Source organism: Oryzias latipes, chromosome 10 (assembly GCF_002234675.1).
Source record: "Oryzias latipes chromosome 10, ASM223467v1".
NCBI lineage: Eukaryota > Metazoa > Chordata > Actinopteri > Beloniformes > Adrianichthyidae > Oryzias > Oryzias latipes.
Genome location: NC_019868.2, coordinates 14,121,369 through 14,230,921, shown reverse-complemented (window position 1 = coordinate 14,230,921; position 109,553 = coordinate 14,121,369). Strand labels below are relative to the sequence as shown.

At 40.5% G+C, this 109,553-nt stretch overlaps 10 protein-coding genes across 22 annotated transcripts; 5 read left to right on the top strand and 5 right to left on the bottom strand.

Annotated features, from left to right (window-relative positions):
- The first annotated feature begins 1,684 nt into the window (after window positions 1–1,684).
- LOC101159756 (calcium-binding protein 2-like) lies at window positions 1,685–17,627 on the top strand. 3 transcript variants are annotated; one of them, XM_011480109.3, is made up of 7 exons: window positions 1,685–1,810; window positions 2,232–2,489; window positions 15,286–15,316; window positions 15,411–15,545; window positions 15,632–15,738; window positions 16,296–16,443; window positions 16,943–17,627. In XM_011480109.3, the coding sequence occupies exons 1-7, from the start codon at window positions 1,730–1,732 to the stop codon at window positions 16,966–16,968; spliced, it is 786 nt and encodes a 261-aa protein (XP_011478411.1). In that variant the 5' UTR covers window positions 1,685–1,729; the 3' UTR covers window positions 16,969–17,627. The 3 variants fall into 3 exon arrangements, with proteins under 3 accessions (XP_011478411.1, XP_004073293.1, XP_023814890.1); XM_004073245.4 differs by lacking the exons at window positions 1,685–1,810; window positions 2,232–2,489 and adding an exon at window positions 11,474–11,749 and having other exon boundaries at window positions 16,943–17,193; XM_023959122.1 differs by lacking the exons at window positions 1,685–1,810; window positions 2,232–2,489 and adding an exon at window positions 12,891–13,422 and having other exon boundaries at window positions 16,943–16,968.
- An 800-nt stretch (window positions 17,628–18,427) lies between these two features.
- On the bottom strand, window positions 18,428–20,143 carry LOC101159514 (beta-crystallin B1). Its single transcript, XM_011480108.3, has 6 exons — window positions 20,039–20,143; window positions 19,837–19,937; window positions 19,603–19,721; window positions 19,406–19,538; window positions 19,174–19,316; window positions 18,428–19,095 (listed from the first exon to the last, which is right to left on the bottom strand). The coding sequence occupies exons 2-6, from the start codon at window positions 19,930–19,932 to the stop codon at window positions 18,924–18,926; spliced, it is 663 nt and encodes a 220-aa protein (XP_011478410.1). The 5' UTR covers window positions 19,933–19,937; window positions 20,039–20,143; the 3' UTR covers window positions 18,428–18,923.
- An 802-nt stretch (window positions 20,144–20,945) lies between these two features.
- LOC101160002 (beta-crystallin A1) lies at window positions 20,946–22,783 on the top strand. The gene is made up of 6 exons (XM_004073246.4): window positions 20,946–21,065; window positions 21,238–21,320; window positions 21,412–21,530; window positions 21,695–21,836; window positions 21,910–22,052; window positions 22,162–22,783. Exons 2-6 carry the CDS (start codon window positions 21,246–21,248, stop codon window positions 22,307–22,309), a joined length of 627 nt encoding a protein of 208 aa, XP_004073294.1. The 5' UTR covers window positions 20,946–21,065; window positions 21,238–21,245; the 3' UTR covers window positions 22,310–22,783.
- Window positions 22,784–24,603: 1,820 nt separating this feature from the next.
- On the bottom strand, window positions 24,604–31,794 carry LOC105354892. 2 transcript variants are annotated; one of them, XM_011480152.2, is made up of 6 exons: window positions 31,067–31,794; window positions 30,316–30,434; window positions 28,908–30,139; window positions 27,847–28,680; window positions 27,457–27,558; window positions 24,604–25,832 (listed from the first exon to the last, which is right to left on the bottom strand). In XM_011480152.2, the coding sequence occupies exons 2-6, from the start codon at window positions 30,416–30,418 to the stop codon at window positions 25,281–25,283; spliced, it is 2,823 nt and encodes a 940-aa protein (XP_011478454.1). In that variant the 5' UTR covers window positions 30,419–30,434; window positions 31,067–31,794; the 3' UTR covers window positions 24,604–25,280. The 2 variants fall into 2 exon arrangements, with proteins under 2 accessions (XP_011478454.1, XP_020562200.1); XM_020706541.1 differs by having other exon boundaries at window positions 31,077–31,794.
- A 3,896-nt stretch (window positions 31,795–35,690) lies between these two features.
- On the bottom strand, window positions 35,691–53,033 carry ctnnd1 (catenin delta 1). 9 transcript variants are annotated; one of them, XM_023959116.1, is made up of 23 exons: window positions 52,890–53,033; window positions 52,747–52,824; window positions 47,593–47,716; window positions 45,893–46,056; window positions 44,411–44,479; window positions 44,189–44,308; window positions 43,814–44,079; window positions 43,152–43,433; window positions 42,821–43,061; window positions 42,496–42,718; window positions 42,188–42,380; window positions 41,966–42,083; window positions 41,701–41,854; window positions 41,505–41,522; window positions 41,140–41,208; window positions 40,523–40,650; window positions 40,284–40,434; window positions 40,012–40,204; window positions 39,580–39,782; window positions 39,455–39,496; window positions 39,133–39,200; window positions 38,908–38,962; window positions 35,691–37,251 (listed from the first exon to the last, which is right to left on the bottom strand). In XM_023959116.1, exons 4-23 carry the CDS (start codon window positions 46,049–46,051, stop codon window positions 37,193–37,195), a joined length of 2,811 nt encoding a protein of 936 aa, XP_023814884.1. In that variant the 5' UTR covers window positions 46,052–46,056; window positions 47,593–47,716; window positions 52,747–52,824; window positions 52,890–53,033; the 3' UTR covers window positions 35,691–37,192. The 9 variants fall into 9 exon arrangements, with proteins under 9 accessions (XP_023814884.1, XP_023814882.1, XP_023814883.1 ...); XM_023959114.1 differs by having other exon boundaries at window positions 52,747–53,033; XM_023959115.1 differs by having other exon boundaries at window positions 47,599–47,716; window positions 52,747–53,033.
- Window positions 53,034–56,338: 3,305 nt separating this feature from the next.
- On the bottom strand, window positions 56,339–59,252 carry LOC101166882 (gastrula zinc finger protein XlCGF48.2). Its single transcript, XM_004073273.3, has 4 exons — window positions 58,905–59,252; window positions 57,710–57,795; window positions 57,555–57,630; window positions 56,339–57,348 (listed from the first exon to the last, which is right to left on the bottom strand). The coding sequence occupies exons 1-4, from the start codon at window positions 59,182–59,184 to the stop codon at window positions 56,537–56,539; spliced, it is 1,254 nt and encodes a 417-aa protein (XP_004073321.1). The 5' UTR covers window positions 59,185–59,252; the 3' UTR covers window positions 56,339–56,536.
- Window positions 59,253–60,617: 1,365 nt separating this feature from the next.
- On the bottom strand, window positions 60,618–64,026 carry smtnl1 (smoothelin like 1). The gene is made up of 5 exons (XM_020706537.2): window positions 63,794–64,026; window positions 62,331–62,905; window positions 62,130–62,244; window positions 61,845–61,996; window positions 60,618–61,482 (listed from the first exon to the last, which is right to left on the bottom strand). The coding sequence occupies exons 1-5, from the start codon at window positions 63,845–63,847 to the stop codon at window positions 61,170–61,172; spliced, it is 1,209 nt and encodes a 402-aa protein (XP_020562196.1). The 5' UTR covers window positions 63,848–64,026; the 3' UTR covers window positions 60,618–61,169.
- A 5,077-nt stretch (window positions 64,027–69,103) lies between these two features.
- Window positions 69,104–70,405, top strand: LOC101159113. The gene is made up of 5 exons (XM_004073243.4): window positions 69,104–69,160; window positions 69,239–69,291; window positions 69,363–69,668; window positions 69,782–70,275; window positions 70,337–70,405. Exons 1-5 carry the CDS (start codon window positions 69,138–69,140, stop codon window positions 70,346–70,348), a joined length of 888 nt encoding a protein of 295 aa, XP_004073291.1. The 5' UTR covers window positions 69,104–69,137; the 3' UTR covers window positions 70,349–70,405.
- A 4,586-nt stretch (window positions 70,406–74,991) lies between these two features.
- On the top strand, window positions 74,992–76,342 carry LOC101158864. Its single transcript, XM_004073242.4, has 5 exons — window positions 74,992–75,048; window positions 75,137–75,189; window positions 75,260–75,529; window positions 75,723–76,214; window positions 76,282–76,342. The coding sequence occupies exons 1-4, from the start codon at window positions 75,026–75,028 to the stop codon at window positions 76,199–76,201; spliced, it is 825 nt and encodes a 274-aa protein (XP_004073290.1). The 5' UTR covers window positions 74,992–75,025; the 3' UTR covers window positions 76,202–76,214; window positions 76,282–76,342.
- Window positions 76,343–77,367: 1,025 nt separating this feature from the next.
- Window positions 77,368–99,699, top strand: slc43a3 (solute carrier family 43 member 3). 2 transcript variants are annotated; one of them, XM_023959112.1, is made up of 13 exons: window positions 77,368–77,492; window positions 87,109–87,371; window positions 87,518–87,647; window positions 90,109–90,155; window positions 90,242–90,318; window positions 92,827–92,919; window positions 93,006–93,145; window positions 94,286–94,392; window positions 94,500–94,643; window positions 94,909–95,016; window positions 95,192–95,378; window positions 98,289–98,412; window positions 98,504–99,699. In XM_023959112.1, the coding sequence occupies exons 2-13, from the start codon at window positions 87,185–87,187 to the stop codon at window positions 98,624–98,626; spliced, it is 1,467 nt and encodes a 488-aa protein (XP_023814880.1). In that variant the 5' UTR covers window positions 77,368–77,492; window positions 87,109–87,184; the 3' UTR covers window positions 98,627–99,699. The 2 variants fall into 2 exon arrangements, with proteins under 2 accessions (XP_023814880.1, XP_023814881.1); XM_023959113.1 differs by lacking the exon at window positions 77,368–77,492 and adding an exon at window positions 86,745–86,820.
- Window positions 99,700–109,553: the final 9,854 nt, after the last annotated feature.

Here is a 109,553-nt window from a genome sequence, read left to right as displayed (position 1 = left end):
TAACCTGGCTGTGAGAGCCGTGTAATGGTGCTTACCTGTCACAGATACCCTCACAGGGTTTCTTTTTCACCGCACAGCTGAGCAAGGTTAATGAGTCTTTTTTGTGACAGCTGAGCAAGTCAGTAATCCATGACTACTGTTACAAACAAATAAGTAATGAGGGTTAGTATGACATAAATAAAACTTATCTTTTCTGCTCACTGTTTCTGTGTCAGTGCGATGATGCATTAAGCATGGGTTGTTGACCTGAGGCTGGCTAACACGGAGTGGGAAACCAGCCTTTAGCTCTAAATATCTACTGAACAGATGGTGCAGAAAAAGCTGATAGACAGTTTTGAAAAGTCTATTAAACTCTTTTTTTAAGATATTGGTTAAGTTTCCTTTTGCTTTTGCTCTCACCAGACCCCAAAAGAATAGGGTTTTCTCTGTGTAATATAACCTTTTTCTTCTGTTTCCACTCAAGAATTTGTTTCTGACCTTCCATCAATAATGGATGAACATAGGAGCTGAAAAAAGATCAGGAGATGGGTGAAAGATGGGGTCGAAGAGATCAATGAAAACCCTGTTTGAAATAGGAGAAAAGTCAAGAGGCAGAGAAATGGTATACAGAAAGGGGAGGGGTAAGACGACAATAGCGACCAGAATACAAGGCCCAGTTATTTTTCATGCTAAAGCTTTCAAATTTACGTGTCCATAAACCAACAGAGGAGGGAAAACCAATTGAGAGGGTAATTAATTTACAGGAAACTGAGGCTTTTAGTGGGATTAGCCGCTACAGATAAACAACGCAGTGATACAGAGCTCATAAAGCGCCGATAAGGACGCTAACATGTTCATATGCCTGTGCGAACAATGAAGTCTAAAAATAGAGGTCGGCGGTGACATGCCCACCTGTGCGTGCACGCATGTGCGTCCAGCCATGACTGCTGGATGGGATCATGCATGTCTGAAACATCTTGCAGTTCAACAAAAGGCTTTTTCATCCCTGCACAGCAGCTGAGGTTGTTGTGTCACCATCCTTTACCTGAAGAAGAAAACAAAACAGTGACAGAATATAAAGAGAAAGGTTAAAAAGAAGATGTTGAGAAGGAGAAGGGAATAAAAATGGAAGAGGAGCAAAAAAAAGGGAAATATGCAAAAGAAAAAGAAAGCACCAAAACAACGAGATGAGAATCCCCCCCCCCTGTGTTGAGGAGGAAAGGGTGGAGGAAGGAAAGGAGAGAGGTCGACGTGTCAAAGGTAGATAACGGGAGAGAGAGGTAAAGTTCAGGGGGTATAGAGTGTCACCTAAAGGATCAGCAGATAACCAGGAGGGGCAGAGGTGCAGAACTCAATCCTGAAGTCAAAACAACTGATGATAAAAAGCTCCTCACCTGAAGACCCAGAGACAGAGATGGACGGGTGTCTGCTGAAGCTCTGAAGGAAACAGCAGAGGAAGGAGTGGAAAGGAGCAGCTTTTCCATTTCTCTGCTGATCGCTCGTCTTCTTACTATTTTTTTTTAGATTTGCTTTCAACAATGGGTTTTTTCTGCAATTTTCTAAACAATATGTCAAATACTGAGGTTGTCAGCAGAGTGTGCGACATTTTTTGCACATTTGGGTAAAATCCAACTTATTTTGTTATTTTGTTGTTCTGCTGAACAACAGTGAAGGGAAGGGAGAGGGAGAGGGAGGGCGAGAGCCTGTGTGTTTGTTTGTGTGTTTGTGTGTGTGAGTCTGTAACACTGAGATGTTCATGCTCATTCGAGAGCCATCCGCCGGAGGAGGCGGTGGAAGCATGAGCGCACCGCAGGAGAGAAGTGCTAAACAGGTGTGTATGCGGGGGTGATTTTAGTATTTATAAGCATTTTATTCTGATGATGGTTTGAGTGAATTATTCGTGTAATAAAACATTCAAAGTGTTCATTTTTTGGACAATATTTTCTATATAGTTACATTTAAAATGTAATGAAGTGATGATGGCATTAATATAGAGAGTAAATTCAGTTTAGGAGCCTTTATATGAAAGAAATTATTTGTTTTTGTGTGTTTTGCCTCAAAAGGAAGTATTGTGAATGGTTTATGTGGAAAACCTTTGTGTCTGATAAGCATCAGAAAATAAGAATTTCTCTATGATGTTAAAAACAAGTATTTTCACAATAAAAAAAAAGCCATCAGTTTGTGTGACTAAAAAGGCGGTTGTTGCGTTCTAAAATTCTTTTTCATCTCCTTTGTCCCCCCTGCCCTCTTAGGTGCAAGCTTCCATCAAGAAGAAGGTGGAGAGACAGAGAAAGCGAAGTATTGACGCACAAACTGCAAGCCGTCCACTTCAGGAGCTTCAAAAGTCCAGAGAGACGCCGCAGATGGCAGAGGAGAAGGCAGAGGAAAGCGAAATTGTGGACGAGGAGCTGGAGGAGATGTTGGCAGGAGGGCAGAGGAGAAATATGGAGAAGGTGGAGGAGGCAGAGCCTGTAGACCTGCTGCCTATAGTGGACTCTGTGTTTGGACAGGTAGGACTGCTTTGTCTGACCAAGAAAATGTTTGTGCCTTCCTGTCTGTGTGTCCCATTGCTCCTGCATCAAGTTCTCTGGCTGATTGAATGTCGTGCAGGAGAACTCAATCGAAACCCGACGCTTAAGTTCAAATTGAAAGCCCAGCTCTGCTTACTTTCATGTGAGAGGCGCTCTCCTTCACTCTGCTGACCTTTTTGATCCAAATTTGTCAGGAAGTTACACAGCGCAAAAAAATCCCAACTATTTTCTCTTTTAACCTCCAAATCCTTAAGGAATTGATGGGATCTGCAGAAAAAACTGAAGCGCTGTAAGGAGAGAGCATGTTAAAGAGGATTTAAGGAAACATTACTGCAGTGTAATCCGTAACAGATACTGTCAGAGATCTGATGAGCTCTCTGTCACCCTATCAGATCAGTATCACATCCCTTGCGTATGGTTTCCTGACATTTGACCCGAAACCGTACGTGAGCCCTCTGTCTGAAGGTCAGACATGGGAGGAGCGGCGCTCGAGTGTAAACGCAAACATAAAACAGTGAAATGAACTACACTCTCTTGTGTGTGAGTCAGTCAGGATTTTTGTTTTATCACGTCAGATGAAGCAGAGTGGCGTAGAGCGCGGTCAAGGTTAGCAACAGGAAGTCAGTGGTGATGCAAGCGATCCTCAGCGACCGTCTGAAAGGCCGGACAGACGGAGAAAGAGACAGGCAGGCGGAGTATCACTGAGCAAGACACTGAGTACTCTCAAGACCAGCAAGCCTGCGCAGACAGAGAGGAAACAAACTGAAACAGATGGTCTCCACAAACCACTCATCTCCACCAAAGTTACATTTACCAAAGTTACATCACCATCAGAATGATCTAAGCTGAGCTCACAAATGTGAGATGTGTTTATAAATAAAATGTTTATTTTATTATATTTTTTTAACAGCAGTTTTTTTTTTAAATATAAAGATTATCTTCAATTGTACAAATCTGAGTTTAGATGTTTTTCACTAAAAGGTCGCCTTGGATTTCCAAAATGTCATTTTTTTCCTGAAAGGAAAAAAGTAAAACATAAAAAGAATTCATTTTCATTCACTCCTCTATATCATGAACATTGGACATCTGCTGATCTGCTCTTCTCACATGGCTTCTGTCCCTCTTTTCTTCCTTTTGGGTTCATTCTGAGATGCTCTTTTTGGCATCTTTTCTCAGCTTGCAATCATAAAGACAGGAAGCATCTCCGTGGTAACCAGAAAGAAATTGCCTTTGCTGTCGCTGTTCAACATGAGGTTTAGCAGAGATCACAGCACAGATAAAGAAACAGATTTATTGTTTCATACTGACTCAGCCTGAAGGCTGTTGGTGATTGAATGAAAATAATATTTGAATAGTTTCAACAAACCAAAGGAAAACAACCATCAGTCTGAAATGAAAGCAGGAAAGATGCTGTGAAGATCCAAACATCGTTCGAGCTCTTGGGATCATCACTGACCCAGTAAAATGGGATTTACTTGCTAAAAACCAAATTGGCTTATTCAGAGAATTCTTTTTTTTTTTATGTCAAATTTTCCCTAATCAAGGCAGATGGATCTCACACATAACAGGTATTTTAAAGCAAACAAAAAAATCTAGCCTGTTACTGACGATGGATAGGCTGTTATTTCCAAACTGCTGCTGTCATGAGAGCATTATCTTGAAGAAATATCTCACTTAAGTGATCAAGATGCTGTTTGTTCACACGGTGGTTTCTGAATCGAAAATGTGACAGGAAGCTATGAATGTCTGTCCCCACAGTGAACAACAATGTGCGGAAGATCTTAATCTTCCAGCCTGCACGTTTTCTCAGGTTAATCTTATATTGGCACAGAGAGGTGTGTTGCTGCCTGGTACTAGAGTTAACAAAAAATCCAAGTTAAATGTTTTATTATTTGTCTGACTATCACTGTTTGGCTGAAGTTCTCTCTGCTTCTGGTTCTGTTTGAGTCAAATCCTTCCTTCAGTCGATCCTTGGTTCCTATCTTCCTCCCTTCATCCACACCTGGGGTTTGGTTGCATCTTGTGTTTCCCTGCTTGTCAGCTGTCATGGCTTTAAACCAGCTTGTGTGGATTTGACACCAGACCAGGGGCCTCATTTATAAACGTTGCGTACGCACAAAAGAAGGCGTACGCCACTCTCTACGCAATAGTTGAGATTTATAAAAAGCAAACTTGACGGGAAAATGTGCGGTCCTTCACGCAAGCTCTGACCCAGGCGTACGCACAAAAACGGGTGAAATGAGAAACGGCGACACCGTCGGCAGATGGAAGAAACACGTGAAAGTGAAAATGACAATACTGCCTCTCAGAAATAATATGAAGACTTCACAAAGCAAGTCTTACAATTAACAGCCTACACGAACACCCGTTTGACCGATCAGCAGTGAAACAAACAAAAAAAAAATCAAACGATAATTACAACAGAAATTCAAATGAACACATATTTGCAAAAAGAAAAGTGAAATATGTTCTGCAATATTGGCATGTTGTGCAATTCATCCTCATAAATAATAAAGTTAACAGAACGAAATAATGTACAAAACTGACATTCCCGTCAATGTGTCCGTCTGGCGGAGCAGATATAGGTGCAATTAGACAGACAGATGGATAGATAGAGAGAGATGCATTAATTGTCCACTGGGGAAAGTTGTTTTCATAGTAAAACATTTCTTCATAAGCTATGGAATTATGGTATTCATGCATATGCCTTTAGTTTGTTTTATTTTTGATGAAACAATGTATGGCGTATGTCTCAACCATTCAGAAAGCAACAAGAAATTACATTTGCGCTGATCAATTTCCCATTTCCACGTCGATTATTACCGACATCTGTAGCTTGTCAGATGTAATTAAATGGATGGAAATAAAATGCCCCATCACAATGCGTAATGACGCACAATGGCTGATCTTGCGCTCTTAGAAGATGTGGCAAATGGAAGAATTCGGAGTTAACGCATCTTTAGACAGCAAGAAGACTTGCTGGCAAACGAGGACGAGTGGCTTATGAGCCGGTTCCGACTTCCTCTGCGGGCTTTTGGGGGTGTGTCACCCGGTGCATCTGGCGCGTCAGTGTCCCCCTGCGCCTCAGTCACCACTCCACTTAAAAGGGATTCCCCAATTATTGCCGCCAGTCTCTCATCAGGAGGGGTCAGCTCCGGTGTCCCCCCCCCCCCCCCCCCCCACACACACACACCCGTGTCTGCCACGGGTGTGTGTGTGTGTGGCCCCTGGCACACACACACAGACACAAATGCACACACACACAGAACTGGGGCCTCATTTATAAAACTTTGCGTAGGATTTGCGTCAGAAGTGGCGTACGGATGAAACATAGGACGTGCGTACGCACAGAAATATTCGGATTTATAAAACCGTGCGCACGCACATCCTACGCATCTTTCCCTTTATAAATCACAACCGATTCTAAATGCAGCGCAGCTTTTTGCGGCTACATGACACGCCCATAGTTGCCCATAAATAGTCCGTGAAACGCCCACAAATTAATATTCATTGATTGCGAAACCATGGCACACACCGAGAGGAAATGAAAAAAACGTAACTTCACTCAATGTGAAGTAGAATTTATCGTTGGCGAGGTGGAATAGAGGAGAAAAATGTTGTTTGGAGGGCACAGTGTGGGCATTACTAATGCCAAAAAGGCACGTGAGTGGCAAACGGTGGCAGACGCCGAAAATGCTGTAGCCTCACAACCTCGGACCGTGGCCGAAATAAAAAAGAAATGGTCGGAAATCAAAGTCGAGGCGAAAAAAACTTCTAGCGCTCCATCGGGAGGAGGAGGAGGGGGGGGGGCACCGGAGTGCCAGATGTACCGGGTGACACACCCCCAAAAGCCCGCAGAGGAAGTGGGAACCGGCTCATAAGCCACTCGTCCTCGTTTGCCAGCAAGTCTCCTTGCTGTCTAAAGATGCGTTCACTCCGAATTCTTCCATTTGCCACATCTTCTAAGAGCGCAAGATCAGCCATTGTGCGTCATTACGCATTGTGATGGGGCATTTTATTTCCCTCCATTTAATTGCATCTGACAAGCTACAGATGTCGGTAATAATCGACGTGGAAATGGGAAATTGATCAGCGCAAATGTAATTTCTTGTTGCTTTCTGAATGGTTGAGACATACGCCATACATTGTTTTATGAAAAATAAAACAAACTAAAGGCATATGCATGAATACCATAATTCTGTAGCTTATGAAGAAATCTTTTACTATGAAAACAACTTTCCCTAGTGGACAATTAATGCATCTCTCTCTATCTATCCATCTGTCTGTCTAATTGCACCTATATCTGCTCCGCCAGACGGACACATTAACGAGAATATCAGTTTTGTACATTATTTCGTTCTGTTAACTTTATTATTTATGAGGATGAATTGCATAACATGCCAATATTGCAGAACATGTTTCACTTTTCTTTTTGCAAATATGTGTTCATTTGAATTTCTGTTGTAATTTTCGTTTGATTTTTTTATTTGTTTCACTGCTGATCGATCAAACGGGTGTTCGTGTTGGCTGTTAATTGTAAGACTTGCTTTGTGAAGTCTTCATGTTATTAATGAGAGGCAGTATTGTCATTTTCACTTTCACGTGTTTCTTCCATCTGCCGACGGCGTCGCCGTTTCTCATTTCACCCGTTTTTGTGCGTACGCCTGGGTCAGAGCTTGCGTGGAGGACCGCACATTTTCCCGTCAAGTTTGCGTTTTATAAATCTCAACTATTGCGTAGAGAGTGGCGTACGCCTTCTTTTGTGCGTACGCAACGTTTATAAATGAGGCCTCTGGTCAGGTTTGGTGTTAAGCTATGGACACACCAGGCACGTGATGCACATTTAAGAAAGCACTAATTCCTTCTTGATCACGAGTTTAGCCCATAGTGTTCACACTGGACAAGCAGGGAGGGGCTTCTTCTTCTATTTCTTCCTCTACTGTTTATGAGCTCATGACCTGTTGGAAGATTCTTGGTGTGAAATGTCAAATCTCATGAATCTCGCTCCAGGCTTTTTCTTTAACTGCTTTATTGAACACAGAAGCCTGAAACATGCATTCTCGCGTTTACATCGACTTTTCATTGAAGGGGGTCCTTTAAACGTGCTTAAGGGTGGTGTAGCTTCAGGGTCAGGGATGGGCTGTATATAGGGTATATGCCAGTTTTGTATTTATGAGCCAAATTACATCGAGCCATTTGTTTTAGTCCCATTACAGCATGCAGGAATGCTGAAAAATATGTCACAAATTAGACTGAATTTTTTTGTAAAACAAATGCATTAGAAAAAAAGCACACATGCACTCACTAAAAGATTTTAGTTTCCATCCCTAATTTACAAAAAAGAAAAACAACAACAAAGACAATCAACATGGTTAAATTTAATGATGAAATGCCTCTTCAGCTGCAGGTGTTGGTGTCAGATTTCATCTAAACCTCTGTGGAAACCATTTCTTTATGACACTAACCAATGAATACTGTACTTAAAACTTTTGCATAATAAAATGTTCTCCGGAGCTTTACTTTAAACATCAGGTACAGTTCTGGGGCCTCATTTATAAAACTTTGCGTAGGATTTGCGTCAGAAGTGGCGTACGGATGAAACATAGGATGTGCGTACGCACAGAAATATTCGGAGTTATAAAACCGTGCGCACGCACATCCTGCGCATCTTTCTCTTAATAAATCACAACCAATTCTAAATGCTGCGCAGCTTTTGCGGCTGTATGACACGCCCATAGTTGCCCATAAATAGTCCGTGAAACGCCCACAAATGAATATTCATTGATTGCGAAACCATGCCAAACACGGAGAAAAAATCAAAAAAACTTAACTTCACTCAATGTGAAGTAGAAGTTATCGTTGGCGAGGTGGAAAAGAGGAGAATAATGTTGTTTGGAGGGCACAGTGTGGGCATTACCAATGCCAAAAAGGCACGTGAGTGGCAGACGGCGGCAGACGCCGAAAATGCTGCAGCCTCACAACCTCGGACCGTGGCCGAAATAAAAAAGAAAAGGTCGGACATCAAAGTCAAGGCAAAAAAACGTCTCGCGCTGACCCCCCCCCCCCCCCCCCCTGGACACTGGAGCTGACCCCTCCTGATGAGAGACTGGCGGCAATAATTGGGGAATCCCTTTTAAGTGGAGTGGTGACTGAGGCGCAGGGGGACACCGACGCGCCAGATGCACCGGGTGACACACCCCCAAAAGCCCGCAGAGGAAGTCGGAACCGGCTCATAAGCCACTCGTCCTCGTTTGCCAACAAGTCTCCTTGCTGTCTAAAGATGCGTTCACTCCGAATTCTTCCATTTGCCACATCTTCTAAGAGCGCAAGATCAGCCATTGTGCGTCATTACGCATTGTGATGGGGCATTTTATTTCTCTCCATTTAATTACATCTGACAAGCTGCAGATGTCGGTAATAATCGACGTGGAAATGGGAAATTGATCAGCGCAAATGTAATTTCTTGTTGCTTTCTGAATGGTCGAGACATACGCCATACATTGTTTCATCAAAAATAAAACAAACTAAAGGCATATGCATGAATACCATAATTCTGTAGCTTATGAAGAAATGTTTTACTATGAAAACAACTTTCCCTAGTGGACAATTAATGCATCTCTCTCTCTATCTATCCATCTGTTTGTCTGATTGCACCTATATCTGCTCCGCCAGACGGACACATTGACGGGAATGTCAGTTTTGTACATTATTTCGTTCTGTTAAATATATTATTTATGAGGATGAATTGCACAACATGCCAATATTGCAGAACATATTTCACTTTTCTTTTTGCAAATATGTGTTCATTTGAATTTCTGTTGTAGTTTTCGTTAGATTTTTTTTTTTGTTTGTTTCACTGCTGATCGATCAAACGGGTGTTCGTGTAGGCTGTTAATTGTAAGACTTGCTTTGTGAAGTCGTCATGTAATTTATGAGAGGCAGTGTTGTCATTTTCACTTTCACGTGTTTCTTCCATCTGCCGACGGCGTCGCCGTTTCTCATTTCACCCGTTTTTGTGCGTACGCCTGGGTCAGAGCTTGCGTGAAGGACCGCACATTTTCCCGTCAAGTTTGCTTTTTATAAATCTCAACTATTGCGTAGAGAGTGGCGTACGCCTTCTTTTGTGCGTACGCAACGTTTATAAATGAGGCCCCTGGGCTTGGTTTCTACCTTCTGCAGGATGGAATTTTTCTTATCCAAAGAAGTCGAACTGGATTATCGCTCTTGAGCCAGCATCTGTGTTTTTCCAGGAAACAAATCAAAGTTCAAATGTATTTAAATTCAATAAACATGATTTAATTCATATTTTCGCAAAGCCATCATGTAAAGAAGACTTATTTAGCATGTTACATGAACAGCTGGCAAAGTTTACCGTCAGAAAAACTGTTGTAAACCTACATGATGAGTGATTTTGGTCACTATCCTTAGGGTATTTCAGTTCATTTCAGTTTAATCCTCTGAGTTCCAGTGACAGTATTTCTGCTCCTGTTAGAGTTAGAGTGCTCACAATCAAAGTTCATCAGCTTAAACAGCTTCTTCCTAACAGGTTTTTCAGGGTAAACTTTAATTTATTTTACAGCTGCCGCTCCTAAGCTGTGACTAAATGCTCAATCAGCGAGATGTTAGGATAGAAAAAGAGAAATCTTACTGTCAGAAATTCACCGTGATTCAATGAGGGTTTATATAACATGTGACCCCTCACTAACAGTGACCTCTAGTGGTGACTTTGCTGCCACACTTCTTCTGTGACTAAAAAATAATATTGTCTCACCAAAACAAGAAAAAAGAAAATCTGCAAATATAAAAAAAATACATTTTTTAAGTTATTATATATGAGCGATGGAAACTGAAAATATAAAGCTTTTCAAAATAAAGAAAGATTCATAGAATGTTCTGTCTTTTAGGAGATCAGTTTATCATTTATGAGGTGAAAATGTTTATTCTAAATAGGATGAAATGATTAAATCAATGGAGCAAACAGAAAACGTTCAAAAAGTAATAATTACTTTAAAACCTGTTGATATAAAACCATATTGTTGATAACTGATCATCATTAGCTTGTGAGTTCATTGCAGATGCATGGGGGGGGGGTGATTAAAGTATGGCTTTTAAAGAAAACTCACCTCTCCATCACTCCATGGTGCCATTTATTTTCTCTGTTATTGATTTTAAACTCCACATTTAACTCAAATAAATGCAACACAAACCGTCACAAACTCTTGACAAAAAGATAATTAAATCAAACTGATCATAACTTTTGTGAAGGAAGCGGAAAACAAGAAAAAGGTCGAAAAGTGGTAGGATAGGCCTATCTACTGAAACCAGCAAAATAAAAAAAGATCAAATTAATGACTCTGGTGTTAGTAAATCCAGCTGTTAATAACTCAAATTTGTTATACAAAAGTAAATATTTAGAGGCTGTGCTGCTCAACACATTTTCTCTGAAAAATTTTTCTCTACAAACCCAACTGTAACCCAACTACTTTCATTTAGAAAAACTTTCATTTCAGTCAGACAACTCTTGCAGAAGAATATTTATTTCACAACATCTTTAGGTTGACATTCACAATTTGATTCACAACTTCGTTTTGGCATAAGGCTCCGTTCAATTCCTTGAGACACTTATTTTTTCCATACACTTTCGGGTAACAACCCCCGTAACGGAGCCCACAGGTGGAAGCCGGGGAGGAGGGAGGGGCAAAGAATGAGCGCTGAAGGTAAGAGAGAATGAACAATTGTACACCTGACTTAAATAGGACGCTAAGCAGGTGGGTTAATTAACTGACCCGCCCTAGGGGAGTAACCTGCAATTCTGCCGAGTGTCTGCCCGAAATGCGACGAGTCGCTATTTTATAAGGACTGTTCCCTCTAACTTCTCTGTCGGTGCTTGTTTTCATCTTAAACGGAGGAGGATTTAATCTGGTCTGTTTGTGTCTGTTTAATTCTTCTCCTCAGACGCACAAATAAAGAGTAATCAGCAACAAATGAGGGAGGAGACAGAGTGAATAGGAGGAGGAAAAGGGGCAGATAGAGTCATAGACTGTGAGGATAAAGAGCTTTGTGTCCGGAGAAAAGATGCTGCAGTTAAAGAGTTTGCATTTGTTAGTTTGGGTTTCTTTTCCGTGGATTTGAGCAAAGGAGAGCAGGAAAAAGTCGGAGTGGCGGATTGTGCGGCTTGATGATCAGAGGAGGTCATGGGTAACTGCACTAAACCGTCTGTGAAAGACGACCTAAAAAAGGTGGGATCTTATTGCCTTTTGTCTAAATCTACGGTTTATAGGTTGGTTTGCTTTTTGCCACAACTGGTGTGAATTTATCATGAATTTACTGATGATTTATCATGTGTGTGTATGCAGTAAAATCTCATGCTGACTGTTACAAACTCAAAGCAAAAAACCAATGTACACATATTAAAAACGTTAATTTTAATTAAAAATATGTAAATAAACAAAGAATTTTCATAGAGTCTATATATGTATTTAATAGTTTTTTTATTTTCATGCCGGAGTTTAGGGGCAGATAGACGACTAGCTGAAACATTTGCATTTCTTCTTCTGCACTTTTAAAAGATGATGTTTCAAAAATAAAGAATGAGTAATTTGCAGGATCAGTGCTTTAACAAGAAGTCTGTTTTCACTGCTAAAAACATCATGCTTTATCGGGAGCCAATAAGCTCCTATTAGATGAATTATTTGTGCAACACCTCTTTAGTTTGGGAAAACCTTGATGGTTTGGAATCTGTCCACAGATTTTAAATGATGTCTGCGTCACAGAATTGAAGATATTGAAAACATACATGTTTGCATAAGTGTTTCTTGTGCTAAATTTTCAGAATTTGACAGCTTTCAAATGAAATCTTGCCTGTCTGTTAGAATAGGGATGTTTTTCTTGCTCGATCGGCTTTGGCACATGCTGCAGGCACGATTGATCCGCTGCTGTGCAGAACAGATGTGTCCTTTGACCCATTTAGACCTGATGCAACGTCATGGGCTCCACAGCTGCAATGATCAAAGTATTTTAGGCCTCAATTAGTGGATCTTCTGTTTCTTCTTTTGGCCTATATTTTAGAACATTTCATTGTATTGTTTTTTTTTACTGCAGCAATGGTCAAAGAAGTTTCCATGATGCTGCTTGCATTTGTGTGCAATAAGTTAACACAATAGAAGTTTCAGTTCTGGCAGTTTTTCTCAATTTTGAACTGCAATGAAATTAAGCAGATTTTAAAATAGCAATGAGTCCGAATATAACATATATATATTTTTTCAATGAGTAAAACTAATAATATTAATAATAATAATGAACTAATAACTAACTAATAATAATTTAAATCCAAACTTAAAATACTGAAAAAAATATTTTGAAAAAAGCATTTTTTTGGATGTAAAATAAGGGATTAAAATACAATCCATTAAAGACTATCAGAGTTTAATTTTGTCTCAACTTTTTTTTGGTTTCATTTTATTAAAAAATAGAAACCTGGTCCTTTAAATGAACGTTACACAAACATTTTAGGTCCTCTACTATGAAAGAACGTAGTTGATGTGGGATGGATAGCCCAAAACAAGGCATACTGTTAAAAGTGTGTGATCAGGTATGAAAATATGTAATATGTTTATTTCATTTAAAGTCATATATAATCTAATATCGGTGAGTTTTTACCTTCTTCATCTAAGAAGAATAAAAGGCTGTTGTGTGATGGCTTAACTGCCTCTAAATGGGGGTGACATGTGAGGCCCTGCAGGGTGAGATGAGGGGCCAGGAACCTTTGCAGCTGGAGGAAGAGGAGGATCGGGAGGCTGAGGATAAGCCATGGGAGTATTCCAGCAGTGTGCTGGTGAAGAGAAGCAATATACTGCACCACATGGTGGGCCCCGCCTGCGTCTTCCTTAAGCAGCGCTTTTCTCAGACTCTCGTATGTAACAGATAGTAGCGTGTCGTCTCAAAACCCAAATGCAATTTTGTCTGATTGTGTCTGTCCGTTTTCACACCCGCTTCATGCTCCCCCAAACATGTCAGCTGCCCTCTTCCTGCCCCAGTGCGTCAGAAAATCAAACCCTCCATATGAAAGCCATCGATGGATGATTTCAATTGAAAATCAATGACTAGCTTTGCAGTCTGTGGCACGTGCACAGGACGTCCTGGCCATAGATCCAGTGTGTCGGAGTAGAGAAAGGTGCAAATATCTTAGTTCCGGAGAAATACCATTTGGCGAGTGTTTTAATACTGAATCAGTTTTCCTTCAGTTGCTGTTTGTCACAGAGGCAAATAAGCCACCTGTACTCTGGGTCTGTGCATGCTTGGGTTTGGAAGGTGGGAAGAAATTGAAGAACTGCAAAAATAAACATGCAAGCCTTTGCAAAAGACACTCAGAAATTGAAACCTTTTTCATTTTGGTGATTGTGAGGATTAGTGGCTGAGCAGCAATGCAAAATTAGCTGCAAATGTAAACAGTCTGCCGTTCCACTGATTCTTGAGCACACATTTGTAACAAAATAATGAACATATTGAAGAAACAATTCATGTCTTTGTTATTATTTTTATTAAAGTTTTTTCTTCTTATTTGAACCTAAAGCAATGACAGAATAAAAACATGTTCCAACCCTGCATGATGTCATAACGGCTGTAAGTCCCACTCTGATCATATTTGGATCGATTGTAAAGTGTTCCCAGTGGTCTTTTCAATACAACCATGTCATTTTTGCCAAGATCAAAAAACCTGTGTCATTAGTTTGCGCAGTAGTTTAATCGAAATTTGCCTCTGAGTTGTGGGCAGGACTGTTAGCACGGAACAACCCCATCCTCTCTTTCCCTTCCTGCTGCTGAGAGCACTCAGTTTACACTCTCTCCCGCTAGCTTACAGCCCCTGAAACCCCAACCTAACATACCGGCACAACAGAAATTGCGAGCGATCCTGATGCTGCCCAGCAGTACAGTTTTGAGCCAGATGCCAGTTCAGACGAGGAAAACAAAGATGTCCATAAATCTATTTTTTTGCAAGTGACTACATCAGGATGGAGCAGAGCAGGGAACTTGTGGCCCACCCAGTGTATTTTCTACATAACAAATAACCTCTTTTCCAAAAAGTATTTTTTCATCTGCTCCTGATTCAAAACGATTTGAATAAAGAAATACTTCGAAATGCAATTTTCAGCTTAATTTTCTTTGTATGTGCCCTCCATCATGACCAAAGTGCCACAAGAACATGTTAAAAACACAATTTTTCATTGGAGTAGGTCTTTAAAGGCCTGGCTTGATTTTAAGAATTTCATGGGGAAAAAAATCTGTAGTTTTTTTTAGAAGTTAGAATGCTTTATGGAAAATATAGTGTTCTAAAACAGTGTTTCTGCTTTGAATTTGCACTGATTTCACAAGATCACAGTGACTGGGTTCATGTTTCTGAATGAATTCCTATAAATGGGGGGGGGGGGGGGAACAATAGTCCAATATTTTTCAGACTAAACGAATGCCCCCAAACCACTTCTGACCTGCTATCTCTCAGTTATGAACACACCATCTGACTTTTTTAAATTAAAACATTGATTTTCACCTTAACATATTCTGTTTGTTTTTTTTCAAATAAAAAACATTTCAATAAATGACATGGACATTAAGAAAATTCTGTTTTATTCAACTTTTAAACTCCTTTCTTCCTTTTTGCAGTGTTCCTTCAGTGTGCTTTTGTGTTCAGTCTGCCTCCAAAGATTTCCTCTAAATAATTGTCTTCGTTGGCGTCCCGCATAAAGATTTTATTCAGTGAAATGTCTCTATCCAACAGGACAGGGCGCTGCGGCCTGAGGAGATTGACGGTGAGAGGATCATTAAACCTCAATGTGTGTGTTTGTCTGGATAAAAATATTCCTAACATAGTTGTCTTACGAGTATCAATGTGTGTTTCACCAGAGCTTCACAAGGCATTTGTGGAGTTTGACAGAAACAAAAAGGGCTACATCAGCCAAAGAGACCTGGGGGAGTGCATGAGGACGATGGGCTATATGCCCACAGAGATGGAGCTGATCCATTTGAGCCAGCAGATCGGTACGTCAATCATGAGTTTGACTGGTCACAGGTTTTTAAGGAGTTTTTTCTGGGAGATATATTTCCTTGTTGTATGTTTTCAACAGGTGGGAAATTGGACTTTGAGGATTTTGTTGAGCTGATGGGACCCAAGATGCTGGCCGAAACAGCAGATATGATAGGCGTCAAGGAGCTGCGAGATGCATTTAAAGAGGTCAGAACATGTCTTATTCAACAAATATCAATAATGATAATAACTATGATAGGTGAGTCAATACACCTTTTTATCAAATGGCTGTGTTATAAAACAAGTATTTGAACTTGATTCATATGTAACAACATAGATAAAAGAAATTTACTTTCAAAAAAGTCTTGTGCCTCATGAATATGTGCGTGTGTTCTAAGGTGCCGGGAAAACATTTCGAAATTCATGACGAAGCTTAAATGTTCTCTACACTGACGAAAATGAATTGGCAGAACAACAACAACAGTCCTGAACAAAAAATACATGTTGTTTCAGGTACTTTAAGCCATTTTAAATTAGCCTCCAAGACCTTTGGATCACATTTACAGGCTTGATCTAGAAAAATCTCTCCATCATTCATCCTGTGACAGCACTGAACCTTTTAATACCAGATTTTGAAAAGAATAATTAAAGGTTTTTTAAAAACTTTCGCAGTTAAGTTGACATGAAAGGCAGGTTCTGACACTTGAGTGTTTTAAAGTGAGTAGGAATGGTGTGATGTGTTTGCCTCGTCTCTCTGTGAGCAGTTTGACTCAAACGGGGACGGTCAGATCAGTCTGACCGAGCTGCGAGAAGCCATGAAGAAGCTGATGGGAGAACAGGTGACCCACAAGGAGATCAACGAAATCCTCAAAGACGTCGACCTCAACGGGGATGGCTTGGTCGACTTTGAAGGTAAGACAACATTTTAGTGACTCAGGTTGTGTCCGAATTCCTTCACTACTCACTATATAGTGCACTATATAGTGAGTAGTGAAGGACCATATATATATAGTGCACTATATAGTGCACTATATGGTGCGTTCGCCATTTTGTAGTGCTGTCTGAATCTACAATTCCAAAATAAAGTCCCCAAGAAACTTCGCAGAAGTCTCTACGAAAAACCAGTGTGCATCAATGGTCACTAGACTGGCAAATATAGACCACAATGCATTGCATTTGAACAATTTTGCAAAAAACATTGTATTTCATTTTTATTTTTTTGTGTGAAATCGATTATGTCATATTTGATGTATAAAAAAAATAAAATAGGAGTGAGCATGGTGTCCAAATTGCTTTTAAATCCAGGGTACTAGATAGTCCAGCACTATATAGGTTTATGGAGTTAGGGATTAGGGCAGGAATTCAGACACAGCCTCAGTCATCTGTCTTCTAACCTTCTCTGTCTTCTCAGAGTTTGTTCGAATGATGTCACGCTGAACGGTCCATGGAGATCAGGCAGAGGGACAAAAACTGCAAAGCAGAGACCCGAGGTTTTACAAACTGAAATTATATTTTTTTTATAGAATAAAAGGGAAACGTTGTGAGCAGCAGTATCCATATCAACAGGGTTACAGATATCTATCCAAGTGTTGATGTTTTTGGATGTATTTTTATATAAGGTTGTTGTTCTTTGATCTTACATCTTGTATGTAAAATTGTAAAAATGTATTTAAATAATAAAATGTGCAAATAATAAGGGAAGAAACTGCTATCAACTGGACTTACAAAAACACGTCTTCCTAATTTTCCATTTAGAGGGAGTTTCTTCTCTCCATTGGTGCCTTGTGCTTGTTCAAGAAAACCCTTCAAAGTGACGCAGGAGACACTTTTTAGCAGCTAATTGTGATAATCTGCCTCATCGGAATTTGACTGAATTGAATTTTAGCATGATAATTTATAATTATTAGTATTAATGATGAACATTGTTGCCTTTCGTGTAGCTGTTTTCTCCAATTGAGACTCAGGGAAACACTGTCACACTTTTCTCTTCCAATCTCAAAAAAGGAAAACATTTTGTTTATACTGTATGTAACCCTTGTGCTATCCTAGGTACTTTAATGTTGGGAGTTGGGTCATCTAGACCCACTAGTGAGTGCTCTGAACCTTTTTTCTTCAATGATTTAGTGTCCATGGATTACATGAAATCCTCTTCACCTTTATCCACCTTTGTCATGGTAGGGAGAACACGTCAAAGTAAGGGTGGGGTCATCTAAGATAGCACAAGGGTTAACTGGTCATGGCAAATGACCATGAGTCTGACGCTGCTTCTGCTGCAGGGCAGAAATTAGAAAATGGATTGTTGCAGAGTGAGCAAGAACCACAATCCAAACACCTACTGGAATGCACAATCTCATCTTTCAAAACAAAAAGGGGGGACAATGAGATCAATACCGGTACTTTTTGCTCTTTGCAGCACAAACCAAATAATAGAAATCAAGTAAAAACTCACTGATAATGGTGTTCACTGGTGATCATGTGACCCTTGATTAAACAAAACCAGCACTTTGTAAATGAATTGATTAATGCTAACATTACTGAAATCTGAAAATGGAGCAACAAAATAATATCAATGGAAAATAAATCAACACTTTTATTAATGAACCCTTATGTATTCTTCCTTTTTTTTCATTTGGCACACCTTTTTTTTGCTTAAACATGAGACGTATATAATTCCCTCTGTTGACACCTGACATCAGACCTAACACAGAGTTCAGCAGCTCAAGCGACTCCTTTTACCAGCATGCTCTCATTTTCTTTTCTGCAGCTTGTTCACAAAAATCTCTTTGCTGGAAGCAAAAAAGTGCCCCAAATAAGTTTTAACACATGAATCGTGATAAACAATATTATTTTTCTTCTGTCTGTTATTTTGAATCTGTGTAATAAGTACCAACAAGAATATCTTTAAAATCCAGATTTTCCTTTTTATTGAAAACTTGGCCAGGAGTCTGTACAGTAGAGCGGGCGTGCACGAGGGCAGGTAGGAGGAGTCCATGGTCCATGGTTTCCCATGGTGTATCAAACCCTGAGCCGAAAATCATGAGTGTAAAACAGAGGTGTTGTGTTCCCTCTTCTGTGTCTTGGAGGACTGTGGAGGAGAATGAAGTGAGGGACTAAAAAAAAACAGGAGAAAAGGGGTAAAAGCTCAACCCACAGGGGAGAAAGAGAAAAGTAGAGACAGAGAGGGATCGATGGTGGTCTGGTGGTTTTTTTGAGGTCCAGCAGGTCTTTCCATGGAGGTGTTGTCTCCAATCAGGGGCAGAAGCGCATCTTCACCCTGTGTTAGATCGCAGATCTTCTACAAGGTAAAAGCCTCAGACATCTCTTCCCCTTTCCTTCTTCCTCCGCCCCTCTCCCTCACTTCCGCTCTTTCTCTTTCTCTCCTTCCCTGAGCCTCACTTGCTGGCCATGGTGTAGCAGCCATGTGGGTGCCACTGCATGTCACGAATACGTCTCACAGACTGGAACTGAGGATGGCGAGCGCCATACTCGTTGAAGTGCCTGTAGTCACCCTTCTCCAGCAGGTACTGGCTGCCACGATATCCAGGGAACTGGTATCCCACCCAGCTGGTGGTTAAAAGAAAACTTGTGTCAGTACTGGAAGGAATTGGAGGGTCTTTCGATTATTAATTGATGCTGACTCACGTTCCGCAGCTGACCATGATGCTGCCAACTCTGTCAGTGAAGCCGTAGGAGAAAAGACTGGGAACGTCATCGTCCATGATCTCCATCTTGCGGCCCTTGAACTCTCCCACCTCGTACAAGCAGATCTTGTGCTTCTCAGGGTCCTGGGCAAATGTAAATAAAATTAACTCCAATTTGTACAAAATTACGGTCAAACAAAGAGGAAATCTGAAAGAATGAGTGCAGGTTTTACCATTCTGACAGGCCTGAAGGACAGGAGGTAGTCGTTCCTCTGGCAGTTGCTCCAGGAGTCCCAGCGGGGGTACTCTCCCTTCTCCAGGATGTACATCTCACCACAGAAGTTCATCTGCTCGAATCCCACGAAGCTGGAGAAGAGACGGAGTTACACGCATCCAGACAGAAATGCAGAGAAAGTGTGTTGAGACTTACGGTCCACACTCAATACGCAGGGAGCGCACGCGGTCCATGCCCATCTCACACACATTCATGCACTCGTTGTTGATCTCAATCATGCGGCCCTGGAAATTCTCCTGATCGAACACATACATCTAAAGAGGGGGCAAAAGCAGAAAAAAATGTGTTAGAAATGATCCACAATGTATGGGTGCTTTGATGTATATCACTCTGTTTTCTGCGACTGAACCACGTGAAAAATCCACCCACCCTGTAGGACATCATTCCCATCTCAGACTTCTTGCCCTGAGCAGCTTTCCCATCAGTCTGGGAAGAAGCCTTGGCCTTGGAATCTCCACTGGACATGATTACTGAGGGGTGAAAACAGCCAGAGAAGGTGTGTTTGTGTAAGACCCCCGACTTTTAATCATCACAACATCAAAGGGAAGCAGAGGTGTACGATGCACCTTACCTGTCTGTGTGCAACGCCTGCGCCGATCCTCACTCAGAGTGTGTGCGGTTTAGAATGTGCCTCTGTCTTTTATATGCTGGCGCTCACAGGAGACGGATTATGGGGAGAGAAACAAACCTGCTGAGGTCAGAGGCATGAGACAAAAGAAACCCCCACATCATCAGACGGGGACAAGCACAGGGGATGGGAGGAGGCCAGTGACAGAAACAGGGGCACAACATTTAAAACAGTGTTAAATATATAAAAAAGTATGATTTTTAAAAAGTTGATAGTTCAAAACTTTTGACAGACTTTTCAAAAGTATAAATATGTTTCAGGTTTTTATCCAAAGTTTTTCTTTTTGCTCACAAAATTCTGAGTAAGAGCAGACACAGAAAGATGCTTTAGTGACTTTTGTAAAAACTGTAGTGGACTTTAAGGAGAAGAACTTTTATTTTAGTTTATTTGTTTGAGATGCATGAAAAATGAAATTACAGTCAGGTTAATATTCATCCAGCATCCCCACGCATCACTGCGTTTGATCATCATAGCGCGCCTGCACACCCAGTGAGGATGGACATCTTTGTGTTTGACGTCTGTCCTCTCCTCCATCAATTCTATAAATTAGGTGAGGAAAAACTCAGTTATCATCTCCTTCAGTGCGCTTCTGTGCTTCGCCGTTAATCCCCACATTCTCCACCCCGATCCCAGTCCTTTGTGGCGGCGTGCGCGCCGGACTGCTGACCGGCGTCCGAACATCCCGGAGCGCCTTTTGTTCTCCAGCCTCAACAGCACTATGGGATCTGCTGAGCTGGCCAACGGAGCAGGACAACAGCATGGACCAGGTCGGCGGGGGCGCGCCTCCCAGCCACTCCTGCGCTGCACGGACGGCCCCCAGGATCAGAGGCGGGGGCGCGGACGCCCACCACAACGCGCGCTCCCTGACCACCGATATAAAACTGAAGCGCCAGGTTCTCTTAAAGCTCTACGCGAGGCAGGCGGTAGGCACGTATCACCCCCGAGGTCATCCTTTAGAGTGCCAGACTAGGTAAGGCCACAACTCTGCTTCAACTTGTCACACGCTCAAACCCAAAGCACTCAGACATCACCTCTCTTTGATACACCTCTGATTTGTTTCCATGTTTTTTTGGGTCAGTAATTTCATGATGCTTTAAATGACCTGTTCACTGGTGGTCACATCTTCTTGCATGTCCACATAGGAGACAACATGTACAGAACTACAAGGTCCCCAATGATGCAGCCGCTGGTCAACTCAGGAATGGGCATGGCTCCTTTCTTTAAGGTAGAAACACTCATTTACGCACATTTATATTTGTATTTACTCTCTCTATTTTTTTGTAACCTGTGAACATCTGCTCGTTTGGCCTTCCTAGGTGACTGTGTTCGAGCAGGAGCACTTCCAGGGAAAGTACCTGGAGTTTACCTCTGAGTGCTGCAACATCCAGGAGTGTGGAATGGACAATATTCGCTCCATCAGAGTGGAGAGTGGGGCGTAAGTCTCCCAAGTTTATTTTATGGCAACAAAACCCTTTACTGCTTTACCACACACACCCAAATATAACCACATTGCTTTATACTTAATGCAAAAAGGAGAAATATTATTTCACAGATATGTGAACTTTGTGTGCTTTGTGTACTTTGTGTGTGTTTGTGAAGCTGGGTGGGTTTCGAGCACCACGATTTCCAGGGCCAGCAGTTCATCCTGGAGAGAGGAGAGTATCCCCACTGGGACGCCTACAGCGGCTCCCTGTCCTACCACGTGGAGCGCCTCATGTCTCTGCGCCCCATCTACTGCGCAGTGAGTTATGCAGCGGCACTGTCCAACTGTCCAGCAAACGGGAAAAACACCAACATGTCCGTGTCTCTTCCAGTCCCACCAGAGCAGCCGCATGACCATCTATGAGAGGGAGAACTTCATGGGTCGCTGCGTGGAGGTCTGTGATGACTACCCTTCTCTGCAGGCCATGGGCTGGATGATGCCTGAGGTTGGCTCTATGCACGTGCAGTGCGGCGCGTAAGTTTTCGTGACCTTCTGTTCGATTAAAATAGTGCTTAGCCAGCTTCGTTTTAGCAAATTTCCATGCATCCAAGGGTTTTCTAAACGTAAGCGTGCTTCCCCACAGCTTTGTGTGCTACCAGTACCCTGGCTACAGGGGCCAGCAGTACATCATGGAGTGTGAGAGACACAGTGGAGACTACCAGCACTGGAGGAACTGGGGCTCTCACTGTCAGACCCCCCAGATCCAGTCCATCAGGCGTATCCAGCACTGAGAGAGGCTGAAAACTGAAGCTAACCCCCCCCCATCGGACAGCAGGTCCACCCCCACCCACACCCACCAGCCCCGCTCCTTCTACCCACAACCCCTTCCTGTCTTTCTTTCCCTCTCTCCCCCTTCCTCTCCTTCCTTTTGACTCGAGCCTCTGCAGCCGCCCCTAACAGACCCCCACCGATTTACAGCTGCTCCTATAGTGTGATAAGAGACAATATCACACTGTTCAAGCACAGGGAAGCACACATACACTTGATGACATAACTGACACGCACAGTGTATTTTTATTGGTTTGGAGGTCCCTGCACACGCTCACACACCTGTGCTGTCCTCTCACCTGATCCCAGCTGGTGGAGCAAAGCAGGCGTTTTGTCCCCAGCTGCACACACTCTCCTCGGTGCAGCTCAGATGTGCGGTGTTGTTGTGTAGGAGGTCGACCCACAGGTGGATGATTAATAAACTCATTTTCACTTCACCATGTCTCGTTTTTATTTGCTTATTTCAGTGCAGTCTGTGACAGTGACTGGTTTCATAAAAGAGGAATAGAAATCTGCAACTTTTTTTTCAATCAAAGTTTTTCATGTTTCTCTGCAATCATTATAGCTGATAAGTCGTGTACATTTTAGTAAATTTTATTTTCTATATTATTTTAAAATAAAGAAAAAGTGTTGCCTATTTTTACAATTCAATGTTAACGTATTTGATGTATAAACTACAACAAATCATTTATAAAATCTGTTGTATTAGAAGCTTGATCCACAAAGTGAGTCCAAGTTCAAGTGAACAATTTGTGCTACGGAAGATGGCTTCCTGCAAAAAAAAGGGATGAAAAAATGCAAGAGGAAAGCATTCGGTACCAGTAGAATAAACAAGCAATCATAAAACAAATGCTAATACCTCATTGCAATGAATAGTTTATTTATTTTCACATTTAATGGCTGAATTATCTTAATTTTGTATTTCTAATATTTGTAAGCAAAGGCACAGCTGTCATCGGATCCTCGAAGAACTGAGGGTCTAACCATCCGTTTTTTGGCAAATGTGCATCTTAGCAACAGTATCAAAGTGGTGGTAGTGTGGTGGTATGGGGCTGTGTTGACACCGTAGGGCCTGGAATGCTTTTCTTTGGTAGACGGAACCACAAACTCCGCCTTTTAACAAAAAAATTGAAATATAAAAGAAATTCAGTGGGAGAATATTCTCCACCTGTTTATGTCTTTAAAGCCCCACTCTGATTATCTTTAATCTATTGTAGAAGCATTCCCAGTGGTATTTTAATTATGATTATGCAGTTTCGAAGCAAAATATAAAAAGCCTGTTATTTTCTAGGACATGTTTCTGCAGAGGGGCATAAGTACTTCAGAAATTTTCCTCCAAGTTGGACCGGAGTGAGCCCACCCCTACTTCCCATCATCAATCTATCTACACGCTCTCCCGCTGGCTTACAGCCCCTCACACCCCCAACATAGCATTACTAATGGAACAAAAATGGCGAGCAATATTGGCTCTATCAAGCCGTACAGTTTTTAATGAATGCAACAACTTTCAAAGTGTCTATAGTGCTAATAACTTAGTTCTTTTGTTATCAGACAAACAATATATTTGAAACATACCTGACATGTTTCGATGGAGACGTTCGTCTTTACCAGAGTTGTACAGTTTTAAGCCAGATGCCAGCTCGGACAAAGATCTATTTGTCTACAAGTGCATGCATCAGAATGAAGCAGAGCAGGGAGTTTGTGGCCTGCCCAGCTTATATTCTACGTCACAAATACAATCTATCTCCAATGACATTTCTTCTTTTGCTCCTGATAGACAACCTTTTAAAAAAAGAAATACTCAGATATGCAATTTTAAACTTACAATACCACACACGTATGTTAAAAAACACCTTTTCATCTGAGTGGGTCATTTAGGTGTAGTGCATTTGTGTTCTGCTGTAGACAACGATCCAAAACACACCAGTGAACACTGCCTTTGGATGGCTTAGAGATTACAGTAAAAGCACATCACGGTACAACTCATTTGTAGTTAATGCAAACTCCAGCTTAAGGTAAATCACAGTTGTTTTAATTTATTAACTTATTTGAAAAAATATTGTAACATGCTTTTAAATTAAAGGTGCAAAAAAATATATTGTTTAGCTTGAGATTAGTAATAAAAACTGTTTACAACTCAACAGCTGAATACTAAAGGTTGAAATGTGCAGTTACTGAGAAACGCAGTGATGCGATTGTGAAAAGCACAAAAAAAAACTGAACAACTCTTTCATTTGAAGACAGTCAACAGCAGTTGTAAAACAGAAAATTGTTTATTATGAAAATGTAAATGTAAGAAACGCACTGAAAACAGGAAAAAGTGCCAAACAAAAGCGGACTCTAAAATGTTTACCTGGAGCAAACTGGTAGAACAGAGGCTAGTTGTAGTTAAAACTAATAAAACACTCCAAATGCATTCTAATGCTGAACATCTCTCCCCTTCCTGCCTTTTTTATGATATGGAATTAAAACCATAAAAACAAATGTTTTTTCTTTTTTTCTTTCTGAACAAATGTACCAAACTTTTGCAAATGATCATCAATAACACTACAACTGTTCCCATAAAAAACATCTGAGCACAAACTCCTTAATAATTCAACCTAATGTGTTTTGTTTCTTCTTGACATAAAGGCTAAATCTTTGTCTTTTCGTGAACATCAGTGGGGATCGGACCACGAGAAACTTTCTCTGTACCGAGGTTGAACATGGAAACACAATCAAAATGAAACAGGATATCAGACAAACCTTCTCCATAATTCCTGGCTAAATGACACCAGTTCAGAAATCTTCTCTAAGAACTAACGTGGGGACAGGAAGAGATTCTCCAGCATCAAATTCTTTGTGTCGTGTTTCTTTCTTCGAGAACTCAGTGATCCTAACCGCTGGATCCAGTGGAACCAGACCAGAACTATAATCGTATCAAACCCCGCAGCCCTAAATGAGACTCCCCTGCTCCTCCTGATCTCCTTCCAAATCGATGATCTCATCATCATCATCATCGCTGCTCTTTATCTCCATTCTTATCACCTGTCCCAACTTCTCTTCTTCCTTTAGTTTTGTGTCTTGGAGATAATCGCTCTCGCTTCTCAGAGAAACCGTTTCCACATCGATGACTTCGTCCTGCTCTGTAGAGGAGAGGTCCTCAGGTCCAAAAGATGGTGAGAGTGTTTCCCGAGCAAGCGGCGGCGTCTGGTCAATGCAAGGCCTTTTGCGTATGGTGGAAGTGTGACTCGTTTCCTCACATGCTGCTTCCCTCTTTCTTCCCCCGAGTGTCGGATCTTCAAGATCTTTACGTAGCAGCAGGGTAAAGTCTTCCTCACGTTCCTCTTGATGATCCTCTGCTTGGTCATCTGAGTCATTCCCAGAATCCACCTGAACTGTCTCCTCTGCTTCATTAGACAGGATGGGAGATTGAGCTCTTTTTCTGCCTCTTCTTGACCTGTGACCTTGCTCTGCTGGGGGGGATTCTTCAGCTAGAGGGAGTTCCTAAAAAAGATATTTAAAAATTCAAGCTGGACGCAGTGTTGTATGGGCTGCAGGCACTACCCGTCCCTGCCCTCACCGCCCATCCGGACCCACCCTCACTGGCTAGGCAACTGCTGCACGTCCCTCTCTCTCCCCTTTTGCCCCTGCCACCCTAGTCATGACAAATTCATGAAAACCCTTTTTTCAAAATGGCGGCTTTTCTGTTGGTTTTATCTCCATGGCAACTATTTAATTTTTTTGTTGCATGGGGTGACGAACAGGTCTATGTAATTTTTAGAAAAATCGTTAATAGTAAACTTCTGAGGTTTTTGTCAACCATATGTTCATATCGTAAGTGACATCATTTCAATCAGCTTGAGCCATTGATTCATGTAATAAATTTTGATTTACATATTTTAAATGTATTAAATCTTTTTCCCCAAGTGGCTTCCCAATGATGCTCAAGGAGTTAGGAGGTGATAAATCCCTCGGGGGAGTTGAAATCTGGTCCTATAGGGGCTTTTTTGTTAATTCATGATGGCAGCCTCTTCCTGAGGTCAAAGGTCAATGAAACTTCAGCTGTGGTTGTAGATGTAGAAAAATCACTTGAACCAAAGTTTTCTTCTCTTATATTGTAGGAAAATGTGAAAATCAGCCAATTTCCCACTTTGACACAAAATGGTCCTGTGGTCATCCCAAAATAACTTCTCTTGGAAGTCTCCCTGACACGTGTGCTTTGGTTTTGTTAGTGGATTTTGAACTTTTTTCTTTTTAAACCCATAAAAGATTTTGGCCCCATTGATTTTTTTTTATGGTTTCACCCCTGCTGTGATGTCATCAAAAATTTGAGGAGGGTCTACACTCTGCCCAAAATTCATTTTCACCGGTTTATCACACTCCTTAAGCTATGTTCACACTGCCACAAGCGTCCCCTTCCAATGAAAAGTCTATATAAACCGGCGTTTTGGGCTACCACGTTCGAAACTCTAGCGTTTGCGCGTAGCTATGCAAGTCTTTATGACCATTTTCAGGCTGTACGTACAAAACGCTTGACCATTGAACACGTGCTGCCCGTCAAACCAGGTTGAACCTTGACCAATCAGGGACTCGAATTTGGTCATGATATATGATATAAAAAATGACCTGTTTTACATGAGCTCTCATTTTTTATTCATGTTTTTAATGTTGACATTGTTATTGTAAATGTAAATTATTATTTCCCCCCTAGCCAGGACTCCCTCGAAAAAGAGATTCTTAATCTCAATGGGACAATTCCTGGGTAAATAAAGGTTAAATGAGAAAAAAAAAAAAAAGGATAATTCCCTGTTTTAGAATTGATCACGGAGGAGAAATGACTGATTGCGGTTTGTGGCCGTTCGTGGAATTCTATGATGCCGAGTCTTTCATGTACTTAAATAGAGCAGTGAAAGCAAAAGCCCGGAGCAGGACTCACCAGATTTGCACCACTTCTACATTTTGCACGCTTCCAACTGTAGATGGGCGGACATGCACTATTCAACAGTAGAAAACAAAGAAGCCCCTCCCTGAGTGTCCACCATGAACACCATGGGCTAAACACTTGTTGTTGAACAAATGCCCGATGTATAGGTAGCTGTAGACTCACATGACAGATGTCAACACTCACCTCAGAGAGCTCTCTGGTTTTTCTGCTTCGGATTGGATAAACCTTTAAGCCTCTGGACACGTGGTCACACAGGCATTTTTCAGGAGGTAAACTGTTCTGGGCCTTTAAAGACAAAAATCATTTTTAAAAAAAGTAGCTGATCTGAACGTGAAAACTGGAAAAGGGAGATTTGATCAGTCGAGCGGAGCATTCAGCTGCTCTGCTCTAACAGAGACTTTTTTTAATCAACATTTTTGGAACAGTTTTTCCTAAAGGCAGAACTCCTCATTCAAACTCATTTCTAAGCAGAGGAGTGAGGAGGAGAAGTGAATCCTCCACTGACATGCCGTGCAACCAAAGAAATGTCCCTTTTAAATCATCATGATTTACTGAGGGATTAAAGGGTTTTACCTTATTTTCTAGAGTCTTGCTGCTGTGTTTCTGCCGATTGTCTGCCTGCTCATTGACACTTTTGGCCTCTGCGTCCTTCTTCCTCTTTTTCTGAACTTTCTTCTCCAGTGAGAGCATAAAGGTCTTTGCCCTTTTCCTTTTTCTTGTTTTCTTTGTAGCTTTCTGGGAATCTATAGAGAGGACGTCACCAACAGCAGGGGCTTCACTCGGCTCTGCCTGCGGCGATCGCGAATGATGTCCGTTTATGGCTGCCTGAGAACTTCTGACCTGTCCAGCTTCCTGTTCCTGAGGGTCGCTCGAGCTCCTGGTTTGAGTCTGGACGGTGCAACGCCGGCTGGCATCTGAGGAGTTGGCATTACTCTCCTCACAATCCTCTCTGACACGACAGCTCTCAACGTGCTGCTCAAAGGATTGTAGAAAACTGTCCAGAATTTCATTCAGCTCTCCTTCAAACTGCTGCTGCAAAACCGGCCCCTCCGAGCCCGTGGGGGGGTCCTGCTGCTTGCTACGGGTTTGCGAGGAATCAAGAGTGTTGCTGCTGATTGGAAGAGGACACTGTTGCTGTGCAGGTGTGTTGTTGTCCTCTGGTAAAATATGAAGCCCCATCATGACCTCCTCCAGAAGACGGTCAATGTGCTCGGGCTGCTCCTCCTGAGGAGGAAGAGGGGTGGTGTGGAGGATGGGCGACGCCCCGGGCGCGTGGGGGGCAGCATGGGGAAGTGAGGTGTGAGCTGAAGATGTCTGCATGGGTCTGGTGGAGGAGGATGATGAGGGAACAGAAACGGAGGATGATCTGTTCCTGGAAACCTGGGTTTGGTTCTCCTGAAGACTTTTCTGCAATCAGCAAGAGAACGACTTTTCAGGAACAAAACAAAATCCATAAGAAAAGGGTTTCAATGGTTGATTTATAAAACTTAACATGCTTTTAGAAAAACATCTTTAAAGTCCCACACCATTAAAAAGGGGAAGAGTTGGGATGCATTCCCAGTCTGTTTAAAGCTTACTTATTGATTTTGCATGATGTTTTGTGAGATGCTCCGTCGCGGCTGCATATGACTCACCTGCTGACGGAGGGAGCTCCTTTCCCCTCCCATGATCCTCGGCTGATCCTTTTTGATCGGGCTGAGCTTCCACGCCTGGCTGCATCCTCTCTGTCTCCTTGTTGGTGTCAAACCATCTCTAGTCTTCAGACACAACATCTTGCCAACCGTTCCTCCGCCCTGACCCGTCCTGGGTGTTTTTACCCCCCACCTATGTAGAAACATCTTCTGCAGCCTGCTTATCTTCACAGTCGGCACATCCACCACTATTTGAGTCCCCGTTCTCTGCCCTCTTGAGCCGCGGGGCCTCCCTCGCGGTCTCCTGACTCTCTGCTGACCTGATCTGGCTGCACGCTCACCTCTCTGCCCCCCCCTGCCTCTCCTCCTGTGTCCCTGGTCTTGCTCTTTGCTTTTGTTCACAAAGTAGTTGATGAATCCGGGGATGTTGTCTTGAAAATGTTCAAAGTCCTCGTCCTCTGACTCTTCCGCTGCCACTGCATCTCTGTCTGGCCCCTGAGAACCAGTCCAGCTGCTCTGAGGCTCAGGGGTCTCTGACAACATCTGTTGGGAAAAATGAGTAAGGGGTGGGGGGTCTGTCCTGGCTGGCACCAGTGCAGCAGAATGAGAGGCTTCTTTAGCACCAGCTGGAGGGGTGGAGCATGAAAACTGGTGAGGCTGGTTGTCCTTTGGAGGGCAGAATACAGCAACAGGGACACACTGAGGGTAATCTGGTTGTGTTACATTCTGAAAGGCCCCCACCTCAACTGCCTCAAAGGAAGCCAGTGGAAGAACAAGGGGGGCTGCGTTTGTCTCTTCTGTTTGAGTCCACACCTCTTTTCCAACACCCGACAGTGTCTCTTTCCAAAGGTAAGTGTTCCCTTCCACCACCTCTCGCCTCCACCTACCCCGTTGCCCCTCATCCTCCTCCCTCCTCCGGGGTTCTGTTTGTACTTCTACCTCTTTGCAGCGACACAGCTCTGCCCTCCTTCTGTCATCTGTTTCAATCACTTCCACCAATCCATGGATTCCTAGCATAGCCGCAGCAGAAATGGCCTCCTGCTTCTCGTTTTCTGCCACTCCTGTCATCCTTCCCGTGTAAAAGAGACTGACCAGGTGGAGCAAGGTGGAGGCACCCAAAGTTGGGAACTCCAGGAGCCAACTCTGTCCTGCAGGAGGCGGCAAGGAGGAGAGAGCCGAGTAGATGGAGGGACTGAGAGCTGACAGAATGCAGCCGTGCACGGGCACTGAAGCATCTGCAGGACAGCCAGAAGAACACAAACGATTAGAAATGTAACTTCCTCCAGTCAAAAATGTGTTTCCTGAAACCCAAACATGCTTTTAAACTACTTATACATTGGACAAAATAGGGAAAACATACAGTTTTGTGCAAATAAAACAACAAAACAAAACGAATTGTTTGTGTTTATACCTTTCGCCTTGAGTAATACATCACACAAATGTTTGCACCGTTGTTGTCGCTGCAGCTCAGCAAGGAGGAGGACTTCAAAATCAGGCTTTTGGAGGGTGTACATCCCCCACCTCCGTTTTCTTTAGAGTAAATTTTTTAAAAACACAAAAGAAAATATGAAAATAAATCAATACAAATGATCTGAAAGACAGATCTGCTCTAATAAAGCAAGAAAATATCATTTAAAATTTGAACGTGAACAATAAAGTTTGAGCTTTTTGATCTGAGGGGCTAATAAGCACAAGAAATATCTTTCCCAGCTTTATTGAGCACAGCGAAAGCACAAAAACTCATAGAAGCAAATGTAAATGACGAAGTAATAGGTTTTCTTCGCTGGCTTATAGATTTGACTTTGCTCTTTTATGGAACTATACGATAACTTGACATGTTATGATGCAACAATGCACGACTTCAAAAATAACCTTTTTAGCTAAATAAAATAAAGCAATGGATTGGCTATTACAGGTTTAACTTTCGGTTGCTTCGCAGCGGCTCAGATGCATGATGGGACTTCAAGAGGCTGCCTGGTTAGCCGGACTTTGCTAACTTTTACGCTGGCAAATTCTGCGTAATGCGGACACTGTAACCCGCGAATCAAATCTTATTAACACACATATTGTAGACTGAAAGCATTTCCATGCTCTCGTGAATTGCTTTAAGCCCGCGCTGTCTTTGGTTGGTAAAATGCAGTTCTCAGAATTCACCCACTTACTTTAACTCACCGTCTACAAAAATCCCGGTCTTCTTCTAGATTTTCCCTCCCACAGCACAAACAAACACAGAAAAGTAATTTTCTTAAAAATACATATTTTTTCATAAATTAAAAAAACTACATCATTAATAGTAAAAGTAATTTTCTACTTAACTTTCTCTTTTTTTAATTTTTTTTAGAATCCAGCGCGTGTATCACAGTAGGGTCATCTACGGGTCAGCATGGCGGTCAAATCCAAAGTAGCAACAGTGTAAATGTTTTACCGCTAGAGGGCAGCAGCGACAGCAAAAAGCCGTTACAGAAAGGCCAATGAATAAACAGAAATACAGTGTGACGTCATCCATTTGTGTTGGGAAGGGACCTTAACACAAAAGATAATTTATCTTCTTAATGTTGAATTTTTAAATATGCCAAACCTATGTAATTTTTAACTTGATTTCTTTCACTTCCCATCTTTCTCTTTTTCTGTTCATTGTTGGAAAATTCCGGTTTACACACTATTCTTGGGTAAGTAATAAAGACATCAGAGAACTTTTCCAGAAAAAAATTGTAAAGTTGCCCCTTTTTTTCATTGAAGGAAAATTTCCTTTGAAAATCTTACATACATTTGACCCTGCAAAAACCCATTTTAGGAAGATTTAAACCAAATACTGACTTAATGTGTCCCTTTTATAAACTCTCACCAGGATCAGTTAATCTTTTTTTGGCTTTGCCCCTTTTCTTTGGCAAATTTTCTGTAATTTCTTTGGTCACAAAAGTACACACTCCTTTCCTTTGCTTTGGAATATACATCGTTTGGCTTCCACCAACACAAGAATATGCTATTTAAGTTTTTAATAAACGTACTTAACCTCCTTGCTAAATTTTACATTCATAAATGTAACATTTTTAACAAAATCCCAAATTTGTCTTTGTTTTTGGTGGAGGTCAGACCATATTTTTAATTAATTATTTTTTATTAACATAACTTTCAAATTTCTTAAAATTTGGTCCCAGCATAAAATTGTTTAAATTGTTTAATCTGTAATGTTTAGTGAAATCCAATTTTACATACTCATTCTGTACTTTTATTGATTCCAACACCAGGCACTTTATTTAAAAAAAAAAGTCTCAACCTACTGGAAAAATCTATTTTTCTTTATATCATTATAAGATAATTGAATGAATGAAGGAATGAATGATACCTTTATTAATCCCACGATGAGGAAATTAGGTTCCAGTACAACTCGTACAAGAGAAATAAACATACAGTTCGATGTTGACTGAGGTTGCAGCCGTAACGTGACGTCAGCGCACCTGACACAGCAATCCTAAAACCAAGAATATGTATTGCAAATAAAAGCTACAACTATTAGCACCGTATAAGTAAGCGGACACTTTTCCACTTTATTTAACATTATATGAACAAGACGTTCATTAGTTCTTTGTTGAACTGGTCAATTTACATGTTTAATATGAATAATACACCATCATGTTGACCTTTAGCAAAAAAGTAGCATTTAAGTGTACTACAAGTATACTTAAGTGAGGCAGTATACTTGAGGTTTACTTTTTTATATAATACTCAAATAATGTTAACCTAAAATATTCTAATTTAGTCCAAAGAAGTAAATTAGTATACTTCCTATACTACTCATACTCTTTACTCATTTTCAAGTATTTTTGACAAAATAAACTTCGAGTGTTTAGCTAAGGGGATGCAATGCTGCACTACGCCCTTGTTCTGACAACCTTTATACAACAAATTTTGTGAGAATTTAACCCCCCCCCCCCAAAAAAAATTTTTTTTTATATATATATTTATTTATATATATATATATTTATTTATATATATATATATTTATTTATATATATATATATATATATATATATATATATATATATATATATATATATATATATATATATATATATATATATATATATATCAATAACAAAAGGCACTGGGGGTACGATGATGCTTTTATTATCCCAAAGATTGTGTATAAAAAGCATGTTTTCTCTTAGATTCATGATAGACTAGTCCCTTATTATTGTATTCCCTGGGTGGAATACAATAATTTTCTATTAAGTTCTGAAATCAAATGATTAAGAATAACCTTTCATTGTGAGCTGTTGTTCCAGCAGATGACAGCAACTTATTAGTGTAAAGCTTTGTGCTGTGTGGGAGTTTGAATAGTAAAATAAAGCCAGAAGTGGGCCCTTTATCAACAGTCATGTCAAAACGTTGGAGATCAACACCTTCATTTCAGACCTCTGAAGCACCTGTGAGGCTAAACCTGCTCCCTGATGGACATATATGTGAGATTTAGAGCTCAATGTCTCATATTCATTTCACATGTGCGTTAATACATCAGGGGTCTTTGCTTCAGGTGCTCTGGCTGGGGTGAAGAGGGGGGGGGGAACAACCCTTTTAGTACCTTCACAGATGGGGATAAATGCATCACTAACCTCAACCCAAATGAGAGAGAAAAATCCTCATTTCATAAATAAATGAATACATGTTTTGGTCAAATATGCCAAAAATATTCCCGCATTTAAATTACTCAAAATGTAAAAAACATACTTTTTTTAACAACAATAAAGCTCCTCTATTGGCTTGATACACTTTTAAAAAGGTGTTGTATGGATCACACTTGATAGATCCTAATTTAGATAGCAGGTCCTCCTCCAAAATACTACATACACCCAACAGACACATTGTACGCAATAAAGGCCAACAGTTACATTAATCTGCAATTAGTTCAAAATACATTTATGTTCTTCCTTGCATGTAAGCTAAAACATTTTTCATGACATTGATGTAAACTTTGATGAAACTTCAACAGGTAAACAAACTTTGAAAGCCAAAGCCTGCTTCTTTAAAAAAGAAAGATTAAGTCCATTTTCTATGTACGTGTCTGGAGGTGAATTCCTGCCGTTAGAAAGTTTCCTTGGAGGGTCACACTGTGTCATTGACTCTCAGCAAATCGGTAGGGACCTGTTCAAATGACAGTGATGAGACGGGAGAGAACACCTCGGTAGGGAAGGGAGAGTCCGGTCGATGAGCCGTCGGCCGGGGCCAGCGCTCATTAAACTTGACAAAGAAAAGGGGGTCCTTGAAGGGCCCCCCATAGATGATTGCCTGCAGCAGGTAGACAATGGCAACGACCATGAAGCTAATGAGGAAGAAGGGGAAAAAGGGCCTCAGATGGTGCCAGGCCACCCTGAATCCATAGCCTAGACCACTGAGCCCGCTCTGGTTGGCAGTGTGGGAGGTGCGGCGGGTAGAGTCTGGAGCAGGAGTGCTGTCTTCTAGATCCTCACTAGAGTTTGAGGAAGGGCCATCGAATGACGCCATACTGCAAGACAAAGCTTGTTCCTCAGCAGGACCTGATTGAACACAAGTTCCTCAACAAATCAGCTCCAAGGGATCATGAGACAGGAAGCAAAAGGTAGTCTTCCAGTGGGAAATCCGTTTCCTGAACAGCGGCACCCCCCTAGTATGGACTCTGCATGTTGGTGAAAAATCCCCGTCAACACCCCTCACAGCAGCACTCCTTCCATTTTGATCCTAGCAGTTTTGCCCCCTGAGATGTTGCGTGCTGGAAATAAAAGTTGCTCCTTCTATTTAAGCTATAGAGAGGAACAGCAGGACAGCTCTAAATAGATCTGACACCAGGACGGAGGGAGGTGGGTGGGAATCTGCTGCATTTGGAGATCTCAGGTTTAAGGAGGAGCTTGTGCGCGCCAGCTGCAGAGGTTACAACCGTTTCACAGGTCCACGCTTGAGTCAGATACGACTCAAACATCCAGACATTTGTGGGGTTTTAAACATTCTGAACAAGTAGTGTTTGCATGTAAACAGCTATAGCATGAAATGTTTTGTCTTATATTCATAAAGCAACCACATTTAGGGGGGATGAAGGCTTTTCTTTTCATAAAAAGACACTTTGAACAAAATTAATTAAAAAAAAAAGAAAAAGCAATACATTTAGATGGTTATTAGCCTCAAATGTCCCTCTGAATGACGACATTTGTATTCATACTAGTTGCAGAGGTTTCAAGAATTTGAAAATCTTTCGTATGAACATGCACATAAAGCCCTTTGGTCTTAACTCTTGTTTGGGAAGCATGTCCGACATGCTGCCGGCTGGAAATGCCATGTCACCTTCAAATCCTGCAGCCCTCCACACGACTTCCCCGACTTGTCAAGAGTCTGACAAACGCAACGCGGGTCCATGTCGACGTGCAACCCGAGAGACCGGCAAAGCCGAGTGTGTCGAAACTCTCCAGCTGCTCTGCAGTGGACATGATGTCTGAAAGATTTGTCATTTTCCCATCCACATAAACACAGATTACAGTCTTTATCCGGAGCCGCATTACACCCAGGTCACTTTCCAGCGTCTGGTCTGAATGTTTCCTGGACAGCAAACATTAGTAATTAACAGATCCCCCTTAAAAAGAAAGTAATAAGACGAGGCTAGAAGAGGCGAGACCAAACAGTATCAAGTTTAAGCCGCTGCGATCTGCCTGAGCAAATACCAGGAATATGATGTTACACAGTGTCTACCTCTCTTTAATTAGACATGTTAAATAGCACAAGTCCTTCCTGATCTCCCAAACAACCACACACGCTGCATCATCTCGTCTAAGAAAAGCTCTTTATTTATAAAAACAGTTTGACCAGTTACATACTTCACTGAAAAAGCAAGTTCTCAGAGCCAAGGCAGGTATGCATGGTACATCATAATTTCACATGGATAGGCAACAGTACAAATATACTATGTGAAAACAAGATTAGAAAAAAAGAAACAAAAAAAAAGAGCAAAAACAAAACAAAAAGAAAAATAAAGAAAATTGGTCTCTTCTGTACGTAGCTGTAAAAGTTGAAATAAAAAGGTACATCAAGTTGCATAATGCTTTCGTCCACATACGGCCCCCCTAAAATTAAAACAAAAAAATCGGATGCAGAAGGAATAAAATAAAATTAAAGTCACAACACACAGTACAAACAAATGAATCAAAGTGTGCTTTTTCGCTGCCTCTCAATTTAAATAAAAACATGAGCATCTCTCCCATAACCGTTTGAGGAAAACAAGTCTTTAACTGAAGAAGCTTCCCAAATTTGAGTTCATTAGGCAGATCTACTGCTTCACAATGACTTCATTCTGACAAACAAACAGACTAAACCACTGATCTCTCAACAACGTAGCCAGGAATGTTTGGATAATAGTGGTTTAAGTGTAGTGTTTTAATCACAGCTTTCTACTTCAGTACCAGGTCAGACTTGTGGGCAGGCCTGTTCAATCCAGACAGGAAACAAACTACCTATTGATTTGGGGAGTAAATAAAAAAAAAAAAAATCATTAAAAGCATAACAGAGGCAGCAGGAACGTTAAAACCAAACAGAAAAGCAGAAATCCAGTCTTCTGCATGGGGTGCCTGTACACAGAAATGCACTCACTCTAACAAACAAACAATAAGGGTCCACGGATGTCGTCTCCTACACGGCAAACTGCCACAGGTGGAGCACTTTACAAATATGCACACACCTGTCCTTCCAGGTTTGTGCTCATCCCAACAGAAAGTGGAAGTTACTCCAGACAGGAAGTCCTGTATAAACAAACATTCTCCAGCTAAAGGCGGCCTGTTGAGACATCCCACTTTCTAACATTCCCAGTTAAAGAGACGGTTTAACTTAATGAGCCAAAACTAATGCAGTCATCCAGATTGATGGTTTTTTTTGTTTTTAATATATGTACAGTATATACCCTACATAGAAGTTATACAAATCTGTCATCAGGATGCGGACGTTGGCGGCCGTTACAACATTTTATTCTCAACAGTAGCAAAAAGTAAGGAAACAAAGAAGCAGGATGACTGACTACACCAAAATGAAAAAGATTGTCAACAAAGGTGATTGCCTTTACAGAAGAGTTATAATTTATAAACAGAGAATATTTCTGCTGCTACACTTTGAATGAAATAGGTGGGCGTGTATGCATGAACATGTGCACAGTATGGAACTTTGGGCCTGCGACCAAACCACTCTCTTTGGATGTCAGCTCTCGTCTTTTGATCCCATCTGCACGGCGACGGAGAGGTGAAAGCGGGGCAGGAAGGTGGCGTCTGGATCTTCTCTCGTCAGTAGCGGTGGTGTGGCAGGGACGGCCCAGTCTGGGTAATGCACACGATCAGTTTTTCTACAGGAACACAGCAGAGAACATGCGTTAGAAAGAAACCCCACAACACAACCAGACTGCAACAATGACTACCTGAACATGTGCCGTCACAATTACCCAACCTAGGAGACTAAAACACCTGAGGTTTCATTTGTCTACAGTTTGTGGCTGTTACTGCAAAAGGAGAAGCATAGCAAATACCTGAGAAAACGGGGAAGCACTTGGGTTATTTTAATATCTGTAATGTAGACACTGAAACACACAAACACCCTAAGCTGCTACCAACTTCCACCAAATATGACTCTCGGGCAGTTTAAAGGAAGTCAAAGTCAAATGTGTGCATTCTAAAGCAATAAGCGTGTCCAACTTCCTTCATGTCTTTGACTGCTGTTTTTTGTGTGTGTTTAAGCTAGCACGCTAACGGCACAAACCTTAACGAGACTTTATTTGTTTGATATGAAACTCTAATGTTGCATTTATCATTTTGTCAGAAAACATCAGCTCTTACAAAGCGTTAAAGCACAAAGATGATGGGATCGGGACTGCAGCCATGAGGACTGCATCATTTGAATAACCATGAGTGAACTGCAGCCTGAATGACATCGGTTATACATCCTGAACTCATGACAAGCATACATAAATTATCTCCAATGGTTTTTTTCTTTGGGAATCTGTGTTGTGTAGGAAATAACAGTTGAAACAAATTAAGTTGAATATAATCCATTTTTTGGATGTTTTTTTCAGAAGACCCAGTAACTGATAAAAAGTACTAAATTGGGTTAAAAAAAAAGTTCTGAGTTCTGATATTGTGACACCACCACGGTATCAACAGACTAGGACTGGGGGATTTAAACTAAAAACCCAAACTCTGATTATCTTCACACTAGATTTGATTGATTTAAATCATTTCTCCCCCTTTACATACCTAAACAAAAATTACAAATGACAGAATGTATTGAACAAAAACCGGAAGGCGAATGCAAGCGGGTAAAAATGCTGGTAAAACAACGCGGCGGGTGTTTTGTTAGCTGCTGCTAGCTTGAGCATCTCGTAGAGAGCTCGACAGAATCCTCCGTTTCAGGTGTTGAACCTCATTTGGCGTCCTCCCACTTTTGGTAGCTTTAAACAGATTATGTGGCGTGTGGTTTGTTGCTCCAAGTCTGAAGACATAAAACCAAGTCAGTTCCACATAACCACAGAAATTGATCCTGTTTGAGGAACAAGTTCTTCTTGCCATTTGCTATTTTAACATCTGCGCATTGTGCAGATGTTAAAATGAAAGGTGCTGGGGGCGAGAAAAAAAATACAGATTCCCAAAAAATAAATCTTCCTATACAGCAAATTTGAATTTGTCGATAGAATCGACTTATTGCCCAGCCCTAGAACCGACACGTGTCCCGAAGATCCAACTCCTAATTGTTGTAGGCCTGAAAATCTAAAGCGAGACGCTGCAAAGATGGCGATGGGCATCTTTGCAGCACACTGTAGCAGCAGATTCAGCACACAACAGCAAGGTTATCGCAAAGTTACGACATCAGCACAAAGCTTTTCACCGCTGGCCCGAACGTCATGAGACACACAGAAGACCGCTTGCAGAGTCCATGCAGGATTAGAGGTCAGTTGGACATACCATGCTGTTACATGCAGAGGGAGAACGGGGGAGCGGGTAGGGCTAACCATCGTAGGAGTCCAGCAAAGGCAGGGAGCCCTTTCTGCCCCCATAGACCCCTCGCTGAGGGCCAACCAAAGAAAGAAAGACAAAAAGGAGGACAGGAAGAGAGTGTGAGAGAAAATGTTAACTGTGAGGTTGAAAGGCAGCAGCACGAAAGTGTTCATTACTGTGCAGGAGGTTGCGGGTGAATACAGTTAGAGAAAACACGAGCACAAGAAGGGTTCAGGTACCTGCAAAGTGTCCGCGGTATCATCCAGAGTTTGTCTTCTCTCCCTCTGGTCCAGTGTAGAGTAGGACTCTTAAGTGAGAGGAATCAAAACTTATCGTTAAATGCAGACAGTCTGTTAAAACATCTTAAACCAAATTTCTGCAAGCAGCCAAACTTTATGGCACTCTTTCATGTGAGGTTTTTAGCTATAATTCTCTGAAATTCCCGAAGGACTTCAACATTTTTTATAGACTCATGCTTAGAAGGCTTTAAAAAAGCATTTTTGCCCAAATACACACTAACCACAGAAGAATGTGACTTTAAAAGAAGATGCATGTACTCACCAGGATAGATGTCACTTAATGGAATCATGTCCCTCTTTTCTCCTAAAGGTAAAAACAAACTAGAGTCATGAAAGAAGCTCTGCTGCTTCAAAGGTTTAGATTCTAAACTATAAAGTGCCACTGACCCTTGTCCAGCAGTGGCATGGAGCTGTCCTCGTGGGTGCCGTTGGCTCGGGTGCTCGGGCCGTTGCTCGTGTTAGGGTTAGGGCTGACCATGAAGTCTCCCTTCTTCCAGCCATCTTTCTCAAGTGGGCGGCGCAGTTCCTTGTGAGCCCAGACAAGCTGCAGGACCTGCCCTGCGGCACGCACCTCACGCTCTGAGCGCTCCCTGCAAGACCCCCCCCCCAACATTTATTGCCGTTTTCCATTTCCCCAGCCTTTACTTTTAAAGACGTACACACAGTGATAAGCAGAAATAAACATGACTATCATCTGCTAAAGAGGAGATTCAATCCAAACAGTCACTCTTGTGTTTTTGCCCCAAAATCAAAGGTTCATTCCAATAATTCTATAGCACACTAATAGAGGCTCAGTTTCAGCTCATCCGAAACACTTACCCGTTCTTGACGATGAGCACCAGTCGCTCAACGCCTTGTGACTGTCGGAGGAGCTTTGCCGCATCCACGTTATTGCCCATCACCTCAGCAAGCGTGCTCAGAACCGATATCACCGTCTCCTCCGATAAAGTGCGTCCGGTCTGACTCTGGCCTCCAGGCAGGTTGGCCACAAGGTTGGGAACAGCGTGCGACCCTACAGACAAAAACGTCGTATTAGGAACCAACAATCTTGAAACGGTCAAGCCTGATGTTGGTCAGAGCTTCAAGCTTACCTAGAAGTTCACGGTTCCGGTTATCAATAGCAAGGTTCCTCAAAGCTCCCGACATGGCTCGAACCACACGGTCGTTACCGTGAGCCAGCAACTCTGTCATCAAAGGGAGGCCCGTCTCCAGCCGCACAGTGGTCCGAATATACCGGCCGAACTAAACAACAACCACACATGGATGGTCACCGACACCGGAAGATAAAACAACGTCCAAAAAATAACGCAGTGAGTTAAATGGCACTAACAAGCCAACGGCCAGCGCACAGGTTCTGGATGGCTCCGGCGACAGCCTCAAGCACTGAGGAGTTCTTGCTCTCTTTGAGCAGTGAGGTGTAAATACGAACCACCTCTGGCTGGAACAGCAGCTCATAACCTGATGCAAACAAAAAGAAGACCAGAGACATTTGGAGCATAGCAGCTGGTTTAGGTTTCCAGTTTCAGCAGCACTGAGTAAATGAACCTGGTCCTCTTTTCTTCTTTAAGAATATAACCACTGGGCTTTTATATCCCCAATGTGAGGCAGGACCAACTTTTAGGCAGGTTAGTTTGTCAGCCTGTTGTAGATTTCACCAACTTTAGGTCTATTAGGCAAACCTACTTTGGGATATAAAGACCAAATATAGAAAATCATTTTTCTACAATATTCAGCTTTAGCGGCCCAATTTCAAGCAATAGCAAACAATTTATTCGTTTTTCTTTTAAATATGATGGAATAGTAAAATATGAATTTTCACATTGTGCATACATATTAAAGCTGCCGTGCTGTCTTAAGGAATATTTTTTTAAAACTACAGTTCAACACATGAAACCTTAAAGTATCCAGTAGTTGCTCACAGAGTAAATGAGATTAAAAAAGACAAACCTTTGGCGGGGGTCGACCTCTTTGGAATTTCAACATGATCCCCATTTCCATCATCTCCATCCTTCTTTCCTGCAAACAAATAAAAAAAATAATAATTTAGGAGACATGGAAAAACAAAACAAATGCCATGTGCTAGGTTAAATGGATTCTCAGTCTAACAGTATTTTTGTCTCCAAATGTGAACAGGCAAGAGTGGAACAAGCACCACTAGCATGCGGTGGCATGCGGTCATTTCTGCGACTCCAAATGATCATGCCTCTGTGACCTAAGTCGACAGTTTTGCAACTCCGTTTTCATTTTGCGTTAGTAAAAATGACGAATGGGAGTGGTTTTAAATGTTTACTACAACATCAAGAAACTCTTACCTTTGGAAAACCACTCATCTAAACAGAGCAGAGAGAAAGGGCAACATGGAAGAGGAAAGAAGAGGGAAACAGTGGGACAGTGTGAAAAATAAGCGACAGGTGCATCTGCCACCAGCAAGCTCAATCCATCCAGCAACTGCCTTTTATTAATATATACAGAGAATCACTTCCACGGCAAAAACGGTCTGAAACTAACCTTTGCTCTTTCGAGAACCAAAACAGCCTCCTTTATTGGCTGTGGGTGGACCTTGGTTTAGAGGCGTGGCCTCTGCATAGCGCTCTGCGTCTGGGATTTCACGGTGGACCTGGTAGGAAAGGTTCCTCAAGAGGCAGACACAGTTCTCCACCAACTATAAGAAGAAGGGAAGACCGGGAACAGCAAAGAATATGAGACAATAATTACACGTTCTACAAAATGAATCTAGATTTAGAGCTCTACACTGTGTGCAAACAGCAGTTACCTTATTATCTACATCTTTGCAGTTAATTTGTGACTGAACAATGTACATTATAGAGTCCACCAGTCCATTGCAGTCCCTCAGCTTTCGCCGGGCCTCGCTGCGCTCTGAACTCACATTCCTGCAGCAGACGGAAAAATCAAGGGCATAATTACACATTTTCTGCCTAAAATAGGTTTTTGTGCCTACATTCGAGTTTCCTCCACTCTTCAGACCAGCGCATACCTAAGGCAGCCAGCAGTGTTGGTCAAGGCAGTCTCCCATTCCAAATGTCTAGGTTTGCAAGTTTCCTCCCTGCCGAGGTTTCCTTGCTCCCAGCCTGAGCGTGGAACGATCACCTCATCGGCCAGGGCGTGTAGGGCATGGTCCACAATATCCATCTTTACTGCATCATGGGAGGAGAGGTTCCACAAGGTGCCTGGACAACAAGTTTAAACAATGAATGACAGTGTAGAGCTAATATGAAGAGATTAGAGTAAATATTTGTATGATGGTATTTGATTGTAAAAGGCATCATCTTTTGGAATGCATACCTGTAATTGTGTCAGTTAGATCCTGGTCATTAGTTTTCCTGAGCAGCTTGGCTAAAGCAAAAACGCCCTCGCAGTTTTTAATGGCAATCTTGTTGTCTTGGTCCTGTCCATAGGAAATGTTTTTCAGCGCGCCGCACGCAGAGTGGTGTACCTCCTTGCTGGGATGGTCCAACAGGGAAACCAAGATTGGGATCCCTTTCAGACGACGTACTTCTGACTTCACCTGGAAAATAAGTGTCGAATTAGAGATCAACAAGCAAAAACATGTCAACACATTTCCTAAAGTGACACACCAATTCTGCTCGTCTAGGACCGACTCACTCACTTTGTCGTTTTTGAATGTGAGGTGCTGAAGGAAGGCGGCAGCGTTGATCTTGACCGGGTCGAATCTGTAGTTTAACATGGCAATCACCTCGGGTAGCTCAGGCTGCCTCCATGTACCGGGAGCCGTTTTTCTCAGTGTGCTATCTAACGAAGCCATGCTTCCTCTGTCCATCGTCATGGGAGACCCCCACGCATATGGATCGACTCCTCTCATGTCTCCATCCAGAGTGTCCTCACAGCTCCTAAAAGTCACAGAAAAGAGATTTTCTTTATGCATCTTTGGTCAAATCGAATCTTTTTATGCAAAGCAAAACAGTGGAAGCGGGTATTACCTAAGTCTGCGCTTCTCCATACCACCAGGGCCTGCCCCCAAACGAGGCATGGTGCCATACCCTCCAGGGTGGATGGGCGGAGGGCCCATGCCATAGTCACTATATCCCACGCTGCGCTGATCCTCATCCAAAACATATGGGCCTTGACCATACCTCATTTCCATTGCTGAGCCCAGGGCCCTCATAACCCGACCCACTTGGGGCTGTGCAGCATACGGGTCCAGCTGCTGACGGCTCGGCGCCCTATACCCCGAGTCCAGAGTTCTGTAGGTGTCAACGGGCCTAAAGTGAAATGAAAAGCACTGAAGCATTTTTTGATACGTTGGTCACTGATAAGAAATAGGACAAGACAGGGTTCCCTGTGATGACACATCGTTGATATGCATCTGTTGGCAACTTTTGAAACTCATCTTCTACCTACAACACCAAATGTGAATTAGCATTTCTTTGGTCACAATCAAACACTCTAGAAATGAGGAATAAAAATTGACAGTTATAAATAAATACACATTTGGGTCATTTTAAGGTGTATTCTTTAATGATTAACTACAAATCCACCTCTGTTCCAACAGCTTAATATAAATGATGACGTTTTTTTAGGTTGTTCTTAAGAACAACAAGGACACAAAATGTGTTTTCTGCAGCGGTCTGTGCTCTTGTACCTGTAGCGCTCATCCATGTGAGAGCCCCTGCTCAGACTTGTGTACGCTTCTGACGGCGGCCCTCCCCGATAGTCGTCATATCCTCCGACCATGGGACCATAGTGATAGTTTCTGGGTACTGTGGCGGTGGGGTAATCCGCGGCTCCGGGCTGCCTATAAGGCCGGTCCAAGGTGGCACTGTAGACCCCCATCCCGGGCACTGTAATGCCGCCATCGAGTCCCATCGACTCACTGGGCATCACTGTGCGTGACATTGGTTTCTTCATCTAAAACAACAGCGAGACAAATGTGATGTGGTTATTTTGACACTTTTTACGTTGTTGGGACACAAATCGCTCATATGTGAAAAGGACAAAACATGCGACATCCAAGTACCCCATTATCAGATCGTCGGGTTGTTCCCTCCTCAGAGAAGACAGAATGTGCTTCGTGGGAATCGTCCTCCGGAGTGTAGCTCTCATCCAGAGCGCCGTGTGCAGGGTCCACCATCCTGTACTTTAAGCAAAGACACCACATATTTAAAGTGCATAAGCAAGACAAAAAAAAGTTAATACATCAATAATTTAGAAAAAAAAAACTGTTCCTTTAACTACCAACCTGTGTGTTGTTTATATACGAGTCAGTGAGTTTCAGCCGCTCTATGTCTGCATCCCCTAAACGGCCGTTCTGTGACAAAACAGCAAGACTGTCAGACCATGCAAACCAAATTAGTTATATTCCACATCATTAGCTAAAAGAGCCCACATTAGAGGTTACAGGCAAGCCCATGTAATGCCTTATAAGCATGCAGATACTGTTGCTGCTGCTTAAGCACATTCAGTGCTGACTAAACCCTCCTAGCGTGTTTATGGTCTGACAATCACTGCCAGAGATGGAAGAGGACATTTTGGAATGCAGCCGCTCATCCTCGCGCCTCGTTTCCTCCTGCTCTGAACTCTTACATAACAGTGTGCAACATTCTTCAACACTCCAACTTATTGAGATGCATTACAACAGCCCTTGAGGAGGGGGGGGGGGAGCAACCACAGGGCACTAAGTAGTGGCAACAGTGTCACTGGGAAAGGAACTAAGAATTTTAACAATTTAAACTGTCATCTTTTCTTTTCAATCTGTCTATCTGCTCTTTAACCTGTATTTTTACAGAGGAAACGCTCATTAAAAAATAACATTAAGTGGAGCAGAACATGCTTCCTCCTCGGCTTTACCCTCCCAGAATGCCACCTCACTTAAAATCTAAGACAAGGCTTTATTAAATATCATCTACGCATAGATTATTAACAGATTTCTTTGTAAAATTCTAATATTTGAATGAAACCTACAAGAAAAGCAGCAATTAAATTAAATTAAGCAAAAACTAATAAATGAAAAGAGCAACAGATCTTAACAAAACTCAAAGGCAGAGTAGAAAGCCTTCGCTCTTAAACTCAGATGCAGTCATAATAAATGCAAATGTATTTTTATATCTAAACAACATAGCAAAGTAAATAGTTAAGACAAAATATATTATAACTAATTTAAATTAGCTCCATTAGAACAGTGCTTTTGCATCAAATGCAAAATAGAGTAAACAAAAACAAAAGATGAATCACAGCAGTAAAAGTCGCTCTGTTTTCAATGGATGGAGGTTTGGGTGACACATGCACAACCAAAGACACGTTTTTCTAAATGAGCATGCTCTTTTTTAATACTTAGAAAGACAGCAGAAACAGAAGCACCAGCAAATCTAGAGGTGTGTTTGCACGTCTTCCTATCCGGTGAACGGGGAAAAATGTTGCAAGAGAATGAACTGAGGCGTGTTAAAAGCAGATCAACACTGTTTAGGCATGCACTTGAAGTACCTTCCTCAAGATAGTGATGACTCTTCACAGTCAAAGCAAACATTCAACAAGGCAGCTAGCAAACGTACAGTTGTGTACTTGAGGAGAAATGATCGATAAATGGAGTTCAGATGGAGTAAATGATGCATGAATTCAGGGGAGGGGTTGGACAGTGAGATGAAGTATCCATTATGAGGGTAAGTAGCTGGGGCTTTAGATGAAAGAGCTGTGATGGGGATGTAATGTGGGGGGGGCGTGTTACCTGTATGTGAGGGAAGGGGTGACCCAGGGCCGAGGGGCTGGTGGCAGGGAGGCCCACTCTCCTCCTCTCCTCCTCCAGCGCCCGGGTCAGCTGTTCAAACTGCACCTCCTGCTCCCTGACTGACTCCAGCAGAGCCGCTGCGCTCTCACACTGCTCCATACACACTAGTGTGGCCCCAAGGGGAGAAATGTGGGGGTGGGACGTTACGCACATCCATGCAGATGCATACACTTCTTCAGCAAAGGGAGTGGGAATCTAACAAAAACAAACGCTTCAAAGAAAAGTAAAGCGGATTCCGAAGGGGGGGGGGGGGGGGGGGGGGATTATGGAGGCAGGTATTAAATTGAAAGAGTAATTCATCCCGTCTGTCAGCGGACACATGGAGTTTGGTGATTGAGGTCGAGGTAACTGAATGATATCTGGGCTTTGCTTAATCCAGTGAAACAAAGGTAATCACAAAATTTAAAAACTGGTTTCCAACTATCAACCATATCAAAGGAGTTTTGTCAAGCCTCCATTAGGCCTGTCGTTCTTTAATCACGCATTGTAGTTCTTTCCCACCTACAGGCAGAAACCCTAACTATAGGTGGAAATTTGCTTCAATCGCAGCTGCAGAGTTTTCCCAAACATAACAACAGAGCTAAAATTGGGGTAGTAAACACAGCGGAGTACACTTCAGGTCAAACTGTACTACATGAAGCACTGACAGTGGGCAGAGACGACAAGAGGAAGCCTCTGGTCATTCAATTATTAGCATTTTTTTTCTTATAACAATTTACCAGAAACCATGAGCACCTTAAATATGAGAAGTACAGTAATCCAGCTGCCTTTTGAAAGCAATCAACAAAATAAATACAAGAGCTTTCTTTCTACTCAATGGTATTTGAGTGTGTGAATTAAAACAGTCTAGTTATCAAAATATGACCATAGCCGTGTCATCGTGTCCTCTTATTTACGCCCAAATATTTATCTTTTAGTGATAATGAAAACAGTTCAGGGAGAATCATTTGAGATTTTACCACAGCGGGATGCTGAACACAAAAGCATGATATTAAGCTACGTTCACACTGGGCATACGACGCGCGTTCAAGAACGCACATTCTTACACGCACTCCAAACATATGGTCATTACACTAGACAAGCAGGGAGCGGCGTCTTCATGTTTTTCTTTTGTTTCTGTTTACTAACGCATGACTGCCACTTACAGATGGAAGAGATTTGGTTAGAATTGTCAACACGGTAGAATTCTTGTGAATCATTCTGCAGGCTCACAGCTTGATTCTGATATAGGAAAGACTTTGTGTCATAAAATTCCACAATAATTAATTTGTCCACCGTGATCAATTTTCAAATGGTTGGTACTTCTGTGAATTACAGGGGACATCATCCATTAGTCACTACCAAATCTGAGTCCCTGACTGGTCAAAGTTTAAGCTGGTTTAACTTTTAATTTCAATGGCTGCGAGTTTTGTACGTAGAGCCCAAAATCTGAAGTAAAAACTTGCGTAGCTCCGTGTAAACGTAAAAGTCTTGAACGCGAAAGCCCAAACGCACATTTCCAAAGAGCTTTCATTGGAAGTGGCTTGAATGTGCATTGCCAGGGCCAGTGTGAATGCAGTTTAGGATTAGAATTCTTGTGTTTTAGAGGGGATATTTAAAAAAAAACAACAACAAAAACAAGAGTAAATATATATACACACCTTCACCTTTGGGAGTGATTTGAAAGAGGTGAGAGATTAAACCACAGTTGGAGATGAAGCTCTAGTTGTTCATGTGTAGAAGGCCACTGAACCACCAATTCCAGAAACAAGGGGGGGGAATGGACTGCAAAGAAAAAGATAAATATGGGGAGTGATGGGGTGCACTAAGAAATAACAGAAAGAGATATGTAGCTAATGTGCTTCAACTGGGGGAAAAAAGTTCAACCTAGTGAGAACACAGTGGAATTGTGTCAACGGAAATCTGTGCGCCTTGTGCAAAAAAAATAAAAATAAAAATGAGTAGTTCCAGCCTGAAATCACCGTATGACAGGTAGCAGCAGGAAGCTGATCAACCAGCAGCTACCGTGCTGTATTCACACAAAGAGAAAAAGGCTTTTAGAGATTGCAACAACTTCTAAGAAACACATTTTCCACCGACTTCTCCGTCTGTCTTTTGGTTAAAACCCTGCTGTTTTTATTTTCAGCATCTTCACCCTAATCACCCCCCCCCCCCCTCCAATGAAACACCCGCCAACCCCACCCCCTGAACGATGTTATCTTGCAGCAAAGAAACACCTCATTATTTCCGAGTGACCTCTCGTGTGTCACGCTTTGCTGAAACAAGCTGGCACCAGAGCTCAACAGTCAGGCACTGTCAACACCATCACACCTGCAGGACCTGTTTGACGAGGTACGGGAAGGCCAGCCCAATTCCTTGTTTTTTTTAACCCCTTACATTTTGTGTAACCTACAAGCACGGGCACAGGTGGGTGAGTCAGGGGTTTGAGCAACAAACACAGACCTGCATTTACATTTCAGGTAGCAGGTGTGAACGCTCTGCCTGTTCAGCGGGAACAGAGAGACGGGGCAGAAACGCGGTGGGCTCAAACAGATCCGGATGTGTGACAAACAGCTTCACCAGCATCAAATAACATTAACCCAAATTCACATGCAATTACAACATAGCTTTTTTACTTTCTGTTTTCCTTTAACAGTGATGACTAAGAGGCGCACGTATGGCTGCACTTGTGACTCGGGGGGGGGGGGGGGGGGGGATTCCCAAGAACGCGGCGTGCCAAGTGCGAGAAAAATCAATGGGAAGTGGGATGACACGATAAGAAAACAAGGAGTGGTCAGAAAACAAGCACCACAAAAAAACAACAACAAAAAAACCAACATGGAAGGTAGGAAATACAACCAGAATTTACATACAGGTGAAAACTGACTGACAGACATGATGTCACTCGCCTCACTCAAAGTGGAGTCATCTACCTGAATACACGAAGGGCTTTGTGGCGCCACAGATGTCTATATATGGTCACATTCAGGAGGCTGAAAGGATCCACTATAAAAATGAGTGAAGAACAGAAAGCAGAAGAAAGAGGTTTCGGTAGGAAAACGTAAAGAGAGTAAACATGAGGACTGGAGCATGCAGAGATAAGATCTGGACTATCAAATCAAAGATAAAAGCTAATCTTGCATTCCTGGCATTGTCTCTGGCCCATTCATGGTAACAGCCCACGCACTCCCAGAATTGTGACTAATTGTCACTGGATCAGGGTCTGAGAGGGTTTTCAGGAAAAGTCAGCTTGCCATTGTGACATTTACAACTAAAAACATTTTCCCTGCCAGACTTTCACAGAGTTTTTTCTCGCTGTGTTGATTCACTGCTCATAAATGGGATTTCATGATAACAGACAACTGACAATTTCACAAGATTGCTCTAACTTGGCAGGCTAACTTAATAGTTTAATAGTGCATTTCACGTCAGTCTGGTTTAATCACGGGCAGGAAGATATTTGCAGCTGTTAGTCTGGGGGGTTGGCGAAACAAAGCAAAGTTTGTGCAACTCAGAGAGAAAGGGCACAAGTGTGAGGAGAGCATAGAACCATCACACAAATGCCAGAAAGTGTGTCTTGATGGGGATTTAAACTTGCATTCCTCTTAACAAAACTAATGACTTTAGTTCTCCACCCGTCTCCCCTTTCACAGCTGTTAGCGCTGGCCTTGAAAGTTAGGAGCGAGTTTCGTTGAACAATGAAAAACAATCAATGCCGCTATAGTCCCTCTTCCCTCCCCTTTCCCCTCTTATCCACTTCCTGAGAAACAGGATGTTATGAATTCGACAAGAGATGAGTAAAGGATACAATGGCATTTTTGGCTTCGGATTAACCGTATTGTACAACAACCACTTGTGGACAAGCAGCCTAAGGCTGTGAAAATTCAAGTTATTTTCTACAATCAGCAGTTTGTCTGTGCAATGAAAATGTCCCACGGTCAATATGATAATAATGCAACCACGAACCACTTCCTATTACACTTGTGCTGTTCTCCATTTAAAACTTTTCTACTGTACTTTTATAACCTTTCCAGATCTACATTTTTTGCTGTCCTAAAGACAAATTAACCCATTAACAAAATATAAAAAAGCCTGTTAAAACAAGCAGGTTTTTATTGTATTTTTATGAAACTAACAAATATTGAAATGACGTGTTCCTATTGACAGATTAATTTAAAAACTACAATTTGTATATCTATATTCATTTTTGCTAAAGCTGAGCAGTTCAAACAAATCTATTCTACAAGCAACAGTTTCTTAAAACAATAAATAGAAAATGGCAGTGTATTTTAAAAGTAACATAATTAGAAAACCCCCACAGTGAAAGACTCCAAAACCCAATGGCAGTTCAAAGGGACGAGTCTTCTGCGGTCAGCAACATCTGACTGAACTCTGACTCGCCACAAGTCACATCACAAGCCCATCTGATTCAGCAGCCATCAGTCAGCATGACTCACTCACTCTGATCATCAGAACAAACCAACAATAAATCCTTTGTAGGCTTAATTAAACTCTGCCTAACAGAGCGACAGACAGAAAAAAACATGTTCGATGTTGGCCAGGTATTCACATATTTCCAGCTAGTTAATAGTGTAGTTTGATGTTAAGATTATTTGATACCAAAGCAGAGTGTTGGTTGTACTGAGGACTTACCCCACTAATTAATTTACCTTCTAACACTTTAAAATAGATTTTAAAAATCCACACCAATGGAAGTGCTGTTTGTGGTGTTTTGAACATGTTCTTGTTGCATTTTTGTCCTGTAGAGGACATATATAAAGAAAATTAAGTGGAAAATTGCACGTACTATTTGTATTTTTTTTATCAAATCGTGATGAATCCGGAGCAGACCAAAAATATGCCATTGAAAAAAACATGCTTATGGGTGTGATGTAGCACCTACAACGGTAAGCAACAAACTCCCTGCTCTGCTCCATTCTGGTGCATCCACTCGTAGACGACTAGATCCATGAATGTCTTCGTTTTCCTCATACAAGCTGCCATCCGTCTCAAAACTGTACGGCTGGATAGCTCCAATATTGATCCCTATTTTTGCTGCACCGGTAATGTTAGGTTGGGTCTGTGAGCTAGCGGCAGACAGTGCAAACAGGTGGATGACAGGAGGTGGGCAATCCTGCCCACAACTCAGAGGTGAATTTCGAATGAACTCCTGCCGATCTGCAGAAACTATGTCATAGAAAATTACACAGGGTTTTTGATTTTAGCTAAAAAAAGCATTAATCATAATTAAAAGACCACTGGGAATGCTTTTACAATAGATCAAAAGATGATTGTGTGGGTCTTTAACAAGGATGCTTTATAAAAAAAAAATAGAAATAAATGGACCTACATCCACTTGTTTGAGTCTATTAAAAAACCTGAAGTGTGTCTATTAAAAAACCTGAAGTGTGTGAAAAAGCAGACCAAATTACAGTGGGTGGTGGGATCATTTGTCAACATCCAAACAATGGCTAGAGAGCACAGATCCTCCAGAACAGCCGACATGTGGTGTTACCAGGATCCCCTCCACCACAAACCTGAACCGGTCACACCTATAGTTCAAACACATCCTCTTTAAACATCCACCAGACGCCACTAAAGCCAAAGGAAGGCCTATCGACGCGAGGAATTATAAGCCTGCGTGTAGTCGGTGTTTACGAAGGAAAACGCCAGTCTGTTAGTTCAGGCTGAAGCTGACAGTTGTCCCCACCCAAGCATTTTCCCAACAAAACAAGTTTACACATGACCCACCCAACAGGTTCCGTCTGACAAAGCCATAATCCCAGACTAGCAGACCACAAATGAGAGACCACCGCGCTGACGGTGGAATTAAATACACAAAAGTATTGAGCCTGGATGTTACGTACATACAACAAACACACACACACACACACACACACACACACACAGGCACCCGCACACTTTTCACAAAACATGTACTTCAAATACTGAAGTAAAGTCGGCTGCGCAAACACCCAAAAATATATTTAAAAAAAGAGAAAAAAAGAAACACTAAATTAGTAGAATAAACGTACTTATCGTACTTAATAATCGTGTACCAGTACATAGAAACGCTCCCAGAGACTAGCTAGCTGCTGCTGGGTGAGGTCATTTTACCAGTCCGTGTATCCCAAACACCGCTTGGAAAATGCTACAACTAGTTAGCATTTCCTTCGTCTAACGGCATCCCACACAGCCTTGTGAATGATTAGTAGGCAGAAGACGGGAATATAGGTCACCAGCCGCGAGGAAAGTTAGCTAGAAAAACAAGTTCAAGCGCACACCAGACATGAACCTTTGATATAAAAGAGCTCATTTCGAACAAAGGCTGTCGCAAGAGAGTTCCTCGGTGGTGGTGCTAACGCAAGAGCTCGGCTAAAATGGATCAAATCAACCCAGTTGGGCTGGAAGCTAGCTCCGTCTGACCTGGTTTGACTGTCCCGAGTCGTTAGCATCACAATAAAACTACCACGAAAACGCTCCCGACAGCGGGGCTAGCGCTAGCAAAGCAAACACAGATGATCAAACAGCAATGAAGGGTTCAAAAACGCGACATTTTCAGGGCAACGTGGACCTTTTTCTCTCGGTATACACGATGGCGTCAAAGGCCTAATAATATTTGGAATGAGCACGGCTGGTGACGAAGGAACAAATCAGGGTCTGAACTTGTGCGCTAGCTTTTATTAGCATAAAAGATTCGTGCTGATCTGTCGGAATACATGACCACTCCTTAGAACTGCAGAGTGTCCCGGCAATCTTCAAAGAAAATCCACGCGCGCGACAAATCATCGGTAAAAATCCAAGAATTGGCTCACCTGGTTGAGGAAATCCTGCACCCGACCTCACTCAGACTACCCAGTTTTAGGTGTTTTCTGCCTCTTCCCGTCTCCTAGCTTAAAGAGGTGAGATATCACCGAGTTTCTATCAAAGGGAGGGTGGGATCAACAAGCAGCTTTACCGTAAAGCACTGCGCTCCCACAAAAAACCAGCAGGTTGGTGGTTACAGACACCACAGAGTTCTGCTTTTTGCGCAGTTTTTATTTTTTGTATAAATAGTTTTAATGGACAAACTGAGCTACACCTCTAGTCTGCCGGGGATTTAAATTATGTCGCAATATCACCTTCCGCGTGTCCCTCCCTTCACGATGTCACGTCTGTGATTGCTCAATAAGAATGGCCAAGGGGCAATAGATAGTCTCACGTGGGTGGGAGTACTTCAGCTTTTTTACATGAATGAATTCCCCCAAAATAAGGTTAATCAGATCCTTCACATTTTCTTAACATTTATATTTCTTACCAAAAATGTAACATACCTTGTTTTGGCAAATTATTTATTGCTCAAGCACTGTTTTTGCTTTTTTTTTTTTTTTAACATGTCAGTCTAGAATTGGCTGTGAAGGTCTTTTTTCATTTTCAAGATTTTGGGGTAAAAATCGAAGAAAAAGAAATGTGAACTTGAAAAACAAGGCATCAGCGTGGACATACAAACATGGAAAGAGGAACAATGCCAGGAATTCCCCCCAGCTTCCGTATGAGCTCCCCCCGAAGTGCTTTTGTAATAGGAAGAAGGCATAAATATAATCAACAATACTGCTCACTTGGAATATATGGTGATTAAAACAATAAAATATTTTGGGCACAAACGGAACCTCATAGTATTTAAACAAATAAATTAGGTTTTTAATTTTTAAAAACTTAGTCATTCAGAAAATATGAATCTATCTTATACGGGAAGCTTTACTTTTATCTAAAGTTTAAAGATTTGCAGCTAAGTTTTGTAGCCTAATGTTTGAATCAGGAATCTGTGTTTTTCAAGCAGTTGTCATTCAGTAGAAGTGTTAATAAACCCATCCCCAGCTGATTTACTTTACCAAAACTCAAAAAGATGAGCAACAACTTACAGTATTTTTGCGTCACAGATTTTTCATCAAGAATGTGCGGCAGCAGTTTACAAATGTGGTGTTGCAAGCTTCACTTTCAACGAACACAGGCGTGTCAGTTAAGTTTTAAAGAAAGTTCAACCCCAAAAATACGTATTTAGAACCAATTCACGATTTTCTTTTAATCTTTAAATCACAATTAAGCTTATAGTTTTAAAGTCTAGTTTGTCAAATCTGACAAAGACCTTTTAAAGACTTAATTGATATCCATAATAGCAAAGAAGCTATGCTGGTTGTGGGATTCTTAACAATGATTCTAAGTAATTGAAATTATAGCTCTAATGTTTTAAAACAGAACAGACTTAAGTCTTTCACTAGGGATTTGCTAAATAAAATCATAAAACAAACAAAAAAAGTTGTTTTTCTTGTCTATTATTTTCATTTTGTACCTTATGTAAGTGGAGAAGTCCAATTATAAAAGAATCTGATTAAAGAAAAGTAGTACAATTAAAAACTTTTTGTCTGCAAGCTTTTGATTTTTCTTCCTAATTAATGTTTTACTTTAGCTTTCATTTGAATTATGCTAACTCAATGAATTTATTATTTTGTTTTTTAAAAAACAGATTTCCAGGAGCTGAGCTTTGTTTTAGAAAAAAAATGAAAGCCAGCAAAGGTTAAATGGCTCAAAATCATTCATTTCATGAAGGACAAAACTGCAGAATCGGCACAATACTTTGTGTTGTAAATGGGCTCTAAAAGTCTGCAGCTGTACTACACAATTTCTCATCTTCTGTCAGCTGATGAATCCAATTTATCTATTGTTTTAAACATGTTGTGATTTTATTGTTTTACCTCTAACTTTGTACGGTAACCTTGGGTGTTTTGAAAGGCGCTTTTAAATAAAATTTATTGATATTATTATTACCTTAGTCTTTGAACTGTAACAAATATAGAAGATAAAGTTTAAAGAATAAAATGAGAACATTAAGGGGAAGAAAAGAAAAAAAACAAGAACAAAAAGATGCTTGTTCTTAGAAGTATTTTCCACAAATATCAGTGTGTTTATTTTTTGCCATTGTATTTCTGACAGAAAACAAGAACTTGTCTCTGACAAAATGCCTATTTATGTCAGCCTTTGCATGGCTACCCAAAAAAAAGGAAAAATAATAACAATTCATGGCAGGTAAGACAGTTAAAACATCTTAAATCCCACAAAATTGACTTTATTCCCTTTAAAGGTTAACAGATAGATTATGGTTATTGGAATGAAGAATTCAATTATAGGAGCCAGTTAGCTGAAGTATCAGTTAACCTTCCGTCCATGAAACCAGGGTTCAAATCCAGGCTGCTCCCTATTCCCTTCTGTGCTTCTGTGCCAGTCCCAAGCCCAGATGAAATTAAGAGGGTAGCGTCACGAAGGGCATCCGGCATAAAACATTGCCAAGATAACTATGCAACTCTTCCTCAAAAGAGAGGCTGTTTCGCTTTGGCGATCCCTGATGCGAAAAGCCAAAGGAGGAATGAAGAATTCAATTATTTATAAAACACAAAGAAAATTCAAACATGAGAACAGGTTAACTGAGGCTGATTTATGCAAATCTTTTTTTGTTTGTTTTGGTAATCATTTTTAATTATAAAATGCATAGATTTTATCTGCAGTCATTCTTCTTCTTCTTTCTCTTTCGGCTTTTCCCATCAGGGGTCGCCACAGCGAATCATCCTTTTCCACCTCACTCTATCATGAACATCTTCTACCCTAACATTAGCCAACTTCATGTCCTCTGTTAAGACATCCATGTATCTCCTCTTTGGCCGTCCTCTTGCCCTCCTGCCAGGCAGCTCCATCTCCAACATCCTTCTACCAATATATCCACTATCCCTCCTCTGAACATGTCCAAACCATCTCAGTCTGGCTTCTCTGACTTTGTCCCTAACACAGGCAACATGAGCCGTCCCTCTGATGTACTCGTTCCTTATCCTGTCTAACCTGGTCACTCCTAAGGAGAACCTCAACATCTTCATCTCTGCTACCTCCATCTCAGCCTCTTGTCTCTGTCTCACTGCTACCGTCTCTAACCCATAGAGCAGAGCTGGTCTCACCACTGTCTTGTACACCTTTCCTTTGAGTCTTGCTGGCACTCTTCTGTCACACAACACTCCTGATACTTTCCTCCAACCGCTCCAACCTGCCTGCACTCGCCTCTTCACCTCTTTTCCACACTCCCCATCACACTGAACTGTTGACCCCAAGTACTTAAACTCCTGCACCTTCTTCACCTCAGCCCCCTGTAACCTAACGCTTCTACCTTGATCATTGTTTTGGATAAATAAATAAACGTTAAGCCTTAATTATACAAACGCAAGAATAAAAAAAAGCTTTATATTTAAAAAAACACAAGAGTTTAAGTCTTTTGGCTGTCAGTTTTTTTGTACTGATAGCAAGGTCTTTTCCAAATAGTCTGTTTCTAATCCTAAAAGCCTTTTCCTGTACACCAGAAATGTTCAACAGAGTAGATATTGTTGAAAATTAAGATTTTTATAACAGCTGCTCTTCTTTATTAAAGATAAATGCAGGAGGCATTTTTATTCTCACACCTGATCCATGACTGTTTCATCAAGCTTTTGTAAGGGTATGCAATAAAATGGGGACCTCTGAACAAACGTTCCTCAGCATAAAACAGAACTATCCTGCTGAAAAGGGTTCACTGATTAGGCGTGTTGACTGTCAAAGCCCCATGTTAAAATTGTGTGTGATCATGTGCCGGCGCAAGTTGCTGGGGTTGTTGAAGCTGGCGAGGCACTGATTACAACTGTACGGCTTTTCTCCCGAATGGGTCCGTAGGTGGATCTTCAGGCTGCCGTTCTGCGTGAAGCGTTTTCCACACTGCGCACAGGCGTAGGGCTTCTCCCCAGTGTGAATGCGCATGTGGATGCTCAGCGTGGTCTTGTTGACGAAGGATTTGCCACACGTGGAACACTGAATGGGCGACTCCCCGGTGTGGCTCGCGCGATGCGCAATGAGTTCCTCGCGGCTGACAAAGCACTTCCCACAGAAGCTGCAGTCCAGGGATTTGTTGACAGCATGAGGGAAGACGACCTGCTGCTGGGGGAACTGGCTGATGTGACCAGGGGGCTCCACTTGACCGTTAAGGTCTACCATGGGTGAATTTAAAGCAGGATTCATTGTGGAAGCTACTTGAGTGGAACTATTTCTTTCAGGTTTGCTGGCTCTTGCCCCTTCATCAATGCTATCCTGTCTCAGCCTTACTGGCAAGTGTTCACTTGTGCTGCTGGGGAAAGGTTGCAGACTGTCAGGGACGATGTTGTGGTCAGACAGGGATCTAAAAACATGGAGCTCAGATTCAGAAAAGAGAGTGTCGCTCTTCTCCAGCAGGTGGTCTTCAACTCCTCCCTGAATGCTCACAATTCTCAGGTTGTGGGTTTTGCCAGACGCACAAGAGGGTCCAACAGAATCTATCATCTGAGGTCCTGGGGCAACAAATTGAGGTAACCTTTCATCTTCACAGCTGTCCTGATCTGAAAGTTAACAAACAACACATACATATTCAGACTAGGCTTTAATATATTCAGAAAGTAAATCATATTTACCACAAAGGCTAAAGTGAAATTCAAGTAGAAGTTGAAAATTGACCACATCACCGCAGAGGTTTTGTTTAGTGTGCGGCTGTTTTCACAGCGCTTTACTCTAAGCTTGGTGACGAGTGGACAAAAGCTGAACTCACCTTCGACTGGCATACACCCTCCAACATCATCTTCATCCTTGATGAGGATAACATCTGCACTTTCCACCTCTGCACACTGAGAAGCAAAGGGAGCAGAGGTTCATGAGCAGACCTATTTCCAGACACAACCATGGTCGCATACAAATGCAGTTCACCTGTTTGTTGTCGGTGTTTTCTCTTTGAAGAGCGATTGAAGCCACCTCTACTGATGGCTTCTCCGTTACTGGTGGCTTTACATGAACTGAAAGAAAAAGAGCAGGCAACACCAGAACATTACTGTCCTTTAAATCACAAAACTAAACTGTAGTGACACCTCTGTTACAGCAGAACTGTATTTGGGTACACATAATTTTGTATTAACATGGCACAAATACATGGTTTACAAAACTCTCCATAAATCTAAATTTCTAGTGTTCTTGTAGCCTTTTTCTCATGATGGAGGACATATATAAAGAAAATTAAGCGCAAAATTGCACTGCAGAGTATTTCTTAATTCAATTGTGTTGAATCAGGAGCGGATGTTGGAAAAAGCTTGTTGTTGTGTTGTAGTTACTACAATACCACAAGCTTCCCTGCTCCGTTCCATTCTGATGCATCCATTTGTAGACAAACACATCCATGTACGTCTTTGTTTTTCTCGTAAGAGCTGGCATCTGGCTCAAAACTGAACAGCTGGATAGCTCTGATATTGCTTGATATTTTTGTTGTATTGGTATTGTTAGTTAGGCAGTGTGAGGGGCTGTAAGCTAGCAGGAGAGAGTGTAAAAAGGTGGATGACAGGAAGTTTAGGCGGTCTTGCTCCACACCAACAGTTCTGCCCACAATTTAGAGGAGAATTTCTAATGGGCGCTCTGCAGAAACTCAAAAGATGTTTGAAATGTGACTTTCAAGTTTCCATACGCTTCAGTGACCTGGTTTTTGAGGGACAATTATTCCAGCCACAAGTCCTCTCCATTGAAAGAAAAAAGTTTAATATCTGCAACTTTTAGTTATGCAAACTAACTTTTGGAGAAAGCTGATATTCCTGGGAGGATTAACCATGAAAGAAACCAGGTGTATATAACCCTTCCCACTTCCCTGGATAACTGACACCAGGTTTCCTTATTATATTACATTAAAGAAACCAGTGATTCATGCAGCAAAAGTCTCTCCAGTTTCTAACCTTCTGACATTTTTGTGACCCCCCCCCCCCCCCCCCACACACACACACACACACAATTTAAAGGTATAATTTCAAAATAATACAAAAACCACAACATGAATCATGGGAAATAATATAAATCACATGACATTCAATGGCGATGAGCAACCATGTGCATGGGTGGTGTTCCTCCACCCATGCGTCGGTACCTCTGTGTCGCGGTTTGGGGGTGGCGGTTCTGGTCGGGAAGCAGCGGCTGGCCGGTCGGTTCGTCCGGGTCTGCAGCCTGAGGGAGAAGAGCTCGCTCCTCATCACCTTCGTCCTCAGCCTCAGGGTCTCGTTTTCCTTCAGGCTCTGGGTGAGGTGGCGGCGGAGGGAGTCGGTGCTGTCCGAGAAGAGCTGGAGGATCTCCGCCACCGCCGCCCGGGTCAGAACGTTCATGATGGACAGAAGCTGAGACTCCATGTTCAGACTGCCGGAGGAGGACATGCTCCGCTCCGCTCGGGTTTTTAGTATTACTGTGTGGAACAAAACAACGACACTCGGTCCGGGTTAGCTTGCGAGGAGGGTCACGGCCTTCCCGACAGTTACCGTAAAACTCCGAAAGCAGCAACAGCAGCAACTGGGTTCGGCTGTTATGTTTGGGTTTGTTCTGGTTCGTTCCAGGCAGAAAGGACTCAAGCAGGATCATAGACCAGGAGTCTGCATGTTTCTATTGCATAAAATAGTGGTTTTCAATATTAAAATAATACGAAAGTATTACAATCAATATTTAAAATGACTGAATAATAACGGTGTCATTATGACTCATGTGAGCCTTCATCCCTCTTCTTCTTTTGCTATCTATTATAAACATTCAGCATCGGTTTAAGAGTCCTGACAGTTTTAGAGCCTTTCAGGTGGATTTCTTACTGACCACAACCCAACAAGAGCTACAAAGTCTTATTTCACCCAATGAAAAAATAAGACACTGCCTTGTGTTTATAATATTGTTACTATTATGGTAAATATAAATAAACTGTTGTTTTTGGCATGAATAAAACATATAGAAAAGGTAGCCTTTTTAAAAAAAGTAATAGTTTTATATCTTTTGACAGAAGTTGACATGACTTCTTGTCAAAATAAAAGACACCCTGTGCCACATAGGATCATCTCAATGCAGAAATTAGTAGTATGATGTCAGGAGTGATTAAAAGAAAAGAAAGAAAACAGTTTATTTTATTTGGGGTGAGCCAGAAATTCATTAATCTTACTAAACAATATTTAATCAGAGTTAATTAAGCAACTTTTACCGTATTGTTCAAACCATTAAGTGCACTTTAAGTACTTAAAAATTTTTTTTTCAAAATCACATAATTCACTTCATAATCCGATGCGGATTACGTATAAAATCTGGTTGTGTTTACTAATCGCCAATCGATTTTCTATTGTACACAGTGCTCAAAAATCTGCCAGTGTTTTGGGGGTTGCAGACCCCTGCACTAAAGACACTGTTGTGCAACAGAAAATCAGAATGTGTTTTAGGATGATTCTAATTATAATTTACTCTGATAGCAAATCAAACCATTTACCATCATTTTGCTCAGTGATCTGAAATTTAAAAAATCAAAACATAAATGACAAAAATTAACTAACACAAGTGAACCACAATCCCATTCTTTATTCAAATTGTTAGCCTTTTTCCAAAGCCACAGAGCCACAATGGAGGGGCTCCGGAGCCGCACGAGTCTTCTTTATATTTTTTTTACTATTTAATAAGAGCATTGTTTCCTATTAGAGTTTTGTAGAAAAGTAAATACCGCCCCCCCTCCAAAAAACAAAAACCAAGACATTAAATATATTTGTCAGTAACAAAAATTAAAAAAATATATTTTGGCTAAAATATATTGAACAAAATAAAACTACCCAGATAAACGATATTCAAAATTGCACAAGCTCTTTTAATGTTTTGCCAACTAAAAATGTTCAAAATGGTTTATTCTTCCTCAATAACAACCAATTCCAGATAATTTTGTTTAATTATACCACCCTAAAAATTACCTTTTCCTATACAATAAAGCAATAGAATACATTTTGTTTTGTTACAAATGACGTGTTTTTCATTTGATGGAACTTTTATTTGTCTTTTTTGTACCTATGTAATACAATGAGATTTAGGAGATTGAACAAATTATACAGCTTTTTAAGACAGTCTACTGCATGACAATATTTAAACATTAATTTTTGTTAGACATTTTAATGAAGCATGTTATTATTTTTCATGAGCACCCATCAATCTAGGTTATGAACATTTTTTTTTGTGTAACGTAGCAATGCACAGCACAGCAGTGAAAAGAATTACAACACAAAGGAACATCTCCATGTTTTTGAGCTGACACTCCAAGTGTTTGCCTTTCTTTTTGTCTTTTCAGTCGTTTTGTTTTCCGTCAGTTTCAGTCAGGGACTCTTCCCCAACTTTTCCATTTTCTTTCCCCTCACAGCTGTTTGCATGCACCCTTCTCTTCTCCACCTTCCTCAGCCTGTACGGGTTCTCCTTGTGTTTCTTTGTGACCGTCAACAGGCTCACTTTTATCGGCCGATGTGTCTGCAGCTCCATCTTCTTCGTTGGCTGCCTCCTCGTCCACATCTCCAACTTTTTCTTTCTCTTTGCTCCTCCTTTCTTGCTCTATTTTGGAGAGGCTGTGACAGAGGGACTGGACGTATGTGAAGACACACATGGGGTCTGGGCTTTTGCCCATCATGATCATGTCAGCTACTTCCAGAAGAGGGCAGCAGTCAGCCAGAGACCTACAAAACATGGAGAGGAGGTTGTGAACAGTAGGCGTTAAACGGTAAATGTGGTAACAATACATTGCAGCCTCATTTAAAATGCTGTTGTGATAAAAGTCACTATAAAAAACCCTATTTATCAGACTTCTGCACTGCCTTGATGTTACAAAATCTAAATGCTGTCTTTTGAACATTTTGTATCTCAAGTGTTTTCCCACTTTTATCACTTAACTCTTTTTTTTTTTTTTTGATTAGTGAACCACATTTGAATCTGAATTAGTTAAATCTCCTATCGTGTGACGGATGTGTAAAATGTTATTATAACAAAGCAATTAGCAATAAAGCTTTGAAAGTTGATCTAAGGTTTAAGAACTACACACTCTGCTGTCTGAAAAGCCAAAGTGAAGTTTTTCTCCCTTTCCTGTGGAGTTAGGGAGTTGTAGTCAAAAGCGTCTGGAAAGAAACGGTGGATCAGAGCACAGAACGCCAGCCCATCACACCAGGACGATGAGAAGTTTTCTATGTTGACATCCTACAAAAAGAAAAAGACAGGAGTCAGCTAAATAACTGTGCATCACACTTTTTGCATTAACGAGATCCTCGCAAACATACCTGTGGAATTTTCAAACCAGGAAAATAATGTAAACACACAGGGCTGCACTTGCCTTGTAGTTGCGTGTTTTGCTGCGACACCACTGAAGTATCTTCTGTTTTATAGAGGCTCCTGTTGCTGCAGCACCGGAGGACTTCTGAATCCTGAAGTTGCGAGGTATCGGTGTCCTGCAAGTTTCACATGGAACAAGTTTGTTAAAGGATTTTTGTTTGACTTATACTTCTAAAGTACTGGTTATAGTACAGGAACTCACTCTGGTGCGCCTTGTTGGAACTTGGCTATAATGTCATTTTTTGCAGATGCTCTGATGGAGCGTGCAGAGGACCTGGGTCGAGAGCTAGGAACTGTCTTTCTTTTTGGTTTTCCTTGTTTTTCTTCTTCCCTCCCCTTCCCTTTGTCTGACTTATCTGCTTTTTTAACATCTTTCACGTCCTCTTTTTTGTCTTTTGCCTCTTCGTTTTTTGCTTTAATCTCACACTTACCCCCTTCATCCTCTCCTTTCCTGTTGACCTGGTCCTGGACCTCCTCTACCTGCCTTTCTTTCACATCTCCCTGCCCCTTCTCTTTTCTCACATCTTTATCTGCTTGTTCCATTTTGGGTTCTGCCCCATCAACAATTGTCAGTGCCTTATCGTGGTCTTGTTCAGTGTCTCCTTCAGTCTGCTGTGGGACCGTCTCTGAGTTATTTGGTTCTTCCCCATTAATCTTTTGTACAACAGCCTCCTCCTCCACTTTATCTTCCTCAGTTCTCTCCACAACAGCTGTCACCTCCTGACCTTCTGCTGTCTCTCCCAGGCCTTTAACTTCTGTCACACTGGACTCATCTGCCTGGACAACAGAAAAAACAAATTTGCATTTCTTATCTTTATATTATTTTTGCTTCATGTCTTTTTAGCATCCTAATCATGTTTTTTGTGGACAAAGTTCACATATTTAATGTGAATTTCCATTAATCTAGATAAAAGAAACATTTTAGAATTGGGAAAACGTGGTTTGTCAAGCAGATTAGAAACTATTTTTGTTTTTGGTAAAGTAATTTATCTTAAGTTTCATATTCTCTTGTTTCTGCCAACTTGAATTGACACCAAAATAAAATAAATCAATAATGTGGAACTGTGTTCTATTGCAGATTTAAGACAACCCCACAAAATTAAATCGCATCAGGGCAAAAATTATTGGATTTAATTAGATTAATTCTTTGCCTGTTTAAACAAAGTGCACTGTAAATGTTTACTGTGTTGTGCAATGTCAGAGTCAATACCTTTCTGTGGCTTTGTTAATATTCATATTTTAAGTCAGAACCATGAGCAGAAACCGAAGACATACAAATATGAACAATAAAAATCTAAATAAATGGTGTCAGCAGAATAAATTCAAGATTTTAATATGAGAGGTTCTAATTTAAAGCTTACAAAATTCATTTTTCATCTTCAACTGAAACATTTTTGCTTCTTTTTGCATGCAGGTCAAAGTCTGAAACAGCAACAGTCTCCATGGAGGGACGTGTGCATCACTTTGTGAAAGCTGTCATTCAGGTAGTATTAAGAACAGGTGCAGCAAAGGCAGCTCAAACGGCTTCTTCCATCCTGGTGTCCAAACTCACCACCTGCTGTGGCCCCAAATAATGCAGTTGCCTCTTCGTGGTTTGGATTTTAGAGTCAGCAGCTCTGAGTAGAACATATCTGAAAGTCGTGTTAACAGAGCAAAACTACAAACCTGGATGTTGTTTGTGCCATCCTCTTCCTCCTTGACAGGCATTTCTCCATTCATCTTGTCGACCAGAGGAAGATTAAACTGCTCAGTTGCCACCACTAGATTATTTCGTTGAAAGATTTTTTAAAGACAGGAAGTCCTGAAAGTTGACGTCTCACTATCAGGATTTTACTCCTCACCCTCACGTCCCTCCAGCCGGTACCAGTGTGTAGGATGTATGCCTTGGCTCGTGGATACCCGCCTTTCAACTCATGTCCCCCAACACCCCCACCTCCCTGCTTTGTGAGGATTCCTTTGCTTCTTTATCTGACCTTTTGAAGAACACACGATCCAAAAATAGAGATCATGACACAGGCCCTGTGCTACTAGCCTGACAGCTGCATCTGCTGTCAAGACCATGGGTGTATACAAACACATGGTTGCTTGACTACAGTTCAACTTCATTAAACAAAACCAGTTTTATTTCACAGAAAAGGAATTGTCTCAACTTCCTTTATTGTCCAAGCTGAAGAGGAAAATTTAGATCGTGCAGGCATGCAAGATCTGAATCACCTTGCAGTTAATCAAACCCTTGAGGTCACTTGTTGACCAGTTGAGTACTGTGGAGGACCTGGGAAGATCTTCTGCTGGTAAGGACCTTGATAATCGTCCTCCTCAGACTCGTGTTCCTTCAGGTAGTGGACATCCTTGTAGTAGTCTTTGCCCCCCTCATGGCTCTGGCTGAATGTGCTGCATGTGCCAGGAGGATACAGACCATACAGGAGCCTGTAGTCAAAGACAGGATAAAAGTTACCCCAGTAACCTGGCAGGACAACGCTTGGTACAGGCAGCCTTGTGAAGCCTGGCTCAGATGCTGAAGGTTGGGCCGGGTAGCCAAATTCCTCCGTCTGTTGTTGATAGTTTCCCAGTTCAGCTTCCTTCACAATATTGGAAGTCTCTCCTGACTGGAGGACAGGTCCAGCTGGTGGCAGAGGAGGCTGTGGGAGGAGCTCACTGGTACTTTGGGCCCGGGCATTTGCAGACGCTTTGTGGAGCAACAAGCCAACTTGATTCTGTTGAGGAAAATAAACTTAGAATCTGCACAAAAGACTAGGTACTTTTGGTTAAAATTAAACAAATCTTCCAACTGAATTATTTCAAAAAGAAGTTTTAGTGTTCTTAAAGGAGGAAATTTATCAAATGCTACCTTGGACTTAAAGTGCCATTCTCTGTCACATACATAGGTGTGTAAAATTTGCTCTCCACATTTGACCCATCCCCTGGGGGAGCAGTGAGCTGCAGACACAGCCACACCAAGGAACCACTTGGTGGTTTAAACCCCCCAATCAAACCCCTTACTGCCGAGTGTCAAGCAGGGAGACATAGGGTCCCATTTTTAGAGTCTTTGATGTGACTCTGTCTGGATTTGCACTCACGACCTTCCAATCACCGGGCAGACACTCCATCACAAGGCCACTTACCTGGCAAGGCTGGCTGAGCTGCTCCAGGTTGTGTAGAACCAAGCAAATAGCCTTCCTGAACAGGAGAAGAGCTAGAGCTGCCAGAGTAGAGCTCTCCAGGGGTAACAAGACTCATCCCAACAGGGGCTGGAGCGGTTTGAACCACCTCTTGAGAGAGGGTGGGTTCTTGCATATAGAAGTGCATTGGCTGAGAAATCATATCTGGAGTACTGTACTGCACAGGAGATGCTCTCCTATAAGGAACGTAGTTTGTTCCATGTGTGCTGCTGCTGCCACCATAACTGGTGGCTTGAGAGCCTACACAGATGGAGAGAAAAAAATAAAGACACGGAGTTTTCAACTTCAGCTTTGTGAAGCTACAAAACCCTACAGTACCTTTGGCAGGAAGACCACATTAATCCACAAACAGCAAGGGAAACAGGAGAAGCCTGAAAATTAACCAGATCAAATCAGATCAAATTCCTCAAGTAAAAATAAAAACTCAATGAATCATGATATGACCCACATACCCCAAAGAAACCTGTGAATTCATCACAGTCAAAACAAGTTGTAAAAGAAACCAAGTAACCGTGAGGAATTATAAAAGTTGCAGAGGCCAGCCCCATCCAATCACAGTTTAACAAGCCCAGGATTCACAGCTGCTGGTGATTGACACAAAAACTGGTCAAAAGCAAGTGGATCAATTCTATTTAACTTAAACAAATGGAGCTGATGAAAACCGATTGTCTGAAAGAGGTTTTAGTCTTTCTGTGGATAAAACACACCCTGGACAGATTGCCAGTCTATTGCACAACCACACAATCACACCTAGGAACAATTTAAAGACACCTATTAACCTACAAAGCCTGTTTATAGAGTGTGGAAGCCGAAGCTTACCGGAGAAAACCCATGCATGCATACATAGGGAGAGCATGGAAACTCCACAGAGAAAAGTCCCAGCCGGGATTTGAACCAAATGTGTCCAGGTGAATACATCAGATGGGCATTTCCAGCTCTGATGTTTGCATTATTAAAGGTTTTACAATGGACAGAAAGGAATGGACAGCTGAAATAGCTAACGTATGACTAAGTGTTTCTTTTAAACAACGACAACACACAGCAGGTCTAAGATTTTGTTTGGAATTCATAAACTTTGTTCAAGTTGTCTCAGCCCATACCTGCAGTCAGATTTCTTTGGCTGTCAGCTCATAGATTTGTGAAGGGCACAGAAATGGCAGATTACAATACAAAAGAGTCATTAAAACAGTTCTTAATCATTGCCATTCCATATAATATAACTGAAATTAAGTCAATAATAAGAAAGGGAGAATTAGGGGAAAGGCAAAGTGAATAAGAGAAGGAAAAGGAAAGATTTCCATCTTTGAATGGTAAATAGTGTATACTTACATAGTGCTTTCTACCTTCCTTAAAGGACTAAAGCGGTTTACAGTCACAGACCCATTCACCCATTCACACACACATTCATACACTGGTGGCAGCTCCACTGCCGAACACTGGCACCAACCTTCCACCAGAGGCAAGGTAGGGTTCAGTGTCTTGCCCAAGGACACTTTGACACATGGGCGGCCAAGAATTGAACCTGCAAGCTTCCAATCAGAGGTCGACCGCCCTACCACTGCACTGCGCCATGGAATTCCAGAACAGCCAGAAAACGTTTATGTCATGAGAAGAAACAGATATTTCTAGATGATTCATCATACATACAGGTCTTAACAGCATGTTCTTGAGGAGGAAACACTTTTCAGGTCTTTGTGAATGTGGCTTGGGAAACATTCAGACCTATGATATGTCAACAAAAAAACTAAACACATCATCTGAAGGACAAACTGGGGAAGATTCTAAGTGCAGAGGATTGTAGTCATAGAGTTTTTGAGGTAAAGAGAATTTGATTCTATCTCTGGCTGTTTATGTTTGGATCTTAAATTCTGACTAACACGGCAGCCCACTAGGTGGCGGTGATGCACTTAGAATATTAAATGCCACCAGCCAAAATGTATTTGCTTCTTAAACTGAACTGCAATGAACAGTATATAGGAGAAACCAAACAACCGCTACACAAGCGGCTTTACCAACATCGCAGAGCCAACCCAAGTGGACCTGAGTCTGCAGTTCATCTCCACCTGAAGGCCACTAACCACTCTTTCGAGGACAGTGAAGTCCGATAGTAGCCAGAGAGAAAGGATGGTTTGAGCGAGGAGTGAAAGAGGCCATCTTTGTCAAGAAGGATAAACCTTCTCTTAATAAGAATGGTGGTCTCAGGTTTATTCTTCCATCCATCTACTGCAGTGTTTTGAAACCTAAACAAACTAAACCAGTTCCACCTGAGTCGTTAACCGCTGAAAGAGACGACCATTTGGAGATGGAGTCACTGACTCCCCAACCCCCAGCTGAGGACAAAGGACTATTAACGACCCGAAACCACGTAGGCTAAGTGGACAACACCTCCAGTTTCAGGTCTGACTCCTCCCCCATGAGCGAATATATACCAGCTCTTAGACCAGCTATTTCAGAAAGGGGAGCTGGTCTAGCTCGTGCTGGTTTGCGGCGCCTTCCGTCCGTGAAACCAGGGTTCAACTCCAGGCTGCTCCCTGTTCCCTTCTCTACCTCTGTGCCGGTTCCAAGCCCAGTTTAAGAAGGTTGCGTCAGGAAGGGCATCCGGCATAAAACATTGCCAAGTTTACCATGCGACTTCTTCACTGTGGCGACCCCTGATGGGAGAAGCCGAAAGTGGAAGAAGACCAGCTATTTCAGAATTGACAAAGCCTCTTGGATAAGAGGTGAAACGTCTTCCAACTTCAAAACCAAGTCCAGATGACATCCCCTAAACCTACTACAATGGAACCAACCTGGATGAATGAGAGTCTTCATAGACATGATTGCTTCATAAAGCAAACAAGTACGCTTCAGACTGAATTAGATTTTTCAATGTATAGATAGAATAAAAAAGTAAACTTCAGCCTCAGTTTCAGTATAGATCAAGTATGTTTGTAGTACTCTGAAATACATTCCTAAGGGAACTTTGAATATATTTGGGGAAGATTAATCTTTCTCTTTACATATTTGTTTTTGTTCTGTTGCAAATTTCAAAATGACTTTACTGAAACATCAAAGAGATTATAATTTTGAGCATTTCATTAAACATCTCACAAAGATTAACATGAAGAAAATGTTATTTAGTTTCAAATACGCCTTTATTTGTGTACAAATGATAAAACGGGTCCCAATTACATGCCCCTAACCAAAAACCCACAAATAGCATCACAAATGCTAGAAAATGATACAAATAAATTTATTTAGAGGATGTTCAGTTGAATTTTATTTTTCCTCTGACCACAAAAGCTGTCAGAAAGTTATATTTGCATTAAAATTAAACCAAATGTTTTGGATGGGGTTTGGTTTTTCTGTGAGATAGAAAAAATCTACCGCGGTAAAATGTCTTTTTTTGTTGTTGTTTTGCTTTAGGTTTCAATATTGTTTAAAAAAGAAGAATCTCTGTTACTGAAGAAAGTAGAGATCAGCAGATGTGGGAAACTCTTTGGATCTGATGATCTGGAGTCTCCAAAAGTGGCTTTTTAATTCATATAAAACCAAGGCATAGAATATTTGTGAACATCAGAAGTCTCACTTTAACTAAAGAGAGACCTCCATTGGAATTTAGAAATCAAACAAACTGAACAGATTGAGGAGGGAAACCTCAAGAAATACCACGAAAAAGAGTGATTAAAAAAATAGTTGTTTGTGAAACGGCAAAGGAGACTAAATTTAAAGTCTATCCACAGCAGCTGGAAGCTATATGCAAATTAAGCTGTGATTGGACAAGAAGGTTCCCTGGAAACATTTATATCTCTTCACTATCTCTTGCTTTGTTGCAGCTCAGCTTCATTAAGATGGTGTGTCAGGCCTTCCTGAGGTATAGTGGCAAGCCACTTGTAAATTTAATTAAACTATTTGTAATTATTTATTAATTGCGTGAATGTGTAATTTTTAGGGGTGTCCTCCTTGCCTTGCTAGTTGTCGATTCTTTTGAGTCTTCCATTAAAGGTAATGTATGTTACTTCTCTTTAAAAAGAAGCTAGGATTATGTTTTACATCAACAAATCTGTCTGTACCAGGCTCAAAGTCTCCAGTACAGCACAGCAGTGGCTCAAATGCTGCACCCAACTATCCTCATCAAACGGCAGCTTCAGAATACTCTGCACCTGTGCAATATAGCACTTCAAGACTGATGTCTCAGCCAATGCAGTTTGTGATGGGGCCCAGTCTCTCCCAGGGAGTAGTCCAGGCCACCCCAGGATTCAGTGGCCTGAGTTCTACTGCACCTCAAGATCTGTCTTCTTCTGGCTCTGTTTATTATTCTGTTCCAGTAGAAAATGCTGGTGGTTCACCTCAGGCTGGTTCACCCCAAGGTGGACTACCAGGTATCAAGAAGCAACGCATTGTCTTGACTTGCTGAATTAACTTTATGGGTGCAAGGATTTCTCCGCAATACTTGTACCTTTTTGCTTTTTAAAAAAAAAAAATTTCTCAACAGAATCAAGTTGGCTTGTTGCTCCACAAAGCTTTGAGGAAGCGTCTGCAAATGCCCAGGCCCAAAGTACCAGTGAGCTCCTCCCACAACCTCCTCTGCCACCAGCTGGACCTGTCCTCCAGTCAGGAGAGACTTCCAATATTGTGAAGGAAGCTGAACTGGGAAACTATCAACAACAGACGGAGGAATTTGGCTACCCGGCCCAACCTTCAGCATCTGAGCCAGGCTTCACAAGGCTGCCTGTACCAAGCGTTGTCTTGCCAGGTTACTGGGGTAACTTTTATCCTGGCTTTGACTACAGGCTCCTGTATGGTCTGTATCCTCCTGGCACATACAGCACATTCAGCCAGAGCCACGAGAGGGGCAAAGACTACTACAAGGATGTCCACTACCTGAAGGAACACGAGTCTGAGGAGGACGATTATCAAGGTCCATACCAGCAGAAGATCTTCCCAGGTCCTCCACAGTACTCAACTGGTCAACAAGTGACCTCAAGGGTATGTATTAATGATTTCACAGTGCACTTGTAAAGGGTTTAATATGGTTCTTTTCTTCTAGGTTGGACGTTAGATTGCACCTCCTAAAGCTTGTGGCAAAGAATAAAGTTCAGTCGTATTTGAACATGTATGAACTGGAGTGACGGTGCATTCTTAACCCTTGTGCTATCCTTGGCACTTCATTGTTGGGTCATCTAGACCCACTAGACAGTGCTCTGAACCTTTTTTCTTCAATGATTTTTGATCTTCACTGGCGTCCATGGCTTACATGAAATCTTTCCACCAATGTCATGGTAGGAATAACGCGTCAAAGTAAGGGTGGGGTCATCTAAGATGGCTTAAGGGTTAAACAAGGGAAAGGGCTCATTTCTTGCTGCACTACAGCAAGAAATGAGGAATTGGCTTCCGTGGTGTCCAAACACTAAATTTCCTTCAGTGATCTTGTGGGTCTCTTGATGTAAACAGAATCTGTGGAAGGAGTTGAGGCTGTTGCAATCAACCCCCCCCCCCCCCCCCCCATATAATTAAAGTCCATTGCATGGATAAGCGTAAAATGTCAAAGGTGATGGCATTGCAGACAACTGACCTCTGACCTGTTACTGCCAAGAGTTGCACAGAATCTTTGAGGTAAACTTTAAATATGCTAAAGGTATTTTAAATAGGTCAGCAACTTTTAATCTCAAGATTAACTTAAACTTCGTAAATGTTATCAAATCAGAAACTTAACATGGGGTGGTACAGATTACATAATAACTTGCATTTGACATGAGGTTTTAGATGCTGAACTTCAAATGTGCACAAGTGATCTGTTCTCTCAGAATTGGTTTAAAGAAATGAATTAAGTGAGCAGGTGGGACAGACTAACTGCATGATTGGGTGGTTTTTGGTAAATGGCGTATACTTGTATAGCGCTTTCTACCTTCTTACGAAGGTCCAAAGCGCTTTACAGTCACAGTCCCATTCACCCATGCACACACACATTCACACACACATTCACACACTGATGGCGGCTCCGCTGCCAAACACTGGCGCCAACCTCCCACCAGAGGCAAGGTGGGGTTCAGTGTCTTGCCCAAGGACACTCCGGCACATGGGTGTGCAAGGCGGGAATCGAACCTGCAATCTTACGATCATGAGTCGACCGCCCTACCGCTGCACCACGGCCGCCCGGTTTTTGCATGTTCGTGTCTCAAAAACCCTTTTGAATGCTGCATGTGGACATGCCCCTTTATTGGATGAACCTGCTCTTGATTAAGACAATGTAGGAGCAGAACAGAGGTGCTCGCTCAAGGAAGTTTCAGACTCTGGGGAAAAGGTTCCTACCCGGCCAGGAAGGTGCACGCCCCAAGGGCGCTTGGACCTGGGAGCATGGTGCACACTCCGGGAACCACTGGGCCTGTATGGACGGGGGGATGCATTTGGACCGCCAGACCACTCGTCAGATGAGCCGACGTGAGGAGGGCGCACGCACTGAGAGCAATTAGGCCACTGGGACCGCCAGTTCTATGGTGTGAGTAGACTAATGTTGCAGGCTGGTTGACTCGTACAAGAAGGTGGTACAGCCTGCATGTTGGAGTGCCTTTGGTGCTGCCGCTTGTTTCCACGCAGGAGGGCTAGCCAGAAGTGACACGACACTGGGAGGAGTGTGACGCGGAATACGCACAGATGTACGAACTCTGCCTCCCCTACGTATTGGGACAGCGTAGCCACACTCCTCGGGATGGCCTAAGGCAGGCCGTGGTCACTTCTGGTGCTGGCAGATGTTTGCCTTCAGGTCCTGGTGCGTGTGACCGGAAGACTTCCCTGATCGTCGAGGAAGTGGACATCACGGGCCAAGTCTGGCGGGAGGAGGACATCCCCTTGATCCCCGATCTGTGGCCTCCCCAAGTTGCTTTTTTTTTTGTCAGCTGTCCCCCGGACTTTTAGTATTTCTCTTTATTAGTTTTTATCCTGTTTTTAGCATTTTGTGGTGTTTTATCCTTCCTAGGACTTTTTAGAACTGTTATTTCTTATAGTTTTTATCTGCAAATCAGTGGCCATCCATATTTTTATTGCTGGAAATAAATTGTCATTGTGGCCAAAAACCCGAGTCCTCTTTGATGGCGTGTGTGCTATCACCCACACCATTCCCCTAGCCGTTTAATATCCTTATTCATTTTATTTATTCCCCCCATTTTTCAACCCCCTACAGTCCTTACAGATGTTTTCAATGCTGTAGTTTTAGCAAAGTAAAATAAATGGACCTATAATGTTCAATTCAATACAATTTTATTTGTATAGCCCAAAATTACAACAGTCGTCTCGATGGGCTTTGAAGTGAACATGAACTCAAAAGGATCATGAATACAAAGAGTTAAACAGGAAAATACTAAAATGAACTAACAAACTGACTAAACTAAACTGGACATCCCTGCCCTTAGACCCCCCCCTTCGCGGTAAGGAAAAACTCCTTAAAAAACGAAGAAACCTCAGGAATGTCAACATGAAGGAGGGATCCTCCCCCAGGACGGACAGGCGATTTACCAGAACTCTTAGAGAAGAATTAACTTATCTAACTCTACAACTACATATATAAAGTCCAGCAGACGAGCTTCATCCAGCCGTGGTTGGGGGGACAGTCAGGGGCGCGATTCGAGCCTGAGACAGGAACCACAGCCAGGTGTAGGAGCGGGAGCAAAGGCGAGGTACTCGGTCAGGTACAGAGCAGAGACGAGCCAGAGGCAGGATCCACAGCCAGGTGTAGGAGCGGGAGCAAAGGCGAGGTAAACGGTCAGGAACAGGAGCACGGATGTTACAATGAACCAATCCACGACCCTTGTAACTTCAAGGTTACAAGGTTAACTTCAGTCCGCGTAGAATGATCCAGTAGAATTCACACTCTAAAGTTAAAAGTTCTGAGGCTACTTGTCCTCGACTACTTGCAATTATACTTAAGCGTGGTCACGTTAAAACTGTTTGGCGCTGAAATGAATTTGTAAATTGAATTTCTTCAGATGACCTCCCACTTGTGTCAAAACATTGGACCATCTGGTTTTCAACCAGTCCAACCCTGGTCCTTGAGATCTACCATCCTGCATGTCTTCCAAACAGTTCTACTTGATACTAATCACAGAGTAGGTGTGGAAAACTTTGAATTACCTGTTGCTGCAATGGTATGGAAGCAATTCAATAAAATAGGTGTTTTTTGTTCAATTGTCTCATGCTAAATTTCTTTTTTTAAATGGAATACTATACACTTCCATAATTGTACATATAGCTGGGGGAAAAAAGATGGTAGATGTCATGGTTTACTGGTTAACATGTTTTGGAAATTTATGCCAATAAAGGGCGAAAAAAATTTCAGCTTAATAGAAAGCGTGAGCTGCTTTTATAGCATCGTACTCATTGATCAAAAATAAGCAGGATGTGTCATTTCTTATTCAGTTCAAAACATTTTGCATTAGTTCAATTCAATTCAATTTTATTTGTATAGCTCAAAATCACAACAACAGTCGTCTCGATGGGCTTCGAAGTAAAACATGAACTTAAAAGGATCACGAATACAAAGAGTTCAATAGGAAAATACTAAAATCAACTAACAAACTGACTATGCTATACTGGCATCCCTGCCCTTAGACCCCCTTTCGCGGTAAGGAAGTTCATATATTTAAATATTCATGGGTTTAGTTAAGGCAGTAAATGTGTTTTTTTTCCCGGAAGATCTTCATGATTTGGTGTTTATGAAGATTTGATTATTAAAAATTGCTTGTACACGAGAGAAAAACCCAAAGCATTCTGTCAAAGCATTTAGAAAAGAAACATCCGTATGTTCCTGATGAATCCTGTGCAGTGCCACGGGGGTCATTGGAGGGTATCCCAGCTACTTCAAGGTGGTTGTGGGGTAAACTGTGGTGGAGTTTGTCAGTCCGTTGCAGGGCCACACAGACACACACTCTCACCTAAGAAAAAAAATCACTAACCAACCAATTAAACCTGTTGTAAATTGTGTGGGGAAGCTGGAGAAAATATGTTCAAGCACAGGAAGAACATGAAAACTGAAAACTGAACGGACCCAGTCAGGATTTGAACCTTCTCCCTGTGAATTGGGAGTGCTAACTACTACTCCTCTGTTTTGCCCTAGAAAAGAAAACACTCTATCCAGTTAATGTAACCCAAAAATCTAAGTACACGGACTTAGTTTTCACCAGTTATCCTAAAAACACTTGCCTTGTCACACTTTTTTTCCAGAATAAAAAAAATCAAATGTATATTGTTTAATAAATTGCATGTGTTGGTTTGACAAAGTGAAGTGCTACTAATGCAAATCAAAGAAAAACATGCTGATACAGCACTAGACGGATTTAAAAAAAGTTTATTCAACTAAAGTGACATTGCCCTAAATCCTATCCTATTAATCCCAGAAATGTTCTTTACCATACTCAGTTTGGGCTTCATCACAGCAACTTTGGCTCATTGACGATAAATACTTAGAAAACCAATGTGATTCTCCAAAATTTTCTTACATTTGTGTACAAACTTCGAAAGAAATGGATGTAATTAAGTAAGTAAATACATAATTAAACCCCACTCAAAATTTTAAAAAAAAGAATAAAGCAGCAGTTTGAAACAGCTTTCAGTATTTTTTCTTCTTCAGGTCACTCAAGAGCAGCTGTGTGTCATTGGGTTGTCAATGTGTGATTGGATGGAGCAGATCTGGTAGCATTTATAATCTCTCACTGCTAAAGTTTGGTATTAGTTAGCTTCAAACACAATGGCAGTTCAGGTTTGTTTAAGGTATGAATTAACAGGATGGTTTTTCTGGATACAATTAACTAAGTTAAAGTTTTAAATTATGTGATAATGTGTTTTCTAATGCTTTCAGTGTTTACTTCTTTGCCTTGCTTTTTGTGGGTTCATTTGGTCTTCCCTTAAAAGGTATGAATTATCAAAATTTTACATGTTTTGTCCTCTGTACTTTCAAAATGACTACATCATTGAAAATTAGGCTCAAAATCCACTGACCAGAGCAGCACTGATGCACATGACTCGTCTTACTATGCTTCAAACCCAAGAGTGGCCTCGGAATATGCTGCATCTATGCACCACGGTACTGCAAGAATTATGTCTCAGCCGCTGCAGTTCTTTGTCCAAGAGCCCAGTCTCTCTCACGAGAGAAGTGAGGGAGCTGAGGCTGCTCCAGAGGATTTTTACTCTTCTGGCTCTGAGTCTTCTATTCAAGCTGAACAGTCTGAAGCGGCACAACCTGGTATGCCTGGTAAGAACTTATGTATTGTAAAATATTAATCTAAACTTAACTGGGTGAAACCTGACTTTCTGTTTTTTTCTATTTAAAATGCTTCTAAATGTATTAACTACAGAACTGAGGGGTAAACTTTAAAGGTCAGATGGGGAGAGCTACCAGAGTAAATTGGGTTGAGATTTGATTGCATTTTCTCGTTCCCCTAAAGAGGCAAAGTGGCTTGTACCTCCACAAAGCTTTGAGGAAGCATCAGTCGATGCCCAGGCCCAAAGTACCAGTGAGCTCCTCCCACAGCCTCCTCTGCCACCAGCTGGACCTGTCCTCCAGTCAGGAGAGACTTCCAATATTGTGAAGGAAGCTGAACTGGGAAACTATCAACAGCAGACTGAGGAATTTGGCTACCCAGCTGACCTTACAGAATCTCAGCAAAGCTCCACAAACATGGTTATACCAAGCGTTGTCTTGCCAGGTTACTGGGGTAACTTTTATCCTGGCTTTGACTACAGGCTCCTGTATGGTCTGTATCCTCCTGGCACATACAGCACATTCAGCCAGAGCCATGAGGGGGGCAAAGACTACTACAAGGATGTCCACTACCTGAAGGAACACGAGTCTGAGGAAGATGATCAAGGTCCTTACCAGCAGAAGATCTTCCCAGGTCCTCCACAGTACTCAACTGGTCAATAAGTGCCCTCAAGTGGTAGGTCACAGCATGTCATTCCTTAAGTCCTCTTGAACATTTAACAAACTTCGCTTTCTTGTTTCAGGTTGAACACTTGGTGGTGACTGAAATGATCTTTAATTCAATAAAAATGTTTGACCTACTGATTTGAGTCTTAAATGAAGCCACTTCTTTGCTACATGCATTCAAAATTGCTGGTCATGGGAGTATAAAAATTGGGAAGTGCTTTAATTTTTAAAACTAAAGTGCTTATAAAACCAATAAAATGTCTAAAATGCAAAATTGTGATCATTTAGACTTGTGACAAAAGCTAGTGGTTCAGTCTAATGGCCAGTTTATTCTAATCACTTGTGCAAAAAATATTTGTCAGAGTTGAAGGACACTAGGATGTCAAACTTTTTGCAGAGTGCTAGATGAGGTCAAACATGACATTAAAGACCAAATTCATTGCAGTGGGATACTTTTGTAAGAACAGAATCTCTTAATGTCCATTTAAACCAACTTGCTGAATTTCAAATGTAGGCCTGACATGAGTGAGATTGCAAAATTACACTGGCTTAATTTGAGATTTGTTTTGTTTCACTCTAAATCCACAAACTTCTAAATGTGAGCAGAAACAAAGTGCACACTGCTCAACTGGCTCTGAAGGTCAGGTAGCCACAGGTTTGACTCTTGAACATTTAGCTGATCCCAATCAAGAACTTGTATGGACTGTTTTTGGCTAGTGCTGGGGTCCACGTATTGAGTTTTTTTTTTCTTGACAGGCCTCTGGAAATGTCAGTGTGCTGCAGTTGGCCCACAGGCTGGACTTTGGACATGCCAGTGGTGTATGGAAAATTGCATTAAAATGTCTTGGTTTACTCTAATTCCAACTTATTTGAATGGGATACAGTTTTCTGCTTATGGTTCAATGCCATCTTTTTTACATTTAAAATTTGACCTCATTCACTTTTTTGTAATAACTTTGATGCAATTTCTGTTAAAATTGAATACATTATTGTGGGCGAATCTCTGGTTCTGAGGTTTAAATCACGGACAATATAAAAAATGTCAGTGATAGTTTGAGAATATATTGTCTACTTACAAGTTATTTTGGTCAATATTTATGAAACGTTTACTTTCACTCTCATCTTTGGTGTTTTGGGGCTTTAAGCGGAGGGGGGGGGGGGGGGTGAGGCTGTGGGAGCTCCTCGGTGCGCCCTCCTCCTCCTCCTCCACGAAGAAGAACCGCTGCTCCGCCGTGGAGCGAAAAAAAACCCGGACTCCATGGTTAGGAGGAGGATTTTTTATAAGCGGGTGAGTGTTCTCATCTGGATCCACAATAAGGTTAATTTAACCCTTTGCTTTAGAGCACATCGGAACCATAGGTGGAGGTTCAGTGGTGTCTGCAGCCGTTCGGCGCAAGCTGAACAACAAACGACTCAAAATCAGCCCTTCTCTTGTGTATGAGCACATTTACGCCCCTTACAATATATATATTTTAAATGCAAAATATTTATGCTGTTATTTTTCTCGTATTTTGGTATCATCTGTGTCAATGACAGCTTTGTCAAAGTTCAGTCAAAGAAGCTGCTTTCTCAGTTAACAGAACATCCAATGTTTTTTCTGATTATTTTTTCATATTTCAGTAAAAAAATACAAAGGAAAACACAAGTTGGACCATCCAGAATGCTGCAATTTAATGTGCAGCCAAATAAAATGACTATTTTTCAATTTTTTCATTCTATGAATGAAGGAATTTAAACCTGTTATTTCATGTATCACTTTAGATCTTTGAATAAATATGAAAGCCGTGTTAAATATCAATACTTACCTTTTTCTTAAACTTAACCCTTGTGCTATCTTAGATGACCCGCCCTTACATTGACATGTTCTCCCTACCATGACAAAGGTGGATAAAGGTGGAAAGATTTCATGTAATCCATGGACACCAGTGAAGATCACAAATCATTGAAGAAAAAAGGTTCAGAGCACTGTCTAGTGGGTCTAGATGACCCAACTCCCAATGTTAAAGTGCCTAGGATAGCACAAGGGTTACAGTGACAAAAGTGGAGGGAAAAACAGCTTTTGGTCGTGGTGTCAGGACTCGAGTCTTCTCCTGCTCTGCACGCCCTGCATCCAACAGCAGTCAATTCAAAAACTCAGTTCTTCCTTCTCTACATCACAGTTTTTCAACCTTTTTTGAGTCAAGCTACACTTTTTCCTTAATAAAAATCAAAATTCACATCACCAGCCAAAAAATATGTAAAAAAAACCCCACATCTGTTGTCTATATTAACAATATACAGGCATTCGCATCAAAGTGTCTTGAAATAAACACAAATAAAAGTATTTTCTAATCTTTCATATTTCTGAAGCTGTTTGAACGAACGCAGAGCTGATATCCTGACGATTTTAATGTTTTCTTAGGAAAAACTTTGGTCAAAGGTGAAACTATTGCCACCGCACAGAAGCCCGGAAACAGTTACAAAGATAAATGTGTTCGAGTCCTTGACTCAACAGCCGAAAAGATAAACTTTCACACAGTAGTAAAATCAATGAAGCCATGCAGACTTTGTCCCTTTCGCTCCCAGCTAACAGGAAACTAATGATTTTCTCTGCATCTTTGTCAGTGGACATGAGAGTTCTTTCATCCTCGTCACAGAGCTTCTTCCTAGTCTGCATTACAAGCTGCACCAAAACTTGAAGCATTTATTGAATCATTTAAATGTAAAATCTATCCTTTTATTTGTTCATAAATTAAGTATCAGTGGTTGGAGAAAAATCTAATAGATTTCTTTTGTGCAATGCAAAGGTTTAGTGTCACTTTTGCATGTTGGAGTAAGAAAATATTAATGTTGTAATGTAACTTCCAAAACAAGGTTAATTCAATGCATTTACTCTGTGCCTTTTTTTAGTGTTATTTATTATCTATCTGCTATTTTGATGCAGAAGATAATTTCCCCGGGATAAAGATTTATTCTGTTCTATTCAGTTTTTTATTTTTAAGTTGATTTTGATGTCATTGTTGTTCTGTTCTGTTCTACTAAACAGTTAATGCAGTGAAAACAAAGTCTTTTTTTATGCATAGGGAAGTTTTGGTTTTATGTGTAATCAGATCACATTGTACATTTGTGATTCGCAAATAATTAATAGAAAACAGGAACGTTTATCTGCAAAAATTCCAAAATACTGGTTTTAATTGAAAGAATGCCAGAATTGCAGGCATAATATTTTGAGGCAAAATTAAGGCAAAACATCCAACCATTTCTAGCTCTCGTCTTTTCTACTTTTCTGTAGACTAGCTTTAAATTTCAGAATCTTGTTGATAGAATCTTCCCAATGTGTTCCCACAAATGTACCTAAAAGTATGTTAGTGACTTTTATGGAACTGTTTGCATCTATGTTGGGGAAATTTTCCAGCGGGTGTGTTCTCTATACATGCTTGGTATTTCCATCAGATTACTATAGGAACATACATCACTTGATCACATTTAAAAGCATGGGACTGAAGCACCATGTGCCAAATAGGGGAAAAAGTAGATAAATGCACACTCGTGGCTAGTGTTCGGAGTAATGTACTACAAAAGAAGTCTGTTATAGTAACATTTTACTTTGTAGCTGGAGTTAAGTAGTGCAAGCAATTAACAAAATACTTCTTTTAACATTGTAATATGGAATTATTCTTAGTTACCGGTACCCCTGTATAATATATTTATTGTCATAATATATTTATTGGAGGCAATACCAGATAAAAACAAACTGCTGGGATCAGTAGCTTTTTTTAATTCGGACTGAAACCACTGAGTCAAATTTCCTCTCCGACTCAAGGACCAAATCACTTAAATGTTACCTTTGTATCCTTAAAAAGTCCACATTGTCATGTTTTTTTATTGGACCAACAGCTGTCTGCCTTGTCAGCCTGATACAAGCAAAAATACTGGGAGCTTTTTTTGGTTTTTATTCATGTTGAGATACTATCGTCATAAGTTCTTTGTTCCGTTTTCTTGTTTTACTAAATATGTTTAGCTAGGCTAAACATATTTAGGCTCTGTTTAGCTAATTTTGAGGACTGAACTGACCAGAGTTGAGGGTTGATTCTTCAAGTTGTGGATTCTATAAAAATTATTTTTAATAATTCTTACTCGACACATGACAGCTCAGGGTTTTGTCCACCTTGAATTCAAAGAAAATGAAATCATTAAAAAATAAAAATAAAATGCAAAAGAATTCTGTCAAGAGTTTAGCCCTGTCTAATAGTAATAGGGCCGGTCAAAAATTCATAGCGATCAGCCATCTCATCAATTGTGTGGTCTAGTCCGTACAAATGATTGCCAGTTACACTTGAGACTGTCCATTATAACTGCGACAAACGTCTGAGTGATGTTTACAGAGCTCAGCATAAATGAGTACACCCACGTATAAAAAATGCAATTATAATCAATAGCTCAATGAACAAAAGAAACATTTCCAAACTTTCCACAAGGTTGAGTTTTATTGAACACTTAACTCCATAACATGAAATTAAAGTTAATGATCTAACTTAATCTCAGTTCTACTTCAATTGGTTGAAGGAGCAATGAATACACGCTGCAACAAAAACTACTACATCTAGTTTTTTGTATAAGCACTGTGATTTTTAAGGACAGCACCAAGTCTTCTAGGCATGGAATGAACAAGTTGGCGACATATGGCAACATCTATCTTTTTCCAGTCTTCAAGAATAACCTTTTAGAGCCTGGATGCTGGATGCAGAATTATGCTCAACTTGTCGCTTCAGAATTCTTCACAGGTGTCGAATGGGTTCAGATCAGGAGACATACTTGGTCATTCAATCACTTTCACGCTGTTCTTCTTCAGAAATGCAACAGTAGCTTTAGAAGTGTTTTTAGGATCATTGTCGTGTTGGAAAAGTGCTTGATGACAAAGTGCATGAAGTGATGGCAGCATCTTCTCCTTCAGTATTGAGCAGTACATTGTTGAGTTCATGATACCATCAATGATATGCAGCTCCCCCCACAACAGCATCACTCATGTAGCCCCATATAAGGACACTGCCTCCACCATGTTTCACTGAAGGCACCATGCATTTTTCTTTGAAATCCTCACCTCTGCGACAGTTTTAAAACCATTAGTTCCAAAACTGGTGATCTTTGTCTCACCACTCCAGAGTATTGAGTCCCAGTAGTCTTCATCTTTTTCAGCATGGGCCCTAGCAAATTCTAAGCGTGCTTTTTTGTGCATGGGTTTAGGAGAGGCTTCCTTCGTGGATGTTAAGCATGCATGCCATTCCTCTGCAGTGTGCGCCGTGTGTTCTCACGGGAAACAGTCACTCCAGTTTGGCTTTCTACTGCTTTAGCTAACTGCAGTGACCTTGCATGCCGATTTTCTTCAACCCTTCTCTAAAGAAGACGCTCCTGTTTAAATGTTAGCTTCCGTGGATGGGCTGGACATCTCTGTAAAATGATTACATTTCCAGCTTTCCCTCAATTTTTGGATCACTTTTGCTAAAGTGTTTTGAATGATATGAAAAGCTTTTCCGATCTTCTTGTAACTCTCACATTTTTTGTGCAAAGAAAGGATTTCCTTTCTCAGATTTTGTGACATTTCTTGGGAGCCACTGCTGACAACATGAAACGGGAAGGGCCTTTTTTTATTATGAAATGCCCTTTCATAGTCACCTGTGTGCTGGACAGATTACCTGGTAATTAAAACAATTTACAGAAATGGCCTTACGAGCTATTACTAGCACTTCTCTCGGGCTTTTTTTCCTTTTCAGCAATTTTATAAAGTGGAAGTGGTTGGTGTGATGGAAAGTTGCTGATATTGGCAGTTTACTTTTGGCACTTGTTAAGCAAACAGCAAAGCATGTGTTTCCAAAGCGTCAGAGGAGATGATATGGATTTATATGACCTGGACTGAACCCCCCAATGTCCCAACAAGTATTCTCTTACATCATGTAAAACTTATAACAACACATTCTTTACGTCCTAAACCTTTCTGTTGTAAGTGCAAGGTGTCTTACATCGATCTGACATCTAAGTTTCAGTCAATTTTTCAATGTTTGCATTGTACTAGCCGCGTTTACATGGGCAAAAGTAATCGGAATGAACGCCTGATCGGAAAGAAAATGCGTCATGTAAACGCGCCGTTCGGAATACTCTGCCCCGATCAGACTCATTCGGATCAGAATTTCTTTCCGATCGAGATAGGTGGGTTATACCGATCGTTTATCCGATCGTGGAGCATGTAAACGGTCATTCCGATCGTGTGTCACTGCTGCTCTGGTTTACGTCATGCATAGAAGGTGTTTCGCTGTGAGAAAGCTTTGGAGCTCATACGGGACCGACCAGCTGCTCTGCGGACGCCCCGTGAAAAGCGCCGCTCCGCTCTCGCCCCGCTGGCTCTCCCCTCTCTTACACCCCTCACGGGGGAGATTCGGAGGAGGAGCGCTTCGTGCCCCCTGACGCTCACTCGGTCCACTGGCACCCGAGTGAGCAGAGCAGCTGGATTAATAATTTTGTGTCGGGGGGGGGGGGGCTTTTTTACGTGTGCGTTTTGTTGTTTTCTTATGTGTGGGAGAATTCAGACTGCGAGCCGTCCCGCCGCTCTGGGTTAGCGGCTGCAGGACTCAGGAGGAACCGTGTTCGAACAGAGCTCGGGCCGCTAGCTCACAGAGTGGCTTTGGGGCGGTCTGTGTGAACTTTCAGAGCAGAAATAAATGTCGCTCAGTCCTTAGAAAGCTGCAGATTGCTGCGTTTCTTGCACGGTCCTGGATTTTGTGTCCATCCATCAGGCTAATGATGTTAGCCCGTGTTAGTCTGTCCTAAGCTTTCGTCCAGCTTAATTCTTCCACAAAAAAAGCACTGACCACACAGATTAAATATAACGATGAGCGAACAGGCAATTCATAATATTCATGACATTAATAAAAGCACGTTTGGAAGATCGTCTCGTATGTTACCGAGCTGCTGCATAAATGTCTGTGGAAGCGGTTTGTTTACAACGGGACCTATATCCGCATCCGGGTGATTTTTACACTACTGCGCATGCCCAAATGATTCATTCCGAACGAGAGTGTGAGCCATGGGAACGTTTGTTCTAATCGGAAAAAGGTTTTCTGTGCCCATGTGCACGGGTGAATTTTAACCCGACCATTGATCCGATCAATATATTCTGCCCATGTAACCGCGGCTACTGTTGAGTAAAAACAAGTAGTTAGGGGAGTTTAGCACAAAACCAACATGAAATTATCGATCAGTAATCAAATCTGACAGACAAATAGCATGTTTTAGCATAATGACTTGTTGCTGATAAATACCATGGTAAACAATAGAAAGGTGGGACTAAAGGATGCTTCTGTAAGAAAAATGACGCAAAGCAAATGTTTTTATTTTTCTATTTATTTTAGAAATACTTCTATGCTGAACTGTTTGGACTTCTTCAAAGTTTGCATCATCAGACAGTCTGTTAAAGCTCACTTAAACTCCTGTTTAGATCAAACTGGCCAATCCTCATTCACATCAAAGTATGGTTCAAAGGTACTTGCAAGTGAACTCTGGTGGGAATTACTACAGTATGATTGTTTTTGTGCTATCCAACAGTAAAAAAACAGACAAAAAAGCCCACAGGATGAATTTGAAGAAGCACCGAGAGATAAAAGGTTAGCAAAGTTATCTCATGGGTAAATGTGGTGCAGTGAGGAGGCCATGAGGCTTATCATTGTAAGGGAGTCAACAGACGCGCAGGAGTAGCCTGTTCTACTTTTTGTGCTTTTTTTCTAGTTTTGAAATTATTTTTATGGCAATGGACTTGCAAAAAAAACCATGTGTTGTGACTTGATTTGTATCTAAAAACAGCATAATCATATTTAAAAGACCTCTGAGTAACCACTTTTACAATAGATCAAAAGATGATCGGAGTGGGACTTTAAGGTTTGGTTTGAACTTCCTGGAAGACCCCACCTCTAAATGTCTTATGATTAGTACCTCAATCACATTAACCTTATTTAATAGAATTTTTTGTTGGCTCATTTTCTGCATTTTTGTTAAAATTTTCTCCAAGAATTGGATATAATTTAAACATTTGAAGCTAATATGATCACTGAGTGTTTTGGAGCAGCATAGGAGTTGGCAAAGAAAGATGAATGCATTTTTTTAATTATTTGTTTCTCACATTTTTGATTAACATTTCTGAATTTAAGCAGGATTGTTGGTACTGCAGTTAGCAATATTAGCAGTTTTTGTTGTGTAAGAGTCAGGACATAATGTTAAACTCCATTAGTATCCTCTTTTTTTTTCCATTAGAACTGTGGCCTAGTGTTCAAAATCAATATTAATAGATAAATACAAATATTATTGGATTGTGGTTTTCCTAATTTACTAAGAAAAATTCTCATGTTTTAAAATAATCAGCTAAAAAAATCATTTGCTGCAGATAAGAGAGTCATTGTGTAATCATGTTTCCAGCACTTTGGAGGACTCCACTGGCACGCAGGCGTGTGATGCTGGGGTCAATTTTTGGTTTTAGGAAGTGAGTCAAAAACTATTCCCCCAAAAAAGTCATGTCTTGTAATCATATGATCTTGGAGGGTGCCAAAAAAAACGGACAGTCATATGGTTTGTGTAATGGTATGAGGTCGTCCGGCGCCTTTTTCCATTAACCCCCCTCCTCTTCCTCCTGTTTAACCCGTACAATCAAACTTACGAAAAGACTTTACTGAAGTAAAAAGTTAATAACATTATGCAAATCATCTGGATTTATTGCTAAACCCCATTTATTAATTGCTAGAGCAACAACCTAATATGTGCCAAATGAGACATTATTCCTCATTTTGAATGTATTTATTCATTGCTAGGAGGAAAATAAATTATTTACTATTATTTTTCTACTACTATTTACTACTATTTGTCATTATCTTCTTAAAAAACAAGATAATATGATTTTTTGTGTTATATTATCTGATAAAGTGGATTGGAAATGTGTTGTAATATGTTTTGTATTAGTACACATATGTTTGCTACAGTTCAGCCTAGATGTTCTGTTGGTTTCTCCAACATAAAGCAAGCTGTCTCTGGCTATATCTGAATTCCCTCCCTGTCCTCCCTAACCCCTAAAAGACTGGATAGTGCGAGACTAACCAGTGTCCTGGATTTTAATGCAATTCAGACACCATGCTCACTGTTTTTTTTTAAAGGCAAATATGGCGTCGAAGAAAAAAACAGAATGAATGTGAACATTTTATCACAACTTTTATGTGTTCTGTGCTCCAATGAGGAAAGTTTTGGATGATTTGTAAAATACAAATGTAAATTCCTTTTTTGTTTAAATGATAAATTGTTTAAAGGCAATGCATTGTGGGATATGCCTTGCTGAGGTGCTTACATTTTTTATATGTGTAAGTGTATTTTAATTGGAAGGTATTTTGTCATATTTTTTCTCTCCCACTATAACATGGTAAAGATTCAGTTTTTTATCTTTTTATCTATGCTTTAACCAGACAGCATTTTCATCACTTGTCTCACTAATCTAGGAAGCAAAGTTCTTATATGTGTGGAATAATGTTTTTTTAAAGCGTTAAATCTTTATCAGACACTACTGTTGATAACTGATTAAGTCTTGGATCTGAAGATCACCACTGAAGAAGGATTTGGTCTTTATTTCATGCTTTTTTTGATTGATTCTTATCTCTCTTTGATGCAAATTTCTGTCATCCCCCCTAAAAAAAAGGTGAAATTAAATAAGGTCTGATTCAGACCTCTGTGTCTGCCATTGCACAATTAGATTACTATAATGTCAATGTTTTCTTCTGACAAGTCTCATGTAGAGAAAGCCCTTTCTGTTATTCTGGTGCAGAGCCATTCTATTTTTTTCTTTTTCCAGACCTTTTTAAGCTTTTTACGATGATTTTCATTATTTGATTGTTTGTTATAATTTCTTTGTACCAAATATAATAGTGCTTTCCTTACATCAAAACATCAAACATGATTTTTGAACGAAAAGGAAAGGCTTTTTCCTGCTTTTGAAGCATCACTTATTGAATAAATTACGATGAAATTTAAAACCAAAAGTGTTTGGATGAGGTGCCCAATACTTGGTGTTATGTGCATAAGTGCACTCATCTTGATGCAATGCATTAGTTCCTTATTTTTTTAACTGTTTCTTTGTTGCAGCGATGCAAGCGTTTTGCCGACATCGAGGCCTCCAGCATCATAAGAAGTCATGAGACGCAGCTGCATCCTTTTACTGTTCTGCTTGGGGTTTTTACCCATGTGGGTCTAGCTGCAGTTCAGTGTTCTTATTCAGTGCAATACTGCTTAAAAAACAAAACAGTTTTCTTTATTACCCCTCTAAATTTGACGGGTCTGTCCAGCCCTTCTGCTCTCAGACGTGGATCTTGTCACAGAGCTTCTGTTGCTTTAAGTGTGGATTGCTGGGAATGTGGGGGTGTTTGTTTTTATGTAGTCTTAAGCAACCCGAGTTAGGGCTTCCTCTACTCCAGAGTGGTCAAAATGGAGAGAAAAAAAAACACCAGTGGGAGGAGACTAGTTGGCCTATATACACAGAGATGTCAGAGCCGGTGGTTTAGTTGGACAGAAATATTTTTGAGAGACTCTCAACTGCTAAGCTGTGAACATAGATAAAAGTAAGAAACTTGAAAGATGCTAGCCCAATTAAGCTGTACTTGCTTTAACAGAATTATTTAGATTTACTTCAAAAATGAGATTTCATTCTCTCATGTGTTTTAGCTTTACTTTTGTCTTCAAATAGGAGTTTGTGTGACATTTTTCTGTGCTTGGAGGCCTCCTGTTGCAACTCACGTAGCCCAATGTTCTATCTCATGCACCAAATGAATATTTGTTTTAAGTGGGTTTTATTTCTTTGAAATATTTTCAGTTTTGTCTTTCTTTCCATTTTTTTTTTTTTTTTACAGGGGCTGAGACTGACTCCATGCGTAAATCCATGCATGTGAAGTATTTCTTCTTGCGCGTGCTTCTGTGTAAGTGACCATGCCGGAGTCGGACAGCAAGTTCTCCGTTAAGAGAGGCCTCACCTTCATCACGGGCCTGGTGGAGTGCCTGTGTTTTGCTGGAGCTGTGTTCGGATGGGCGTCTCTAGTTTTTGTTCTGAAGGAGGAGGGCTACTTCAGCTCCATGTGTGTCAACACCACCACAGTCAATGGAACCCAATCTTTAGGTGTGTAATCTTTTCAAATCCTGTCTTTTCACCAGATTTAATCATGTATTTGTTACCTGAACTTTCCTGACCTTTTCTCCCACAAATCATTTCTACAATTCTCCACTTTGACTCTGTTTTTTTTTCTTTTGCTTGTCTTTCTGCAGATTGCAGCGCTCAAGATGAACAGTTCTCACTTGTTTTCACCATCGCCTCTTTCCTGAACAATTTCCTGACTCTTCCCAATGGGTTTCTCTTTGATCGCTTTGGTACAACAGTGGCGCGGCTCTTTGGAATGTAAGCATGAAAGGATTTTTGACCATTGTCAACAAGGTGACAGTCAAAACAAATGTTAACTTTTAGTTTAGATAACCTTTTTGAGTCATGGGAAGTCTGATTTTATACTCTTCACATCAGTGTGCTGAAGTAATTATTGTAAAATTAATTATGTTAATGTTGAGATCACTTTTGAAAATGTTTGATCTTAGTGTGGCCTGGTAAAATGAGGTTACACGTTCCCACAACTTGTTTATTATCTTTTATTAACTCACAGCTACAAGGAGGTTTAAAGTGCATTTTTTCTCCTTTTGAAGTTAGCAAATAACAAAAAAAGACCCAAATAAATTTGAATTCCCTCCACCCAAGATGTTATCTAACAAGGGCCAAATAATTTAAAGACCCACTACAAAGAAAATTGTGTTTTGGGTGTTTTTAACATGTTCTACAGCATTTTTTTGTTGATGGAGGACACATAATTAAAGTTAAGCTCAAAATCTTATTTCCTTTTCTTAAAATTTCAAATCATTGACAGCACAAATCAGGAGCAGATGAAAAAAATGCTGTTTGAGAAAGAATGTATTTGTGACGTTGAAAATCCACTGGGCGGGCCAAAAGCTTCCTGCTCCAAGCTCTCAGCAACAGAGATGGAAAGTGGGGGCGGAGTTGCTCAGCCCAGCAGTCCCGCACACAATTCAAGGCACATTTCTGATGAGCTACTGCTGCTCTGCAGAAACTATTTCCTAGAAAACGACACAGTTTTATACAATTTGTACAAAAAACAGCATAATCATAATTAAAAGGGCACTGAGAACCTTTAACAATTGTTCAAAAGATGATCAGAGGGGGACTTTAACAATCTAGAAACTTTGAGCCACAAAACATTTAGTTGCTCCACTGGTTTGCACAGCTGAGTTTAGACAAAAAAGGTTGCTTTTAATGTTGCTTTTACAGTTTAACGGCTTCCTATTTATGCTCTTATACTTTAAGAAGCTGTCAATAACGTTGAGTGTTTCAGATATAGAATTGAGAAATGTTGTTAAACTGAAAACTGACATGCATAAGTTAAAAACGCCTGTGGTTCTGAAACTTTGCCATCATTTTAAACAGCTTTACAGACAGAACACCATTAAAACCAACCCAACCAAAAGAAGAAAGAGGAGGAAGGTTTTTATTGGCAGATTATTCATGAAAAATACATCAGGACTAAGAAGTTAGTGCGAGAAGTTTGTAAGAAGTGCAGAAAACTTGAAGGGAAAAATGCCATTTTTGGGGGTTTTTCTCAATGAGGCCGAAATAAATCATTGTAGATTTAAAATGGCATCTTATATGCTTTTCTAAAGAATTAAAGTGAAACAGAAAGCATGCATAAACACGTTAGGCTACATTAAATCTTAAAGACTAGTATTTTAATCTGGCCTCGTTTTTTATGTTTTGTGTAATTATGTGTTTCTGGGAGGGAAAAGATAATTGATATCTGGAATGTCTTCTGGTTGCTGCTTCTGCTGGACAGTTTCCTCAAGAATGGTTTCAGTGTGAAGAACCAATGTTGGGCCTGGAAAATATTGTGCATCGGAATACCTTCATGTGTGCAGAGTCTGAGGTCACTTTGAATGTGGAATGGTGTGGCTTTCACACTCTCGAGATCATAACACTTTTAACTGAAGCATGCTTCTCTGTCCAAACTCATCACAAAATATAAATCTTAGGCATTATTTTGGTTCACAATTGTTATGGTGGAAGTTTTACAATCATCTCTGTCAAGTTTTTTCTTTGAATGCTTTTCCTCCCGGCGTTGAGTCAAAAAATAGATGCGGATAGACTAAGAAGTTTCATTGTTATGGTGGCTATTCATTTGTATTATTGTTGTGCTGGTGAACAAATATACAGCATGTGCTTCTGTGAAAGAAAAAGGAAGAGGTCACAGCAAGCTAGCAGATTGGGAAAGGAAGAAGCACACAACAAAACTCTACTTTGAAGTAGTTTTGGTGTCCGAGCAGCAACAGAACAGATTTTTAAGGAAATTGAAGCATAATAACCAAATCTACTAAAAAAATAACAACTTTAAATGAGATCCAGGGAGTAAAGCTCGACAAAGTTTAACGCCATTATTACTTTCGTGGTACAAGTTTGATTCAACTGAATTAAATCATGGTGGTAAAAAATGTTCTTAAAGTCTGTAAATGTAATGAAGCAGCACATACCTTCAAGATTCCCCCTGATTATATTTAAGCCACAAAAACTGCCTTCAAGCATCCCCAAGTTTGCATGAAAAAGGGGTGAGGTGGGAAAATAACTGACCAAGGCATGCAAAGAATGAGAAGGAGGAGTCATTTTTGTTTTAGGATAAAGTGTGTTTATCCCTGTAAAAACAGGAGGAAATTAAAGTCGGCTGAGGAATTTAAATTTGAATCTGGCTTTCTCGTCTTGCATGTTTCTGTCTCAAGTTCTGAAAGTTTGTGTTTTTGGTGTTATTCTACAGATTTCTTTACACGATGGGTACCTTGATGGTGTCTTTCTCTACTGCAGGTGAAACACAACACTATGTTTTTCTTTTAAATGACAGTTGATGAGTTTTAATTGAGTAAATTAATCTTTTTTTGTTATCCCATCAGCTCTGGGTTACCTGCTCTTCCCAGCTCTTTCCCTCCTGGCTGTTGGTGGAATTTTGTTTCTGATGACAAACATGCAGGTACAGAACCGTGGTCATATTTTCTGTTATTCACCAATGACTAACGAAGATTTAAAATCATGAGACTGCTTTAACCACCGTCATATCAGTTTGATAAAGTTTCTGCAGAGCTCTTCACATTCACATTAAAGTCATATCTATGAGAATAGATGTTCTTCCTGTACTTGAGTCTGCGAAACGTTGATGCTAAAGGAGTTTTCATAAACAGTAATGGACACATGTTTAAAGCCCCCTATTAAACTGATCATCGGTCATAAAATAAAAGCATCTGGCATAAACTGATCAGTTTTTCACTTTCTTTGCTTCTAAACTTTTTTAAATATGTCAAACTTTCTGAATGGAAACGCTTTTAAACCTAAAAGCTTAAGCGTGTGTTTTTACTGATATTTTGTCAAATTCCTCTGAGTTTCTGTCAGCCGTTGCTAATTTTGGTACAGAGGTGAATTTCAACACGCCTGTTGATGTTGAAATCATCAGTTGTAGTGGAAAGGTTGAAGCTGAAATCTTTCTGTTCCTTATTAAATTCAGATGGGTTCTTATGACCCACTGCAATTCAAATCGTGTTTTTTAACATGTTCCTGTGGCATTTTTCTGATGATGTAGGACATATATAAAGAAAATTAGGATTATGGGCCACGTTCCATTCCAATACATCCACCTTTAGACAACCAGATCCATGTACGTCTTTGTTCTCTTCGTAGATCTGATATCTGGCTCAAAACTGTACGGCTGGATAGCTCCAATATTTCTTGTCATTTTGTTGCACCAGTAATGTAGATTTGGGGTGTGAGGGGCTATAAACAAGCGTGACAAAGTGTAAGCAGATAGATGATGGGAAATAGATGCGGATTTACACCACACAAACCGAGGTGAATTTCTAATAAACTTCTGCCACTCTGCAGACACTATGTCCTCTAAAACAACAAAGTTCTTTTGATTTTGGCTAAAAAACAACATAATCATAATTAAAAGACCACTGGGAATGATTTAACTATATATCAAAAGATAACGGGAGTGGGGACTTTAACAAGTGAAACCAGTCTATCCAGTGCAGCATCTAAAATGCTAATTCTTCTTTGTTTTTTTGGCAAACACCTTTGTGGTGCATTTCTGCCACCACCTGGAGTGTGGGTCAGGAGACCCCCCCCCCCCCCCCCAACTCTTTTTCTTTCTCCCTTAGTGCTAAAAATCGAATTTCTTCTGTTTTACCCTTTTTTATTTTGTGTTTCTGTTCTCTCCAGAATTGACCCCAGAGTTGAGTTTGTAATTATCCACAGCTTTATTAATTCATTGAATTAGTCCTCTCAATGTTTTGGTCCAAACATCCAGTTCTGCATGGTCGGATTGTGTTTTGTTTTTTTGTTTCAGGTCTTTTTTAAATGCTCACGATTTTTCACATTAAGTTTTCACTTTCAGAATGAGTAAAACCACTTCTATTTAGTTGTTCTCTTCACCGTGTTGTGGTGTCTGTGGTGTCTCTGTTTTTTTCTTTCTTTTTACCTCAAAATAAATTGGTATCCATTTTCCGATTTAGTGATGCTTGAAATTTTGGATTGAGTATTAGGCGTGTGTAGACTTAAAAAAAATCTCAAGACTACTTTTTTGTTGTTTTTTTGTAAGGTTTTGTATTTGGAGCCCATTGAACGCAGGCTCTGAGGAAGTTTAAAGGTTTATTGAGCTCAAGACAGGACGAAGAATCAGAGGTGGCAGCTCGTAACTTCTTCCAGATAGTAGGGGCCACGAAGAGGTAACTATAGAGGAGAAACAATCGGGACTTGTTTACAAGACTTGGCAGAAGTATGTTTTAGTGGCAGGTCGTGAGCGTCACAGCAGAAAAGGAGCGAACATACAGCAGAGCCGTCACTGTGGGTGTGGGGAGTTGGGGTTCTCCTCTTTCCATGTGATTTTACAGAAGTTAAAACATTGATCTCAAAGGACATCTCAGTCAGAATCCAGAATGAAGGCTTACCAGGTCAGTAGTGATGTGACGTTCTGTATCGAGGCTTCAAGGCATGTGTCGAGAAGTGGAGGAGGAGTTTCCACAAAGCGTGCATCGAGGCTAGCTTCGTTTAAGAGGGGAGTGGAAAATGGGGACATCCGAAGCTTTGCTGCCTGGCTGTACTGCATGACTGGTTCAGGAAGTGATTCAGATTGTGCAATGAGAGGAGCATGAATCTCTCAGGCTCCATTCAAAATGAAAATGGAAAGTTGCGGACAGTGAGTGTTAGGAGAGAGTTTAGGAGAAACCAATATTCACTGGCCGTATCTCATTGTTACAAATGGACAATCATTCTCCTAATGTAGCTTCTATGTCACACCCACAAGCCTATTTAAACTGCAGTTTTTCAATTGATCCTGATTCTAAATAATCAGGAGCAAACAAGGTCTCTGCATGTCAGTTGTTTTGCCTTAAACCTTAATCCTCCAATGTTTCTCCATAAGAGTCCGTCTCAAGCCAAAACCCTTCCATACACTTATTAAAACATTCTTCTGTTTTCTACCCTGAAGGTTGGAAACTTGTTCGGCTCACGGCGCTCCACTATCATCACTCTTTACAATGGGGCCTTTGATTCTTCCTCGGCACTCTTCCTCATCATTAAGGTAGCAAACACAAACCAACAACATCTCCCTAAAAACGGCTGTTTGTGCTCACAATGGTCACAACGATTTTTCATTCTTCCCTGTAGCTGTTGCATGAGGCTGGGATCTCTCTTCGGGGATCCTTCCTCTTTCTGTCTGCCTGCAGCGTCGCCCACATCCTCAGAACTCTATTCCTGCTGCCCAGAAACTTCATTCCCTACCCGCTTCCTGATCACTACACCTACGGGTGAGAACTGATCACACCAACATGAGGCATTTAAAAAAGTAAAGGTCACGAAAGCTCTAAAGTAAAAATAATAGCAATAAATATACAAGGAAGAAATTATTTACATATTTATGAACAAAAAATATATACCAGTATATTAAAAATGTTTTGTTTTTAAATATACTAGAGAAGATTACAAAACCACTTTTTACAATTATCTAAATTTAGGAAAACAACAAAAATGATCATTTGTGGGGCAAAAGGATGACAGAGAATTGTTGCATTTGGTATTTTCATTGGTTATGATATAGTAAGATCAATCGCTCGCTGTTTTCAGAACTCACCTCATAAAGAAAAAAGTTGCAACAATTAATTACAATGAGTTTTACTATGTACAGAACAAGAATGAAGCTTATTGCATAAAGTATTAATACCTTTTGATAATTAAAATAAAGTGACATTAAAGCCAAATTTTTCCATTTATAGACTCATGAGAGAGAACGGCAAACCCTAAAAGTATCTGTGTGTTTTTGTGGCTATTGTAAAAACACAGTTTGACAGGAAGTGATGTAACACCATGTTTTCACAATTCATCTCCCATATGACAGAATTAAAGGCTCCTGTAATGTAGCTGTGGGTGGTGAGTTGATGCCTTGATTAGCATGTTTCAAGCAGATTGATGCTTTTGTTAAAATGACACAACCGCCAGAAGTTAAAATCAATGCTCCTTATATGAAGGTTTATTTTATAATAGCCTGATACTAGATCAGTTTTAAGTTGTTTTTTTTAAATAGGATACTGAAGTCAAGTAATAAAATATAGTATATGTTAAATGTATGTGAATTATTTTACATAGTTGGGTCCCACTTGGTTGACTAGGTTCAGTGTGAGACCTTGTTTTTAGTGTGAATTGATGGTGCAATTTTATAGCAGTTTATAGCATGTTCAAGACTTTCAAAAGAAGAAGAAAATCAGGCTTTAAATTTGAAACATCAGAAAAATGTGTTGATAGAAAGTCAACATTTAATCTGCTCCACAAACCAAAAATTAAGTAGTTTAAGGAAAACCAAGAAAATCCCTCATGTTCTAATAATAACAAAAACAGAATTAAAGCACACAAACACATGGGTCTACATGTGATGTCATTCCGACATGTTATAGGATGAATTGTGGGAAGTCAGAGACTGAGAGGACAGAAGTGGCAACAAACAGTCCCCATAAAACAGCAGAGGAAGCACCACTCACCAAGGATGCCCCGGTGAAACAAGGTTTACATATCAACCTGGTTATAAATTTGTAATTCATCCGCAAGATTTTTATTCCTGCTGCCATGATGTCATCTCTTGTGTTTGTGTATGACCTCCTCTTCTGTCAGAGAGGAGTTTCAGGGAGTGTGTGATGTCCAGGTTCTTTGTCTGGCACCTGCTGTGGTTGTCAGTGATGCAGCTCCGGCATTATCTGTTTATCGGGACCCTCAACCCCATGCTGCAGAGGCTGACCGCCGGAGAGTCCTCGCTTGGTAAACACCAACACTTCCCTCTAGCTTTAAAGCCTTTTGGAATTAGCAGTGGAAGAAACCAATGTTAGCTCCAATATCTTGATGACGCTGTTCTTCTGAAGCTTCTTAGCAATTTGGAATAACTACATTTTTACTGAATTCATTCAGGAAAAAGCATTAATGTTTTCCTTTAAGAAAAACAGTTATGCAATAGTGTAAGTACATAGAAAATGTCAAACAGCATTTGTAGGTCTAATTGTATCCCATATTTGCCATGTGCTCCCAGTGAGCCAGTACACCAACGCCTTTGCTGTCACCCAGCTGTGCGGCGTGCTGTGTGCCCCTTGGAACGGTCTCATTATGGACAGACATAAAAGCAAACCTCGTGCTGCAGGTACTGTCAAAATACATTTTAGTTTATATTTTTTTCTCACATTGCTGCACGGTGGTGCAGTGGTTAGTGCTCTCACCTCACAGCGAGAACCCCCTGGGTGGAATCCCGGCTGGGGCCTTTCTTTGTGGAGTTTTCATGTGGTTTTAGGCATGTGTCTTTCTTCGTATTTTCACAGGAGAGACGGAGCAGGAGGCAGACCTACGTGCCTCTGTGCTTTCTCTGTTCCTGACGGCGCTGCAGTGCGTGCTGTTTTCCGTGTGCGCCTCCAGCCCTTCCCTGCCGCTGCAGTACCTCACCTTCGTCCTGCAGGTGCTCAACCGCTCCTTCCTCTATGGAGGCAACGCAGCTTTCCTGAGCGTAGCGTGAGTAGGAAACAAGCGGCCGCACCAAACCACACAAAAGTTTGTTTCTCATAAACATTCCTATACTCACATTACTGTTATGCTCTCCGAAAGTTGAACGGTCTGAATCAAGCAGCGAGGCTCCAGATTCCTAAAACCTGGAACTTCCTTAATGACCCTAAAGCAGGCACAAAAAAGTGACTGCAGCCGAGGATTCCTGGAGTAAACAAAGTTACAGCTTTTGCCCAGAAATGTAAAACCCTTAACAGGTTCATGTTAAAAACCATGATGTCACCCAAACACCGCCATATGTTCAGGAGATATACAAATAAATAACAGCCTGGAAGATAAAAATAAAAAGAGTGTTCATACCCACGCTCAGCAACTCCACCTGTTTTAAAAAATGAGAAAGGTTAACCTCAGCAAAGACATTTTATAGGGTTACTCATCAACGCCACTCTGACCTTTAAAGACCCATGCTGATGAAAATAGTGTCTTTGTTGTTTTTAACATGTTCCTGTAGCATTTCTTTCTGATGATGGCGGACAAATAGACAGAAAATTGAACTCAAAATTGCATTGCTGAGTATTTCTTTATTTAAATCTTTGTGAACCAGGAGCAAACAAAAAAATGCAGTTTGAAAAAGCTTGTATTTGTGACATAGAAGCTATAAGCGACAAACCACAATGGATGCTCCATTCTGATGCATCCATTCGCAGACAATTAGCTCCATGTAAATCTTAGTTGTCCTTATCTGAGCTGGCATCTGGCTCAAAACTGTACGGCTGGATAGTTCCAATAATGCTCACCATTTTTGTTGCACCACTAATGTTAGGTTGGAGTTGTGAGGGGCTGTAAGCTATCAGAAGACCATGTAAACACATGGATGACAGGGAGTGGTGGTGGACTTACTTTGCCCCAACGGTGCAGTACCCCCACCCACCCAAATTGACCTTATGCAGCTGAACGGCTCTTTACATTCAGTGCACAAAGGAGTGACCGAACAGTTTTCAAAACAACTTGAAATGACTCAGCACTTTTTCTTGATGTTGTCTGGTCGTGATGATCGCAGGTCACCTACCACTCTTAGGGGTCAGAGTGTCAGAACAGAAATGTGTCAGTTGAGGGGGTGAACTGTTCTTAGGTATTTTGGTCCCTGTTTTGTCACCTCTGTGTAATCTGCCTGTGTTAAGTGATTCAGCAGCTAGAGCAGGAGGTCGGCACCCCGCTCTGAAAAGTCCAGTGCACCCTGTTAGTGAAACTGTTGCATTTATTTTGGTACTCTGTCTGCCGCCCCAAACTGCACAACTGATCATTATCATTGTATGAGAAGCAACATGCAACCAAGTGGGAGGCAAATGCTGTCCTCTGAGTCAGTATGTTCAGCTGACAGAATCACATGGCAGCTGCGCACATGTCAGGAATAACTACAGGCTCATTCAAATGTATGATAAGAAGCTTTAATGGTCCTTTTTTGAAAGTTTTTCTATCCTTGGGTTTTTGTCTAAAAGACAACGGTTTCACATAAAGTAATGAATTCTCGTGCAGAATGAAGTGTCAGTTATTGAAAAATATTTATGAGAAAATATAACATCTAAAATTAGTAACCTGTAACAAATCTGACACTTGTTAATGCAGACCAGAGCCTTTGGGCCAGGACACTGAAGAAAATCTTCCCCTCTACATTCAAGAGGCTGATCTGGCAGAACTGGCGAATGGCTGACGAGTCTTTTTCTTCGGGAATCAGGACCCCCCCCCTGCTCTTCTCCATGCTTTTGGAATCACCCCCTTTTGCCACACCACCTTCATCAGCCTCCAGAGATAGTTAATAACTCTGGGGGTGTTCTTATAAAGCCGTTAAGGGATACCATTAGGCCCGGGTGCTGATGCCGCTCTCCCGTTCCTCACTGTCTTCTCGACCTCGCTCAATGTAGGGGGTGATATGTCCATTTGATGTTTAGGTGCGTGGAGTGGTGGTTTGTCTTTCGTGATAAAGACTGACTCATGCTTCTGAGGAATGGAGTAGGTCTTCTTCAGGGGATTTTCTAGCTCTTTTATGGGTGTTATGAGTTTTCTTGCTCAAAGAGGCCTTTCAAAAGCTGTAGGGATTGCTGTAAAAGACGGATCTTGTCCATTCCTTGCCTGTTGTCGCCTGAGATATTCTGATCTTCGCATCTTTGTTAGTTCCTTCTTTATGTCATACTGCAAATTTTCTTGTCCCACTCTTTCCATCTCTGTGGCATTTTTCCACTGCTTTCTAAGCTGCCTTCTTTCTTTGACCAACCTGTCAATTTGCCGTTGCCTTCTAGATTTTGATTGGATTGGAGGTTCTTTCTTTCGACTGTCATTGCCTTTTGTTCTTTGTTCCAGATCTCTCAGCCCCATAGTTGTAAGTAAAGGGTCCCAGGTTCTCCAGTTTTCTCACATCTGGACCTTTCAGCTGTTTTAAGAGGAGGGCAAGATCTAGATCAACAATCTCCCACTCTCTCTCTTCATGCTGGGTTTGGGCCACAGAATCTGAGGTTTCCTTCCTCCAATCCTCTTTTCGGTTCCTGGAGGTGGGAGTAGCTGGCTGAGTACTAAGCTGGAGGCTGATGGCTGGCTAGGCTCTGGACGGTTGCTGGCTGTGGTTGACTGGGGTCTGAGTTGGAGACTGTTGCAGGCTGTGACTGGATGGGTTTCTGGCTAAGAACTACTGCTGGGTTTTGCATATTTAAAGACTTGTGCTAGCTCTGTCTGACTGAATTCTGGGCTGTACCCTGTTTGAGGGTGTATGCGCTGCTGAGCTTCAGCTGGGGTGCTGATACTTTAAGGACTGTGGGGTTTCTCCTGCCTCTGGGCTTCACTTGACTGACACTTGCTGAGCCACATACAGTTTTTATTTATGTGATAATGCCACTAATCCATGCTATTTTTTTCATTCTTGTGCAGATTCCCATCTTGCCACTTTGGAAAGCTGTACGGTTTGGTCATGGCCCTGTCCGCAGTCTTCTCCATTTTGCAGTATCCTTGCTTTGCTCTGGTGAAAGGGGCTCTGAACGGAGATCCTTTATATGTGAGTATCTGATGCTTGATTTGCTCCTCTTCCGAACTGCCTTGACATGCGTTTGAACGCTGGTCTTGCTGATTCCTTCTTCTGTGTCCAGGTAAACATTGCTCTGACACTTCTCAGTCTGTTGGCCTTCATCCACCCCCTGTCTGTGTACCTGCACTGTCGACGTCTCGCCTCTCAGCGATCCAAGAGCAGAGACATCACTACCTCCTCTTAAAGGTGGTAAATTGACTAAAGTAGCCTTTTAACATATCAGCATATGCTTGTCAACACGAAGGATGCATTGAATAAGAAGTTTAAACTGCCTGCAGAGTATTCTAAATGTTCCATGATACTGCAGTCAAGTTAATACTTTATTTTTTGAAAAAGGGATTAAGCTTAAAGGACCAAAAAGGAAGATTTTTGAAATACCTGCCGTCACAGATTTATTTTTACTCGTTGATAAATTCATTTTTGCTAGTTTTCCTAAATGACTATGGTGTTTTTTTTTCAAGTGTCTGCTAAATGTTCGAATGTTTAACTTTTCTATTGGGCTTTTTGAAAAGAGCTGATTGTAAGCTTTTCTTTGTGCCTGTAGCTCATTTTTTAGTCAGTCATGTGGTGTGTTAATAAGCCCTTAGGGTTTTTTGGGTTGTATTTTTATAACTGTGTGATTCATTTTCTTTTTATTTTTTGCATAATATTTTAAATTCTGACTGAAAGTCATGCCTACGTGTGCTTTTTTTTTATATAGTCTTAAATAGTCACTGACCATTAGCAGGACATTATGGGGACAAAACGTGCCAAAAGTGGAGGATGCATTTTTACTGCAGCACCTCCTCTTGTAGTTATGTTTAACATTTTTTTATGTCACATAATTGTTGAATATTGTGAATTGATGAGGGATTGTAAACCTGTGATGTTTAGATCTAGTTGTAGCATCTTCTTGGGCACCAGAGGATGCAGAACTCTGCCACCTGCTGACCTCACGGGGAACTATTAAGAAACTAACAGGCTGTACAAATATTAACCTTTGAAAAAGATTAACCTGCACTAATAATAGTATTTATGTTAGAGCTCTTTTATGTTTTTTTTTAAACTTGAATAACGTTCAACGTTTAACGTTTACTATTTTTAACAAGTCCATTGTTGCAATTAGTATTTTTTTCATATGTCGTTAAGGGAATTTATGTTGAAACTTTCAGCCTTATTGATGTGAAACAGTGACACCTACAGACAGTGAAGAGTGCAATTTTAGACCATATGTGTTTATACTACACCTGGGAAAATAAAATTGGGATTTATTACTCATGCTTTCTGTTGACTGTGTTCTTGTTGCTTTTAATATCTTTGTAATAGAACATCTCATTCACAGCACAGACTGCTGGACGTTGAATTCTACTGACTTGCATTCAGACGTGTTGGGCCTTTGGTAAAGATGGCATTGAAGGAAATGCAAGGATGGACTTAAAACACAATAGCAATGCTGTTCAATAGTGGCAGTTATCTTTTGTTCATCTGTAAGTAAGTGATAACTTTAAATTAACATTAACAAGTAATCTATAATGTATTACAGTTTGGAAGTAACTTGCACAACACTGATCAAATATAGGGAAGTATTTTATTTAATGACTAGTTAAGCAGCAGACCCTGTAAGACCTGATTGGAGTTGACAATATGTCAGAAGCTCGTGTGCAACATTGAATTGCAAAAAAGATCAGACTTCACCACAGATGAGACAGAAAAAGCTGCTTTTTAAATAAAAAATAATCTCTGGAGGCCTAAACGTGCACATTTTACTGCTACATTATATAAAAATGTTGCTTCTCCAGATTGTATTTTGCACATTTGCAATGCAAAAGGGGCTTTTTCAGTCATATTTTGAGGCAAGATGTAATCCCCCACACCAGCTCTTCCTGACACACAATATGCCCAGAAAAGACACCCCGCAAACTCTGTCACATGAAGAATGTGTACATGTGTGTGCAGTATGTGTGTGTGTTAGGGAGCATGTGCACAGTGACAAGTTCCTCCCTTGCATTTGCGTCATCTGTGATCACAGCTTCATCATCAACGATTCAACAAAAAAAAAAAAAAAACAGACTTGTATGAAGATGGGACAGATTTAGGAGAAAAAGTGGGCGGAGAGGAAGACAAAAATAACTGTCCATCAACGAGACAGTTTGTTAGGCGAACGTCAACTTTTATTTTGACTGAATCTGCTATTTAGTCTAAAAATGTCCCTTTGACACACAGCTAACAAGTTTCCAGCATCTACATTCAGCTTCCTTTTATTTTTGAAACAGGTGGGAAAAACTATAAAAAGAGCACACTACAGCTAAGAGGAAACAAATCATCTGTAAGGCTGAATAAACTAGTCTAAGCAGCTTGAGCTCAATCAAGGAGCTTATTGATGCTAAGCACTGAGCAGAAACGCCAAAACAGATCAAACTGCACAGTATTAACCATTTAGCTATGCTGAGAAGAATATATTTGAGTTTCTATCAGTTTTAAGCCTTGATCTGCTACAAAACAAAGAACAATATGTTAATATTTTTAATTTTAGAGTTCTTGTTTGATTGCCATTAGAAAATAACAAAATGTAGCTTTTAGATGGCAGTTTGGATGACACCATAGTTTTTTCAGTTTGCGGTTCTGTTTGTTGTTCTGATGCTGGAACTGGTTTCTGCTGTTGGCAATCTTCTCCTGATGCTTGCAGCTTCATGTGTTGTAAACGTTCATATATTAACAGCTTTTGCTGCAAAAGTGTTTTAATACTGAAGATTTCGTTGAATTTTTGATCGTCAACAATTTGTTCTGTCATCTGAGCTTAAAACAGGAGATCATTTCAATTAACCGCGCTACTGCTTGGTACAGGTGGGGTACATCCCGAACAGATTGCAAGTTTGTTGCAGGCCTCACACTTACAGGGGCGATTTAGAGACACCAACTATTCTTTGAGGCATGTTTTTAGACTGTAGGAGGAAAGGGGGGACTACAAAAACATGATGGATGAGGAGAACATGCTAAATCCACGGCAAGGTCCTAGCTGGGATTTGACCCATTGTATGGCGAGGAGGCTAACCACTGCACCACTGTGCCTGCCCTGCAACACATTCAGACATAACTGTGAGAGATTCATGTGGAAATGTTATATTTGTGATTACATTTTGAAAGTTTCCGCACATTTTTAAACTTGAATAAAAAAGTACTTTCCTTCACGGTCACTCACCATTTAGAGCTTGAGGTGACGTTACAACTGAGTTCAAATCATCAGTTGATGTGACAAACAAAGACCTGTAACCTTCACTTGAGAGAAATGTGTATTTGTGTTTGGTGCCCAGTATGACAGCAGTGGAGGATTACGTTCAACAAGCTCGGAATCACCTCCCTCTTCCATCCAGGAATCTAATTCTGGAAAAAAACCTCTTAATTCAAACCATATGTGACAAACCGATGACTCCCTGACAAACTAAAGACCCAAACATTTTTGTGTGTATTTTTAAACCAAAAAGCAACTATTTCTAAAGTAGGACTGGGCACATGTTTGGACTCATGGGCCACAAAGGGTTCTGAAATTTGTCTGAAGGGCTGGACCAGTAGCAGATGAATGGAGTGTTTCGGTAATCCACCTTATTAGAGAAAGAAATTACATGGAATCGGATTTGATTTGTTTATTTCAAGCATTAATTGTAGTCTATACAACAACAACAGAAATAACACAGATTTATCAAACTCATTACAGAAAGGATGAAATGCATGGATACATAAATAACAGACAAACAAAAAGTAAAACACAGTTAAGTCACATTTCCTTAATTAAATATAGTGATAATTAACTAAAGTCAAGTAGAGCTTGATTTCTTGCTTGAAAAGGAGTAGGAAGAAGTGAGTTTATATAATCCCACCACTACTGTGTTAATTCATTTGATAGTTTTACATAGTTTTCATAATCCAGTTCTGATCAGATCAAGTGCAGATTTTTTCAAGTAATAAATCAAGTGTTTATTAATGATTGATTGTCTTCATGTAACAGATATGTACTACTCATTGATTATAATCAGAATATAATTTCATATTAATCAAGATATCATCGCTACACATTCCAGATCAAGTTATCAAATAACAAAATGCTTAGCAAAGTGCCTATTATCCTCAGAAAGAATTTGTACATCTTTAAACATTAACAATTCACACTTTTGGTAAACAATATGTAATAATCATCGATCATTATTAAAACACATGATCACATTAAACCAGTAATTATTGCAGCAAATTGTAAATCAAGTAAAGAAAATCAAAAGCTTAGTAGATTGAAATTAAGACATTTCAGTCATCATTATTGCACATTACAATGTAATACTCATTGATTGTAGTTAAATAGCTTTGATTATTTCACCACAATCAAGTTTACACATGTTTTTAGAATTATTCAAACACCTGATCCTTTACCCCTCTAATCTTCTTATTGTGAAATCAGAGTTTCTTTATACAATTTCTTGAATATTTGGATATTTGAACATTGTTTGAAGTCATTACTTACCCCGTTCCAAAGTTTAGTGCCACACACCAACACACACAAATCTTTCTTTGTGGTTCTTATCAATTTGATCTTGAAGTTCCTACATCCCCTCAGTTTGTAGCCTCCTTCATTTTCTAAGAACTGTTTTTGGATATTGAATGGTAACGATTTCCCACTGGCTCTGTATAGACGTTTTTGGATAAAAAACATGCTTTAATTTCTTCAAACTTTCAATATATCGTTTTAAAAATGGTTGCAAAAAAAAATGTTTTTTTTAGTTGCATTTCCAGCTTTAAAGTTAAGTAAAATAATTGGTAACGCTTTCTTTTACAGTACAGTACTTACAGTGTACTTAAGTGGTATTTACATGGTACTTATTGTGTAACTACTCGGTACTTTCAGGGTACTTACATGGTACTTTTTATGGAATTTACTGGGTACTTACAGTGTGTTTACATGGTACTTTCTATGGTACTTTACTGGGTACTTTTTGTGTCTACTCTGTACTTACATGGTACTTACTGTGTATTTATATGGTACTATTTGGTTCATACCTATGTGGTACATACTGGGTATTTATAATATTCTTACTGGGTATTTACATGTTGTGCAAAGGTGTCTTTTATGGTACTTACCACATGTAAGAACAAGGTAAGTACAAATAAAGTACCTTGACCTTTAGGTCTGCACTCGCTGCATGTTTCATGGTATTTACCATGAATTTACCACAGAAACTACCCCTTAAGTACACTGAAACTGTAACTGTAAAAGAAAGTCAGCCCTATTTCCACTCAACTACATGGTACTTTCATTACTAAATACCGGGTATGTTCACTTGAATATTACTTGGTACTTACCCCTTAAGTACAATGAAACTGTACTGTAAAAGAAAGTCAGCCCTATTTCCATTCTATTACATGGTACTTTCAGTAGTAAAGGCTGGGTATGTACACGTATTACCTTCCTGTGAAGTGTACATACATACACACTTGGTATTCTGACCTTACCAAATGAGACAATGCTAACTTGTTGGTAAGGGTAAAGTAACTACATTGTAAAAACATGTTCTGCCCTGATTACTTCTTGTAACATGAGGCAAGTTTAAAGAGAAACAAGACAGCAGTGAAAACAACAATCTTTAATATGATACATGTCTGCAGCATACAAAGTGTCATCACAATGAAACATGTTTTAAGTACAAAACAGTACAAAGGAGCATTCCAAAAAACACATTATTGGCCTGAGGGTCGTGCTTTTTGTCCATCCAAATTCTTTCAGCAGAGTTTGGTAACAGTGCAGGACTTCTTCAGGGTTTGTAACTGCAAGAAAATTCACAATAAAAGCTCAAATGAAAATAAAAAGCATAACGACTTTGATGAAATACAAAATACATTTTACCTATTTAATCATTTCTGTAATGAGTTTGTTAAATCTCTGTGTAGTCTTTATCGCTTTGGCTGTAATACCTGAAATCAATCAATTATCCTCATTTATAAACATGATAATAAATTATTCAAAACTTAACTTTTTTTAAATATTGTTCTAAAAATGAACTTTATATATGTCAGGAAAATATGTAAAACAACAAGGCTAAATATTTACTTTTAATACTAAAAACACCCAGAGTGTGTGTTTTTGTTAAGTAGGTCGGGGCGAGTAAAATTGCAAATTCCCAGCGCACTTGAATGCAGCACAACTCCCCCAAAGTGAACGTGCATTAATCCGGAGAGCCTCGAGGCGCGCGCAACAGTTTGAATCTCTCTTCATTTGGCAGGTAAGCCAGTGTTTTTATTTTTTTAAATATTGGATAAATTACATGTAAATATTTAAACTGATCAAACTTTATAAAGAAGCTAACCTCGTGATTTCAAGCCGCTATCTCTGTGTTTAAAACGTGACGTAAGAGCATGTCTACGTTACTGCAATAATTTCAGTTATTTCAAAATGTTTTAATTTTCAAAGTTTGTAATGAAAATCTACAAACATTGTTGTTACTTACCAGGAGAGAGGCACCTGTAAAACAAGCATGTAGCCTAAATGATAAAGTCTGTTGTTCTGTGCTCGTTTGACTGAGCGCTCGTCTTTCTGGGAAAATCAAAGAAAGGCGTTTATTTAAAATAATGATGACGTACTTCCGTTTTTTTACCGCTTTAGATCAGCTATGGTGAAGAAGACATCCCAGACGAATCCGTGAAGCCACAGGAGAGTAAGCTAAAGTAAGTTAAATCCACCAAGTGGACATATTATTTACATTAATGAAGAGTTTAACTGCATTTTCTTTTCTTTCGCCGTTTTTATTTTATTTTTATTTATTTATTTATTTTCAAATATGATAGAGACAACAATACCACCCAAAAGTGAATGTAACTGTTTGAAAATTAAAACATATTTTTTTGAATAACTGCGTTGGATTTGAAATTGCTTATTTATTTCTTTTTCCTTTTCTTTTACACTGCCATGTTTTTCATGCTAATGCAAATTGTAGGTGCGAATAATATTTATAAAGAAGAAATACATACAGCAATTGGCAATTAAAACATTACTTTTGTCATTCTTTGTCTAAACAAATTATATTTTTTATGGCAATTTTGATTTTTTTGTCTTTGATTTCTTTTTTGTTCTTGTTTATATAACTAAAATTTAAAGTTGTGAATAATCTATCATGTTTATAAATGAGGATAATTGATTGATTTCAAGTGTTACAGCCAAAGCGATAAAGACTACACAGAGATTTAACAAACTCATTACAGAAATGATTAAATAGGTAAAATTTATTTTGTATTTCATCAAAGTCGTTATGCTTTTTATTTTCATTTGAGCTTTTATTGTGAATTTTCTTGCAGTTACAAACCCTGAAGAAGTCCTGCACTGTTACCAAACTCTGCTGAAAGAATTTGGATGGACAAAAAGCACGACCCTCAGGCCAATAATGTGTTTTTTGGAATGCTCCTTTGCACTGTTTTGTACTTAAAACATGTTTCATTGTGATGACACTTTGTATGCTGCAGACATGTATCATATTAAAGATTGTGGTTTTCACTGCTGTCTTGTTTCTCTTTAAACTTGCCTCATGTTACAAGAAGTAATCAGGGCAGAACATGTTTTTACAATGTAGTTACTTTACCCTTACCAACAAGTTAGCATTGTCTCATTTGGTAAGGTCAGAATACCAAGTGTTTATGTATGTACACTGCACAGGAAGGTAATACGTGTACATACCCAGCATTTACTACTGAAAGTACCATGTAATAGAATGGAAATAGGGCTGACTTTCTTTTACAGTACAGTTTCATTGTACTTAAGGGGTAAGTACTAAGTAATATTCAAGTGAACATACCCAGTATTTAGTAATGAAAGTACCATGTAGTTGAGTGGAAATAGGGCTGACTTTCTTTTACAGTACAGTTTCAGTGTACTTAAGGGGTAGTTTCTGTGGTAAATTCATGGTAAATACCATGAAACATGCAGCGAGTGCAGACCTAAAGGTCAAGGTACTTTATTTGTACTTACCTTGTTCTTACATGTGGTAAGTACCATAAAAGACACCTTTGCACAACATGTAAATACCCAGTAAGAATATTATAAATACCCAGTATGTACCACATAGGTATGAACCAAATAGTACCATATAAATACACAGTAAGTACCATGTAAGTACAGAGTAGACACAAAAAGTACCCAGTAAAGTACCATAGAAAGTACCATGTAAACACACTGTAAGTACCCAGTAAATTCCATAAAAAGTACCATGTAAGTACCCAGTAGTTACACAATAAGTACCATGTAAATACCACTTAAATACACTGTAAGTACAGTACTGTAAAAGAAAGCGTTACCAAATAATTTTTCTTCACTTCAAGCTGTTTAAAAAGTGGAAAATGCATTTAACCTAATTATGACTGTGACTTTTTCAGCATTTCATCTCACAGCTTTAGATCTTCATGGAATTGCTATTTTCACGCAACTGTTTGAATTTATTTCAGCCGTGTAATTAACTCATTTAAATACATAAATACAACATTGAATTAATTTGTTCTACTTAAAACACTGACCACAAAAAAATAAAAAATAAAAAAATCAAAGCATCCTGCTGAATGAAGACTTCTGAAAAATAAATTCCCTGCAGACATATTTGAAGAAAAACAGTCTCATTGTTTTTTGTTTGCGGTACTTTGGTATAAATCCTAGGTGTATAATTTACAGATAAAGAATATGGAAGAGATCGTAGGGCTTTCCAAGATAAACAAGCAAAAACTAGTTTTGGACCTTAAGAGACTTGAAAGGGAGTTTTCATAATTAGGTTGCAAACATGAACTTGCACACATTGAAGCTTCTTCTCTGATACTAAATATCAGATGATTCATTTTTTTTGTTGACAAAGTCTTCTCAGACCTTTACTGTCCCAAAGGACACCCACATTTTGTGTGATTCATACATTTCTACTAACTTCACGCTGCATTTAATAGCCTGGATTTTAAAAGACCTTTTGTACTTTCGTTGTGTTTTTTTTTTCTTTTTTGCTTATTATTGCACATAAGTTAATGCACAGTTGCATCAATGTTCAGAAAGTTTCTGTCTTATTGAGCAAAGAAAGTGGGGGCTAGTTTCTAGAATTTTCTGCCTCCGTCCCCCATGTGGTGATACAGACCCTCCAGTCCACATGGAGGGTCTTCAGCACTTTCCATAAATGCAATGGGTGTGTGGTGGTGCTCACACTGGTGGGGGTGGGATGTATAGAGAGCAAAACATGTTAATTTTGGATGGGGACAGATCCTTTGAACATGCTGTGTTTACACCAGATCAAATGTCAAACTCCCCATGATTCATTTCTGTCGCAGCAGGCAAGTGAGAGGATGAAAGGGAGGGAATCCGGGAGTGAATATGTGCATGTGTTTATCTGCAAATGCATACACGCTCCTGCACTTTGTTTTCTCATTGCACAAGCACCAACAACTGCAAACCTGTGAGAGACCACGTACATGTGTGAGCTTGTGTTAAGGAGTAACAAGGACAAATAGGAGCACAAGGGAAGCTTAAAAAAAGTAGAAAGAACCTCTTGAAGCTTTTGGATCTACTGTTTCCAGCATCTTTTAAAATGGAGTGTGCTCTGTGAGACAGAGTGTGCCTTCTTTACTTCTCTATGACTACTTTTCACATGTTATATATACACACGAGAGCATGCAATATCCTCCGATCCACCACCCTCTGATGGAGGCTGCGTGGAAGATAATCTAAGTGCCTCCCTCATTCGCCAGTTTGCTGCCAATAAACGGGGTGGTTCCACTTACTTGTGGAGTTGGATTGACCTTCCATGGAGCAGGTTGTGATGAGAGTGTGTTCACTTGGGAACAGATGATGTGCATCATGGCGGACCTGGTCATGACCTGTGTCATGCAGAGAGGACTCATTAATGAGTAAAGCTAAACCCGCCTGGGCTTGGACGTTTTGTTCAGAGACCTTCACCCACATCCCACCCACGGGCTGCACTGATGCTTCTCCACCAAAGTTGACTGCATTTGCAGTCACATGTCAAAAAGCCACTGGGGTTGAGGGTAAATCCACACAGATGCGTGCTAAAATGCGTTCTCAAGCAAAGTACTGTCACATAGTCAAAATGACATCAGTAAAGGGGTACAAAGGTGTGAAGTAAAACGTCTGAAAAACTACTAGTACAATGTTACTACTTTTTGTAAGAATTAGAAGATAAGGCTAGTTTTCAATCTCTGTATTTCTTTAAATATTCAATCTGTAAACTAAAGATGTAAAAAAAGGTTTACCTGATACCCGTTGTGTCCTCAAACTTGCTTCCCTTTGGATTTCTTTGTGGGGAAAAATGAGCATATCAACCAAAACATTTGTGTTGTTTTAAATTTAATTTAAGATGCTTTTTATATCTATTTGAAGTGTGTCTATTTCTGACAAAAATGCACAAAAAGATATTTTGCATTTAATAAATAACTAGGGGATGAAGCTTGAGTGGTGATTGGCCTTGAAAATGTCACAGATTGGGAATAAAATTGACTTGATTTTAGTGTTTTTTTATACTTACACTAAAGCAATATATGATCTGGCTTTTACTGACTGTTGTAACTTCTACTTTTGTCGAAAAAATGCAATAAAAGTACATTTACATGCAATTACCACCCCAGAATGCAGATAAGCAGATAATTCACTAAAGCAAAAACACAAAAAAAGGACCGGTTTTTGGGAGATTTTGGACTCCTGTTATTCCATCAAATTTATTTGTGGTTGCTATGATAAACGAAGCAATAAAGAGAATGAATGCTGTTTATCTAACTTGTTGTCCGGCATGTACTGTACCACAACAATTTGTCAGTGTCCTGTCATCTCTCCCCCCTCACACAAATGTAACCGGTCCATATGTTGCCTTAGATCATTTTGCTCCACCGCTGGGCTTCCCTTTCATGTTCATCTGTTCCTATGACATGTAGGCGGCTCTCGGCTTTTTTCCAAAGTGGCCCACACTGAACAAAGAAGTTCAGTTAATATTGCCAAATGAGTTTTCCCACCTCTTCTGCTGAGTCTACAATGAGCGGATGAAACCACAAAGGAGCCAAATCATTGTCATAGTAAATTAACTCCTGATTTTCTCCAGGACCTGAGTAGTTTGATGTTGCCAGTA

Bases quoted from the DNA above. Each gene is read 5' to 3' on its own strand.
- LOC101159756 (XM_011480109.3), top strand. From the start codon at position 1,730: ATGTTCATGCTCATTCGAGAGCCATCCGCCGGAGGAGGCGGTGGAAGC. The intron at 15,317-15,410 runs GTGAGAGGATCA...GTGTTTCACCAG, and splicing joins GCGGCCTGAGGAGATTGACG to AGCTTCACAAGGCATTTGTG. The intron at 15,546-15,631 runs GTACGTCAATCA...TGTTTTCAACAG, and splicing joins CCATTTGAGCCAGCAGATCG to GTGGGAAATTGGACTTTGAG.
- LOC101159514 (XM_011480108.3), bottom strand. From the start codon at position 19,932: ATGTCCAGTGGAGATTCCAAGGCCAAGGCTTCTTCCCAGACTGATGGG. The intron at 19,317-19,405 runs GTAAAACCTGCA...ACATTTGCCCAG, and splicing joins CCTTCAGGCCTGTCAGAATG to GACCCTGAGAAGCACAAGAT. The intron at 19,096-19,173 runs GTGAGTCAGCAT...TTTAACCACCAG, and splicing joins ATCATGGTCAGCTGCGGAAC to CTGGGTGGGATACCAGTTCC.
- LOC101160002 (XM_004073246.4), top strand. From the start codon at position 21,246: ATGTACAGAACTACAAGGTCCCCAATGATGCAGCCGCTGGTCAACTCA. The intron at 21,837-21,909 runs GTGAGTTATGCA...TGTCTCTTCCAG, and splicing joins TGCGCCCCATCTACTGCGCA to TCCCACCAGAGCAGCCGCAT. The intron at 22,053-22,161 runs GTAAGTTTTCGT...GCTTCCCCACAG, and splicing joins ATGCACGTGCAGTGCGGCGC to CTTTGTGTGCTACCAGTACC.
- LOC105354892 (XM_020706541.1), bottom strand. From the start codon at position 31,171: ATGAAAAAATATGTATTTTTAAGAAAATTACTTTTCTGTGTTTGTTTG. The intron at 30,435-31,076 runs GTGAGTTAAAGT...TTTACTCTAAAG, and splicing joins GACCGGGATTTTTGTAGACG to AAAACGGAGGTGGGGGATGT. The intron at 28,681-28,907 runs GTGAGTCATATG...TGCTGATTGCAG, and splicing joins GGAGCTCCCTCCGTCAGCAG to AAAAGTCTTCAGGAGAACCA.
- ctnnd1 (XM_023959114.1), bottom strand. From the start codon at position 46,051: ATGGAGCAGTGTGAGAGCGCAGCGGCTCTGCTGGAGTCAGTCAGGGAG. The intron at 43,062-43,151 runs GTAATACCCGCT...TGTGACTTTTAG, and splicing joins ATGGAGAAGCGCAGACTTAG to GAGCTGTGAGGACACTCTGG. The intron at 39,783-40,011 runs GTAAGTGTTTCG...GGGGTCTTGCAG, and splicing joins GTGCTCATCGTCAAGAACGG to GGAGCGCTCAGAGCGTGAGG.
- LOC101166882 (XM_004073273.3), bottom strand. From the start codon at position 59,184: ATGTCCTCCTCCGGCAGTCTGAACATGGAGTCTCAGCTTCTGTCCATC. The intron at 57,631-57,709 runs GTGAACTGCATT...TTTGCTTCTCAG, and splicing joins AAAACACCGACAACAAACAG to TGTGCAGAGGTGGAAAGTGC. The intron at 57,349-57,554 runs GTGAGTTCAGCT...GTTAACTTTCAG, and splicing joins AGGGTGTATGCCAGTCGAAG to ATCAGGACAGCTGTGAAGAT.
- smtnl1 (XM_020706537.2), bottom strand. From the start codon at position 63,847: ATGAATGGAGAAATGCCTGTCAAGGAGGAAGAGGATGGCACAAACAAC. The intron at 62,245-62,330 runs GTGAGTTCCTGT...TGAAACTTGCAG, and splicing joins TTCCAACAAGGCGCACCAGA to GACACCGATACCTCGCAACT. The intron at 61,997-62,129 runs GCAAGTGCAGCC...TTCTTTTTGTAG, and splicing joins GCAAAACACGCAACTACAAG to GATGTCAACATAGAAAACTT.
- LOC101159113 (XM_004073243.4), top strand. From the start codon at position 69,138: ATGGTGTGTCAGGCCTTCCTGAG. The intron at 69,161-69,238 runs GTATAGTGGCAA...TGTAATTTTTAG, and splicing joins GTGTGTCAGGCCTTCCTGAG to GGGTGTCCTCCTTGCCTTGC. The intron at 69,669-69,781 runs GTATCAAGAAGC...ATTTCTCAACAG, and splicing joins ACCCCAAGGTGGACTACCAG to AATCAAGTTGGCTTGTTGCT.
- LOC101158864 (XM_004073242.4), top strand. From the start codon at position 75,026: ATGGCAGTTCAGGTTTGTTTAAG. The intron at 75,049-75,136 runs GTATGAATTAAC...TAATGCTTTCAG, and splicing joins GCAGTTCAGGTTTGTTTAAG to TGTTTACTTCTTTGCCTTGC. The intron at 75,530-75,722 runs GTAAGAACTTAT...GTTCCCCTAAAG, and splicing joins GGCACAACCTGGTATGCCTG to AGGCAAAGTGGCTTGTACCT.
- slc43a3 (XM_023959112.1), top strand. From the start codon at position 87,185: ATGCCGGAGTCGGACAGCAAGTTCTCCGTTAAGAGAGGCCTCACCTTC. The intron at 87,372-87,517 runs GTGTGTAATCTT...GTCTTTCTGCAG, and splicing joins CAATGGAACCCAATCTTTAG to ATTGCAGCGCTCAAGATGAA. The intron at 93,146-94,285 runs GTGAGAACTGAT...GACATGTTATAG, and splicing joins CCTGATCACTACACCTACGG to GATGAATTGTGGGAAGTCAG.